Genomic DNA, 144179 nt, shown 5'->3' with positions numbered 1-144179 from the left:
AAAGATTTATAGAGAAGAAAGAGGAGGTGTTGAAAGTGGAAAATGTGAAGGCGGGGCTCGAACCAGGTTAGATGGAGATAAGGGATGAGTATATACAAGAAAGGAGGAGGAGATGGTAGGAGTGAGCAAAGCTTAAGATTGGGTTAGATAAAGAGGAGGGATAAGGACGGCAACAATGTTTAAAGAGGAGGAGGATGTGTTGGAAGAAGAGGAGATGGTAAGAGTGGATGGGGTTTGGGTAAGAATAAGTCTGATTGAGAGGAGGGATGATGATGGCGGCGGGGTTTAGAGAGGAGGAGGAAGTGTTGGAAAAGGAGGGATGAGAAGAAAAGAAGAGAGTATTTTTTTGATAAATAAGCTATTCTGTGAGGGATTTTTTTTTATATAATGATATTTTTGTAGAAACTTCGAGACAATATTGAACTACTTAACTCACTTTACAAACCACTTTAAAACTTTTTTGAACAGTACTAAATAAAACTGGCCTAAGTTGAGGAAGTATATAAGTAAGTTTTTCATTTAAATATGCTGGAGATTAGTTAATTACGTTGTGGAACTTGAAAGTTACGGAATAATGGAAACGAGCCTAATAACATAGCAATATGAAATAATATGTCCATATGATTTCTCTTACAAAAAAGATAATGGAGGGGGCTTTTTACCATGACATTGAGAAAAGTTTCATCCCGTGAAGATCTCTTAGTTATGGACTTCACCTAAACAATATAAACTTCTCTGCAACCAAATCTAATCCATAGAAAATAACATTAACGAAGGGTTATCTATAGTGGCCTAGTTGACCAAGCAACATGAGATGTTATTATCTAGCAGACAAGTAGTTGATCCATGTGATTCTGATACCAAGGAACTGTTGAATAGAAGGAAAAATCCGTAGAAAATATGAAGCTACCATCTATGCTCGCCAACCGTTCTATCTAACAAAACTTGTCACCAAACATAATATCGAGTAGATAACTGAATGACCTCATTTGCTCTCACCTAACACATTTTTTTTCAATGGATGTTATTCAGTTGTCGGGTTTAATTTGGTGCCATATAATTTTGGATACATACCACCCACTTTGCACAAGATTTACATAAGTGTAACGCATCATAACATATATTCATACAATAGAGAAAGCATTGTGCATACGTTGGGGTTGGGTGCATGAGAGAAAGTAAGACTGCTGACTGGGTTGTATCTTTTGCACAAAAGATGGATTAACCTTTCTAACTTTCTTCGCGCGAGTTCACCGTTGGATCATCTATGACACAGATTTTCAAGCACTCCGAACTCATCCTCCTAGAGAGATCTCGAAGCGACCAGAGGTTAATTCAGCAGTGGATTCACATAGAAGAAGGTGAATCCTTCTTTTGGCGAAAGATACAACTTGTTCGGTCAGGTCGATTTAAATTTATGTCTAAATAGCGGAACACTACTTTGTTACTATATTTTGTTAAACAAAATAAGAGAGACAAGATACCTAATCCAGAAAAAGATATAATAGAATGCCTTGGAAAAGGTGAAAAATGACCTACAGCTAATGTACTAGACAAGAGAAGTTGGAGCAAGAGACTTTGCTAATGTGCCACCTTTTGCTCCAAGATATCCGAACCATTGTTTGTGGCGATGGGCCTTCCAATAGGGCTGCAGACTGGGTGATCTCATATATGGCCAACCATTTTGAAAATACCTTCTGGGTTGGACAGAGGAAGCTGCCTAGTGTGCTTCGGAACTTATTGTCTTTTGATTTTTATTGGACGTATTTATACTAGAATTGTATGAATCATCTGTTTCAGCAAAAAAGGAAAAAAAAAAGCATGGTACATGTGGAATTTGAACCAAAATCTCGTTGCTATGACACAATTAGTCCATAGAACACCAATTCAACAAAGGGCTTGCTTTATAACACAATAGAGAATATCTAAGTACTCAATTAGATCTAGTGGCATCCACCGAGAGTCTACTCACCGAAGGGCTAGATTCATATCTGACATAGTATTGTGCTATGTCCGGGCAGAAGGTCAATCTACAAAAGTCCGCTATCCTTTTCAGTCCCCGTACTGAGGGGAGGATGCGACGGGAGATCAGGATGATGTTAGGGATGCAGGAGCAGTTGGGGACTCTGATTTATCTAGGGGTCCCCATCACTGGGAGGAGACTACGGGTGGCAGAGTGCACTCCCCTATTGGAGAGGGTGCGGAGCAGACTAGAGGGGTGGAGAGCATCGTCACTGTCTATGATGGGGAGATTGATATTGATCAGGTCAGTTCTGTGCTCCATGCCTATTTATCTGATGGCTCACACAGCGGTGCCGAAGTCCGTGTTGGAGAGGATTGAGCGGCTTATGCGGAGCTTTCTTTGGGGCTCCTATGGGGGGGGGCATGGGATACACCTGATAGCCTGGGAGAGAGTGTGCCAGCCATTGAGGGAGGGTGGGCTAGGGGTGCAGTCACTGTCAGTGCGGCGCGAGGCTCTTTTGGCACGGAGGGCGGTGCAGTTTATTTTAGAGCCGCATGGTCACTGGAGCCAGGTCATGACTGCCAGGTATGGCCGAGCGGGACCCGAGGGGCTGGTGATAGCTCCTCGGAGGAGATCTTTTATGTGGTGAGAGATCGGGAGGTATGTGCCTATGGCTCTAGCGCACTCGAGGTGGCTGATCGGTGACGGACGGAGCATCGATGTATTGGAGGACCCTTGGGTGGATGCACTTCCACTGAGACTATGGCCGACAGCGATCAGTGTGGAGGCAGGGGCAGGACTACGGGTCTCGGACTTGCTCAGGCCAGGGGAGGCAGAGTGAGATGGTGACAGGCTGGGACAGCTATTTGGGGAGCATCTTGCGGAGCGGGTACGGGCGATCCCCCTTCCGGGTTCTGCAGGTCCAGATGTCAGAGTTTGGAGCACTACTTGTCGAGCCAGTGCGAGGATCTGCGAGGTCTCCCGGGTTCTTCAGCTTGGGTTACAGTCGGGCCTAGACTGTGGTTGGGTGTGGAGGTTCGGACTACACCAGAGAGTGGCCCTCTTCCTCTGGAAGGTGGCTTGGGAACGGTTGCCGACATGCTCAGTTTTGAGTAGACGAGGTATGACCCTGTCCCCTTTATGTCCGGAGTGCGGGATGGCTGAGTCAGTGGATCACGTACTCTTCCACTGCGAGAGGGCGAGAGGTGTCTGGAGTTTGACTGAGATCCAGGGGGACGTCTGGAGTGGGAGGGTTACTTTCCTGGATGCAATTCGGCATTGGGCTGGTATTCCCCAGATGAGGAGATCAGCCATTAGGGCGTCTTGTACAGCATATCAGATATGGCTGGCCAGGAACGCCCGGGTGTTTGGGGAGCGGCGGCTCTCCCAGCATTTTGTGATGGAGCGGGCCTGTGCCCAAGCTGATGAGATGATCCATGTAGAGTCTGCTTACAGACCTTTGATAGCTCGGGACACCTGGGGCTCCCACTTTGCTTCGGCAGCTCCTCATAGGGTATTTTTTACCTGGGAGCCCCCACCCCCGAGTTTCCTCAAGGTCAATTTTGATGGCTCTGTTTTGGATGGCGGTAGGAAGGGAGGGGCCGGATTTACTGTCAGGGGGCCGGGCGCTGATGTGATGGCAGCAGGGGGCTGTCAGATTTTTGATACTTCAGTTCCAGGGGCAGAGCTGTGCGCGGCCTGGATGGGTCTATCCTACGCGCGGCGGGTGCTCCACGCGAGCTCGATCCTGCTCGAGGGTGACTCTGCTACGGTGGTCAGCTGGATCCGTAGGGGCCCGAGTAGTCATGGGGGTGACCATCCCTTACTTCGTGACATCTGGATGTTGGCGAGGGAGGGAGTGATATTACAGGCTAGGCATGTGTATCGGGAGGCTAATGGGGCGGCCGACTGGGTCGCATCGTATGTAGCATGCCACTCGGGTGGTACCCTATGGGTTGGGGAGAGAGATATGCCCAGAGCTTTTCGGGACATTTTGTATTCTGACTCTATAGGGTGTATTCGTACCCGCTATGTATGAATCGCCCGCTTTAGCAAAAAAAAAAAAAAAAAAAAAAGGGCTAGATTCATCATATTAAGATTGTTGGCAAGAGAATAATTGTTGCTACAATGAAAAAAGGGTGCAAATATGATTTGATTGAGAAGCAAAATATTCATTGAGGCACAAAGATGGAGTTAAATCTTGGAGCTAAACTGAATAGGTTTATATCTACAACCAGATTGAGACTCGTTGCACTAGTGTGCATGCCAAACTAAGATCAAAAATCCAATTAAATCACATATAGATCTCGCCAAATTGGACCATCTCTCGTTACAACTAATAAAGGTCAGCCTAATATTCCTCTTACAAAGTCATACTTGATCTAACATGGTAACCCAACTTAACCCATTAATTGAATAAATCAGCTATAGATCTATTCTTAACCTTTCAATTTATCAAGTCATTTCCTGATCTCACCTTTGACCAGAGACCAGCATGTATCAAATCCAAGTCAAGCCTAAAAGCACCCATTGGAGGCGGTTGTTCACTGGTTTCTTTGACATATATTTTTCAAGTGTTTAATGCAGTTTCTTATCTGATGATCCCATTCCAGTGCCAGAATGATTTTTCCTTAAAGCCTAAGTTGAAAGTCCTCAACACTCCTTGTGGACTTTCAAGGCCTACATAACGACTCCTATATGTCATTGTCCACCATAGAGAGGAAAGATCCAATAACTTTCTTATTTGTCAAGAAATGGTTGTTAATCTTGACCTTGCTAATATACCAGTGTTTTGGAATTCTATGACCTAGTATATACATCTAAAATGAAAGTTTAGCTTAAGCAGATTTTTTCGTTCATCATATAGGCACCAGTATTAATGATGGAAAATTATTAATTATTCTAATTGGCTAGTAAAACTGGAGCTTAACTTATTCAAAGTTCTTCATTTGACATGTGGGCGCGGAATTAATAAGGAAAAATTGTTAATTGTTCTTATTGTTCGACTTGAAATTTGAAATTATTAATTGTTTTGACTTGTTGTCTTGAAATTTGATATACATATACATACACCTACATATATACATATATGTATACATATATAATGGAAATTTCACTTATATAAAGTTCTTCATTCGCAATGTAAATATTGATGTTAACGATAGAAAATTATTGAATGTTTGGATTAGTTCATAAAATAGAAACTTATCTTATGCAGAATTCTTCATTGAGACATCAGTATTAATTATGGAAAGTTATTGATTGTTCCAATTGGTTGGCTTGAAATTTGAAATTATTGTTTGTTTTGATTGGTTGCCTTCGAATTTGAGGAGTTATATACCCTTTCAGCATCTAGCCTTGTTTCATTGCATCATTGTTTGGGAGTACATTTATGTTCCTATTTTTTGGTGTTGATTTGTTTTTGAAGGGATACTGTATTTAGTTCTGCTTCGAATTAATTTGTAAATTTTTATATTATTGATCTATTTCTTTGATTGTGCTAGATTTTGGCTTGAATTGATAATTTTATGGGTTTGGCTTATACTTCTATTTTTCTTCTCTTGATTGAGAGGTTTATTATGGCCCAGTTATCAATTCAGCCTTTCGATTTTTCTACGCTATACGTAATTTCTAAATTTGGAGATGAAAATCTACAATTTTTCTCCTTTTTGTTCCTATTCTTGGCAAGTATGTAATGCACAATAAAAATTTAACTATTGAAATCTTGTACTGGCTATAATTTGTAACACCGCTATATGAAATTTTAAAAAATAATTAAAAAAAAGAAAAAAATCATACCCTACATGTTGTCCGAGTTATATGTTAGCATATATCTAAATAGAGGCCCACCTTATGAAAATTTTTCATCTGGTATTAATAACATCAGTATTAATATATTTGACCATCATTAGAGCTTACTACTTAATATATACATAAAAAATTATAAAATTTTTTATTTATTATAATTTGTTATATTTCAAGAATAATTTAAAAAATGAAAAAAAATTGTGCCTTTCACATCTTGCAGTGCTGGTATTAATGACGAAAATCCCTATCTGAAGGCTGTTGTGCATTAGTTCTTCATTTGTCATCTAGATACTGGTGTTAAGGATAAAAGATTCTGCTCCGCCATAACTATAAATGCTATGCACAAAGACTCAACTTGTGCAAAAATTTTTATTCAGCATATGAATGCCAGTATTAATACTCGATCATCATTAAAGTTTGTTGCTTAATATTATCATAGATTTAGCTACCAAAATTTTCTATTTATTATAATTTGTTCTATAATTAGATTGCATTTAAAAAATATCTGAAGAAAAAAACTTCATTCATCAGACAGCCGGCACTAATAATATTTGCATTAATGATGAAAATTTTTGTATAAAAACTAAGCATGTGTAGAATTTTTCATGCATCAGTTGTAAGTATTAAAACATAATATTATGATAAAAATTACTACCAGACCATTCTTAAAGTTTATTACTTAATATGCAATAAAAATTTAGCTATAAAATATTATTTGTTCTGATTTATTATACTAATATGTTGCACTTCATGAGTAGCTATAACAAGAAAAACTATAGATACAAAGATCCGCTCGTTCAATTATAGGAATCCAAAAATAAAAAGCGTGCCAAATTAATTTTTCTTCAGTGTCAGGTACAATCGATACGTCAATCAAAAAACTATAACCACCATTACGCGGACTAAAAGTACACAAGCGATATTAAATGTCAAAATCATTGCTCCACCAGCGGGCTACATAAAATATATCCCATGACGCTCACACAGTTCAATCATGTCGTAGCTCTCTGCGTCACATCAAGAATTACTGCATCGAACACAGCCCTAGGCGTTACACCAAACACCAACTAACTTATTCCATTACGTGAGGGATGGTCCACTAAATGTTGTTACGGTTCTAGCCATTTCACCTAGAAATATACATGAGAATCACGAGGAATCAAACCATAGGTACATAGATAAAAAGAGAGCATGCATGACTAAAAGAATTTATATGTCTATGAGATATCTTGAAAAAAAAACATCATTTTATTATAAATATATCTACGAGAGATTTGAAAACAAAATATTCGAAAACTAAGATGATGGATGAAACGTAGAATTTCATAAGATAGATCCTGCATGATTTGCTGCATAAGATATTTTACTTTATTTTCCAAGTTCTCACGTAGCAAAAGCTGAAACAGTAACGTCATATAGAAATCATGTGCTTTCATAAATTTCCATGAAGCAATTACAGAAAGAAACTATAGTCCTGCAGTATGAAGTGGAAATAGGAATTGAATGAGCAAAAAACATCTAACAAGAAGCCTTTAATCACTTGCGAACACCGGGAAACATAATAATTAATATTTGTACTATAATTCTTGCAATGACATGCAAGAATTATATTACAAAATGATAATTATTTTGTTTCACATCTAACCATCAAAAGAAGTAAAACAAATGAGCAAAGTAATACACTGAAGCAGCGAGATGGCAAATTGGAGACTAACTATTGTGATTGCTTTTTCACAAGAAGCCCGCAACATAACATAATTAGTGAACATCAGGAAACTGCGTCAAGCTACTTCCTACATAAAATAGCATATAAATAGAGCCATAGATTATTACTGCACAGATTCTAGGAAAGAAGGAAAAGATCGCGAGCAGAAGACAACTAGTACAGACCTCAACTCTACAGATCAAGCAGTCTGCAAATGGTTCCATAGAAAGGAGCAAAGGAACCATCAAACGATATCGAAAGCCATATCACAGAGAACTGAGCCATGGTGCTAAACAATCTAGAAACCATTCATCTCTAACAGGTAAGTGCGCCGCTTCACCAATGCCTTTGCTGCTGCCTTGAAAGGTCCATCAAAGGCCCCAGAAACGAATGCCTCTGCCTCCTTCCTGCTGCTATTGCTGCCGCTAGTACCCTCTCCAGCAGGCTTGATTGCCACTAGCGTAGCACCCTGCATTCCCATTCCCTCGGGGAGCTCCAAGTATGGAGCATACCTCAGCTTCATGTTGGATGCCGGCACTTGAGTCCTGCTCGATGACGCAGATGCAGCCAATGGCTTTTCCCTGAACTCCTTCAGCTGCTCTACCCCCATGCTTAGTGTCCCTTGCCCATCAGCATCTGTCAAAACCAAGCTCCTCAGCGTCGGGTGATCCTTGATTATCTGACGAAGAAGGTAATGCCTTGTTGATGCAGCAATCAAAGAGCTGATGGTCCAAACAACACGCAATTTTAGCCCTCCATTTGTATAGAACGACTCAGGTATACTCCCGTTGTCTTCCACGGGCTGCTCCTGATTGGAGGAAGCTGGTTTCCCGTCCATCCGGGTGCCCCCCAATATGACACAGTTCTGGAGTGTGCTTCCAAACTCTGCCCTCCATTTCAGAAGGACCCCATCTTCAGTTCCAACATCACCAGCAGGGAGTTCGATCCTAAGATTGCGAATGTGGGTGAAGTTCTTCAGGACTTGAGCAGGTGAGTGGTGGGATAGTTGTGGGAGGAGGGGTTTGTTCCCACCGCTGGTGTTCTGAAGGTGGTGGAAGGGTTTGAGAACAGTCAAGAGCATGAGCTTAAGGAGGTGGGACAACAGGTTTCGAGGTTTCGGGGAAGATAGGTTTAAGGCCTCATCTGGATCACCATCAACAGTAACAACACGGTCGATCTTAACATAGATATCATGGACGAGGGGGACAAGGGAATTGAAGCGCTTCGAGACAGCAGAGCAGCGGCCAAGGGACTGGACATCGGCTAGGTTGTTAAAGATGAGGAGCACCAGAGAATCGGGTATCCGATCAAAATAGTCTTCATTGAGGGATGGGTCGGCATGAATTCGGGTTTTGGACTGCATTTTCTCTGGGCCAAGTTCGCAAGTAGTGATTTTGCTTTCTTTGATCAACTTCAATAAGATCGGATTATGGCTCCCTTCTTTCCACTTCAGATGTAAAAGCTTTGAACACCCATGGAAAAAAGACAGGATTTTTATCAGTAAATAGGAGAAAATCCTGCCATCGAGAAGCTGCAACGCCCAAAACCTATCGGATTCAAAGATCCGAAACAATGAAAGAGAAAGAAATGGGGATGATTAGAGAAAAACTACATGCTTATAAGCATGATATTTAGAAAACAAAAGAGCCATTTTCTTTTCAAAAATTTAAGATGTTAAACCTTTCTGAATTGGACCTACTAAATTTTCCACGAGAGAAACCAAAATCTAGCGGTCTGATACGAGGTTATCGATCCAAAAGTCTGAAAATTACTTCAAAAAACTTACAATCTTCAAAACCCTAGAGTTAGAGACCAATAGTGAACGTTTCAATCCAGCGTTTCGAATCAAAATCTTCAGAAATTACATTGAAAACAAAACTCTACAACCTTCGAAACACTAGATTTTAAAAACTCAAAGAACAAATTTTACCCCCAAAAATTAACAAAAATCATCGCCAACATCGGCACCACCTCGCAATATATAACCGAAAAAAACCAAATAGTCATCCACAAAGTGGAAGGAAATTACCTAAGAGGGCAGTGCATTTCTCCTCACAATACAATCTTTCGCCACGAATCCATTCCCATCCGACGAGAAAACCACTTCCTCGCCTTCATTTCTCTCTCGACTTCGATACATTCGAGTCGAAGAGGAGGGTTTTGCTTCTGATCCAAGGCGGCCTGTCGATCCCCAAGAATCTAAGCAGCGAATTGAGAAGGGAATTAGGGTTTTGGAGAGGAAAATGTGGAGAGAGATTAGGGTTCCATGGATCGATCTCGATCTCGGATTCTCCGAGAGATATTTGGAGAGGGCTCGATTGCTTATCCCGGGACGCGGATTTAGATATAAACCAGGCCAAGGCGGTGTTAGCGGCGCCGTTGGCTTCCGTTACAACATTTGGGGTGGTGGAAGGGATAGAGCCGCTGACGCCGTCTAGTCAGCAGCTTCAGAGTTGGGAGCAGCCATCAAGGGTGTGATCCGCAAAAGTGAACTCACCCAACAATGTGACCCAACTAAAACAAAAGATTTAGCTTACTAACTGAAACAAAATTCAGCTCTTTAAGCATGATGCCTAGAATTTTGGAAGTTGATTCTAGCACAGAAAATCTATTTTTTTTGGATGTTAACAAAACTATTTTTTTGATTTTTTTTTCTAAGGATGGTTTTATTGTCTCTTTTCATATATAAAACAAACTTATTAGATAACACATCAATTCTTTATTAGGGTTCAGCATAAAGCCTGCAAATTTTATGGATGATTGTGTACTTTTAACATTGCTTTGAATGAATATCATATTACATCATTCAAATATTTGATTGGATAGAACAATATAAATTATGATAATATTATTTTACTAATTTTTTTCTTGTTGTTATAATGCCCAGCATGTACAATATTTTTTGTTGATTTTGGAAAACTACTCCCACTTATATATTTTCAATTGATTATATGGAAAGAAAATGTAAAGTATTGTGGTTATGACATTCTTCTAAATATAACTTTAATAATGATGAGGCTGGCAAGGCTTGTGTAACTTACCAATAAATGTTGAATTTGTGAAAAACCAGCCAAGCCACTTCTTTTCTTTCTTTCTATTAGAGGCTAGCAAATAAATAATACTTTGTCAAATACATATCTTAACTGAGAAGAGATTAATAAGTTGGTATATTTTACTTTTTAACAAAGTACATAGTAGCCTAAGAATGAAAGATAATGCTATATTTTTATAACATTTACATCATAATATAGATTGTCAATTAAGGATCGTTTATGAAAGTAACAACTTAGTAACTTAATATCATTTATCAATGTGACTCATATAAACCTTCTTTCACTTGCTAGTTATATATTAGTTCCTGAAAATACAAAGGAAGATTATATTACTAATGTTAGAGTAGCAATTAATAGTAATCTGGCCTCCTGTAATGTTCAAGACTCTAGTCATTAGGATTTTGAATAATTTCTGTTGTTTCCATTTAGATCTTCCTTATTCTTAGATATTCATACTAACTATTTCCTGATTTGTAGCTGGGTTGAATTAGTCAACCAACTGTTAAGAATTTTTCTGTTTTGTTGGGAATTTCCATCGCATTATGGCCTATTTAAAAGGACAAGAGAATAATGACATGGTATGCTAAAACACCTTTCCTGGTGCGCACTAAGGTGCTCTTATTGGAGGTTTTGGTTCCCTTCAAATAACCAAGAGTATATTAAGTCATCTTGTCTTCACCTTACTATTCCTTGTTCCATTACAACTCTTGCAAGATAGGCAAAGGCAAGTATTCTTCCAACAGCCAGACTGTACCAAAGTGGTATCAGAACCTAACTATGGATCAAAGAGTGGAGCAGGTAGAAAAGTTCAAGGAGTCTCTTTCAACTGCATAGAAGGAGATCATCAACCAAATAATGGAGACGTTTGACAAACTTAGTGCTTGTATCAACCAACTGATGAGTCAGTCCACAAAAAAAAAAGCCGCTGAGAATTCCATGTGAATTCATGAGAAGTGTTAAAGTGCTGGTGGCAGTTTTTTTTTTTTTTTTAAGTACAACGGCTACTCGCACTGCTCTAGGATGAGTTTTACTGACAAAGTTGATGGAAAGGAGATGGCGTAAGGGTAAGGGGGTGGCTATAAAACACGTCCAAAAAACCTCTTTGGAGTGGTGAGTAGCAAAAAAAAGCGACCTAGTCTGCAGTCTTATTCACCTCCCAATACATATGATGAGTAGCTTGAAATAAGTCACAGTCTCTCACTGTTCTGTGAATATTCTTGAGCAGTGGGTGACAGCTTTCAATATAATGATTCTACTAGTTCATTCATGCCAAAAACAGTGAAGTTAGACTTTCTCTGCTTCAATGGAGGAGAACACTGAACTAGTTGGGTGTGTGAAGCTAAACAATTATTTCAAATTCATGAGAATTGTTTAACGATCGTGTCTCTCTAGTCCTTAATTTCTCCTTATGATTCAAGCATGCTTGGAAGATAGAAATGGAAATTGATGGTGTTTGTGAACGGCACCCAGATGAAACACCAGGAATATCTTTGCATGCCATTGCGGGAAGACGGACACCTGAGATAATGCATGCTAAAGGCAACCTAAGACACAGGGCAATCACTATGCTTGTGGAGTCTGGAAGCACTCATAATTCTGTAACTGAAAGAGTTGCAAAGGCAGTAGGTTTGCAGCCTAATTTCAGTGGCCAACTTGCAGTAATGGTAGCTTCTGGAAAAAGAGTAACCAGTCCAGGTAAACATGCACATCTCCAAATAAAATCATAAGGAGTTACAGTATTTACTGATTTTTATTTATTGCCACTTGAAGGCTATGATGCTGTTTTAGGGGCTCAATGGTTGAGCACACTGGGACCCATTGCAGGGGATTTTTATAAGCTGCAGATGAAATTTAATGTGGGAGGAAAAGAAGTAGCCCTACATGGCGAGTTGGCCCAGAAAATAAGGTGGTTAACAACTTCCAATTGGAACACGTAACCAGAAAAAGAAACGTTCTGTTACAACTACATGCCATGAGGGCCCCGCAAGCACAATCCATTCAGTCCCGACTTCCCACGAATGTGCAACAACTCTTGGATAAATATAAAGAAGTATTATGAGAACCAAATGGGCTTCCTAGTGGCAGAGCACAAGATCACAAGATCCCTCTACAAGTTGGCGAAGGGCCAGCTTCTATCAGGTCATATCGATATCCCCATTATCAGAAAGACGAAATGGAGAATTTGGTCGCTGACATGCTCCCCACTGGAATTATCCATCCAAGCAATAGTCCTTAATCTTCTCCGGTCATTCTAGTAAAAAGACAAAATGGTTCATGATGGATGTGTGTCCACTTTGTTGAGCCTTGAATTGAATAACAATCAAAGATGAAGTCTTGGAGCACATATATGAAAGGGGAGGTAGAGAGCGCTCTTTGAGCAGTTGAAGTGGAGCTGCTTTAATTTTCATGTGGTGGCTGTGAGATTTCGTCAAACAGAAGGTGGGAGTTGGACTATGGTAGATCTTAGTGCCAATCCGGTGAGGGGGTCCACCAGGAGTGAGGATTGTCCCCTTCCAGCGGCATATGCAAGCGTGGTGCAGAAATCTCCTCGGCAGCCGGTGTGGATAAGTCACAAAATTTTGAAGGAGGAGCTAGAGAACCTCCAGCATTACTTTACGATAGTGTTAGAGTTGTTGGAGAAGAGGGTGAAGGCATCAAGATAGACGTGGGAGACGTCGGCATTGATCGTCAGGAGCCTGAGTCGGAGGGTTTTGGCCGATTAGGTCACTCAGGACCTCAAAACCAAAGGGAATGAGGTGGAAGTTTTTCCGATGGTGAAGGACAACTGTGCTTTCCGACTTAGAAGTGAGAATGATCGGAATGTGGCGCTGGGTGACGGTCTCTGGCTGGTGGCTGGGCAGCTATTAGTGATGGAACCTTGGAAGCCATACTTCGTCTCCGAAGTGGATGTGATCAAGAAGGCAGTGGTGTGGCTCTGTTTATCCTGCCTTTTGCTAAAATATTGGGGAGAGAAATTCCATCCTCTACATCGCGACGGTGGTCAGGCGGCCGCTGGCCTTGGATGGCTTTCCAGACCAGCTGAAGAAGTTGGGCTATGTAGAGTCAAGGTAGAGATCGATGCATCGGAGCCACTAAAGCTGGGGATCCTCATTCAAGGATACTCTAGGGTTTTTTTGTAAGGTTTTGTTCATAAGAATATCCTGTGCTTTTGCTTCTAGTGTGGAAGGATTGGTCACGAGGAGTGCAAATCCCCCTTGTCTCGAGTGTTGACAGCGGCCGGCAACCTGTGGAAGGAATCTACGATACCCATAGCAGTGGAGATGAAACAGGAGACCTCTTCCCTATTGGATTCGAAAGAACCGACCAGGAGCGACATCCGGTGTTCAGCCCTTGGCTTGCCACAGCCGGGGGCAGCCCAATACATCTGGGGCCCAAGGCGAATTCAGTAAATGGGACCTCTTTTTTTTAAATAATAATTTTTTTAATAAATATAAAATACTTAAAAAAATGTTATGGAAATAGATTGCTGTCAAGTACACTATTTCAACAAAGATGCATGAATCTAATAAAGGTCGACAAAAAGCCTCTTCAGTTTAATATAATTCTTGAATGAAAATATTAAAAAAAAATACTTAAAAAAAAAGGGCCATGGAATTGTTCTTGGCAATACTGTTTACCATGTGAAGCGAGAGCAGAATAGGAAAAAAGGCCATCCCATGGCGCTTCACGGTCAAAAAATTTGTCCAAGAGAAAATAGGGTCATTATGGGAAATTCATTCCATCTAATTAATAAAAGTCCCATCCCACCATCTTCCCTTCAAGTGAGTACCCAAGCAGCCCCTGCAACATCACGGAACAGTAGCCATTCAACCCCACCTCCCTCCTTCTCTTTCTCTACCCTTCTTTTCTTTTGCTAAAGACCATCTCCCCCTTCAAGTGAGCACCGAAGCTGCAACTGCAACATCACGGCACAGCAGCCATTCAACCCCCTCCCTCCTTTTCTCTCTCTACCACCCAAGAGGGGAGAAGAAACCGAGAGGAGAAAATTAAAAGAATCTCCACCCTCCAAGAAGTCCATCTCCAATCCCCCTATCTTTCTTCCTGATGGCCCAGCTGGATCAGGAGTAATGTGAGGGAAGGAAAACCAAGACCAAAACCAAAAAAGAGAAGGGATGAAAGATAAGAGTGGCTTCAGGTGTGTATGAAGCCAACCAAATCCTTCCTCTCTCTCTCTCTCTCTCTCTCTCTCTCTCTCTCCACCCAAAACAAAACTACTGTCCCCAACTTCCCCGATTGCCCTCTGCAGGCCAGGAAACCCTCCACCTCCCTTCCATCAAGGGGGAAGACTCGTAGCTAGCTTCTGCTCCCGGAGGCCTTCCATTGGCCCGGGGCCTTAGGCGACCGCCTCAGTCGCCTAGGGCTCGGGCCGGCCCTGGCCACAGCGAGGATCCGGAAACCTAGGGCTACAAAGGGTGGTGTACAACTGAGGAAGATAACTAAGTTTACCCTGAGTTAGTATTGAGGCCGGGTTCCTCATACTTGCCAAATATGGATGCATTTCATAATTATTAGGGTGATTTCTGAATATAATGAGGATTTCTAGCTTATGTCGGTTGTCTATGCTAGCACTGGCTACAGGAAGTATCAAGTATTGTGAAGCGAGGTGACCAGCCTGATCTACGAGGGCATCCCCACCTTGGTGGCAGATGACTTTACTTGTGTCGATGGGGCCCGAGAGAAAAAGGGGACAAGGCATTCACAGCTAAGACCGAGGATAGGAGATTCAAACTTTAATGCCACCAACAATCTAATTGATTTGTGCTTCACTAGTCCAAGGTATACTTGGTACAACAACCGCCAAGGCCGGGCACGAGTTTAGGAGAGAATTGATCGGGTCTTCTCTGCAACCAGGTGGATTCAGTGGTTTCTGGGCTATCAATGTGCCATCTACTCCGCATTGCTTTAGATCACTGCCCAGTCTTGGTTAGCATTGAGTCCTCTTCTTACTACCTCCCTTTCCATTTTGAGAAGATATGGCTCTTTTACCCTCAATCTTGGGATATTGTGCAAGATATGTAGTGGATGACGGTGCAAGGTGATGCGATATACAACATTACCCAAAAATTGGAGTTAACTAAAACGTGGCCTGCGAAGGTGGAATAGGAAGAAGGAAGGAAATATATTTAGGAGATTAGAGGAGACAAAGGCCTCTATTGCACACCTCCAGTCTGTAGAGGAGCAGAATGGGGGCCTTTCTCAAGAGGAGTTGCATGAGCTCATATCTCTCCCATGCCAACAGTAGACCCTTTGTTGACAAAAGTGCAGAGTACAATGAATCATGGACGGCGACCAAACCACCAAGTTCTTTCACCAATCTTCTATCATTTGGAGATAAAGGAACAAAATTAGGATATTGAGGGATGGTAGTCCCTGGATGGTAGAGGATGATGATGCCTTCAGTCAGGAGACTAGTTCTTTAGGTTGAGGTGGACGACACAATATGGATCCGATTGGTAGTCATTTGGTCTGTCACTTGTAGTGAGAGTCTCAGGTTTAGAGAATACTGCCCTCACTAGTCTAGTTGAGGCCAGAGAGGTCCAACAGGACTTATCATTGTTGGTGAAGAATAACGTACCTAGTCCAGATGGTTTTCTCTCCTTCTTCAGGAGGTACTGGACTATTCTACGATATGAGGTTGTAGCAGGCATGCAACAGTTCTTCAACACCTATTTGATGCCCAAAGCTTGGAAGAGGACTTTTGTTTCTCTCATCTTGAAGAGACAGGATGCCTCGGAGCTAGGCTATTACATATCAATTAGCTTGTGCCCCATTTTATATAAGATCATTGCAAAGATTTTGGCGATCAGATTAAGGGATATTATATCTCGCCTTACCTATCTGGAATAGGAGGCCTTTGTGAGAGGCCGGAGTATCTAGGACAACGTCCTTATTGTCTAGGAGTTTATGCATTATTTTCAGAGAGCATCGTGTCAGTACAGCTTAATGGCAGTCAAGCTCATAATGGGCGAGCCTATGACCAGATGAGTTGGCAATTTCTTACTCATTCCCTTGAGAGTTTTGACTTTCACAGGACTTAGATTCGGTGAATCATGAGTTGTATATGGTGGGAATTGTATCCTAAATGTCAATCGTCAGCATATTGATGATTGAATTTTGTAAATAAATTGACAAATTAATAAAGTATTATTTGGCATTATTCATCATTTCGTCTTCAAATGAACTCTTATATGATGAAGTCCTTAGGACTTATGTTATGACAAAGGAGGATTTATCTTTGAGTCCTTAAACTTGTTCGCGACCAAATGATATGTTGTTACTAGGACGACAACATTATCGAGATTAGATCGTTGTGTGACATATACGTTGGTTGTCCTCTTAACCAAGGAGTGTGGAGACACTGGTATGCCATACAGGTGAAGTGTAGGAGTACATTTCACTGAACGTGACCAATTTCGGAACGCTCTACTGTCAAGAGATGTTCCGAGTGGATATGGGTATAAGTTTGGCCCTCTGACCTGAGATCGCAACCTGTGACTAGCAAGCAACTCACTGTACTTTGGTACCGGACTACCTGAATTTCTAATTCAGTGACGGAAGGTCACTGGGTGCAGTCAAGTACTTGCGTAGTCAGTTGTGAGTCGAGATGGAATTGACCCCTCCTGCAAACAGGAGATAATGTCTTGTGATTAATTTAACAAAATCTTGGCCAGGGTAATCCCAGTGAGGAGTCACGGAATATCTAAAGTTAATCACATAATGGATGTACTAATTATAGGATTGACAGTGAGCTCTAAGTCATCCTGGCATTAGGAGGCAAAGGGATTGAATTATACAGTAACCATAGTCCAGAATTCCAGAATATTTGCTTCGCATATATTCGACCTATCCGAACATCAGGTACCATTGCTAGATGGTCACATCGATTAGTATAGGAAGATGTTCCTATACTACCGGCTTAGGTTCGAACCTATGAGGTCACACGCATAGAAGTTTCTAGGTTGATCAAATGGCTGATTGATGATTAAGAATCATTCAGGGATAATTTGGTCAATTCGATTGACAAATTATCCAAAGCAAAAATTGTATTAAAATAATTATTGAATTATTGGAGGATTAATTAGCAATTATATTGCTAATGAACTCAATTTGATTGAGTAATTGGGCTTAGGTTGAGCCAAATTGAATAGGATTCAATTTGGGCTGCATCAGGGTTTGACCTAATTGGATTGGGTTCAACCCAAGTAGATTGAGCTTGACCCAATTGATGGGACTTGATCCAATTGGATTGGGCTTGATCCAAATCAATTAGAAAACCTTATTTGATGAGGATTATGAGTCCAAATAATTAGAATTGGATAAGGAGAAGAATCCCTAAATTTTAGGAACCCATCCTTATCTTCTTGGAGAAGAATGATACCTTAATTTATTCCCAATATTTTCTATGCCTATCCTCTTTATTTTTGGCCAAAAATTGGCGTGAGAAGAGAGGAGGCGTGGGGCTATAATTTCTATAAAAATGGCACCTTAAATCTTTCTAGAAAGATTTAGATGAATTTCCTAATTTGTAGAGATTGCATGGTGCATGAAATAGGGTGGTCTCCGGCTGAATTTTGGACGCATGAATTCCTAACTTTTAGGGATCCAAAATGCACGAAATTTGGATATGTTTATCTCCTCTTAGCTGCCAAACCACCAGAATTTTTTGGGAATTTTATCAGCCAAATTAGTTGGCTAAATTAGGTGTGATACGTGGGGGGATCTTTTGGCTATAAAAGACCCCCATGCCTTGGGTTCAAGATATACTATATTTAGAGGTTTCAAAAAATTCTGAAAAAATTCTCTGAGGGCCTCCATCCCTTCTTCTCCTTCTTCCTCACGTCCATCCTCCATCTCTTTGAATAACAATCAATGGTTGAGTGTTTAGAAGGAGAAAGCTTCAGCCATTGCAGCGTTCCTGCGCGAGCTTGCACTCCCGCGGAAGACGATCTACCTAGGGCTTCGCGTGTACTTCTCATAGAGGCCATTCGTGTGTGTGGCTGCAAAGTCAAGGATCAGATCCATAAGTTTCTTCCATCATAAAATGTATTAATCCCACATCAATATTTTATTTTGGAGTCAGGGTCTAGGTCTGATTCCCCGAGGTTTTACCCTCCTTTGGGGCTCCTCACGGAGTTATATCCAGAATCCATTCGATGGATATTCGGAGATTAATTAGAATATAGTTCTTAAGTTTCAGATCTGATAGTTAATCATGCATGAAAGTTTTAGCATAATTGTTTAAACGATTCCGGCATAATTCTATGTGTTCTTAAGGTGCTGATTTCTAGATTTGATCTTGTAAGCATGCATGAATTAAATTGTTTGATTCGATTTTTCCGCTACGTTTTAAAACTTAAAAAGAACTACGTATGGCTTGATACCCCTTATGAAGGGATACGTAGGCAACCCGATCAGGTTCAGTCATGATTTTAAAAAAAAAAATCAGCATGCTTAACACCGAAGAACCTAGGATTCACTTTTAGTGGTATCAAAGCCAGGTTCATGTTTAAACTTTTATGTTTTAATTCTTGTAATTAAATATGAAATTATTAACATATTTAGATTAGATCTAAAGTATTTTTTATGATTGATTTAATTGCTGATTATGCATGATTAAGTAGATCTGAAATTTTGGATGCATATGATGCATGTTTGTGTTAGGATTAGTAACATAAATAAATCTGAAATTATAATATTATTTAGATTAGATCTAAATAAAATTTATGATTTATATGATCTCTGATTTTAATGAACAAATCAGATCTGAAAATAAAAGTGAAAAATTAAATGCATAAGATGTATGTTGTTTGAATTAATTCATGTTGCTATGTATATGTGATGCATGAACATAAAACATAATGACTTAAACATGAATTAAATCTGATTACATGTGATTAATTACAAAAACTCAGATCTGAAAATATGTTTTAAGAACTGAAAGATTGTAATTAATATGTAATTAAAAAGAAATATGCAATGATCAAAACTTTCATAAGTCTAAACTTAATTGAGAATTAAGTATTATGAAATAGAATTGTAACTCAATTAATTGACATTGCATAATTCTTTGGGCATATGGGTTAGCTTGAATCAAGTTCCTAGGATTGGGTTAGACCTAAGGTTAGAATCATACATGGACAAATAGAATTAATTGATCAAATCTAATTAAGTAGTAACTAGATTAGGTCAAGAAAATTCTAGATCAATTTACAATAGTTGTAGATGGATCAAGTCCATGTCTTTGATTAGACCAAGATGGAACTTGATTTAGGCTCAGAGGTGTAGCCCGAGTCATTTGAGTAATCAAATCGAAATTGATTAACCAGTCGGTGTCCAAGGTAAGTTTGGCAGTTTTGACCGGTGGTTTTTAATTAGGAGCTACTCGCACTGATTCGTCTTTGTCGAGTTAATGGCATATCCCTTCCACCGATCTCACTTATCTGGCCGACATGGTCAATCACATTTTGATTGGATCACTTAATGATTCAAGTTAGCCCATGCCTATAAGAAAAATCAGTTTGACTGATTTAGGTGCCTCCTTAACCGGTTTGAGTCTAATCTGATTTGGTGAAGTCAGTGGGAGAAATTAGACTAACCGGATCTTCTCATCTATCCTAATTATGAAATCCTCTAAAATTATTAGGTCCTTAAAATGAAATGGTTATGGGGATAACTAGGTCATAGCCTCCCATTAAGTTGGGTGATAATGGGTCCAATGTTTTGATAATTATTGGAGGCGCGACAAGCCTGGTACTTATCAAGCATTGGAATTGTCATTCAATATATGATGAGTTAAGTGTACCTTCAATAGGCGGTCAGGTGAGCCGAGCCACACTCGGGCTTGGTCGTCTATTAGTTGATTAGACTTAACCCTATCATTTAATGGTTGGACCTGACTGGGGTATTCGGTGGAGGCGCCACACGCCTGCTGAAGAACCTAGGGCAAAATTATCACTAGAAGTTGCTTGGTGAAGCAACTGGTTTAGAACCTACCAATAGGTGCATATGGGTTAGCCGAGCCACACTCGGGCCTATATGCGATCTATTGGGTTCTAGTGCCCACTAAAGAATTAGGAGTAATTTTTCGAATTGGAGGTAGAGGCTACCAATTTGTATAAAATAGTGGGAGTACCTTTAGACTAAAGTCCAAGTCTAATGTGTTTAGTCAATTCATATACTAATAGCCAAATTTTCTTTTATACAGAAATGGCCACTAATTTGTCACTTTGCTCATTATTGGATAATGACAAGTTGACAGGTCCCAACTTCAATAATTGGTATAGAAAACTGAAAATTGTGCTAGAGCATGAATGGATCCTTTATGTGATAACAGATCCAGCACCTGAGCAGCCCGCTGCTAATGCACGGGGTACAGTCAGAGACACTTATCAGAAGTGGCTCAATGATCATATCACTGTCCGTTGCATTATGCTTGCTGCAATGAATGATGAGTTTAGTAGGCATTTTGAGAATGCGCAGCCGGAAGACATCATTCAAGTGTTGAATGAATCTTTCGGTATTCCTGATGATGTTGAAAGGCACAAGACTAGTTGTGCTATTTTCAGCGCACGTATGAAGGATGGGGCTTCGGTGACCGATCATGTATTGTACATGATTGAGTTAATCGAGCGCCTAGGCACTTTCGAATCTCCCCTATATGATCAATTGGAGAAGGATGCTATACTGAATTCTCTTCCTGGTTCGTACTGCCCATTTCTCACTAACTTTCGTATGACGGAACTTGTAGTAAATTATCACCAATTGTTGGGTTTACTACAAACTTTTGAGAAGGATCACCAACTCCTAAAAGGGTCGGTGAATTTAGTGGGAGGTTCGTCCAGAGGTCGTGGTACCTTTAAGAAAGGAAAGAAGAAAAATAAGAATCAAAAGAAAAAGTTGCAACGTGCTAAGCCAAGTCAGACAAAAAAAGATTAGGGCTGACCACAATTTGGCAGAATGCTTCTATTGTAAGAAGCAGGGGCATTGGAAGAGGAATTGTCCTCAGTACCTTACCTCGCTTGACCCGAACAGACTAAGCAAGAGAAAAGGGCAATCAGTTGCTGATCAAGGTATTTATATGACAACACCTTGTAATTTCTCTATATGTGATAATTCGACCTGGGTATTAGATACTGGAAGTTCGTTTAATATATGCAATTCGTTGCAAGGACTTCAGGTCAATGAGAGATTTGAAAACAGCGAGAGATTCCTGAATGTTGGAGATGGAAGATCTGTTCCAGTTCTAGCTTTAGGAAATCTCAAACTTGTTTTCAATTCTCATGTAGTTGTCTTGAGTGATTGTCACTATTGTCCTACATTCTTATTGAATGTAATTTCCGTAGGCCTTTTGGCCATGAATGGTTATGAAATTTCAATAAAGAAATATTTTTGTGATATCATTATGAATGGTGTTACTGTAATGAATGGACAATTGAGCAATGGCATCTACTTGTTATCACAACCTGTTAATGTAATGTACACGTCAAGTAAGCGTCCTAGAATAGATAATGTCACGGATGTCTACCTTTGGCATCATAGGCTAGGTCATATTAACAAGAACAGGATAAACAGGTTAAGTAAAGAGGGAATCCTCAATCTTAATGATTGTGAATCATTGACAACCTGTGAGTCATGTCTTCTTGGTAAGATGACCAAATCACCTTTTACCGAAAAAGGTGAACGAGCCAGTGATTTATTGATCCTTGTACATTCTGATGTATGAGGGCCAATGAGCACAAATGCTAGAGGTGGGTATTCATATTTCATTACGTTTACAGACGACCTTTCTAGGTATGGTTATGTCTATTTAATGAGACATAAATCTGAATCATTGAAAATGTTCAAATTATATCGTAATGAAGTAAAAAACAAACTGGAAAGAGTATTAAAACTCTTCGATCAGATCGAGGAGGCGAATACCTTTCCAATGAGTTTTTGACATATTTAGGAGAGAATGGGATTCTCTCCCAATGGACTCCTCCTGGTACACCACAATATAACAGTGTATCAGAAAGAAGAAATCGAACTCTGTTAGACATGGTTCGATCCATGATGGGGTTTGCGAGTCTGCTCATATCCTTTTGGGGATATGCACTTGAGTCAGCCTGCTACATTCTAAATAAAGTTCCAAGTAAGTCTGTAAATAAAACACCACATGAGATGTGGGCTGGACGTAAGCCGATGCTCTCTCACCTTAGGGTTTGGGGGTGTCCAGCGTACGTCAAACATTTGACAACAGACAAACTTGAACCCAATTCTGACAAATATTTCTTTGTTGGTTATCCTAAAGAAACTAAAGGATATTAGTTCTACTTTGCTGAAGAACAAAAGTTGTTCGTAAGCAATAGAGCTGTTTTCTTAGAGAAAGAATTCCTTAGTGAAGGAACTAAAAGCTCTAATGTTGAGCTTAAGGAAGTTCAATATGTAGAAGATCCGACACCATCTACTGAACCAGTTGAGTCGGATTTGATTAGATCAGATGCATAACCCATATTAGATGCACCATTAAGGCGATCGGGTAGAGTACCACGTCAGCCGGACAGATACTACGGTTTCTTGGTCCGGGATGGGGATCCTATCGAACTTGATGAAAACGATGAGGATCCGATCACATATATGGATGCAATGCAGAGGTATGACTCTGATAAATGGCTTGGAGCCATGCAATCCGAAATGGAATCTATGAAGGTCAATGATGTATGGACATTAGTTGACCCACCCGAAGGGATTAAATCCATAGGATGTAAGTGGATATTCAAAAGAAAATTGGGTACAGACGGAAAGGTAGAGACCTATAAAGCCCGTCTGGTTGCCAAGGGATATCGTCAACGTTATGGTATTGACTATGACGAGATATTTTCTCCTATGGCAATGCTCAAGTCCATTCGGATTGTGCTTGCGATAGCAGCACATTTAGACTATGAAATCTGGCAAATGGATGTAAAGACCGCATTTCTAAATGGAGATTTAGAAGAGAAGGTATATATGATACAACCTGAAGGTTTTACATCTACAGATGAGTCTAAGGTGTGCAAGCTACAAAGGTCCATTTATGGATTAAAGCAAGCTTCACGGAGTTGGAACATACGATTTGATAAGGTGATCAAATCATATGGCTTCATTAAGAATGAAGAGAAACCTTGCATTTATAAATGGGCAAATGGTTCAGTTATCATATTTCTTGTTTTGTATGTGGATGATATTCTTTTAATCAGAAATGACATTTCTGCATTACAAGGAATAAAGGTTTGGCTATCATCTCAATTTGCCATGAAGGATTTGGGAGAAGCACCTTACATCCTAGGGATGAAGATCTATAGAGATAGATTTAAAAGATTGCTTGGATTATCCCAATCCACATACATTGATACTATACTGAAGAGGTTCAGTATGATTAATTCCAAGAAAGGCTATCTTCCGATGGGCCATGGAATTAATCTCTCTAAAAGGAATTGTCCGACAACCCCTCAAGAAAGAGAGAGTATGGATAGAATTCCATATGCTTCGACAGTGGGATCTATAATGTATGCCATGATATGTACTACACCAGACGTGGCATACTCACTAAGAGTAAGTCTGATCCAGATAGCAACCACTGGAAGGTTGTAAAAACCATCCTTAAGTATTTGAGAAATACTAAAAATCAGTGGCTTGTCTACGGTGATTCTGACTTAAAATTTGAGGGATATACCGATTCAAGTTTTCAGTCAGATCAAGATGATAGCAAGAGCGTGTCGGGATATATCTTCACTCTTAAGGGTGGTGCTATCTGCTGGAAGAGTTCCAAGCAGCATACAGTGGCGGATTCTACAGAAAATTAAAACAAAAGAAAATATGGCTGACCCATTTACCAAAGTCCTCGGTATCAAAGAGTTCAACGTATACAAGTCGAAGATGGGTATTAGATACTGTGCCGATTGGCTTTAGGCTAAGTGGGAGTTGTTGGGAATTGTATCCTAAATGTCAATTGTCAGCATATTGATGATTGAATTTTGTAAATAAATTGACAAATTAATAAAGTATTATTTGGCATTATTCATCATTTCATCTTCAAATGAACTCTTATATGATGAAGTGCTTAGGACTTATGTTATGATAAAGGAGGATTTATCTTTGAGTCCTTAAACTTGTTCGTGACCAAATAATATGTTGTTACTAGGACGACAACATTATCGAGATTAAGTCATTGTGTGACATATACGTTGGTTGTCCTCTTAACCAAGGAGTGTGGAGACACTGGTATGCCATACAGGTGAAGTGTAGGAGTCCATTTCACTGAACGTGACCAATTCCGAAACGCTCTACTGTCAAAAGATGTTCCGAGTGGATATGGGTATATGTTTGGCCCTCTGACCTGAGATCGCAACCTGTGACTAGCAAGCAACTCACTGTACTTTGGTACCGGACTACCTGAATTTCTAATTCAGTGACGGTAGGTCACTGGGTGCAGTCAAGTACTTGCGTAGTCAGTTGTGAGTCGAGATAGAATTGACCCCTCCTGCAAACAGGAGATAATGTCTTGTGATTAATTTAGCAAAACCTTGGCCAGGGTAATCCCAGTGAGGAGTCACGGGATATCTAAAGTTAATCACATAATGGATGTACTAATTATAGGGTTGACAGTGAGCTCTAAGTCATCCTGGCATTAGGAGTCAAAGGGATTGAATTATACAGTAACCATAGTCCAGGATTCCAGAATATTTGCTTCGCATATATTCGGCCTATCCAAACGTCGGGTACCATTGCTAGATGGTCACATCGATTAGTATAGGAAGATGTTCCTATACTACCGGCTTAGGTTCGAACCTATGAGGTCACACGCATAGAAGTTTCTAGGTTGATCAAATGGCTGATTGATGATTAAGAATCATTCAGGGGTAATTTGGTCAATTCGATTGACATATTATCCAAAGCAAAAATTGTATTAAAATAATTATTGAATTATTGGAGGATTAATTAGCAATTAGATTGCTAATGAACTCAATTTGATTGAGTAATTGGGCTTAGGTTGAGCCAAATTGAATAGGATTCAATTTGGGCTGCATCAGGGTTTGACCTAATTGGATTGGGTTCAACCCAAGTAGATTGGCTTGACCCAATTGATGGGACTTGATCCAATTGGATTGGGCTTGATCCAAATCAATTAGAAGACCTTATTCGATGAGGATTATGAGTCCAAATAATCAGAATTGGATAAGGAGAAGAATCCCTAAATTTTAGAAACCCATCTTTATCTTCTTGGAGAAGAATGATACCTTAATTTATTCCCAATATTTTCTACGCCTATCCTCTTTATTTTTGGCCAAAAAATTGGCGTGAGAAGAGAGGAGGCGTGGGGCTATAATTTCTATAAAAATGGCACCTTAAATCTTTCTAGAAAGATTTAGATGAATTTCCTAATTTGTAGGGATTGCATGGTGCATGAAATAGGGTGGTCTGCGGCTGAATTTTGGACGCATGAATTCCTATCTTTTAGGGATCCAAAATGCACGAAATTTGGATATGTTTATCTTCTCTTAGCTGCCAAACACCAAAATTTTTTGTAAATTTTATCAGCCAAATTAGTTGGCTAAATTAGGTGTGATACGTGGGGGGATCTTTTGGCTATAAAAGACCCCCATGCCTTGGGTTCAAGATATACCATATTTAGAGGTTTCAAAAAATTCTGAAAAAATTTCCTGAGGGCCTCCATCCCTTCTTCTCCTTCTTCCTCATGTCCATCCTCCATCTCCTTGAAGAACAATCAATGGTTGAGTGTTTAGAAGGAGAAAGCTTCAGCCATTGCTGCGTTCCTGCGCGAGCTAGCACTCCCGCGGAAGACGATCTACCTAGGGCTTCGCGTGTACTTCTCATAGAGGCCATTCGTGTGTGTGGCTGCGAAGTCAAGGATCAGATCCATAAGTTTCTTCCATCATAAAAGGTATTAATCCCACATCAATATTTTATTTTGGAGTCAGGGTCTAGGTCTGATTCCCCGAGGTTTTACCCTCCTTTGGGGCTCCTCACGGAGTTATATCCAGAATCCATTCGATGGATATTCGGAGATTAATCAGAATAGAGTTCTTAAGTTTCAGATCTGATAGTTAATCATGCATGAAAGTTTTAGCATAATTGTTTAAACGATTCCGGCATAATCCTATGTGTTCTTAAGGTGTTGATTTCTAGATTTGATCTTGTAAGCATGCATGAATTAAATTGTTTGATTCGATTTTTCCGCTGCGTTTTAAAACTTAAAAGGAACTACGTATGGCTTGATCCCCCTTATGAAGGGGTACGTAGGCAACCCGATCAGGTTCAGCCATGGTTTTAAAAAAAAAAATCAGCATGCTTAACACCGAAGAACCTAGGATTCACTTTCAGTATACGAGCGCAATCCTTTGCTATTCTAGTGAATGGTACGTCGCCGCCTTTCTTTGAGTTGACTGTGGGCCTACAACAAGGTTGTCCTCTCTCACCCTACATGTTCATTATTTGTGCTGACACTATGTCCAAGGCCCTATGGGCCGTTTCTTTAATGCAGGTTCTTGGGGCCTATAGGCTTGCTCCCAGCGTAGAGCCAATATCACATCTCCTCTTTGTAAGGTGCAGGGCGTGACTTGTGTGCTTCCGTTGCAAGGTTCTCCTTCCTTGTCCCCGACCAAAATCTCATCTTTGCCTCTTGATGGGCTATTCTGCTTTTTCTCTCCTTTTTATCTTCTTCTCTTCGTCTTCTTCTCTTTTCTTTGGGAACCATCCATGGACCCATCTACTGGAGGTCAGTCTTCGATGATAAGGTAGTGGGTTAGGATTCTCCTGACCAGGTCTCTGTGACCTCAGGGAGAATTTTTTCCAAAGTGTCTTTCAGTCTGGATACTAAGATGAGCTTCTTGGGAAAGTTCAACCTCGATGGGATTCAAATGGCATCTTTCATTTTGAGGACTTTGTCCTTTAGTGCCTTGGTCCTTCAAATCGTGTGACTTCGCATGAGGGTACTATTTTAGATCAAAGTGTGGTCACCCAACAAGCAACCCGATAACGACCGCATGCTACTCGCCCTCTCCGATCCTGACCAGAGCAGCCGACAGTCGGCTCTCCAACATCCTCGTGCTTCTCATCGCGGTGCCTAGAATGGGCTGGTTCTCAACAGCAATAGGTACATTAATTTTTAAAATTGTTGACTTCTTTTACTAGTTTCATGATGTATATAGTCCAACTTGGTGTCATATGATTGCCTATGCTAAGTTTATTGTGAAAAAACCAAGACCGGCATAGTGGCTATTATCTATTTTTATAACCGTCAATAATCTAAAAAAAGAAGAAAAAAAATACAATGTTGTTTGCCCAAATCACTATTTAGCAAGTATTTGTTTTCCAGCGCATACGAAAATTTGAATTTGAAAAATTCTTACTTTAAGTTAACTGTAAAATTGTCAAAGGGCCTGTTCGGGTGCCCAGACAAGCTATCTGGTGAATAATCCTGAGTGGAAGTTGAGAGAAGATGCGGCGATTGAAAGAGACGAATTTTAATGTACATGTTCTTCCGGAAACGTAACGCCGTTGCCCATATCCATATGGTTTAACGTTTTCTATTGCATTAAAATTCTCCCCCCTGAATGCATATTGTTGCTGGAATTTGGACCCGGGGGCGACCGCTGGGCCGGGAAGGAGGAGCTCCGGTGGGAATCGGCGGTGATGGGTGACGGTCCGTCGGGGTGTGGCGTCCTCCGGAAGACCTGCAAGCCGGTGGCCGGGGTCTCCGGCGCCGGCCCTCCGATGCTTAAGTCAGAGGGGGCCAGTATAAGAGTGGAGATAGCAGTAAGAAGTTGGAGTTCTCATTGTTCAGCCCCCCCCCCCCCCCAAATGGAGGAATTCCCCTTTTATAGAGGGAGCTGGGTTACCTGTGATGTGACGGGGCAATCGGCCTGTCGTACAGTCTGGCATGCAGTAGAATTAATGTTCGATCGTGTGAGTCAACACCGTTACTGTTGGAGATCAGGCCGGAGCCCTTAAGTCGTCGTCGAGTCATGCCATCATCAGCGATTAAGTGGGTTTGCCGTAAGAGGCTCGACGTCCGTAGACGACAGAAGCCATACGCTTTAATCGTTGAGTGAACCGGAGATCGGGAGAAGTCATACATTTTGATGGCTGAATGAACCGGAGATCATCATGAACCATACTCATTTAATGGTTGAGTGCGCTGAAGGCCTGCAGAGGCCACGCGCATTAATGATCGGGTGTGCCGGAGGCCTGCGAAGGCCATGTGCATTAATGGCTTGACGACGGTAGCAGGATATGGTGAGATTGAGTATCTGGAGTAAGGCTCCTTTAAGGACTTAAGCTGGGGTCGAATACTTAGGCAAGGCATTTCGGAATTCAACGCCTGGTCGGGTGCCGAGCCGAGGCAGTTGCCGAGTCGGGCGTCCTTAGTTTGAGCGTAGTCAGGTCGGTGCCTTCTGGTCGGCGCCTTCCGTTCGGGTGCTTCCTGGCCGGGCGCCTTCTGGTCGGCGCCTTTGTTCCGGGACGACTTGAGTTTTCCCCCAACACATACCTTCTTTAAAAGCTCTCAAATTAACAAGTTGAGCCGTCATCTTAAACCACTGGAAAGGAGTAGAAAACTCTTATGGGCACATTAATGGCGGACATTGCTTTCGTACGGTGAAATATCAACAGTAGAAGGCTACACAATCCTGTACATGGTACACGAATCATCCATGGCCCAGACGAATGCCAAGCTCCCATTCTATCCACGTGAGAAACTATTAGATGGATTAGATCTATGACGGATCTAAAATAAAATAAATCAATCCAATAATTTAAACCTAGAATGAGATGAATCTTTTAAAAATAATTTCATCATAGATCTGCGATGAAAATATTCCACTTACTAATTTCTCCTAGGCACATGATACAATCCATGATCTATACCATACCAGGCTTGAACCACACCAACCCGTCCTGAGAACTAAAACCCAAAACTTCCCACAAATTGAAGAATAAGAGCACGGTCCATCCGTTCATCCATTTTGTTTTTATGTCAGAGAGTAAACAAAGGGAAACAGATAAGGCAAATACTAAGGCTCCTTTTGGGCACTCATCAAACTTCCAGAATCCTCAAATCTTTGACATTCTTTTATCATCCTTATCAATGGGGACAGACCAAGGATGCCAAACACATCAAGACTGTGTATGAAAATGAGGGAAGTGAGCCAAAGTAGATTTCATCAATCGGGACTTGCTTTCAGTTCTTGGAAATGTTTGCACAGCCCAATCTCAAAACATTCTGAAGAAATTAAGCCAGCGTAAGATTAAAACAGAACATACAACTCCCTCACTATTACAACAAGCACCAAGTACAACCTGGATATAGTCCAGGAATTGAAGATTAAAGAGAAATCATCATGTGGACAAAAGACGCAAAAAGCCATTCGGAATTCCAATGGATAGAAAAGATGCACATATATACATAGGCACTCTGGTTAATAGGGATGTGATGACCATCATTCGCTCGTATAATTGGTTCCAAGAATCAAACTGGAGCAGACATTTTACAGATCACTCTGTAGTGGAATTACTTTCTGCTAACTAGACAGAATGATGGAATTCTTGCAGTGCTTCATGCCTTCAGTTTCTCCTCACATTGGATTCGATACCATTAGCTTCTACTTCAGCATTTGCATCCACTGTATCTCTATGCAATTCTTGATTCAATTCTGTTTTCTCAACACTTCGGTCACCATCCCCATCTCTGGTTTTCTCAGAAACAAGTCTCCCAACGTTCACATACTTCTCCTTGAATTTCTCTTCCCAATCTTGTAGGACTTCCAGTTCTGATGTGCCTAGTCCTTCCAAATTACCTGTAAGGTCATTGGAATCAAAGGACATCAGGGCCAGCGCCCGGCTAGCATCCCTCCCAGCAAATAAGGCATATGGACCACCAGGTCCATAAAACATCCTGCAGGAAAATGAGAGAATAAAGTGAGTCAATCAAGAGTAAGCATTTTACCCAGTGGAGATGTTGTGAGATCAAGAAAAAATAAAACTTGTTTATAATTTTTGGATGTGGATAAACAAAACAAGGTATAGCCATATCAACTTGTTCAACAGCAGATCACAGAAGAATACATCTCATTTTTCTTGAAGAATATCTAAGAGTCTAAAATCTAAATAGAATAGCAGTTAAACACTAAAACAAAGCACATAAGAACTGCAAGGGATAAAATCAATAGTAAAAAAATCATAAACAATCCAATATAGAGGACAATTTATATGGTTGCCCCATTTCCTAGTTCCATACACATTTCAAAAGCCGGTTCCCAAAAACTACTAATGAAAGAAAAACGCCAAACAATCTTGGTCAGCAAGCAAAATTCATCTTCACATCACATGGACAAGTATCCTAAAACAACATCCCCTAATCTAAACATTCTAAAAGCAAAAGTAATCAGAGCACCTCCTCATGTGATCTACATCTATGGGCAGTTTTCGAAAAAATCATAAAGTTTAAACTGGCAAGTCTGCTACTAAATAATAAGCCAATAAATATGATAGTTGACAAATTAGTTACAAGTAGTTAACTCATTAGTCCAAGTTGCCATTGAGTTCACGGGCAGAGCCACATTGTAGTGACAGGGAGCCACAGTCTCCCCAGACTGCCAAACTCCAGAAAGCTCTTTAGGTACTAAGTTGCAGGCCTTGTGGCCCCACCAGGCCCCTGATTTACATGTCCAATATTGCTGAAAAAGAAGTTCATGTGCTCATTGACATATTAAAACAAAAAGGAGAGAGAGGAGGGGGAAGATACCGTCAAACACTGAGATGGTAAAGACAACATGTTTTCCGCATAAGGTTGTTAAAGGGTGAAAGGAAATCTCAATACAAAATATTCAATGTTCATATCTACAGATCTTATGCACATCAGAGATAACTCATAGCAAGACTACATGACTCAAAATGTCCTTTGTATAGGACTTGGATATATTGCCTTATACTTCACCTGTTCTCTTGTTGTAACAGATTACAGCAGGGCAATATAGTATATTTATATACCCGCAGGCTTCGGCAAGATGTAGCTTGAAATCCAAATTGGATTTTAATGACACTTATATATATCTAAAGTAATAATGAATAGACTCCATAAGGAAATGTATCAAAATTCCATGTCATAACTATTTGCCAGTTATCACTAGGCATGATTAGGCATGTCTGTATGCACGTCTAATTGTATGATAGTATGTATGTGTCTGTATTTACGCGTACGTGTATCTACATGCATATGCACTATGTATACATGTGTGGACAGTTAAAACACATGGAGGTTATAAAGATAAGATTTACACCATTGTTAAGACAGAACATGTATGTACACTAGCCGTCTATTTGCACATAGGGACTGTTTGTTTGCATGCAGTTGATCAGATTGCAATTGCAAATGCTGTAATTAAATTACAGGCATCTGAAACAGCTGTTTGGATGCTTGCAATCTCAATTGCAGGCTGCATTTTAATTGGAAAAAAAGGTCCAAATTTACAATTAGAGCTGCTTCCAAAACTGGATGTAATTCTAATTACAACTCAAGTTGCAATTTGAAGTAGCCCTTTTGAGAATCCCTCCTACTCTCTAATCATTGAAATTTAATATTATATAATTTTAACACATTAAATATATATTACTCATTATAACAAATCCATTATAAAATATATATTTATTAATATAATAATATGTAACTATGCAATATCAAGTAATTTTTATAATATTATATTATTATAATAATTATTATTAAAATGTTATAATCACTTAATAATATAACTATTATTATGATCATAATATACTTATTGATTTATTATTTATTGTAACATAATGATTCATATTATAATCTAGACACAATATTATAATAATAATCATGATCATATAATAATTACAAGTAGATACTAATTTCGAATTATTATATTAATATATATTATAAATATATATTGATAATTATAAGTTCATCTACTCTCCTTCCGTAAAGATGGAGGTCTCAATCCTACCAACTCAAAATCGATAACAGGCATTCTAAATTGATGATGATCTAAATCAAAAAAGAAAAAGAAATCAAAATCATGTCTTTTGGAAGCCTCCTACTCATACATCAAATGCACCCAATCATCGTGCTTGAGTGTGGCAAACTATATCATAGGGCATGCGAATTAAAAATCAATATAGCTGATTATTATCTACATATTATAAAGCATGCATGTTCTAAAATTTAATAGATTTGGATGCTTCGAAACTATAAATCATGCAAAACATTATATCGAGCCATTTGGATCACTTGATGCATAGGCAAAATGACCATCAAAAGATATAATTTTTGGCTTCAAAATAATTTTTTGATGAACAACATAATCAACAGTGTGGATCCTGCATTTGAAGTCTCCATCATTGATTTTGGATTGGTAGGATTAAATCAATCCTTCCCAAAGGCGAGTAGACAAACTATAATTAAAATAATATCTAGTTTGGTAGAGCTAATGTGTAGGCACCTGCACAACAACCAAAATAAGGTTAGTCCTGAATGGATGATCAAGGCTCGGCACTGATGATCTGATCCATGGGAAGTGATGTACTATCTCCAAACTGCTTGCTATTAAAAATCATGTGATATGGAGATCTCCTGCCTATGCATCCAGTGGTCAAAAATATACATCATTTGTTTTATTTGAAAAGTCTATTTTTGACACTAGATGTATGACCTATGCAAAGGCTAGGAATTTTCAGAGCATATGATTTTTCAACAATAAGCAATTTGGAGATGGTAGACAACATCCAATGGTTTAGGTTATTAGTGTCAAGCCTCGCTCCCATATTAGTGGTACTCTATCTAGCCAATATAATATCAAATTATTTTATAGTGATATAATTACTACAGTAATTACTGTTATAATAATCATATGATAATTTAAGATAATTTAATAGTAATATTAATTTTCTATTACAATTATAAAAAATATAATAGTTATTGTACCATAACCAAAAAAAAAGGCAAACACTCACTATTTCCAAGGGGGTAACCTTACTAGATTATTTGCAGCATTACCATATCTCTATTAGCGCCAAACAACCAAATAACTATAACTGCATTTGCAGTTTTCTTTTATAGACAACTAAATAGAAACAGTTTTTGCAACTATAGCTCCAATTACAGCATTTCCAATTGCGGCTTGTATTTAAATTGCAGGCAAAGAAATGACCCCATAATGGTAATTTTTTGAAATTCTAGAATAAATGAAATAGTATCACTGTCTAAAGAAAAAACCAAATGAAACTATCACATCTATATTAGGTAAAAGAGCTAGCCTGAAACGCGAGAACATCACAGTAAAGTTAAAATTCTTTTTCCATGAATAATATTTGAGAAAAATAATACAATACAAAACATACATATCCATGAGATCATTCAGTCATGGCACTGTCAAGTACAATAAAAACCAAGAATGATGGCTCGATATGCCAATAGTTATCCTAATCAGAAATATATGAAAGAAGCAGTCCTTAGATTGGACATGGGGACAAGTCATGAAAAGCCAATAGTGGGAAATGAAAAATGGTTATATCAAAACAAGCAACAGTCATTAAAGAAAAAAGATGGGAAACCATAGAATATCCACCAGGAAACAATTAACAAGTTGGTACGTGGTGTTTTCCCATTAGTTTCTCCTTAATTCTCTTGTAATTTTTGAAAGATATTGACGAATGATAAATCTTTACAAGCTGGTTCTTTGGGCATCTACTAAGTTTTGTACTCTCATTCCCCCTCCCAAGGGAACAGCTTCAAATCCATTTCCAAAGTCCAAACAAATTTCCAAGGAATTTTAAATAGAATAGCAACCATATTCCCAATAGCAATAAAACAATAACTAGACAAAGCAACATAAGTTACCCAAAAACCATTGAAATTAATCTTCAAAAGATTATAGCATTGGTTTCAAAACCATGAACCATCAATCAAAGAGAACTCTAGTAATTCAAGAATACCACAATTATCTTGGTGACAAGAATCAAATAGTGTGATAAAAAATTATCGATCAATTGAAGCCGAAAGTAAGCTTACAATTTGACAGGAAGCTTGTACTGATAAATCATATAGTTACGGTCTAGGACTAAAAAACTAGTGGTCAGTTACGCATATGCTGATAAATCAGTGTGTTGCTATCCTAAAATCAGAAAGTGAAAAGCATGTCTTCTTCATCTTTATGTTAAATTTCAATGAATATCCAACCCTTTTGGATGACATGGATGTACACTTTTCTAATTCAGATGAAAAATGAAGAATCTGACATACTTTTATCTAAAACACAGGCTAGGCAAGAATGATCTATCCACCTCAAATATGGTCATCATATGACCAACGAATACTGTCAGATGATTCACCCTTGTCAATGCTTTTAAACTGCTACTAATGTCCTCGGTCACTACCTCATAGGTCACGTTCTGAATTCATAACTATGTTATTACAGAACTTGGCCACTACCACATAGTGTCAGATCCTGTCAAAGTCATTTTGACACCACCATCTCACATTTTGGTTAGCATTATTAATCTGAATTGCAATAAGATTTAATATAACATCTGCTTCAAATCTCAAATCATATTTAAAATATAAAACAGCTGAAATGTAGTTGAGTCAATGACCTGATACGGCTAAGTGCTACTTCCTGAGCTTACCAGAAAGAAATTGGTGTAGAGAGGAAGGAATGCATTTAGTTCTTCATTAAACCTTATGTTCCGGAATTGTAGTCCACTCTTTTTTTCAATAACTAAAAACTAACCAACAGAAGGTTTTTCCTTTCCCACCTAAACGAAATCTCTTCATCTTCATCTCTTTAAAGATATGGTTACAGGATTGAGAAGGACTTCTAGGGTGTTAGGCCACTTGTTTTCAACTCCACAATAATCAGCCAAAGCAACCACTCTTATTATGTTGCAATCTACTATCTTTAGCCTCCCTCTCAATCAAGTTAGGACCCAAATTTCAAGCTGGTACCAATTTGATCTTTTGGTCCATTATAACTTAAGTCAGAGGCCAAAATAACTCGCATCCATTTCTTAACAAGAAATCATCAAATCTTATCAACAATAATCACATAAAATTATCAAGATAATCTACAGAATTCCTAAATAACTTATTGCAACTTTTATCAGTGTTTTTTTTTTTTTTTTCGGGGGGGGGGGGGGGGGGGGGGGGGGGGGGAGTTTGCACCTTAACTTTTGTCTTCATCATGGGATCTCTTCAAATTGGTACATATCAGCTTCATGGTCTAGACTTCCATCACAACTCTGATTTGATGCACCAACTAAACTAAAACACTATATTATTCAAAATTTGATCAGGAAGGGATCTGAAACGTTCCAAATGATATAAATAACAAACTGTTGAATTTCAAGAAGGTTGCCTGAGAAAGAGAATAATGGCATGAGAGTTAGTGACATTGCCTATAAAGAGTTATTGTCACCTTCATCTTAAACAGCCAATGGAACATTGCAAAACAAGAAGATCATAAATAGCAAGGTCCACATTTCCTTGCAACTCAAATGGCATAGTCTCAATCATTTGATTCCTCCCCATATACCATGGTGCCCGCAAATGCCAATTACATATCAGTTGTATAGACAAGTAACAACTGAAAATATTAGTTGACACTCATATACAGAGGTAATTAAATAGAAGAAAAATAACTTAAAGCGTTTCAAGTCTGATGACTTTCAAGCTCAGAATTAAGATTCCCAATAATCCAAGTGGATGAGCAATCTATGACTTCATCTCATAGTGCTATTAATCACAAGGCCTGTCTGACAAATTCAACATAATATGTCCCAGAACTTCTGTGAGTTTATGAGTATTGAGAAAGCCAACTATCTCAGAACTCCCTACCAAACTTTATTTGGATAGGTTGTTTCTAGTAAGCAAAAACCTCAGGAATGTGGGAAATCACAGTTTACTCCTGATCCTCCCTCTCCTTCCCTCCCACCTCTTCTCTTCTATCCACACGTCCATGTGGAGACATAACACCAGTAGCTGCTCGAGCATCCAAAACAAGCCTCCAAACATTTTTTTTGATAATCCATGAATCTTCATCTCATTTGAGGATATGATTTTCTTTATGTCCCATTAATTCATTAAACAATCTTAAAAGTTTAACAAACAGTAATTCCGTATATATACCAAACCATCTGAAGCAAACATCTTGATCTACTAGGAGAAAACTGCAAAAGTCAATCTAACTGAAATAATGAATAAAAGGAATAAGCTTGACTCTAGGAATTTAACACGAAGGATAAATCTACCGTGATGAACAAATTATAACAAAAACTAAAGTTAGAAGAAATTAGCATCTCAAAGGCATCAAAAAGAAGGCCCTTTTTCAAAAGACGGCACAAATTCCATTATAGAAACGCGCTTCTACCTTCCGTTGGAAACGTCGTAGATCTGGCCCTTGATCGCCATAAAGAGGGGCTTCCTAGGGTCGGTTCCGTCGTAAGCCCGCAGCTCCTCCAGCGTCATCTCACCCATCTGGACGGGCTCCGGCGGGATCACCGGCTCCTGCGGAAGCGACCTCTTCTCCGGCGCGGCGTCGGGGGCGACGAACATCCCACAGACGAGGCGGTAGACACCGACCATGAGGGCGAGGATGGTGAAGAAGGCGGCCGGGGAGAGGCCGGTGTAGGAGTGGATCGCCGCCGCGAACGACTCGTAGAGCGCCATCGCCGGAAGGAGATGGATGTATTAGTGTGAAAAGGCTTCGACGAACAGGGAGGTTAGGATTTCCGATGGAAGGAAGTAAAGGGGGGGTCAATACGGGCGGTTTTGGTGGGGTGAGGGTTGGTGGGAGGTTTTCTTTTCAACCTTCCTCTTCGTGGGTGAAGTCTTGAAGAAGAAGCCTTTTTTGATAGACGTGAAGCGGAAGCTTTTTTTTTTTTTTTTGGCAGGAGGCAGATAGACTGTGGACCGTGGGACGGGGAGGTGGGAAAGGAGAAATTATTACGTAGACATAGTCTACCACGCCAGCCAGCCGAATAAAAATTAGCCACATCAGCTAATATAAACTCCTACGGCTTTAAAGTTTAGCCATGGTTAGAAGAGTTCCCAAAAACAAAAATGGAGAAATATATCGAGGACGAAGAAGAAAGATTATGAGGAACGGGATCTAGTTAACTAATGCTCTTGATGTTTAAATAATAAAAAGTTAATTTATACTTTTACTGTAGTTATCACCAGAGAAGCAATACCATGTAAGAAATTATGTCTGATCAATCCACTTGAGATTAACAGACATCTCATATAAGTAATATAAGGTACCGAAAACATCTCCTTTTATTTAAGTATTATTTGGTCAATCCTTATTATGAGCATGCAGTCACTTTTGGAATAGGAAGAGAACTGCTAATGTTATGTTAATAGATTAGCAAAACTGGTAAGGGGAAAAAAAGGTTGAGAAGGCCATCGCAAATGCTCTTTGTGATATCTCACCCTTTTTCTCTATTTCAATGGAAGTTGTTGTAAACAAGATTCGTCGTCTCAGCACCGGACTCCGTACCGATGCCACACTAACACAGTATTGGTATGGTATGGTACCGAATTTTTTTAGTATATCGAATATCGATACGTCATCCATACCGAATACCGGTACCGAACTGATACGGTACGATATGCTCTATATCGTCTGGTTTAAGCTGGTATGATATACCTTAGCTGTAAGCCATAGGGGTTCTCGTAGGATAGTTTTGGAATCTGTGGATGGTGCTTGCCCTTAATCCAAGGAGCTAATCTTTCCATGCTAGTCTAAGCAAAATGGACATACACCCAAACTATGTATTTTAAAATTTCTCATGTATAAAAACATACTTTATTGGGTGTCAATAGATTTAGTTGGTAAAATTGCCAAGAAATGTTACACATTTGTTTCAGTTATCACCCATAATTTACACATGCTAGTTATTTTTCTTCAATTATGAGGCTATCATAGCTTTCTACTGGATACAGATTGTTAATTGTCTCATGAGATTAATTACTACTAAAATCAGAAAAAATATATTTGCTCTTCTTAATGCATGATCAGATTGTCGAGGATACATATGGCTTTTTTTAATGCAGATGCTATATGATATCGGCTGTGTCTCATCTCCAAGTCCATACTGATGTAAACTAAAATGCATAATGACAGCAGTCAACTCTAAAAGAACCGGAGAATAAGAGCACTCACATGAGCAAGGAGTCTCACCGAGTAATATAAAAGCTCTTGCTATTATATTCACTAGTTATAAGCCCTTGGGAAACAATAAAAAAATATTATGCTTATGGAACAGGATATAAGTCATCAGTTATCGTTAACCACCATTACACTTGCACAGGAATTCGAGTAAATTCCTATTATTCATAATATCCTTATATACCAAAGTTAGGGCCTTTGAATTTGTTTTGAATGCCGTTAGAATGTCATAACCGTTATCGTACCTAGAAGACGCTACTCTGCATCAACATACAGTAGTTAGTGTAACATATACAGTGAAAGAGCTGCAGAGGAAATCTTCCCAAATATTTCATTTGCAAAGTTGAAGAAGAAAGCATCTTCTTTTCTGATAGAATTTATAAGTCACATGAAGAAAAATAAATAATATACATGTTGATGGAAGTCAAAAAAAACAAGTATAGCTTAAAAAAAAAGATACGAAAATGACACTGATTTTGAGAAAAGCAATGACCATGCACAGCTTCTAAAAGCATTGTTGCTAATATAGATGATGCCAAAGATAATCCTTCCCGATTAGCAGATGGGCCTTCAGTTGTAGTGTCAAACTAATTGGGTGATAAAAAATGATTCACTACAGGAATTCATCACTTTGCATTATCATATCAGTGAACTTGAACTTTGCCACCTTAATGTCCAAAGCATTGAGAAATAGGAAAGCAGTCCCCAACCATGGGGTTCCATTACTAGGCGATAAACATCCTACAAGAGCTGAGAAAATTGACAAGGGAGTGCTAACTTGTATAATGGAGCAATATGGTACCTCTGATGGACGATGGAGATTATTTGATATGTCCACTCAACAATAATCACAGAATTCCTATAATACGTTCCCTCAGTAGCATGCGTGTGTGTACACATGATAGACGTATAGAAAGGTAATTTAGTCACTATTACATATGAAATTGTACACAATCAATCAGCGCTAACAGATTGTTCGCCAGAAAATGCACTTCCACCAGACACAACAGATCCTGTCTGTGAAGAGCTGACACCTCGCGACCTCTGCAGTTGCCGGAGTCTAAAAACATCTCGTGGGAGTGGCCGACTTTGTACACTTATGCTCTCATCATCTTCTTTCCCTGAGATAAATCAGGGAATTCAACTTCTCATGGGAGTTCAGTAATTTAATAAACAACATGGAGTTGAGCATATGACGAAAATTCAACTGAAGAAGCCAATGTGGCCATGTAGGTAAAAGATTCTGGCTATTACGAGCTGGAACTAGCAGGTCAAATTCAATATGATTCAAAACACGTTTGCTAGTTCACTTTCACAGACTGGATGTGCAAGAAGTAATTAAAAGATTATTTCTTTTTTTTAATTGTTTTGACGTTTTTGTTTTTCCAAGAATCTTTCCTTTTTTCATTCTTCACAATGTTTGGTTCACAAGTTGCTAACGTCCCTTCTTTAAACCTGTTATCTAGTTAGACAAATTGAATCAATGGTTTGATTTGAATAATCAAGCATGCCAAGCTCCAGTTAATTGACTGAGTTTTTCTTCTTCAAACTAATCCAGATTGGAAATATCTTTAGAGTATGAAAGAAAGCTTAGCACATAAAGCACAAAGATGCACCAATTTCTATTAGAGTTTTTATCTTCTTTTTTATTTTTTTTGTGGAGGGAGTGGGTGAGAGAGGGGCAGGTTCTAGAGGAACATACTGTCAAGATCTTTTCTTTTCCAAGAGTGTCCTTCTCTAGGAAGTCTAGATGATCCATTTGGATTGAAACGTGTCTTGCTAGAGCCTGAAAGATCACTTGTGCTGGGAGCTGGACCTGCTGGGATTTGCTGAGTAGTTGGTTTACCAAGCTGTCCAATTGGTGTGGTGCTTTGAAGCAAAATAGATAATACCATGTCGACATCTGGTGAAGGACCTGTCAATTTATCAAAAAAAATTAGAGATGAATGAGGATGAAGGACAAAAAGGTAATGGGTTTTGGCTGATTGATGCTCCATTAAATTTCAAGTAAAAAAGGCGCATGCTGAAGATACTGCAACTACAATTAAAAAATATATATAGATAGTACAAATACAAGTAACACTATAATAGGATCGTGATAAGGAAAATATCCACACACATGCATCAGAACAAATGCATGCATAAACATGTCATGCACTTGCATGCACATACACAACATTCACACAACAAGGATATACACGCATAACCACAAACTTACCTAGACACTTGGCATGGGTGCCAAGTGAATATCCAAGTGTTCTCAAGTGTCAGGCACATTTTAGTGTTTGATGCTGAGAAACTTGAAATGGGATAGAGTTATAGATGACCTCCAACAAACAAATTAATGGATTAGCCATGATTTTGCAAGTATTCTAATTTATTCACTAGGTTCAATTAAAGTTACTTAAGATGTGTTGAGATACTAAAATTGATAATTAATCGTGATACATTTTTACTCTAAATGTAATGATATTTAGCTTATTGTGCATATAATTGTCAGAACTTCATACTAGAAACATACAATTACTTCTCTTGAAGTGTCCATAAAATCTTGAAAACTTTATAATTAAAACCTAAGGATACTTCACTTACAGAATCTAGCACTTAAAACTAAGAGTTCCCTGCGTCACACTCCAAAAAAAAGTATCAAATGTCAAACATTCTTTGTCGATATCAGCAGGACACTTTAAATGCCAAACCACATTAAGTCCTACCATGCCACGTCCAAGCGTCCAAAAGTATCGACACTCCTAGAGATTTTCCAAAAGGAGTGCCCACGTAACATAGTTACCAAATCCAAAGCTCCATCATTCCACCTATATAATAATAAGATTCAAAAACTCCCCAATGTGGTACATAAGTAGCTTTGTAAAACTAATCCTTCTCAAAGCTAGACTCGTGACCCAAAAATCTATTTTTTTTAAAAAAAATCTAACTAAAAATTTGGCATTATATAAGAAGTTCCAAATCAATAATAACTCTTGGTAGAATTTTAAGCCCATTAATGAATCCAAGAATAAATATTAAAAAACAAGGTTCTAAACTTCTTTTCTAAATTGCATTGAGCACCAGACCTAGTATGTAATTCATCAAGTAATGTGTATGTAATTCATCAAGTAATGTAGTACTAAAAAAATGACAAATACCTAGAACCTAAAATGTTGAATTTTGAATGCAAGCAATCATACATAATAATGTTTCAAGCAAGGATGGTCGAACCAGCCCGAACCACTCGGTTCGGCCCGAACCGAGCCAATCCGGTGGGAAATCGGGTTGGTTCGACCATTGGAGTCGGTTCCGGCCCCAAACCAGCCGAAACCGGCCAGAAAAGTCCAAACCGGACTGTACCGACTGAAACCGGCCTAGAAGCGGCTTCATTCGAACTTAGTGCGAACCAGATGGTTCGCACCGTGTTCGAACCAGATGGTTCGCACCGTGTTCGAACTGAATGGTTTGCACTGTGTTCGAACCGGTTCTGAACTGGGCCTTCTCCTCTCTCCTTTATACTGGTGATAAAATGATGCATTCCCAACATCATTTCTAAGGGGCAAAGAGCTTTTCACCTTCTCCCCTTCCCCTCACGGCGAAAATTACACCGATTCAGCAATTCAGAAGAAAGATCCAAGCCTAAATAAGGGATGCTTCGTCTCCCCTATCTCCTTCCATCATTTTTTGGGGAGGGCTTGAAAAAATAGTTCAAAAATTGCAAAATAAGAGGAGACATACAAAAAATTTTATTTAGGCTTGATTTTATTATATGTTGTAGATTTATGGATGATCTACACGAAGACATAAATTTTTTAATTTTTAAATTATATATAATTTTAAAAAATTAAAAATATATTTTTGAATTAAAAAATAAAAAAATTTAAAATTTAAAATTTAAAAAATTGTAAAATTAGAAGCATATTTAAGAGCGTGCAAGCTACTCTCCAGCAAAATTTAGTGCCCATTTATTCAAGTTTTGATGCGATCATGCGCACAGTGGCCTAGGCTTAAATTTAAAAAAAATGAAAAAATAAATAGCCTTTAATGCATGTCTATAGGCCTAAAAAAATATATGTAGCATCCATTATTGGATTCTATATAAATCTGAGCTAAAATTAATTTTTTAAAATATTAATATTGAAAAATTATTTTTAAATTTTAAAAATAATTAAACATATATAAATTATACCAAAAATTTTAAAAAATTAGTAGTACGTACTACATAATTTAGAAGTAATTTCTGAAGTAGAAAATATTTTTTTTAAAATTTATGATATTTAAACATATTTTTAAATTTAAAAATTATTAGAAATATATAAATAAATTTAAAAAAATAAAAAAATAGTATAGGTATTAGATAAATCAGATGTATTTTCTAACGAAAAAAAATTATCATAATAAAATTTTGCTATTTTTAAATAATTGATAAACTGACGTAGTTGATAAACCTGCAAGAATAGAGCCCTCAAGAAAAAAGGAGCTAGAGCGTGAGATCACGAGCAAATGCTCTGCGGTCGGCACCTTTGGAAGTGCAACTGGTGCTACACAAAGTTTAACAGAGGAGGAATAACCAGGTTGAAGCAACACTTAGCTGGTACTTACCCCGACACATATATGTTCCGAAAATGCCCACACGAGATTCGGCAACTGATAAAGAAACACTTCGCTAATTTCAAAGCAGCGAAGGAGAGGATTTTCAAGAAAACGGAGGTGGACCACCGAGCGGCAGAGCCACCTTTCTATCACTCTTGGATTATCAGTAGTAACAGGATGAGGTGGCCAGGCATAGAACTCGATTTGGGCCCCAATACTGAGTCGGGCTCCGATTCTGGAAGAAGCAGAGCAAATTCAGAGTTCAGGAAGACCTCAATCAGGGAGGCCATCAGCAGAGATGGTATCCGTATTACATCTACACTAGGAGCTTTTGATAGAAAGAGAAGTCATTCAAATAGATTTCACTAGGAGCAGCAATCCTTGATTTAGATCCATATGCCTTTCCTAGAAGAGATTCGAAGCAGCATATGGTTGACACATTGCTAAAGAAGGATAAAGACATATGGCGAGCTATTAGATCATGGTTCCACTTGAGCCATATCCTAGCGAATGTGGCAGACAATGCGTACTATAGGTCTGCCATTTCTGCCATACAAACCGTCAGCCTCGGTGTAGATCCTCCATGCCTGAAGAACATTTACAGTGAACTTTTTAACAGTAATAAGGAGCTAGAGAAATAGATTACCTCATAAAAGAGCAAGCGGCCCATATATGGACTGACAGTGATATGTGATAGACCAATCCAACCAAGCAGAGCATTATCAACTTTCTAACATACTATGATACAAAAATGTTTTTCCACAAGTCGGTTGATGCTTCTGATCATGTGCAGGATAGAGGAGGTGATTGATCAAGTAGAAAAGGAGAATATCGTGCAAATCATCATTGATAATGGGCTACAATATATAAGGCCGCTAAGAAGATCTTGATTAAGCGGCGACCACATATTTTCTGAATTCCATGTGCTACACATTGTATCAACCTCATGTTGATGGATATTGCGAAGATTCGTAGGCTACAGCAAATAGTGGAGACAACCCAAACTATCACCAGATATATTTATAACCATACATAGGTCCTTTCACTGATGAGATATGCAGGGGAAGAAATCTTGAGACCATGAGTCATATGATTTGCTACGAACTACGTTGCACTTGATAGCCTTCTTAAGAAAAAAGCAACCCTACATCAGATGTTTGTCAGTTCCAAGTGACAAGAAAATAGATATGTGAGGGCCGGCACTAAACGGAGCATTATCGAGGATATTTTGGCAGCGGGCCACTATGATAGTGAAGGCTATCAGACCATTGTATGAAATGTTTGGAGCCGTGGACAGCGAGAGCTATCCCTAGATGGGTTTCTTGTATCACATAATGGAGGGCAAAAATTCAGATCATGGAGGTAGATCTGACATATGCCCATGATAGGGACTTGCATCTAGCAATTAAACAAGAACATTAAAAATTAGCATGCTCCTATACTTGTACAATTTTTCTAAGACAATAACGAACTATCTGTAGCATACTACCTGAACCCTCGGTTTAGTACACCATAGTTAGAATCGATATTGATGACGAACTTCTGGCCGCTCTGCATAATATGATTTCCAAGATAGAGCCTGATCCAAAAGTTGCCGCCCTATATCTAGAAGAAGTAAGTTAACTTAAATGACATGTGTAAGTTAATTGATATGTTCAATTATTAACATATTACAATATGGTTATTTTTCACAAACCAAAATATTTAGACAAGGCACCGACATCTTTGAAGTCTCAGCAGCTATTGTAAGTAAGAAAAGTATGAAGCCAGATATGTTACACATCAGGAGGATATTTACCTAGTGTTAGATGGTCACTAATATGGTACTATCTTATATGTAATATTCTTCAATATTTTTGTAGCTAATTAGTGGATTCATTTTCGTTTGTGCACGAAAAATCTTAAGGAGCTAGCTATCCGGATCCTCTTCAGACGATCTCCTTGAGTGGTTGTGAGCACAACTGGTCCACCTTTACCCTCATCCATGGCAAGCAGTGAAACCATTTAACACAGAAGCACCTCAACAATCTTGTATATGTTCACTACAATCTAAAGTTGAGGCTAAAGTGCATTCAAGAAGAAGTGAAGCTAAATGATACAAATCCGATTCATAGTGTTTTCGTTGATGATGAGGATGATCTTATGATCAGATAGCTTGTGGGCCAGCAACTGAAGTCGGAGCTTGATGAGCAAGGATCGCCTCTACGACCGACCAGTTTCGTAGCCAATAAGGCTAAGGTCGATGCAGGACAATGGGCAGAGAGCAATATTTCACGTATCCTTTTAACTGATCAGCTACAGCCACAGAGAAGCCGATCACCACACGACACTTTGTCCGAGACATCCTCTCAGCCGCAGGGTGGTTTTAGATTCACCTGTGAATCCTAGTTTACGCATTATACACAGGATAGGGACCATAGTGCACAATCTGATGGAGCCTGCCAGGATTGCATATAGGATACAGGCTCTTCAAGGTCATTCAAGAGAATACGATGCAGCTGCAGATGACCTCGTATGTGGAGTAGGATCCAGACGTATCAAATTTTGAGTCGTATACTAGATCCTATTGCCGGCAACCATAGAAAGCCTATGACCTATATAGAGATTAATATGGATATGGTGCATCTGAGGCATTTTCCAATTGCTACTATCTTACACAGCTTGGAGCATTTTATGGGTCGGATTTTACTGTCGACTTATTCAGATGGACCCCTTCACAGCCATTTTACCAGCTAGTTTATCAACCAGAGGACACTTCTCAGAGCCAGAGCTTCAGTGAGAGATCCGAGAGTACTTATAACCCAGAGTGCGTTCTTTATGAGATGAACATATAAGACTACGCCGCTTGGTTAGAGGGGTAGGCTGATGTGCCTCCTAACTATGCTGATGATCCGAATATCTACGAGAGACATCGCCACTTGATATTTTAGATATCGGTATGCATGTTGTACTTTAAATATATAATTAATTTTTTTTTATATTTTTTCTCACTACTTGATTTGAGAATATTTCATGTTGCTTTTTATAGCATGCAATATCTTACTAATCATTTTATAATTTGTATCATTTTAAAATAATAAGATGCATCATTTAGGTTAAACTAGGATCATAGAAACATAAAAAAATCAAAAAATATTAGAAAAATATCAAATTAGACTTAAAATCATTAAAAAAGTTCAAAAAGATTGATTACCAATTAAATCAACTAGAAAAAGTCCACTAAAAAAAGAGCGTGCTGGTTCATAGAAACATCAAAAAAAGAAAAAAAAACATCAAATTAGACTTAAAATCATTGAAAAAAATTCAAAAAAAATAATTTTCAATTAAATCAACTTGAAAAACTCCAAAAAAAATGGGTGTGCCGGTTCTGTACCCGCATGCCCTACCATACAGTGTCGGTACAGTACCGAACCGGTATCTTATCGACCCATCCGCCGACTGGCATGGGTCCCGGTACCAGTTTGGCGGACCTTACTTTGAAGGTTATGGCAGAGGACTAAGCATGTAACATGTTTTCAGAATTCTTTTACTGTATACTTCTTACAGATGGTGCTAGAGAGTTTGTGCATTTTAACTACTAGGGAAACAGCTTATCTACATTAATAAAAAGTTCGTTGATAAACAAAAGATGTGCTATAGAGAATAAGGGCCTTGAGAAAGAAAAATTATCGGACAACATAATCAATACAAAGATATGCTTCAAAGTCGACACCTCTCTATTCTTGCTGATATCCACTCTATATAAAATCTATGGATACAAATATATTCAAGAGCATCTTTATGAAAGGGTTTGTACATCAATGGATTTGGGTTTCCAACTAAGTTTAATTGGATCAAATGAAGATGGTCCAATATTTCTATAAAATCAATTAGTGGTGTATGGGATTTTAAAAAGCACAGCAACAAATCTGGAGTTAAGAACTGTTTCACCAAAGGAAAATATTAATTTTCCAGTAAGAATTTAATATGAATTCCAGAATGCATCACAGATTAAAATTTGAAGGAGCAGAGAAACAGATTAAGAGATTATAGAAGACAAACCAATGAATATAAGAAATTAGAAAGGTTTCATAATTATTTGGCGTATTCTTTTAAAAATAAGTTACTTCTAGAATTTGCAGCTTAATTCAAGCAATATAAACCCAGCCGAAAAATAGAAAAATAATATCACAAAGCTTTTGGTGGAATTTTAAATATAATTGGAGAATTTCTAAGAAGTGTAGAACATCATTACAAGGATCAAAAGCCATATTAGAATGAACAATTAGGCCAAGGCAGAACAATTCCTTATTGTACACATGCTTAATAGTAGAGATCAAAAGCAATATGGAAAGTTATAGAACAAGGTTGGTGGTACTGGTATCGGGATTTGTACCGATACTAGAACCCATATTGGTTGCTCGGCGGTATGGTATAGTACCAACCCATTCCGAGCTGTACTGAAAAAGGAAGAACCACAAACGAGGGGGAGAGGGAGAAGGGGAGAGAGGAAAAAAGAGAGGGGGAGAGAGGGAGAGAGGGAGAGGGAGAGGAAGGGGGAGAGCGAGAGGCTGAGAGAGCAAAAGAGAGAGATTGAAAGTCCTAATCTCCTCTGCAGGCCGCAAGGGGAGGCGCCAATTTTGAAAATTCTTAAGTCTACAAACCGAGAGATGACCCCCTACCCTTGTTTGCCGACTTCACTTAATAATGTTCACACAAAAAAAAAAATTAGGGCTCCACCTTTGTTTCGTTTCAAAATAGGGGCAACCCCCTGCAGCCTACGGAGGAGATGGGGGCTTTCAAGCCCTCTCTCTCCCTCCCTCTGTTGACCTCTCTCTACCTACCTCACTCTTCCTCTCGCTATCTCTTTTCCTCTCTCTCCTTCTCCCTCTCCTCCAACCTCACCAGATTTTTCGAACTGAGGGGCGGAACTGTGCCAGTTCGCCCTCGGTATAGTTCGATACAGCCTGAACCGAGCGGTTTTAAGTGGTATGGTGAAACTTGTTATGGAAGTTAAAAATCTAATCTAAAGATATGTATCCAATTTTGGAAAAGTCAACTTATTTAATGAGGAAGCCTATAATAGATGAATGTGAATGGATCTTTATCTTAACAATGCAAGTACTTCCTCATCTTTCTCAACCTTAAAGAACAAAAGAAAATGTCATTATTGTATAAGCAGCCAACAACAGCTCAGTAGACAAATTAGAAGATTGCAACTGGTGATACCTTCAACAGCGGGCAAGTGTGTAATGAAAGCCATCAATGCAGGTGAGACCACTTTCAAAATCTCATCAACTGCCTTTGTATTCCCACTGCCAACCAGAGCTACACTGGATGTAGAAGTAGCTGAGCTCAAAACAACTGGGATCTCCAGGCCTGTGACATTCAAAAGTACAGTAGAATGTGACACACCATTTTCGAGAAACCAAACACATATATCAAATAAATCAGGTGAGCTTGGGAATTTGACAGTGATTTCAAGCATCCACAGAACTCTGGAGGCCGATTAAAATAATAACAAATAGCACAAACAAAAATGCTGGAACCATGCATCTGTCAAGAATTTTTGTATGTAAAATATCATCCAAAAGATACACAGTCATTCTTCTCTTTTCTAGCAACAATTACCAATTTCCACTAGATTAAGCATGGGGTTTAACAACTCTGAAACCAAAAAATGAATGATTAAAACAGGTAAACAGAAATGGAGTAATGCTTAAAAATGAACGAAGAAGAGAAGCTTGTATAAAAAGGTCTTCATACCCTAATATGGCTTACTAAGTTCTACTTAAAATAGTAAATACGAGTAAGTTTAAGTGTTAATCTATACAAACCTAAGTGTTCCATTTGAATCTCAAAATTCAATAACCTAATGGGGGAAGAAAAGATTTTGCAGCTTTCATTAAAAAGTGATAGCCTATTCTTTTAGCAAACAAAACAATAGAGAACAGTTGGTTTTGTCAGGAAACAGATACATTTTTCAAAAAAGAAAAATTAAATTTCATGGCTCATTGTGTTCAAGACTGATGATTCCAGAGTTGCAAGTCCCAATGTTTCCTCAATGATTTATTGGACAGGCATCACTCAATAAAATACTTAGGTTGATCCAGGTAGGCAGCCACATCTCACAGAATGTGCATTTTTAGATCGATTTGCATGTGCACCCATGAACATAGTAGGTGGGCTTGCAAATAGATAGAATTTCATAGAGAAAATTAAGTAAAGGTTAAAGGAGTGAAAAGAGGGAAGAAAGTGAGCAAATTCTTATCAAAAAGGTCACTTATTTTGAGAGGTCACATAACTGGGTGTAACAGGCTGGTTTCAGCACATTACACATTTAAGAACTCTTTAGTCAGAATAAGCCTGTTGTTATAAGTCTTAATAAAATAAGAAGTCAATCTTGTGGAAACTTTCTTGGTCTGTAGTAGCATTGTAAATGAACCATGCGAAGCTTTGGGTTGTTTAGGCATGGCTTGAGGTTTAACATTTATAAGCCAGGCCTTAACATGAGGCTTTCTCAGAGTTCAGCTTACCTCATTTATAAGCCAAGCCTTAACATGAGGTTTGAGGTTGGTCCTTTACCAAGAAGAATGAGCTCGAATGAAACTGCTAGCATGCCCAACTTGAGCCGAATACGAACAGTTTAGTTCATTTGCAGTAATAACCTACTGCCACTACATAGTCCCAGTAGGAGGCCACGCTAGCAGAGGAGGCTCATAGATAATGATCGCTAAAACATCAAGGTGAATCTAGCTCTAAACCACCAAATATGAGAATTTTACTAGAAAGTATATAGCTAGCTTAGTTCTCTTACTTATCTCAAAAGAAAAATAGTTTCTATGTTTACCTGACACTTAGAACAATAAGTTTTTAAATTGGAAAACACTTAGAACACACTATACAAAAGCAGGAAACGATAAAACTAGCCTATAATTTGCTAAAAAAAAATACTTTTGGAATTACGTGAAATATACAAGGGAAGCACATGAGAGACAGATGAGAATGTCTCCAGGGCATGACCCAGGTTTTCATTTAAATACATTTAAAAGCATTTTCTACTCATGTCCCATGCTTTTTCATATGTTACGAAGAAATTCACATTGCCCATAAAGGTAAACCCAAATTGAATCATTTTTCTCAGGTGCATATCCCAGGAAACATTAGGCATACGGTAGACATATTAGCCAAATCTGGTGCTTCAAATTTTAAGTCTCCATCCAAGTAGCTTTAAGATGCCATTTTGTCATTGTATATCTAAAATAATGACCATGGTAAGAGATTTTAAAAACAAAATGCACACAAGGGTACCTGTTTGAGTATTATTTACAACATCTCCTTGATTAAAACACTTTCACGTTAAGTGTTTTTAGACTTGCATGGCCTAAAGAACACAAAACCTTAGAATAAGGTTTACCGTCTCGGTACCGGACCCCATACTGGTACCATCCTATTACAGTGTCGGTATGCGGTACAGTATAAGACGGCGAAGTGTATCAAGTGTTGGTAGTACGGTACAAGACTACATACCGGTTCGGAGCTACTACAGTACAACATGCCCAATACAGTACAGTATCTTGACCAGTACACCAAACCTTGCCCTAGACCATCTTTACATTATAGTGATGTTTTTAACACATTAATCATTGAACAGTAAAAAAGATGCATACACATACACATCAGACATGTATATAATATGCCTGCAAACATGCACATGCAAGTACATATACAAAAGCATGCTCATAAACATAGGTTTTAGCACTTCTAAAAAAGTAAAAACATCTAAAATGTTGCCAAAAAATGCAATTATCACATTTCAGTTTTCAGATTGGATACATCTACATTCCACACTAATCAATAAGCACATGCTGCAAGGAATTTATTTTGATTATATACATATAATTGAAAGATTTTTACCTTGTGCCTGCCGAGGATCATATACAACCATCTGAGATATATCTGGATAAACAAGTTTTGTAGATGGTGGACCCACCTTTGAGGTGGTTATCAGTCCAAAAGAACCCTTCTCTGAAACTAAAACAGTCATTAATTATATTATATCCAAAGACTACATTACTGCAACTTTACAACAGATAAAGGGAGGTAAGCATACCTACAATATTAGCACCATTTGGCAGACTTGACTTGTCAACTTTCTTATTAATGTTTTTGGCAAGACACTGTAAATATACCAACATGCAGCAGTTAGACTAAAACTCAGCTGCACAATGCACAGCCACACAAGCAGAAAACAAGCAATAGATATATAACATTATATATGACAGGAGGATAATACAACGATAAGCTGTCATATAAAGTGTGGAATAAATATTGTACCCATTTTGGAATACCAAAAAACATAAAAAAGAAACTGGACCAAGCGTACCTCTTGTCGTGCTAAATGATCCAGATCTTTAGATGAGCATGGCCAAAGATCCATGAAACTGTAACGTGAAACAACATCATACAAAGTACTCTCTAACTCTGACGAACCATCTTCAGCTGTTCTTGATAGAGCTTCCTTTTTCCTTTGTTCAACCTATAGTCAAAAAAGTATATGAGAAACTCGGCAGGTTCCCTTGATGGAGAAGATAAGTCTAAACATGCTAGAGGGAGAAAAGAAGAATCTTAAATGGGATAATAATTCAGTAAAATTGTCTCTCTATTTATACATAGCTGCAGATGCAATAAAGTAAGATATAAATAGAAAAGGTTTTTAATGGAGTTATTATAGAACAAGATTAAAAAAAAAACAAAGAACAAGCTGAGATGACCGTCAGAAACAATAAGAAAAGGATGATAAGTCAAAGTAAGGGAACATAATTTTCATGCCAAAATTTAAAAATTGAATTTAGTTATTTGGCTAATACTTAATGCCTTCAAGGTAGATGCAGTTCTCTATATCAAAATCATCTTTGTCAACATGCTTTTCCACTGGAGGGAGATCTAAAAAGGTTACACGAGCAAGCTTTGAGGCATTGGCAGAACAGGAACATGATAACTAAAATTGACCAGTTTCATTCAACCAGAACCAATATATACAAGGCTACAGGTCTCATTTTGAGGTTACTTTTGAATTTTTTTTTTTCAAATCGTGCTGTGCTTACAGGTGCTAAATCACATGCCTAAAAGGCCTTTTTGCAAGATTAGTCTCAAATTTAGTTAGATTTAAGATATACAGTTTTTTCAAAAAAGTTTTAAATTTGTAAATGCTAATACAATAATGTAAACTTGCTTATTTATCAAATGTTCACATAAGAACACAACCAAGGTCTAAATCAAATAAAACTGAGTTCTTCCAGCAAAAATTATTGGTTCCGGCTATATCCAAGATGAAATTAACCATAGAACTAAATTTCAGCCCACTTTGACCAAAAGTAATGAAATTCTGCATAATACTAATTGGGAAAAAATGAGATCCCCATGATGGATCAACTGTTATTTTATGTTTAATCTCTTTTGTTTTCTTCTGCCAGGGTTCTCTCATGAGAAAGAAAAGGGGGGGAGGGAGAGAGAGAGGACAGGAAGGAAAAGAGGAGAAAAAGGAGAGGAAGAAAGGAGAGGAGATGCTTGGATATAGCTTCCTCTCCATCGCAATCATAACGCACATTACGTAAGCTTTTTTCTGTCATTTTTGCTATTTATTTGGCCAAAAATCAAGAAAATAAGGGAAAGTAATGCCAAAATAATTTCGTTTGGCATGAAATTCAGTTATGCTGTAAGTTGGTCATCAACCTACGACACCATACTTTTTGTTTTATATGTAATTTAATTTTTACAAAATCATATTATTTTTGGATCAAATTAATTATTGAAAGTAATATAGAAATGATTTCCAAAAATTGTAGCATTTTTTAATATAAATGCACAAATGTTTTAAACTGTTCCTACATGTGGATCAATGTTGGGCTCATTCAAAAGCACCTGGACCTATACTCAAATATTGGCATGAGTTTAAAATTTATCTAATCAAAAGACTTTTATTTGGATGAGATAAAATAATTAGTACCCCATTGGGCTGTCTACGAAAACCCCCAAATTGTTTTAATTTTAAAATTCTCATTACATGAAATTAACTTTAATAAAAATATGTAAAGAATATAAAATAAAGAGGTAATCTTAGAGGTACTTAGGATGCAGTTTGGCAATTATCTGAATTAATAATATTAATCATGGTAATTACTTCAATAATTAATTAAAAATGACTATTTTTTAGATAAGTTTAAAATTTATGAAAGTAACACACCTCACTATGCAATTTGAAGGCACGAATTAAGTACATGTAATAGACATGTGCCTCATTCACACCTATCTAGAGTAAGGTCGATCGAACTTGTTCTGAACCAGGCAATTCAACCCAAACAATACCATACCGAAAGGAAACTAGGACAGTTCCCCACTTCGGCTCAAATATAGACCCAAACCACTCTGAATCGGGCGGTTTGATGTCATATCAGTGTGAACCATACGATTCGCATCGATTCGGGCATGTGTACCGCCTGCTTCTATGAGTCCAATAACTGGGGGTGGTGAGAGCCCTCCTGTAAGCTCTCCACGCCTCCAACCCCCTCAAAAGTCCTTCTTAAAAAGAAATATGAAAATGGTGGTGAGAGCCCTCCTGTAAGCTCTCCACGCCTCCAACCCCCTCAAAACCCCTTCTTAAAAAGAATATGAAAATCGGCCACATCTGGCCATTTTCTCATATTTCAGCCCGAATTTTTGAAATCAGGTATTGCCACTCTCCTCTCTTCATTTCTGTAAAAAAAAAAAATTTTTGAGGGAAAAATTAGCTGTAAATTGGAACAATAGGGGAGGTCATGTTAAATTTTCATATTTTGGTGTCATTTTATGATATGTTGTAAATCTACAAAAGATCTATCCGATAAAAACAAGATCTTAGATTTTCATTCAATATATAATTTTTGAAATAAAAAAATATTTTCAGAATAAAAATTAAAAAAATAAAATTCAAAAATCACTGTAAAATCAAAAGTATGCTTAAGGATATGAATGCCATTCTTCATGAAAGTTTCGTGCCATTTTATTTAAGCTTGGGCATGATCATATCAATAGTGACATAGACCCAAGTTTGAATTAAAATTGAAGTATAATGATCCGATCCATAACGACTTTGTCTAGGATGAAGAGGATCCAGTGATTGGTTGGCTTGCGGACCAGCAGCAATAGCCAAAGCTTGACGAGTTAGGAACACCTCAACAACCAATTAACATTATAACTGGCGAGGCTAGGTAGATGTAGTGCAATGACCACAATGTAACATCCCACACTCACATCCAGCAAAGCAGCCACAAAGGTCAATTGGGGGCCAATCTTCACATGGTTGCAAGTCCAAGACATCCTCCCAGTACTTTGAGAGATGCTTAAATGAGGCCACCACGCTACTCAGTCCAGTCAACTAGGAGGGCATAGGCGATCCTTATAGCAGAGCAGGGCAAGGCAAAAAAAAAAGCAGCTAGGCAGAAAGACAGGCAAGGCCCAGTTGGAGAGGTGGAGTCAGATTCGAACACTAGGAAGCCCTCATATGGGAGTAGTAGCGATGATGGATCTGGTGGTCGAGGAGGATATCTGACCCTCATATATGACTCGCAGCCCAAGGATTGTCTTCGATTCACCGAAGTCCCAATTCACTCACACCATGCAGTATAAGTACCATGGTGCATGATCAAGAAACTGCGAGGATACAATTGCATATAGGAGATGGAATCCTCGAGGTCATGGTGGATATAAGGCTGCTGCAGATAACATAGCACATAGGGTAGGAACCCTCAACGTATCAGGTTCAAAATTCTATATAGGATCCAATTACCCACAGACCGGCTACTTCCCTTATGGATATGGTGCTTCAGACACATCATGCTCCAATGGCTACTTTCCTACGAAGCCTAGAGCACCTTAGAGGTTGAAATTTGCAGCCAGCATATTTAGGGTCGCTCCATAGCCACAGTATTGGGGAGATGACTCCTCCCAGAGTGCACTATCACCCACAACACGTATATGAACTATCTCAGCAACGTTCCTTATGGCGGCCCAACAAGCTTACAAAAGTGAGGGGCCATGTGGATAGAGAATTGGGTTGAGCCCACTACATACAAAGACCCCAATATTTACAAGAGATATCACCACTCCACGAGATTTAAAATATCGATATGTATTTAAATTGAGTTTATATTCTATATTTTATTATTTTTTATGAATATAATGATTTATGTACTTTAATTGCATTTACCACTGAAATTATAGACATTTTATAAACAAGAAGCATGAAAAAAAGAAATAGCACATTAAAGACATCAAAACACCTAAACAAACATCAAATTAATGTTCAAATCACTCAAAAACTTCATAAAACATCATCAAAAAAATGAAAAAAACAAAAAAAGTTGTTTTCCAATTTGGAACCGGCACACCTAGCTTGGCCAATAGCTGATTGGTATGAGTCTCGGTGCCGATTCAACCCATCTTTTAAACTTATAAAAAATCTTAAAAATTTTAAAAATCTAACATTAAATTGATTTAGACATCTTATCGTGGATTACATGCATTGCCCCCCCCCCCCCCGCATGAAGTGGGCTAAGGAGCCCAACATCAAATGGCACCATGGAAAGATGGAGGTGGACCGCCACTAGTGGTTATGTAACTATTACAGGATGGAATGAAGATGGGGTCACCTGACTGAAAAAATAGGACACGGTGGGTGGCATGATGTCACCGAATGCAAAAGGGTGTCTAATATATTGATACATAAGGGAGCATTCATAGAGTTTGATGGAGATGAAAGTAAAAGTTGAAATCCTAGAGAGATGAGATAGATCAATATATGTATTCATAAGGATGCCAAATTTGATGAGGATGAGGGGTCTAATCTAAATAATATCTAAGTAGTCGAGCAATCTACAAGAGCAATGACAACATAAGGAGGTTATAAAGCACCAATAATAGTTTGGGCCCTAAAAATCTCGAGGGCATATCAAATCCATGCAGATGCCTTCGAGAACACAACCAAGAAAAACTAGGGAGGTCCTAGCAGCTGGCTTGGCCCCTAGTGCATATCCAGATCCAAAAGCCAAGCAACCTTGAATAGATTTTACATGAAGGACAAGAAGAAAAACATGAGCACCGCACTCAGCTAGTGGTTCTACTTCAATCACATCCTAGCACTCGCATTGGTGAACACTTATTTTTGATAGAAGGCTAGTTTAAGTGTTGATCTTCCTACACTATGAAAGATACCATATTTGGATGTAGAGATAAGGATATCAAGAACTAGATCGACTAATTTAGTAGCCAGTGGGATGTATATAAGTTGACATTTGATGTGTGATGGTATGCATCGACCAAGAGGGGCATCATCAACTTCTTGTGCAATGTGACAGATATACGTATTCCACAATTCAGTGGAAGCCTCTAGACAGATTAACAATGTTGAGTATATTGCAAGTCTAATGAGGGACTCTGCTAAGAAGATCAACACGAAGTACACCGTTTAGGCGGTTACAAACACACCAACAGTATAAGAGAATAGGAAAGGACTTGATGTTAAAGAAGCCACATCTATTCAGGATGCCTTGTTGAACTTGCATAGACCTCATGCTGAAGGATATTGGCGAAAGGGGTGGCAATTTACTCCACTGCTTGGGGTACTTGACCCGGCCTGACCCTAATGGCGCAAGTTTTACCCGACCCAGTTAGAGTTGGCAGGGGGGATGGATCTTCATTCTAAAACTCAAGCAGATCCGGGTGGGTGCAGATAATGACAATGCCTGCTCTGACCTGACCCCATAATATACAAGCCTTGACAATTATGATTTTAAGGGAGAAGAATGTATTATGATCGTTCATGAGAAAGATTAATCATGTACAAAACTACAATATGTGCTTAGGTGTTCTTTTTTTTAGTTGATTTTTTTTTTTTTAGTTTAAGGGACATGTTCACTTCCTAAAGAACAATATTTTTGCTTGTCTCTATTATTGTTCAAAATTTGATTTGTTATGTTCTATGTCTTGGACTCTTATTTTATTGAATGTTATGTGAAGTATTGAGATATACTTTTATATTCTTTTTTTTATTTATTTGATTTATATAAAAAAATATTTTTTACAATTTTACTCATCCAACCCCGTCCCAACCTGCCCCATCTAACTCTACCCAATCCATACCTCTCCGATTGCTATGGCAACTTGCAAAAATTGAAGTCAATCATGGAGAGTGGCTAGAAGCATCCATGATCATACTTGTATGCTAGCATTAGTGAGATCAAACATACAAAGAAAGTTGCTGAGGCCTCATATGACCCAATATGCCACTAATTATGTAGCATTGATGATCAAACATATAGAGGGAGTTGTTGAGGCCTGGCACGACCAGATATGCCACTAATTATATAAGCTTGAAGAGCCTCATTGATAAGAAGATCAGTCTCAGGGAGATGTTCGCTAAGATGGATTAGACATGCCCAAAAACACGAGGTAGAAGAGTATGCCAAGATGTCTCTAGCTAAGCAACAGATTTTTGATGCAATGTTCACAAAAAAGTTATGTCATTCTTGACCATTAGTGGGACAGCCAGAAGGGGTAAGGACTTGCATCTGGTAGGTAAAATTTGTGTGAACTCAAACCCTCAATTAGTATTTTGTTGAATAATGGTATTCAACATTTATACAATTATCATCTTATATTAATGACTTTTGGTGCCAAAATGAGTTTTATTAACAAAAACGTTTCTTAGGATTTCTGAAAACATGACATGTTATGGTTTATGACACACCTGTTCAATGCTAAACAATTTAAAACATGCTTCCTATTAAAATGGTAAGATCACGTCTTAATTTGTTTATCACTTAAGGTTGTGTTTGGTTGCAGGCTAAAAGAGGGTTAATTGGAATAAAGACCCTTTTGTTCCACTTAATCCCCTTAAATTCACCAAACGAGAAAATTCATAGTCCATTTATTCCAAGGATAAAATAGATATTTTGAAAAGTAGATAAAGCTACTTTTTCCACTGTAACTTGGAACAAATTAGTCCACCTTACATGGAGTAATTTATTTTGAAGTTAAGGGGGTTAGGAGTAACTTAACCTATTTTACTATGGTTAAGTTATTCTGCAACCAAACTTAGTTTAAAAGAATGGAAATGAATAAAAGGAAAAGAAAATAATGAATTTGCCCTATGCCCAACCTGTTATTATATAAAAAATTTACTATCAAGGTATAATAATGCAAACTTTGTATATTTTTAAATGAAAATATTTTAAGAGAAATAGAATAAGCAATATGATTTCAAAAAAAAAAAAAAATCAATGACCATTTTCTTGAGATTAATGAATATATAAAGTAATTAGAATTTTACATAAAGAGAAAACCATAAAGGATAAAGAGACTCATACCTTTAACATGCTTGCCAAATCTCCATATGTCTGCTCAAATTGAGAGAATCGTTTCCAAATCTGGATGTAAAGACTCAACATGAGAACAATTAAGACAAAATAAAGGAATCCCAACCATAAGTTCTCACATAGTACTAGGAAGTTATGCAATGAGGCAAATATATGATCGATATATTAGATCGAAGAAAAGAAAAATAGGATACAGATCTAGCAAATCATATAAAACAAGTATTGGATCAGATCAACTGAAAAATAAAACAGCTTGGTGAGTTGACGGCCACTATATGGAGAACATACATTATTTAGTTTAGGATGATCTTAAACTGATGGATATAACTTTTGATTACACTAATACAGTTTCTTCATTTTTCAATCAAGCAAAAGGTTTCCTTTCCACTAACTTAAGCATACCGTTTTTTGCAAAATGGTTAAGTTCCTTAAGGATACTTTAAGGAATGCTAATTTAATTCAGATTTGTAATAGTACTTCAAAGATATTTTTCCCTTTTGTCCAAAATGTGACTTCAGATGAAGGTCATTGTTCCTTGTCGATTCCTAAACATAAAAGTGCATGTGTGTATACAGGAATGCTCGCACCGACCTACCATGCCCACACAAGCATACATGTACACAGATGCACTAGCACAGACATGACATGCAAGAATATACACACTCCATAACTATGCAAGACCATCCCCTAAAAGGATAGCCAGAAGGTATTATTTGGATTTCTTGATCCTATATAAATATCCGAGATTTACCCAGCACCAAATAGATGTGGGGCTAAATGCAAGCCTGCATGCGTCCTCACACAATTCCTCCATTTAAAGCCCAATGTCCTCAACAAGCTATGGGTATAAACTCACACAATGATTAACACCACGATCGGCTCGTGGTCGGCCCTAGAAAGGCTCATGCTATAGTATCCCCTAGTCACACAAAGGCCATGGGTTGGAGCTGCTCCAATATCATTTTGTAATGACCTAGGGCTCACCTAAAAAAGCTATCAAAAAGCTATCCAGAAGTAGCTTTTTGGGTTCCTTGGCCCTGTCTAAGTTTTGAAAATCTCCCCAACGCATAACTGATGTGGAATTAAACAAACATCCACACGGGTGGTCGCATATTCCCCCCATTTAAACCTAGTATCCTTGCCAAGAAAAAGGTCCAACATCATCCAACACAAGACCAAGACGTCATCCAAAAGGGCTATCTAAAAAGGCATATTTTGGGTTTTGCCTTGTATAAATGCCCAATATCTACTCAGCACACGCACGTGCACATGCAGGTGTGCAGAAGCAAGCACCCAACAAATGTGCTGGCTTGCGCATGCAAGCACATGTACACTCGCACATGCAAATGCATGTACCCATGCAAGAACATTTGCACCTGTACGTGCACATGCATGTCGTGCATGCACAAGCTGCGTGTGCATGCATGCAAAAACATGCACATGCATGCACTTGGAAACAGGGCAAGCAAATATATTTCATTAACTAAATATGAATCCTCGGCTGCTGATCTACTAATAGAATGTCAAATGGAATGTGGCTTATACAACCATTATTTGGTGCATTGTCAAATGCTGGTGTATTTACTTTCCAAAAGGAATAATAAGGAACAAAACTAACTCAGATATCGGATCCTTAGTGGGCAGCTTTCATTGTCCTTACAAGTGAATAAGGGTCGATACTCGGCCTTAACAAAAATTGTATTTAAAGGTATATAAATTTTGTATCCACTCCATACGACAGAAAAAGGGAACTAAATACATACATATGTAGATGTATCATCTGGTCCTGTATGCATGCATGCAACGCTATCAAGATTGTGATTGTATCATAAATCATAGATGGGGTCAAATCGGATCATATCCTAGACTCTTTGCAAAGTGCAAACTATTCCTTTCAAACACTAGAAAAGGTTAAACTAGTTTGAAAAGTAAGAAGCATGATCAAACTGTTATTTATGTGAATAATGAATGGGAAATTGTTATGTAAGGACATATGTTCACTTTCTACAAATCATAATCTTGCATTTGTCGCGATTTAAGAAAGAAGTTTCATGTTTAATTCTCCAATTCAATTAAATGAAACCAACTAAGTCCGTAGGAAAAATTAGTTTGAACCAAAAAAGTTAACATAGACATAGGCCAACAGAACAAAGAAAATGATAAAGAATATTCGTTATCATCATTACCATCATTCCAATCAAGTTCCACACGCAGAATCACCTCCTTACCTTTTGCCTCGTGATGAACAAACAAAATTTTATTCCCCATACATTTTTTAAGGCTTATTCAACATCTCAATATAAGTTTTCTAGCCTCTGCAAACAAATTAATCTCGTCTTCAGTAGAACTAACAAGGCATGTTTTGCAACTCCAAATGCATCAAGATTCTGTTTAGTCACCTCGCATTCCATTTGTATGCAAAAGGATTTGCAGTAGCAAATAGTACATCTACAATTCTATTCTGTAGTTCCAAAAATTGTTCATGTTTGGTTGCCTGTAACTGACAACTGCAAATGCATATGAAAGAATTCTGTTGAAAATGATGCTAAGATAGGGTCCTAATCCTGCAACCATGTTTGGTTGCATAAATCTATTATATAATTGTTACAGTAATATGATATAACTATTAACATTAATAACTTAATAATTACAATACATTTTATGTTATTAAAATCCAATAGCATATCAAAATTAATATATACTATTAATGTATGATTATGTTATAACATCTAATCTGAAATATAAAAGTATATAATTCATATATTATGTTTTTAACTATAAATTATAATTAGTACATAACTACTACGCTAATAAGTACTCTTAGAATGATTATTACTATTTAAAACAAGGTTTGCAATACTTGTACATACAGGCATACCATATTATACTAAACCAAGCCGATATACGGTATGAGGGTGTATTGAGTGTTAGTACACCCAACCGACCCCTATAATAGGTGTACCAACAATACACCAACATAATAGAGTATGGGGTCTAGAACGAGATTGGAACCCTGATTTAATGTTTTATATTTACATAATAATATATAGTATAAGTTCTATTCATATATGATAAATAATACAATATATAAAAAATATTATATATTTTTGTTGAAAATGATTATATTATATAACTTTCTTTTGTATATAACAAAACTGATGTATGATTATATTATCACATATATAATCTATAACATATAATATTTACCAATATTTTTTGTAACATAATATAATTTCTTATTATATTTCATGATATATTTTTATAATACTGATAATATACAATATTCACATTTATATAATAATATAAAAACATAATATGGAAATAATTCTACAATATATTTATATTTTACATAAACAAAAAGTAATGATAATAATAGTACTGCATCTTATAATGTTAGGAGTATTAAAAAATAAACCATCATAATATTTTAATAATTTATCATGATATTAACATATGATATTGTAATGTATGAGATATCTATTATAATATTTAAACATACCACAATATATATAATATATTATGTTATGTTTAAATATTATAATATAATACAATGAAAACAACTAAACATTGTATAATATAGTACAATATATTTTTAATTTTTTTATACTATGTTTTAAGTTTTATAGTTCAAAGAATTATTTATTATACAACATAATATTTAACTATTTTATATGACCATATATGCTATTTAATAATCATTAATATATTATTAGATCTACGTATATATATTATAATATATTATTACAGTAGATAATTGTAATAGTATAATAATTATAATAACTAATCATAAAAAAATTATAATAAAGTTTATTAATATTTAATTTTGTTAATACAACATAACATTGAGTTGCAACTTGAGTAGGTGAGAGAGTGAGAGGATATGAAATGGTTAGGATAGTATTTACAACTCAAAGTTGCAACAAGAATTGCAAATATTATTTTAACTGCAACACCAAATGCAATTAATGGCATTTTCTTTTGCAATTTCAACTTGCAGATGAGTTGCAACTGAAGAAACAGCTCAAAAGGCCTCCAACCACTCCAATTGCTGCAATTGGATTTGCAACCTGCCCAGCTGTAGGCAACAAACAGCTCCTTACTGCAAGACCAGATGCAAGTTATGGAGTTGTTTTATTTTGCAAACCTAATTACAATGTGAAGAAAGTTATAGGCAACTAAACAGCTGCAAAGGCTGCTTGCCACTCCAATTCTTGCAGTTGGATTAGCAACCAGATGAACTGCAAGCAACCAAACAACCCCCAAATCAATTCTCCTTTGTTGTAGATTGATAAAAATCTAACTCAGTGTTTTATCTCCTAAATAACTAAATATCCTTTTCCTTTACTCTTGAATTGAAAACCCTATGGAAATTGCAAATTTTATATTCTAAAAACTCATTAAGCAATGAATTAGTCAATGTAAAAATCAAGGAAATCGACGAATCTTAAAGATGGGCGAAATCAATGAATTTTAAAGATGGGTGTTTTAATTATTTTAATATGTTCTAAGTGCTAAAATGATCTGTATCTGCATCTTACCAATCAAAGGATCCCAATATCCCCGATATGCGCCGATCTTATAGCCCAAACTGATTCCAATTAAGGGAACCAATCCAGATTTGATTGTGCATCACATACTTACCTGCATGCACTCTAACATGTTATTTTTTAGATCAGGTTGGACTTGTTAAGATCCAAATATTTGATGTCAAAAAAGTTCCAGGTTGAATTAGACACAGATTCAACAGAACTTAATCAATATAGAAGAATGGCATCATATTGAATACTCTAGGGATAACCTCATTAGATTATTTGGTAGGGTATAATCTACAGCTCAACCTGGTCATATAAGTGGAGAATGTGGCCAACACCCAGCAGATAGAACCTCACAGATGATACAAACAAGCCTTTAACACATGGTAAATTGCCAAATTCTAAGGATATGGCTTTAGCATGTCTTGAAGAGAACAATTTTCTAAATAACATAATTAAACAAACCTTACGATACCTCTACAGAATTCTCCGGGGGAAGTGAGCTTAGAGCTCGCTCAAACAAAGCACGGACATTTCTATCATCATTCAAACGACATAAGAAATCTGCATATCTGTAATGGAACATCAGGACCTCAGAATATGTAATTTTATAAATTACCTATTACTGGATGGCTCTCAACTTACTGGGTGCTGTTAAGACATCCCATAAGGTCAAATTTTTACAATCCAGAGAAGACCATTTAAAAGAGAAACATAAAACACCAACAATATATCAACTGTAGAAAAAAGGGGCGAGAACTTACTCAAGGATGTATCTAGGTTCATGCATGAATCTCTTTAATCCAGCTTCAAAAACACTATGTGCAACCTACAAAAAGCATAGAGTTATCTCGTAAAGATAAATAAGTGACCCAGATGAGTTCACAGCAGCCAAATTCATTTTAATTGTTGCTCATTAGCTTAATCCAGCATAGAAATCCGCTCAGTTTGTATTTGCTATCAAAGCCTATATATGTTGATAGGTATCAAAACTACCAAAATATAAATAAAGGGCATTAAGAAAGTTTTACAAAGAAATGTGCATTGGATTTTCGGACAAGGCAAGAATAGCCAACAACCCAGATATGCTATTCTGGAGTTGTAGATGCTAATGGAACAAACATCAAAATCAAGAATCAATGTGCTTGTACCCAAAAAAAGAGAAAAAAGAATCAATGTGCAGCAGAACCCTAAATTCCTAAATGTGTCTTACAGTTACGACATCAGACAAGTCACAGAGGACAGAACATACTGTTTAATCACAAGTGACTAAATTAATGTAGTGGCTAGCAAGCCAGTGATGGATGATGTACGATTATGTACTGGTAGCAACCTGTATATGCAGTATGTGATGAACTTGTTATAAGTGAACCAGCATATAAGATAGTTATCCAACTGTAATTAAAAACAGAAAAACTGAAAAAAGAACAAAGGGAACGAACAAAAAGGAAATATAACTGTATGAAAGATATAAGCTTTTATCTGAAACTTTTCTTACTATAATTAGCAACTTTAATTTTAGCATCACGACATGTTATAAATTTCTAAAGTCAAGCACATGCATGATATCTATTTTTTACATGTTAGCATTCTACTTTCAAACTCATCAAATAGATTGACGACTTAACTTACGAATTTGCAAATTTTTTAAGTGGTCGAACCCTGTTTCGAACAAAACAGGGAGTCGGCCGCTTAAGCGGCCTTCTTTCCCAGCGTCAGCCCCCTCTTAGCCTCCGCCAAGCTCCATCGGCCCTCCTCTGGCATCCCCTCCCTCCCCCGCTCTCTTTCTTTTTCTCTCTCATTTGGCCTCTCCCGTCTGTTCGTTGTGTCGGTACAGGCCCGGCACGGCGCAGCGCAGGCTCGTACTGAGCCATCCCCTTGAAGAACCGGTACGAAATCTAGTACCAGTTCCTCTGACCTTGGCTGTGGCAGCCAATTGTGGCATGGTGTCCACTTTAAAATCCGAACTCCCTTAAAGGAGAAGGCCGAAGAAGGCCTTCTCAACGCCACGCAAGTGGATTCAGGACCTTTTTTCTTACAAAAAATCTACAATATTGATTCAGGCTATCAGAAGAAAGAGCCAAGGGTAAATAAGGTGTGCTTTCTTTTTTTTATCTTCTTTTTTCTTTTTTTTTTGTAGGACCGTGAAAAATTAGCTCAAAAATTGCAAAACTAAGAGGAGATTATGCCAAAATTTTTGATTTGGGCTTGAGTTTTTTATATGTTGTAGATCTATGGATTAAGTATATGCTAACATAAAAAGTTTTAATTTTTGGATTATATATAATATTTAAAAATTATAAACATAGTTTTGAATTAAAAATAATTTTTTAAAAAAATAAAATTAAAAAAATGTAAAATCAGAAATGTATTTAGGGCCATGCAAGCTACTCTGTATAAAAATATGGTGTCCATTCATTCAAATTTTGATACGATCATACTTATAGTAGTCTAGGCATAAATTTGAAAAAAAATGAGAAATAAGTAATCTTTTATGCATGCTCGAGAGCCTAAAAAAATATATGTAGCATCCATTATTGAGTTCTACATGAATCTAAGACTTTGAGCTGAAATTAATTTTTTGAATTATTAATATTTAAAAATTAATTTTAAATATAAAAAATAATTTAAAATATATAATTAACATCAAAAATTATAAAAAACTTAGTAATACATATTACGTAATTCAGAAGTAATTTCTGAGATAGAAATCATATTTTTCTGAATTTATGATATATAAATATTTTTTAAAATAGAAATTATAGAAAATATAAAAAATAAATAAAAAATAAAAAAAAAGGGTTATGTATTAGATAAGTCAGATATATTTTTTAAGATAAAAAATTATCATCAGAATATTAATATTTTGCTAATTTTAAATAATTGATAAACTGGCGTACTTGATCGATCCGAGCCGAGCTGAGCCGCAGGAAAGCCAGTCACCACATAATTTCTTGTCTGAGACATCTTTTTAAAGACATGATTGAGAGATGCTTGGACGAGGCCACTACACTACTCAGTCAACTCAATCAGGAGGGCAGCATAGCTAGGCAGAGGAGCACGAAGAGTAAGAAGGCAGCTGCCCCGCAAAACAAAAAAGAAAAATAAAAGGCCCAATGAGGAGTGTCGAGAAGTACTGAAGCAGCAGCAATAACAGCTCTGATAGTCATGGATCTGCTGGCCATAGAGAGAGTGGAGTCCCATTTTATGAGACACAGCTAGAGGGTGATCTTCGATACACGGGTGAGTTCCAGTTTATGCATGTTGCACAGGACAGGAACCGCGGTGTACGATTTGGTAGAGCCCGCAAGGTACAATTGCATATAGGAGACGGGCTCCTCGAGCTCATTCAGAAGGACACAATGCAGTTGCCGATAACCTCGTACGTGGAGTAGGATCCATAGACAAATCAGGTTCCGAGTCTTATACTGGATCCTATTATCCACAGCCACAGGCAACCTATGACCCATACGGATACGGTGCATCTGAGGCATCTTCCGATAGCTACTATCTTATGCAGTCCAGAGCATCTCACGGGTTGAATTTTATTGCCGGCATATTCGTATGAGCCCCTCAACAGCCGCATTATCAACCAAAAGACATCTCTCAAAACTATAGCTTCAACGAGAAATCCGAGAGTGCTTACAACCCGGTGTGCAATTCTTATGAGATGAGCATACAAGACTACAACGCCGCTTGGTTAGAGGAATGGGTTGATGTGCCTTCTGATTATGCTAATGATCCAGAAATCTATGAGAGACATTGCCACTCGACCTAATTTTAGATATCATTATGTAAGGTTGTTGGACTTTAAAAATATGTAATTGATTGTATCTAGATTTGAGAATATTTTGTGTTGTTCATTGTATGATTTGTATCATTTTGAAGCAATAAGATGCATCATCTAGCTTATACCGGGATCATAGAAACATCAAAAAATATCAGAAAGACATCAAGAAAATAACAAAAAAACATCAAATTAGGCTTAAATTTATAGAAAAAGTTCGAAAGGACAGAGAACTAAAAAAAAATATAAATTAGGATGTGTCGGTCCGTAAACCAGCACTACCAGTTCGGTTTGGTCCGAACTGTACCGAGGGCCGACCGGTACGGGTCTCAGTACCGGTTCGGCAAACCTTGCTTAAATGTATCTTACTATGTACATTGTAATTATATAATAACCAATATTTAAAATAATCAAAAAGTTTGCCCTTGTAAGTGATAACTATGCATGATTTCAGGCTTGGGATCTTCTTATATTTGTACAACACATAAAACTCCTTTCATATTGGAACTGAAATAGTTGATGAAAAGGCATAATTAAATCATCCACAACCAACTCGTCATTTATACTCGATTCATATTTTGAGGACCAAGCACCAAACAATTGCGAGTGAAACTACCAAAAGATAATTTAGCAACCAATTTTAGACACTATTAATTCATGGATTATCTATAGAATTCACAATTACAACAGCAGGTTATATGTGCTCTATAAACATATCCATCCAGGAGATAGAAGAATCATAGATCCATTTTCTTTCAGGTATAGTTTGAAAACATGCTCGTTCAGTACAAAGCAAAAACAAATAACCAGAGTGCAGATGTTTCAAAACCTTGGAATCCTTGTCGAGACAAAATGCCATCATAGCATATGCAACAAATACATGATAAGTGCAGGTCGGTGATTTTTGAGCATCTAAGAAATACTTCCGAGCTGCTTCGATGCCTTCAGTTCTCCTTAAAAACCGAATAAACTGCAATAAAAAGTTAAAACTCCAATCATGAGGGCAACCAATAAGAAAAAATAGATAAATGAGAAAATTATGACTTAAATAAACTTAAAGAAAGTGAAGGAAAAAAAGGAAGTGCCCACCTGAATGTGTGCAAGTGACATTGTACTTGCATCGTTAGCTAGAAGACTCTCATATATTTTCTTCGCAGGCTGCATAAAAGCCAACCATCAGTCAACTTTACCAAGGTTACATGAGTCATGAATAGGATCGTTACCATTACTTAACCTGAATTGCACCTCGAGACTCTTCCAGCTCCGCATAAGCATACTTTAATAACTCAGAATCTAGCAAAAGTCATTGCAAATTGTGATTTCTTTTATAACCTCACATTAAGATAATGCAAAATCATCAATGTCATGAACAGATTCAACCAGTTATTAGTTGAACTTCAAAAGTACAACCTAAGAATTAAAAAAATTGATCTAAACTTTAGTCGTCCTCTTTCTGTTTAAAAGAAAAGCCACATTTGTTGGTTGGCAAGGAAATTCTTGAGTAGTGTTAAAACTGATATAACGAGAAAAGGGCAGCAATACCGGTACCATATCCCATGCCAGCCAGGTACCAAGTCAGTATGGTATGGTACCATGTTGATTAGGTGTTGTTACCCTCAAATCTAGAGAGAGGGCAAGAGAGGGAGGCAGGCAAGAGGGTACTCCTAGGCAGTAACCTAGAAGTGGATGCTGGGGAGGCAAAGCCGAAGCAGCAAAGGTGAAGGTGTCAAGGTTGTGGAGGGTAACAAGCAATGCCAACATATGGTTCGAGGATCTCAAAGGGATTTGGAACAGAAGAAGTTGCGGGTGAGGGGGTTAAGAGAGTGGGAGGGGAGGAGAGGCACTCAATAGTGGTGGTTGGTGACAGCAATCATGGGAGATTGAAGAGAGAAAGAGAGACAAGGAGAGAAAATAGAGATCAGGATCGAGGGATGGGGAGTTTTTTATGTAAGTGTGGCCAATTCGGCCTGGGTGAATCAAGTTGGTACCATCCGAAACCAAGCAAAACTAGTCATTTCAGCCTAGTTTGGAGCAATATAGCCCAGTTTGCCTCTTGCCTCATTTCAGAAGACTCAACCATCTTGGACGATGCTGGTTCAATTTAGTACGCCCAAAGCTGCCTAATTCGGATGGTCTAGCAACCCTTGAAAAAAACTAATATCATAAAACTAATAATGCATGAAAAGGCTAGGTTCTCGGACCAAGTTCATTTTCACTTAATTAAATTAAACTAGCCAACATTAGTTTAAAAAGGAATTATAAAACAATTATATTATAAGACAATGTCTAGTTCATAAACGACTCGTAATAGGCTATCACTTTGAACCCAATTAGGCCCTTGTGCAATTGTTCTAGTTTCATAATTGTTGAAACCCAAATAGGTGAGCAATGATACTAATTTAAGAAAAAATTTGAACTTGTCAGTAAATATAATTTGATATAAGCACTACTAATTGGTAACAATTATCTAGAAAGCATGGATACTTCAAACCCTAGGTCACATCCATGTCAGATATGGATCGAATCCCTCATGGACGTGTCCAATATTTGTATAAAGTATGCTATTTTTCAACATAAAAAAATATTCTAGATACTTTCTGATAAGGTTCAAGATACTTCCTCAATTCTTACAAATATGAAGGGGAGAGCATTTGCGCTCTTTTCTTAATGCTAATCTTTTAATAATGAATGGTTAAGTTTTAGTCTACAACATTAATATCAAAATATGAAGTATGGATTTTGGTTTATGATTTGATATTTTGATTGATGATTACATGATGAGCTTGTGATAGTTGATACTACCATCTAAAGTACAAACTATGCCATTTTAAAAACCTACCATGCTTTATAATTTTTTTTACATATATATATATGTGTGCGTGTGTGTATATTTATAGGTATATTTATTAGCACTTTAGCAGTATCCTATTTTTTAAAGGTTTGTTGTATTGGCCTATCCATACTACGCCATATCCGTATCCGTATCCCATATCCATGTCCATGGTTCATAGTTACTAGCAAGTAGCAACATGCAATGCATGCTTCAGAGAAATAATTAACAAAAAAAAGAATAAGAAACAACTAATATTCATTATACCATGCAAACAAGACAACGAAAAGAAAAGAAACTGAAAAATAAATATTGAATATGAAATATAAAATCTAAAAACAAAGGATAAATAACATACAATTGAAAGATCCTAACTCACTAAAAACAACACCTTTTGTTGGTATCATTCAAATTTGACTTGCAGCATTCTTTTAAATATGGTAGTCAACCTTCAGGTACATATGAAAGATAATAAATTTAGGTGAAAATGGAAGCAGAGAGAGGGAAAGAGCACTGCATTTTTCCAGATGTGGTATCTGAGAGAATCAGGGGAAGGTTTAGTACATCATGGCCCAATGCAATTTTTCCTTTTTCATGTGAGAGAAACATAAGTTTAAGGTTCATTAAATTGGTTCATTGCATATTTCATTTCCGGCACATGAGAAACAAAGTATAAAAAGTTTAACAACTCCCATGAGAGGGCAGAGCGAAACACAAAAACTTATTTTGCTTTTATAAATATAAAAATTAGAATTTTTCGCTTATACGCTTACAGCCAGGATATTTTACTTTTTCCTTTTATTTTGGTGTTATTTTCCTCATTTTTTTACTGCTGCAATTGCACAGGCATTCTTTAAAAATTGAAAGAATATTTCAGTATAAGAAAATGACAGAATCTAGAGAGAATAATCCTAGATTTCAAGTACAATTATCAAGTTTCTGGACTAGCATTCCCTCTTTCTACTTCCAAGAATAAGTAATTGCTGCATAAAGTTCTTGACATCTTAAGCAGAAACAGAAATTAATAGAACTTCCAATTACCAGGAAGCGCCTTTAAAGCCCGCTGAAATACTTTAACCGATGAATCCACGGAACCACTCTTTGCATGCCATGTTGCATAGTCATACCATACATCAGGATAATGATACAGATACATCAGACTCTGGAGATCAACAGGGGAAGATCCATCATTGAAATTCAAATGGGAAAAAACATAGAAAATAACAAGGGTGCCCCTGGGATAAAATTATTCTTATAAGTCTTAAAGCTGAGAATGGGTTGCTTAAGATGGTTTTTTAAGCACTGTCACAGCACTATTCAGATCTTAAAATATCACATGGCTAACTGATTTCATTTATACAAACACAAGAAAGGAAGCATTGAATAGAAGAAGTTGCTAAGCCAAGAGCGCCATTTTTATCAGGAAAATATGAAATTATAACAAAAAAAACTTTCATTTGTAACTTAAGCTTTGTGCCCCTGGGATAAAATTATTCTTAAAAGTCTTAAAGCTGAGAATGAGTTGCTTAAGATGGTTTTTTAAGCACAGTCACAGCACTATTCAGATCTTAAAATATCACATGGCTAACTGATTTCATTTATACAAACACAAGAAAAGAAGCATTGAATAGGAGAAGTTGCTAAGCCAAGAGCGCCATTTTTATCAGGAAAATATGAAATTATAACAAAAAAACTTTCATTTGTAACTTAAGCTTTGAGAAATTATACAAAAAATAGAAATTAAGAAGAAAAAGGTGAGTGGCATTTCTGTGAAATTATGAATTATGATATAACATCATATTTCTAAAATTCTTGCTCCACCTAAGAGCAGTACTGCCAAATTAGTATGTTTTGCTGCAATTAATGCAAATATTGAATACATGAATCAAGGAAAAGGCAAACAAGACAAACACAAAAACCACTATCTGCATACCTGCTCAAAAGTGAAAGTAACACGTTTGTTGGCAGATGCAGCATCAATCCTTTGAGGGTTCCCTCTGGACAGGAATTAGCAAAGATAGAGTTCAAACTTCAAAGGGTACAAGATTCTCAAGCAAAATCTATGGTCATAAATACAACAAGCAGAATGCTCTATATTCTTGAAAGAATAAAATTAGTATAAATAAATTTATCATGTTAGCTTTCCATTTAAAATTACACACTATCTTTCATACAGTCCATGAGAAAGAAATCATATCAGAGACAACGCATCAGCACACTTATCAATAATGGAAAAAAGAACCGAAGTGCTATATATTACAAGGATGGTGGGCCCAGGCAGCTGGCTGACCTTTTGTTAGTTAGCAATCTGAAGTTATACCACTGATTTTTCCTAAGTGGCTGGGAAGAGGATATCTGTTATTCTCTTGTTAAACACAGTGATCTTGGTTTGACAATATATTGTAATTTTAATACTAAAAAAATCATTTTGTTTTCTGCTATGATGTTAATTTTTAATATGTTCAACCATGGCCATGCTATATTGCTATGTAAGATAAAATGCTATCATCCCTACAGCAAGAGGTTAAGCATGCAGAATTAAAAGGCTGATTTCTACAAAAATTAGCTTGCTAATTTCATATTAAACCTTCTTCATACACAAATGAGAATCTTCTCATGAAACAAGCCTTTTAAGTGTTTCCTGGTTTCATATCAACATCTCATAATGCTTTTATTTTCATTTGTAATAGTTCTCTCACCCCACAGACCAGAAATTAAAAATATTTCCTTCTATTGATTTCTCTTTTTTTTTTCAATCAACTATTAAACCTTTACTTTGAGATCTCCCTTTATTAACACACTGCGTGGAAGAAGTATGGTCATACCTCTGCTTCTATACTTACTCTTTTTTCATCAAGTTTAATTTCCTTCCAAAAACTTATTTCATTATCACTGAGTCAACATCACAAGGGCTCTTATCTATTGCACTCGCTCTCAAATATTAAGAGGGTGCTGACTTTCGATATACCCATGTGCCCAGCATTCCAGCTGCTCAGCCTCCTTTTGTAAAGATAGTTTAATTCGCGAGCTGCATTTTTTGTATCATCTACATGTCTTAAAATATGACTGGTAATGTAGACAGCCCAAGGCATCTCCTTTGACATGCTCTCTTCAACAAAAGATCTCATAGCTAAGATCTGAGACTACTCCACTAGATCAAACCTCAGTTCTCCTCTAACTCCACCTTATATTCCCTAATTCGGTCTAGCAAGCTTATCTACACTCAAATGCATGATTCCATCATCTCCCTCCGTTAATTTGCCAACTTTGACCAAATTCAGCCTCTAAAAACCTTATCCTCGACCCTATATGACCAGCTTTGGCCGCTGGTCAGATAAAGTCAAACCAGGTCCATATTTGGTCAATCCGCACTCTTTACACACTAATCCCATCCTCCTAAAATTTTGCCTCAATTGGACTTGTTTAGCACCTTCAAATTGCACCCCAAATTTAATTTGACACTTAGTTTCCTATACTTGACCCTTAACTGCACTCATAAAAGTAACCACACTTCTGAACTCACTAAAATCTCGATAGATTCCCCTTTTAAGTTCTCGAGAGCCTCCATCACTAACCCTCCATTTGAATTCCTACACTTACAAATACCTCCCCGAGAGAATTGAGAATTTTTTCTTCCATCCCTTGACCATTTTCTCCCCCTCCCCCTCCACCGCCCCACTCTTCAAATCTAGGTTAGAAAGTTTGGAGAAAATGGTGAGAAGAGGGAAAACTCTGCCAAAATGGAGCCCTTCTGCTCTTCTTTCACCTCTCTTACACCAAGGTTTCTCCTAGATCGAACAAAAAATTCCATGGATTTAGCTTGAATTTTCTTAGATCTACCATTCTGGAAGCTTAGCAAGAAGTTTTCCCAAGAAGATCTTGAAGCAAGAGAAGACACCAAGTGGCTAAGAACAAGAGGGGCAGCCCCTTAGAGGCTCCTCCGTATGAAAGGCATCTACAAGTAAATCCACTTTGAATTCAATAAGCTTTCCTTTTCTTTTGGCTGATTCCTTGTTGGTATAATGTAATATATTTGTTCTCAAGGTTTTAAATACTGGTAGGACAACGGGGCATCCTGCAGCCTCGAGTGCCGGGACAGGCCATTGTCCCAAGTGCCAGGATGGGATGAATCGGAAATGGACCTAGATAGGATGGACATCCATCGTCCCAAGTATCAATATGCAGGGTATCCCATTCCACAGAAAAACTAGGACAGCCCCATCCCATGATATTTAAAATCTTATTCGTTCTTGATGTAAATCTCTTGCTTTGAACAAATTTTATTTAGATTGTTTTTCTTCTTTCTTTTAGTGTAGACTTAAATTGGCTACTACTTTTCTTTAATGAGGGGCGAAGCTAGGGATTAAAACAGGGTATTCTACAACACTAGGTCTCTAGCACTTTCTTTTTTCTTTTTGATCCAATTTGATCACAAGATGGAAGGATAATGTTCACAACCCCTTGGGTATTGGATACAACAAATCAAGGCCCTAGTGAGAAGCCACCAAAGCAAGGTACAGGTTGGAAGCCATGCTTGCAGTTTTCTAGAAACCTTCAATGAACGACACTTCAAGTGACAATTGCTAGTAGATCCCAACCCCCTCCCCTTCAAGATGGTTAGTACAAGCTCAAATCCTTTTTCGAGACACCAAGGGGGTCCTAAGCCTTCCCCTCCTGTACCACCAGCCCTTACCTAGCCTCTAATGCTAGTTCATGCCTCATCCCAACCATTTAGATCAAGTAACATTTTCAAATTTTTAGCCTTTAAAAAGGTCGATAGTGACATTGAATCATAACTGACTACATATTCCCTCCCTCCAGAGTGTCCACAAGTAAGGTTTACCATATCGGTCGGTACCGAAGCATACCAACCATACCTACCACCGGTACTAAACCAGTGCGTAGCACAGCGGGCATACCGATATTCGGTATGATGAATCGGGTACCGTACTGGACGTATCGACACTGTATTAACATGGTACCAGTAATAGGGTCTGGTACCAAGACGGCGAACCTTATGTAGAACCATGTTGAAAGCCTGAAAATCATCACCTTTTTTTACTTTTGCATAAGCAACTTCAATGATTGAGTCAAATATCCTAATTTCAGTGAATTTAGAGGTATTCAAGTTGTTTGGCCTGAATGGTGTCAGTGTACAGTTCTTTCAAGGACTATAGGAGTTAGTAAGGATCAAATATTAGCTCAAAGAGAAAGGATTGTTTCAGCAAATAGACTTGTTACAGAATTCTAATAAAATTATGCAGTTTGATGCTTATAGGAAAGTGCCATGATATTACGGTTAGTTATACTTATGTCAATTAATCTTCAAAGAGACTGCTAATGATGATCATCTCACAATTGGAAAGGTATGGCAGGGAAGTCAAGCAAATGCCTGCCCAAAAGTAGAGAATGTGAGGATGGTATTGCGTTGGAGGGTCAAATATGAAAGATATGTATGACCAAAACAGAATTGAATACAATAAACATGATAGAGGATTTTATACCAATATATAGCAGATACTTCTCGTTCTTTCTAAAAGCACAGGGAAATTGGATAGTTTCCCATGTGAAGTAATGAATACACCAATAATGCAAATGATGGGAAGGGATTTAAAGAAGCTAGATCTGACAGGAATTTGGATTTTTGGCATTGATAAAGATATGGATTATCCAAGGTACTCTTAGTGAATATTTTTCTCACTCTCTTAAAGAATCTAACAAAGGTCAAAAGCCTAGAGAAGGCTCTTAAAGAAGCTCATTTTGACATAGGATATACATTCTTCTATTTTCAGAAAAACAGGCAAAGCATGATGTTCATCCTCAATTCGTCTATGATGCTTTCATGCCACTGAATATTCTCACCATTTAATGACAAGTAAAACCTGATGAAGGCAAATTCATCGTTATACATCTCATAGGTTCGATTTCAAGTTACAATAATGCAGGTCAAGATTTCAGTGGCTACAGATCCTTTAGGAAATCTTTGAATTCTTTAGTTACAACCATCAAGGTCTGCAACACATACTTTTCAACTCTTCTAGGTCTAAAGATAATCTAGGAACATTGGCCCAAAATCTCAAGATGCCATTCTGTTAGCCTACTAAAATAGCAGGTACCATGATTAGCAAGGAAACAATCCTTCAAGAACAAAAGGCATAAAATGCTTCCACATAAATCAATCAGGCCATAAACTTTGATTCCATAAGCCAGTTTCAAGAAGACTAGTGAATAAAGGTCATGATCTTACAAAACAAGGAGGTTGCTTTTCAGCCATTATGGTCTCTCTGTATCAGATTATGAATAGATAAAATAGAGGATTCAAGAAACAACCTTTTATCAAGAAATAGCCAAAACCAAGATCGTACTTTATCTACAATTTATAGCACTTCACAAAAAAAAAAAAAAAAAACGTGACCTTGAGTCATTGATGTATTTACATGTATCAAAAAGCACAGATTTTTAAAGTTACGTATGACAGTATCCAATGACAAATATCTCAAAAGCAAACATCCGAAGACAGATTTTGCATAACCTGTTTTTGTTGAAAAAATATCTCCTAGTTTATGATGCATTTTAAGGGAGCAAAGTAGGAAATCAAGAAAAAAGAGTAGCAAGTAAGGCCTAGAGGCCAGCCTCAGCATGCTGGACTGTAAGCCTTTGCATTGTATTTAGTAGAAGACAAATATACATGCAATCTGCCTCTGATTTGCTTGTTGATCAAAAAAGAACCTCTGTGCATTCATCCTCACTTTTTTATTAGCATCCCATACACATATGTATACATGCATGCATCCATGAATTCTGGGTGTGTGCATGTATACTCAAGGAAGACAAGAACATGAAATCACTTACTTCTCGAATGCCAAGAGCCTTTTCCACGCCATACATTGCTGCTCTTCCTGCAGGTATACAATTAGCAGATGCATGAATTTTACCTAGAATTAAAATTGTTTACATGTTTCATATGTTGCTTAAGAGTAGCATTTTAGGAGGAACCAACAACAGCACATAAGAAAAATTCATCTTGAGAAGTCCAAATAAGAAAAATTGGATGCTTAGATTTTAAAAAAAAAAATCTGAAAAGAATTATCTTGGTATGAGTAAATATCTGATGTCGACAATTCCATGCAGCTGAATGGAACTTCCTCTCTGGAAAAGCACTCAGGCCTCAGGAATAACGATGGAATAATGCAACAGATAGGCCTTATTCCGGCCAAACTGATCTTTAAAGAATGGGAAATCCATATAAACTTGTTTAGCCCGAGAATAACAATTCCAAAGGTGGTTTGCAATAGCATACTTCCTTGAATAAGGGCCTTTTCATTCCTACTTTTTTATTGGACAAAAATAACCTTAGCCCTAGAGTTATTCCAGTAATGATTAGAAATTTTGGCCACAGAAAAAGGTGGACTAACCATTCCAGAAGGAAAAGCTGTTTGTTTTCCACTTCTTATTTCTGAACCAAACATGCCCCACTGCATATTTATATTTGATAGAAGGATTAGATGGAAAGAGGCAAGGGAGTCATAACTATTGCAATGAATGGCAAAGCACCAACCAGACAAGGCACTATGGCCAGTCCTTACTAGTCAAAGTAGGGTGAACTGGGCCGAACTGCCTAGTTCAGGTCGTATTGCCTGATTCGGACAGTACCAAACCGAACCAGCACAGGACTGGGTCGTTCGGCTATGGAATTCGGAACTCGCCCTAAACCGCTCGAAACCAATCACAACATTTCACGCATCCTTCCAACTGATCAGCCACATCCATAGAGGTCACTAGGGAGCCGATTATCACATGACTCCTTGTCTAAGACATCCTCTCAGATATATGATCGAGAGTTGCTTAGACAAGGCCACCACGCTATCAGATCGACTCAGTCAGGAAGGCAACATCCATCCTCCTAGTGTAGCTAGGCAAAGAGGGGCATGACAGAAAAGCAGACAGTTACTCAGTGCAACAGAAAAGAAAAAGAAAAGACAGTTGCAACCCTGATGGAGAGCGTGAAAGAGTCGGTTCACTCAGATTCAAAGACTAGCAAGAGCAGCGATGACAGTTCTGATGGTCATGGATCTGATGACTAAAAAGGGAGTGAAGGACATGAGACCACCATTTAAAAGAGAGTCGCAAGATGGTCTTCGATTCATCAATAAGTTCCAGTTTACGCATGCTACATAGGATAGGAACCACGGTGCACAATCTGGTAAAGCCTATAAGAATACAATTATATATAGAAGATGTGCTCCTCGAGGTCGTTCAGGAGGACACGATGCAACTGCCTATGACCCCGCACGTGGAGTAGAAACCATAGACATATCAGGTTCCGAGTCGTATATTGGATCCTATTACCAACAACCACAGACAGCCTATGACCCATACGGATACGGATATGGATATGGTATGTCAGAGGCATCGTCTTTTGATTGCTACTACCCTATGCAGCCATGAGCATCTTACGAGTCAGATTTTGCTACCGGCATATTCGAATAGGCTCCGCCACAGTCATATTATCAGGCAGAGAACATCTCTCAGAGCCAAAGCTTCAGTGAGAGATCTGAGGTTGGTTATAACCTAGTGCATTCCTTATGGGATAAGCGTACAGGACTACAACGCGGCTTGGTTAGAGAGGGTGGGCTGATGTGCTTCCTGATTATGTTAATGATCCAAATATCTACAAGAGGCATCGCCACTCGACGAGATTTTCGATATCGATATGTATGTTGATATCAGTATATATGTTCTACTTTAAATATATGAAAATTGATTGTAACATTTTATATTTTGTATCTCACTAATTGATTTTAGAATATTTCATGTTGCTTCTTCTAACATGTAACATCTCACTAATCAGTTTATATTTTACATCACTCTAGAATATCAAGAGGCATCATTTAGGATGTATCGAGATCATAAAAATATCAAAAAAAAATCAAAAATATCAAATTACACTTAAAATAATTAAAAAAATAAAAAAATAATTACTATTAATTCAAACTTAAAAAATATTTTAAAAAAATTAGGATACCGGTTTCGACCACCAACCGGGACGGGTCCCGGTACCGGTTCGGTATACCTTGGGTCAAAGAAAACTAGCCAAGAAAGATTCTGACCAGGCCTTCCCTTGGGTATTGAAGTCATCCGAATGAGTCTCTTTTAGATAGGATATTTGCAAATTGAAATGTGATTTATTTTGATTAATTTTTGACGAATTGTTGTAAGGATCTTTGGATGCCCAAATTTTAAGAAATAATCACCTGTTTTGCAGAGTCCTAAAAGAACATTAAGTAGGCTGAAAATAGGGACAGTGAATCGAAGTTTAGTAAGCAATGTTTGGCTAAATAGCTACAGGTTTGTCTTCTGTTTAGAGTCCTAACTGAAGTCAATTGCTTGGCCAACCAAGCTAATGACATAGGGGAGAGACCAGCTGTTTTATTTACATGCAGCAATTGAAAACTTTGGTCATATCAGGTCAGTTAATGATGCTTGGCACCAATGTCATGACTCATGAGTCTAATTCATGGGTTGGGTGCAGTTGTGGTCTCACATGACCTGAACCTAAACCAAACTGCTCTTATGTCTAGGATGTTGGATCAATGCTTGACCCAATTACACAACTCACATATCAACTTTTCTAGGACAGAAATTAATAACATGAACCAACCTTGTGCGACCTGTACATAATCTGGACAATGCCCGGTCTTGTGCAACCTGTACTTAATCCGATTAAGAAATGAGGTCTAAGACTTTTGGGTTGAAAGAAGAAACACCAAATTACAAATTTCAGCTGGAAGAAGTTAGATTCTAACCTACTGGAGTTGCAATGGGATGCGAAGCAATAGGCGGGAGGCATCCAAAATATCTAGTCTCTCCATCAATGTCTACCGAACCAACACCGATATGTATACCGGTGGCCTACCGGACTGGTTCCGGCCGTACCGAACCGGTATCACTGATTTGGCCAGGTTTCGGCTACCGCGCAGTTTTTTTTGGGAGGAAATTCTCTCTCTTTTGGATCTTTTTCTATGAATTTAAATTTAATTTGATTTTTTTGTTGTTGTTTTCTTAATGTTTTTTTCATGTTTTTTTTTATGTTTCTATGTTTAGAGTTTAAGCTAGATGATGTATCTTATTACTTTCAATTCCAAATGATACAAATCATAAAATGAACAACATAAAATATCTTCAAATAAATATACATTCAATTACATACTTTTAAAACACTCTCGGATATCTAAAATCAGAATGAGTGGCGATGGCTTTTGTAGATTTTCGGATCATAAGTATAGTCAACAGGAGACATATCAACCCACCCCTTTACCCAAGTGGCGTTGTAGTCTTGTTTACTCATCCTAGAAGGAACGCGTGCCAGGTTATAAGAACTCTCGGATCTCTCACTCAAGCTCTGGCTCTAAGAGGTCTTTTCTGACTGTGGAGTGGCCCATCTGAATATAGCGGCAGCAAAATCCGACTCGTAAGATGCTCCAGGTTGCATAGGGTAGTAGCTACCGGAAGATGCCTCCGACGCACCATGTTCATATCCGTATCCATATCCGTATGGGTCCTGAGCTGCCTAAGGCTGCGGATAATAGGATCCAGTATATGACTCGAAATCTGATACGTCTATGGATTCTACTCCACATGCGAGGTCATCTGCAGCTGCATCCTGTCCTCCTAAATGAGTGAGGCATCGAGAGAGACTGGCCAAAATGGCCACCGCTTTTTGACCACAGCACGCGGCGCTGTAGCAAATTGAAGGTGTACCGGTGCGAACCGGACGCGCTGTGGCAAACTGAAGGGGTACCGGTGCGAAGCGGTCCGGTTCGCACCGGTACAAGGCGATACCGGGCTTGTACCGGTCTGAACCGATCTATTTCACACTGGTACAAGGTGGTACCGGGCTTGTACCGGTGCGAACCGCATTCCCACCGGTACGCCCTTTGTATCGCTCGGTTCCGGCCCACCGCGGTTCCGATACAAGACGGAACCGTTTTCTACTGCAAGACCGGACCGGTCCGGTATATGCTGAACAAGCCGGTATGGATCAGTTCAGCATACCATGGTCTCCATATATCAGATTGTTTCCCAAGTACCGGTTTATCATGTTGTTTCCCACCTGCCCATGCGCACCACTCCTATGAATCGCACTTGTGAAATGATGCAATACCTAAGAGGCATCAGATCTTATCTGACACCTCCCATCCACCATTTTGCTTTTTATTGCAATAATGGGTTGTGATCTGAACCGATTACCAACTGATAGATAAGCAAAGTAATGATCTAATGCTTTTGTAATGTAAGGGAACAAGCGAGAAAAGAAAACAGTAGAGACAAACATCAACTGCAACCATGAGAAGAGGACGATCAAAAAAGCGTCTCGGATTTGTATTCTCATACCAAGCTAGAATGGTAGTTGATTCGCTATCTTACTGCATCATGAATAGAGTGTTTAAACATAACTACCTGGTAGATCAGAATGACTAGGTATACGTACAAAGAGAATGATATATGCCTGTTTTGTTTTCTCATTCCAAGCTAGAATGGTAGTTGATTTGCTATCTTAATTCATCATGAATAGGGTGTTTAAGCCTGACTACCTGGTAGATCAGAATGACTAGGTATAGGTACAAAAAGCATGCTATATGCGAAAGCTCACATGTGACAAACAACATACAAGACTGTCATTCACAGTAGCATAAAGCCAGTTCTTTTTTCATTTAGGTGTTGCACTGATTAGGAAACAATTCTAAATTTATAGAAGGAAACATACCTTGCAGGTACCAGTTGGTGGAACAGCAAGCATATTCCAATCAATTTCATCAATGTACTTCTTCCGCTCTTTGTAGACGGCCTTGGCGCTGTTAAACTTTGGATGATATTCAGATAATAGCCCTTTTGCCTAAAGAATGGATTATAATGAATTTCCATAGAGATTCAGATGCTTAAATTAATAAATTAGTAGTGAAGAATTGCAAGGCTGACTGCATGCTTTAATTATCCAAGTGACTACAAGTAATGCTGAAAGGGAAAAGCAAGGTAGCAAAACTAATTATAATATTATGAAACAATAGACGTATAGCATTTCAAAAGAAAAGTGGTTTTGCTACCTTTAGTTGACCAAAAAATAACAAAAGGTTCTGGAGCATTTCTAAAAATTAAGTTTCTATATGGTAGTAAGGGACATAAGAGAAATCTTACAGCTTAAAAAAGAACCACAGGAAATACAACCCTCAACTTTAGTAAAACAACCAGTGCCTATGAAAAGTTCCTGTACATAAGGCTTCTTACCAGTGCACGGCTAACAGAGTTTTCAAAATTTTCATAGTCTTTCCAAAGCTGTTCCACATGATGGGTTGGAGTAATAATTGCTTTTTGGTATACTTTCCGCACAGAAGTCATGCGGTGCGACTCTTCCTGAGCTGTTGTAACCTGAAAGAGGATTTTAGAAAAGCATATAATGTGTGCATATCTGAAATTCCCTTAAACAGCTCATTATGCAATTTATTTCAAACTGCATAAACAAGACAGAAGAACAGAGACTGGAAAGACACTGGACATACCGGCATTGACTTCAAGAAAGTAATGTACTCCATCCACACAGGTCCAGATGCGATGTCAGATCCTAATGAATCGATTAGTATCAAAGAACTAAAATTCATCAATATAAATCCACCTAAAATTTATTAAATATAAATCTAAGAATTCATCCTAATTTACCAAAAAAAAAGAATAATTAGAACACTTAAAAGGAACTTTAATCATTACAAAAGCCTGCAAATCAAAACAAAAAATAATGCCAGAATTCTATTTGCTTTTGTTTTGCGTTACAAGTTTTGAAGCATTTTTACCGTAGTTTTAGACCAAATCTGAACTGGTTAAAAACAAAGATACAACCCTAAAGCAAGGCTGGCGGAAACACCCCGAACCACTCGGTTCAGAGCGTCCTGAGCCATACCGGCGGCTTACCAAGACAGTTCCGGCAAAGAATCCGTAACGCCACCCCGGAGAAGAAGGAGAAGGAAAGAGAACAAAACAGAGAGTGAATAGGGGAGGGAGGGAGAGGGAGAGGGAGGAAGGCTAGTGGAGGGCCGGCGCTGGCCGTCAGCACTGGTTTGAAACAGAGGTTCGATCGCAGCCTGCACCACCCGCATCAGCGCCGGCCTCCGCCGTCCTCCCTTCCTCTCTCCGCCTTCTCTCTCTTTTTCTCTCTCGTTCTCCCTCTCCCTCGTCTCTTTTACTGTGTCAGTACAGACCCAGCACGGTCCGGTGCGAACCCACACCAACTCGTCCCATCGGGCAACCGGTACCGGTTCCGCCGATGCTGCTCTGAAGGAAACTAATTATCCAAGCTATCTCAAGCTAGTTCTTGAAATAGCAAGAGGAAACCAAATAAAATTATGACCACAGTGTTCACGCACTGCAGGAACCATAAAGGACAAGCAAAATTCCTTTTTTGTCATAATGTCCATTAGCATCTTGTAATAAGCCAATAACTACTGCAATTGCTGACATCCACCGGATAGAAATTGTTGCTCTTTATTCTAGCCTTATCATTAGTGCCGATGATGCAAGGAACAAATCTAGATGGACATGCCAGAAAAAATGTTTAATGGTTGTATCTCTCCATCCACGAAAATCAAGATCAACAATCAATCACTGAACACCAAATAAACAATTTTTGGAACAAAAGAGAAATGCATGCCATGTGAAAATTCAGAAGGTTCGACATTCCAAAAGTAAAAAAGAAATTCCAACATTGCAAGTGATTGTGCCTACCAACATAGCTCAGCATAAAATCAAAAGCTTTCTTGGTTTCTTCTAGACCCTCAGCTCCTTTCTTTTCATTTACTTTCTTGATGAAACGGATGTAACAAAGCCTACAAGTCAAATTTAAGCAACAATAAAAAGATTAGGTTATGATATTAACAACCAAATTAAAAACAAAAATAGCTTGACAGACAGCAAACAAGTATGTTTACTATTGAAAGAACTTTCTAAATCCCTTAGATGGAAATGATGTGGCAAAAAAAAAATTTAACGATAAGGCATTTGAATGGTTAAGATAAAATTGAACAAGCTAGAATCACTAAACAACTTCATGTCAAAACCACATGGTGCATGAAAGTTCACCTAAAACCCTGACATTCGAAGTCAATCTTCTGAATCAGAGTGCTTTTGCATTTGTCAACTTAAACCCACTAATTTGTTACTTCTGTCCCATTCGAGCATGTCTCATTTTTTTCCCTTTTTCTGAGATAATCAGCTGACATTCTTCAACAGGCCAAACAGCTCAACTAAGGATGTGATTACAGGTTTTGTCAAGGTTTCCTCCAGCCCCATTCTTTGGCTAAGCAGATCAACATATCCTCGCCTACTCTAGAAATCAAGACCTGAACCTACCAATTATGATACCCTCTCGGAGCGGTCTCTTATAAGCCTAGGGATACAAATGTCAACTAGATACTCAGATAACAATCCGCAGTGAGACAAATTTTACATGATACACCATACAATCTACAGTGAATTTCCTTCAATATAACAAACCAGAGGACAATATCATTCAAAATCAAACCATGACCCAACCCCTAACAGAAAAGAAATGTTGCCAGGATAGGGACTGAGTTGTAAAATCATAGAGAAGTTTAGATCATATCTAAACTTGGATAAAATCAAAGCTAGCAAGAGTTTTTGAGATTTCTTTCAGAAAATTAAAAAAAAAATTGTGCACATTGAACAAATAGTTAATTTTAAAGTTAATGAATGATGAATAAAAGCAATCATTGACCAAAAATTTTGGGACATCATCAAACCAGATATCATGTAACTCTACAGCTTCCATCACTCGGAGGTGGATTTGAGTCGACTCAACTACTCCTTCGTCTGCCTAATGCCAAGGAAAGAAGATGCCTCACATGTCAAAAGACTTCTGCCCCACCATCATGGTCAATGGCTTAAAATCATCCACAAAGTCCTAGTCAATCAACTGAAGTCAGTCATGCCCAGCCTTATCAGCACTTTAAAATCCACCTTCCTCCACGAGCGCTTCATTCTCGACAGCTATATATGCACCCACGAGACAATATCATATTCCATTAAAAAAATGGCACAAAGGGTTCCGCCAAAAGCTAGACTTCAGAAAGGCCTTCAACAATGTATGTTGAGACTTTCTATCCACTCAGATGCACCAACAGGGATTCACTGATAAATGGTGCTCATTCATCCAAGCCCTCCTGCATGACAGCAAATCTGCAATCATCCTAAATGGCCAGCCTGGGAACCAGTTCATCACCCACAACGGACTTAGATAGGGCAACACACTATCACCCGACGTCTTCTTCCTTGTGGCTCACGTCATCGGCAAAATAATTACATGAGTTAAAATAGGTGATCTGAAGGCACTAGCATATCGAAATTTGCTGATGATACCCTGCTATTTGTCGAAGCCACCCAGCAAATGATCTCAGCAATTAAATTCTAGTTGTATGATTATGAACTGGCATACAGGCTGCACATTAGTTTCTCCAAAAACCCACTTTCCTATTTGGGCAGGCAGCCAAACAAGGGACCTCAACTTGCCTCCATGCTAAATTATAAAAATAGCTCCATGCCTAACACCTATCTAGGAATCCCATTGCACCGCACTTCCCCTAGACAACATGACTGGCAACATTGATTAATAAGGTTGATAAAGAACTAGCTAATTGGAAGCAATAGTGTGGATCTTTAATTTAAGTGGCCAATCATTGTCCTTGGAATCATTAAATCTTTTGTCAAAGATATAGTATTTAATGCATTTTCTCTCTCTATACATGTATAGATTTACATATATGTGTGTATATATTATGAGATGGACTATGACCTCTGAAAGAAGAAGATAATCATTCCACTTGCTTTTTCTAGTTATCAGTTTTAGAATTAAAAATTCTATATTGATACATATTTTTTAAATCAAATTGGGAAAAAAGAACGAAAGAGTCAAAGAGTCCCAAATTCCTAATCATGCCTTCTTCAAATAACAACTTATTTTCCTTCTTTGTCTCCCTCATCCTTTCCCTCCATCCCACATGGCAACCCATCCCAACACCCCCCCTCCTGCCCATGGTCTGTTGAACCGGCCGGTTCAGCACGTACCGTACCAGTACCGGTGCCAACCGGTATGGTTCGGCCGTGAAAAACGGTTACGGCCTCTGAGAGGTGGAACCGACCAATTTTCGCTATGTATCGGCCTACGCGCGGGAAAGAACGCCCACACGAGCGCAGGGCCGCACGCAGCTTCCCACGCAGGAAACTGCCCCCACCAACTGGGAACTGCGCAGGGCAGCTCGCCCGCGCAGGGCAGCGCGCCCGCGTGCTTCCCCGCACGGGATATTTAATTAATGCCACTCTGTGGCATTTAACGTGGGGTGTGTGCAGACGCGTGCACCCCTGCGCGTCCCTGCACGCGCGTGGAAATGGCATCTGTTCGGTACCGATTTAAACCGATACGAACTGGAACCATACCGGTCCGGTAGGCGACCAATACGCCTACCGGTCCGGTAGGCGACCAATACGCCTACCGGTCCGGTAGGCGACCAATACGCCTACCGGTCCGGTAGGCGACCAATACGCCTACCGGTATCGATACGGCGTACCTTGCTCCTGCCCACTTCCTTCAGCAGTCTCATCCTACACCTCTCAGCCTAATGCTTTTGACCTACTAGGTGGCAAGAGAAGAGGGTGAACCAAAGAAGGTAGGCTAGAGGTCGTGGGATTGTGGCTATCGCCATCAAGCGTGAGCTTTAGCTTCCTAGCTATAGTCCCATGGTTGTGGCAATCAATCCAACCCACGTAAAACTCGATTGCCAGATGGGTGGAGAGAGTTGATGAAGGGGGAATTTTATCAACAACAAGGTCGGTTAAGAGTTGGTGGTTGGTGGAGAAGTGAGATTTACTAGTGGTGGTGGAGAAATGGAGGAAAGGAAGGTGGTGCTAGGACTGCCAACAGACAAGGGATGAGGCCAATTGTGGTGGTGAAGTAATGACAGAGGATTGGGACTTGTTGTGGTGAACGATTGATGGAGGGCTAGTGAATGATTGACGAAGGAGGGCTCCTTGTGGTGTGACTACCGAGGTCTGTGCTAAAGGAGAAGAAAAGCATTACAGGTTGGCATAGGACAAAATAAGTTAGACGACCAAGGAGGGGATCTGGACAATTTGGATCCATGATCAAGAGCAAGTAGCAGAAGACTAGTGCTTGGTCGGCCAAGAGATGAGGGAATGGAAAGCGAAAGCTTTTTTAATAGCCCTTTCTATTTCCTTTAATATGGACAAATTAAACCTCAATCCGATGGCTAAAAGGATCAGACTGAATACCCTCTTCTCTAGATAGGAGCATAGTCCATTCTCTCTCAACATGTACAGCATCATCAAATACCCATGCAAAGTATATTTCTTCTTCCCAGTTATTCAAACACATTAGAATAAATAAATTAGGATTTCTTTTAATATAATTATAACATTTCCAAGGTATATTTTTAATGCAAAAAGTAATACAAATGTGCATTTCAAAGGATTGCCAATAAAAAATAGATTTAGTCGGACACACACTAGCAAAGCAAGCTGCAATGCTTGATTATAAAATGCTGTAAAGCTTGGTTTAAGTGAAGGTAAATCCTAATGACATTATTTTAAGTAGCCAAGTGGTATAAAAGAGAAAATGGGATGCTAAAGTGAAGCTATGTATGGGAGATAAAGTTTCCCATATTGTTATTTGACTCTGTAAAGCAAGCATGACTGTTCAACATAACACAACTATGAAGAAACTGATTGCCTTGCGAGCCCAATATAAACTCACAACCAAAGTTTGCAATCTCAGTACTGGATCCTGTATTGATACCATGCTGATACAGTGTCAGTATGCACGGTGCAGGGGTTAGTTCGGCATATTGAAACTCGGTATGCCCCTTGTGCTGAGTCTTGATTCAACACCGGTACAGTACAGTATAGCTAGTACGGAGCGGTGCGCATTGGTACGGCGAATCTGTCCATAACTACCAGCATCAAATGCATGGTACAACTAAAAATTTTAAAAATTGAGTAGATGGATGTGTATGTCATGCTAAGCAGTTATATCTGAACTATCAATACACTGATTGTCGTGCAAGCGCGAACACATAACTACCCATGTCAGGTGCATGTCTCCACTGAAAATTTTGAAATTGAGTAAATGGGCATGTAATGCATGCTAAGAAATAATATTTACTATACAGCACTAGCAGAAAGAAAGGCTTACCAGAGAAAAATATGAAGACAATTTAGTAAGCACCGGCTGAATATTTGTTTTGTAGTCTCATCATTGTTTACATTCATGTATGCCTCCACATACTGCTTCCAGTATTTTGCCTACAAGATTAAAAGGGGAATAGCAGGAATGAAGAAGGGGGCCCAGTCAGACTTTCGTCTCAGACTGCCTTAGACAAGGTTATGCCCAATGGGGGAAGAAGAAGAGCATTTTTTCTGGTATAGGCCAGCAATTAAACAACAATAAGATTTCCAAATCGGAAAAACAAGGCTGTGTAGCTTAGGCAACGATTTAAAGCATTTTGGCAAAGGGAATAGTAATTTAATGTTGCTAACATTTTAAGGTGGCATAGGGGATATGAAGCAACCATAATGCAGAGCCTATGACATAGACTTCCTTTATGTTACAGGTTGTGTAGTCTTCTTCTTTTTTTCAATCTATGCAATTGTAGTTTTTTATTAGCAAGATAATAATTTCCAAGATATGGGGGAAATTTATATCTGCAATTAAGCCAATACATGACCAGCACTTGCATGGGTCAATCTATGGAGTATTCCAATTAAGTCCATTGGACACCCACCTATGAAAATCCAACTGAACTTTTAAAAAATGTGTAAAGATAGGAAAAGGCAAATAAAGGTCACGATGTGTCTATCCAAGCTTTAACATGCTCCCTCAATTTTCTAGTGGCCCTGCAACTCCCCCCTCAGGTGGCTAACCACCCATCTTTCCTCACCTATTCTTCACTCCATTTATTCTACTCCCCTATTCTTCATTCCATCCATTCTAGTCCCCTATTCTTCATTCTATCCATTCTATTCCTTTATTTTCTCCTTAGTAGCTAAAAACTTCTACCTAGTGTCATCTACATGATTTGAAAACTACCTAAAAAAATCTCTTTGCACCTGCTTCCAGAGTGTTCCCTTACTAATTAGAGGTTTGTTTACTATCTTTTAATGTGCCTTTATGGTTTAAACTTGTCAAAAGTTAAAACTTGGTGATCTTTGTGCTATCTAAATCTCGGACCTGATCTTGGTTTTATGTTATTAATATCAAAGTTCTTCTTGATATTTAACCAATGCTTGTACAAAATTAACAATTACAATTATCATGGCAATGGGCTGGACCAGCCAGACTGTCTCAAAGTTTTGGCCCAAAAAACTGGCCTCCAACTCCACAGAAAAGTTGTCAGTTGGAGACATACAAAGTAGAAGCTCACATAAATACAGCCAGCCCAGGCCAAATTATACCCATCAAGCCTTTTCCTGAAAATTTTGGTTTAGTTTTATAAATCCCCATTCATCGGTCACTCAAATTTTGGTACAGGTTTTTAATAATTTCTTTACTAGGCCTGTTCAATGATTTTTTATTTACTACATATTTGGCTTTACATTGTAAAATCTAGCATACAATTGAATAATTGGATTGATGCAAAATCAACAAGACCAGATCAAGTTCCCGTATGAGCAAATCCTTAAATCACCCACTTCTATCAACACCCAAAATCACTTCTCTCTAACATCTAGAGCGCACATTGGGTGGGGCCAACAAATCAGTTAAATGAGAATATTAAATATTTTCCTTTCTGCACTAATCCACCCATGTAATGGTCCTTCTTTTGTCCAAATCAAGTGCAAATTTCAAAATTCCAATCGACAGTTTGCAAGCATATCAATGCAGTTAAATAAGAAAATACAAATCATAAATCGCAATGTCGTTGCTAAACATTTACAGCAGTAGGAAAAGTCGAAAGTAGCTTCTCGTAAATTGGTGCCGCCTCCAAGATAGGTAGATGCTGCAGAATCCATCAGAACCGATCAGACAACTCAAAATCCCGAGATAGAATTATATCACTATACATCACCATCTCACCTGGGCCTCATTGGCAAGAATTTCAGCAGCTTCAACATTGTATATGTCAGTAATGGCAACGTCCGCACCTTTCTGCTCCAATAAAACGAATCGAAATATAAAATTATAATCGCGTGGAGAACAATACATCAGAAAACCCAAAAAAGATTAAGTAAACGACGGGAAACGGTAACCCTAGAAATCCAAGGGCCGAGCAACAGAGGGGGCAAGTTTTACCTTTGATTCCTCGGCCATTGCTGTCGCCCTCGATTCGAGATTTTACAGCTCAAAAACCTTCAATTCGATACCACTATCATAAGGGAGGGATTAGAGCTTCTGGGATCGCATGAAGATCGAAAGGTTGAAAAATTAGCGATTCGACAGCACAAGGCGAAAGATTGAAAAGATTCCGGAGGGATCCGACGGGCTCTTCTCTCCCATGCAGGATGGGGTGGGGCGAGAGAGAGAGAGAGCCGGCATATAGGGTTGGGTCCAGCCCTCGCACACGACCCGGTATGAAAGACCATTAAACCCTACCGATCTTTACATGCTTTGGGTATGGAATTTGGATTAGATGAGCAAGTCAAATTGATCAATGTAACAAAGATTAATGAAAATTTTAAAAAAAATATTAAACAAATATATACATTAACATATAAGCTGTTAAATTCAAAAACAAAGATTTCTTTCTTTACAACATGCATAAAAATTAATATTAATAAGATAGATTCTATTATCAAAGTTTTGAGCTTTTTGGCTTCCATGCAATAAAAGAAATGCAAAATTAATAGAGATGAGGGAAAAGGTATAATTTTAGAGGCTTTTTATATTTTGTATTCTAATACTTTAAATAACCCCAATATGGACAACTAACTAGCAATATCACAAATGTGGGCACCTCCGAGCACCTCCTATTAACCTTTGATCAGCTTTAGCTCTAATCTATCATACAATAATTGCTTGCTACTTTGGCACCCTCTCTTTCTCCCTTCTCCTCCTTTTCTATTGGAATTTACTTTATCCTAAAATTTACAAAAAAACATCCTTAGTTAATGTTAGATAGTATGGTAAGTGAAGCTTATAAGAAGCTTTGTAAAATTAAAAAAAAAAGAGTATCGTAAATAAGTTTTGAAGCATTACAATAAAATATTGTTATATCTAATTAAACAATAAAAGATTCAAGGAAACTGATGTTTATAATTTTTAAAACACTATATTAATATATGTACTAAGATGAAGCAGTTAATTATATAAAATACTTTGAAAACATTTGTTGCATTTCTAGTGACATCAATTAGTCTGATGAAGAGTTATAAAATAACAAAATTTTATTTAAAGTGGAAATTACAAAAATAACATCACCTTTGTGAATTAAAAAGTGAAAAATGTTAGCAATCTTAATAGAAGTGTGGAAGATGTTATAGTTATCAATAATCAAATAAACATATGCAGTGATTAGTGAAGAACTAAAAGTTCAAAGAAAAAAAGATTGGAAAAGATGTTCTACAATGTATTGAAGCAAAACTCCATTAACAAATTAAAGTAACTAAAACTTTGTTATAAGAAAATAATAATTATAAAAGACCTTACGCATGCTATTAAAAATAAAAATAAAGGCACATCCATATATATCCCACTTTTATAGATACTAATATTTTTCTACCATCATTTGTTAAACCTAAAATATATTTCCTTTTTCTTATATCCTGCATCTAAACATGAAATCATTTCTAACAAGAAAAGATGAATAAAAGTATAATAGCAACTTCATCTATAATTCATATGAATATTATTTCTCCTTATGCCTTAAAGAGTATAATCTATATTTCTATATACAATATGGAAGTCCTTAAGTCCCATGTACTGCTAGGTTATGAAGCCTATAATTTTTTCTTTCTTGACTTCCTATTTTGCATCAATAAAAATAGGCCCACGAGGTTTATTAAGCAATGAGAGGTTAGAAAAAGCCATTATACTGCCTCCTCAAAATCCCTACCCCCAGCCCTTAAAAACAAAAAGAAGAAAAAGAAAAAGATTTAATGATTCTTTATATACTAGTCTCTTAAAAACTTAAAATTTCCACCCACACCCTCCCCCCCCCCAACTGTTAGGTTATGAAGCCTCTAAATTTTTCTTTCTTAACTTCCCATTTTGCATCAATAAAAATAGGCCCACGCGTTTTATTAAGCAGTGAGAGGTTGGAAAGTACTATTCATGATTCTCTATATGCTAGTATACTAGTATCTTAAAACTTTAGAATTGCCAACACCACCCCCCCTCTAAAAGAATAGGGGTGGCAATTTACTCCATCCCATTGTGTATCTAACCTAACCCAACCCTAAGAATGGGGTATATCTAATACCCAACAGATCTGGGAGGGTACAGGTACTGGTAGATCTCATCTTAAATCAGACCCAAATATATATCTCTTCACAAATCCTCTTCCTATTCTTTGCTCTAGTTGCTCCACTCATGAGAAACATTCAACATATAAAAGGTTACTGTTACGGGGGGTTCCCCGAATTTAGTCCCACATCGACCGTGTAGTGGGAAGGTCTGTGCCATATAATGGGGGGCTCAATAACCCTTCCCTTAGGAGGCGCCTTTTGTGGGGCAAAACCGTGAGGCGCCGTGAGGAGGGCTCCGGGTACGCTCGACCCCCGAATCGGACCCAAAGCGGACAATACCTTCTGGGGGACACTTTCTCTTCCGCTGCTCGGATCGGTGGGGACTCTGCTGGTGACGGGGTGCAAATCCCGCATCAGATGGCGCTAGAGGAAGGGCCTCGGCCCTCCGCCTATCCAGTAAGGAGCCGACCCGGGCACAGGACCTCCCCACTGGGGGGGCTGTGTTACGGGGGGTTCCCCGAATTTAGTCCCACATCGATCGTGTAGCGGAAAGGTCTGTGCCATATAATGGGGGCTCAATAACCCTTCCCTTAGGAGGCACCTTTTGTGGGGCAAAACCGTGAGGCGCCGTGAGGAGGGCTCCGGGTACGCTCGACCTCCGAATCGGACCCAAAGCGGACAATACCTTCTGGGGGACACTTTCTCTTCCGCTGCTCGGATTGGTGGGGACTCTGCTGGTGACAGGGTGCAAATCCCGCATCAGTTACTATTAGATGTATGCCCTAGAAGCCAATCTGGCTGATACATTATTAATTCTGGGACATAATTTTGTACTTGACTTTATTATTATTGAATAATAAATGGGCATCTTTTTCATTCATATTGATTATGTGTTATGAATCGTCTAAGGAATTAATAAGATGATGATACATATTCTCAAGAGTTGAGAATTTGAGCCATGTATCATTAGTGATTAATTTCTAAATGCTCCTGATCAATGGATCATCATGAGGACGGTGATCAATCCGATGAGATCAGTGCACAGATCGCTTTCCTTATGGATGGACGAGACTCGAGTCTACAGTGTAGAGACACTAAAGTGATAGTGCAGGTGCTTGTTAGAGAACAAGGGTACTGAGCGTGACCAAGACAAGAAGTCACTTGGATGTCTATCCACTCGTCAGTGATTTGCTTGATGTTGCAGTAGTGTGACTAGTCCTTTGACCTGCGATGCTTCGGCTACTCATAGTGAGGTTATTGTAGTTTGACTATACGTATACATGGTCTCTAGTCATATGGGTCCTTGTAGTGTAGATTGGCTGCAATAGGTTCACTGTAGGAGTAGGGTATGCACTTACATAGAATCTATCAACCTTAATAGATGAGGAGTGATCCTATGTGATTTATAAGACTGAGTTCTAAGACCTTGGCCAGGGCAATATATATAGTGGAGAAAGAGTTTTCCACTCTCGAACTCAAGTCGAATAAATCTAGACATATGACAGACGATGGGGTTTGACGAGTTATCCATGACCTCTGTTCTGTAGGGATTCATGATAGAAGAGCTGTATCATACGATAACTGTACCTAGAGGTTCATCATTCTATTCTGCTGGGTAGCCACTACATACTGTTAGGTGTCACTAGTGGATGGTGAGACTCACATGAACCATCTTGATGGTTGATGATCCCTGGTGAGTTGAGTTGGAATTGTTTCAACCTATTGAAAAAAGTTTTTAATGATATTGTGATAGAGATCGCAATATATCTCACTACCAGTCAGAATAGAACCTATGGGATCACACACATTAGAGGTATTGACCGATCCGATGGTTGAATTGTGATTAGGAATCACAAATAATCAATTTGATTGATAATTGGTTAACACGCTAAGAGTTAGTGAGTTGAAGAAGGAATAATTACAATCGGATTGCAATTTAATTTAATTAATTGGATTTAATTAATTAGACTTGATCATGAGTTCTACTTGGAGTAGGATTCTTGGAGTCCTAATTAGATTAGAATTTCAAATTAAATTAGAGTCCTACTTGGAGTAGGATTTCTAAAGTCCTAATTGCCTTAGGGCTGAAATTTAATAAGTCCTAATTAGATTAGAATTTTCTTAAGTCCTAATTAATTTTAATCTAATTAATTAAATGACTCCTAATTGGATTAGGATTGAAGAGTTCAATTGAGTTATTGTTCAATTAAATCCTAATTAGATTAGGATTTGGAGGAAATTGAAATGGGTGCAAATCCTATTTTGAATAGGATTGAATCCTAGCACTTGGACCCAACCCTCCCCACTTAATTAGATTAAGTAGGGGCTAACCAAATAGGAGAAGAGGGAGGGGCCTACACCCCTTCCTTGGCTGGTGGCGTGAAGGAAAAAGGAGGGGCCACGCCCCTCCTATTTTGAATTCACAAAGGGATAGAGATGAGCTCCTAAATTCTCTATCCACATACCATAAAAGAGGGGTTCAAAGGGGCTACGAATTTTTGATGGTTTTTCCTTAGGATTTTTGGCAGCAAGGAACCTCCTTCCATCCCTCCTTTCAGCCGCAAGAAAGCAAGAAAAAAAAAGGCTTGTGGCGTGGCCCTTCTTCCTTCCATTCTTTGGTTCCAACGCGAAAGGAAAAAGAAAAGGCTGCAGGCTTTACATTCTTCTTCCTACATCCCTCCTTCTTCCTCCTCTCAAGGCAATCAAGAGTGATTCAAAGGAGAGGATCTTAGCCATCAAAAGGCATTTCTGCAAGGAAGCTAGCATCCCGGGGAGATCCAAAAGCTTCGATCGGTGCTTTACCTCGTGTGGATACCCGTAGAGGCCAGATGCGTGTGCGGCTTCCATCAAACCTTCAACAAATCCATGTAAATCAGATTTGCGGAAACCATCTACCCGCACAAGGTGAAGATCTGATCTTCTTAATGACTTAAAAATGGTTCACAAGAATTTAATCCTAATCTATCTACAAACGATGTTTTAAAAATACGTTCATGCGATAAATGGGATCCGCGCATGCCCTTCCGCTGCAGATATGAAAATTTTTGAAATTTTTCTGCGACATGTATGAGATCCTAACAGTTACATGCCATGAATAATACTTAGTTGTTCATTTTTTTAGTTGATTGCTTTTTTTAGTTCAAGAAACATTTGATTTTTTAAAATATTTTTTTTTATTTTTTGTATTTCTGAAAATTTGATTTATTATATTCTATATATTCGACTCTTATTTGGTTTAATATTATATGAAATACTAAAGTTTATTTTTATATTTTTTTATTTGTTTGATTTGTATTTCAAAAAAATATTTTTGTAACTTTATCCGACCCAATCCGTCCAACCCGCTCCATCTAACTCAATCGCCCCACTCTGCCCCAAGACAAGGAGGGACATATATAGGTAATAACCTACCCAATCAATTGCCATCCCTATCTAGAAAAAAGAAATTGCTACGTCTTCAATCCTCCTAAAATTTTTATATTGAAATTTGGTCCCTTAAAATCTTCAGATATTTCAATTTTCTCCTATGTAACAAATCAAGAATTTTTTTTTTTTTTTTTCATTTCCATCTCTCTCCCCCCCCCCCCTCCCTCCCCCACCATCCTCTTTCGTGTTATTGATCAATAATTTCATCCCTTAAAATAGTTGACCATTTGTCAACTATTTTTCTTTCTCTTTTCTATATTATGATTTATCGTTACTTGCCTTTAGTACTAAGATCAAGTTTTTCAAATCCTTACATCAAAAGAACATTAACCCATGTATTGAGGGATAATCTATTTGTTACTCATCATTGATACTAGCTTAATAATGAATACAATGGTTCTTTCCTCAAATTTTTATTTTATTTATTAATATACTTATTAAATAGAAACGAAATTATATGGAGGTGTAAATGTTAGGTTTGATCGAGAGCTATTGGTTGCAAGGTGTGAAATGCCCAACACATGAAATGCATTGTCGAGCAAAGAATACATGGTTAGTGGCGGTAGGAAGCTTTGAATTATAGAATGAATATGACACAAATAGATAACCTGAACTTATAATCAGGACATACTTGAAATTAAATCCCTCGTGAAACAAGAACATAAATCCTATTCATGACTACAACACTAACCTGTCCAAGAAAAAAAACCTAGTAAAAGAAATATCTTATATAAATATCAAAAGAAACTATAAATATCAACCACTGAGTAATTAATAACTAACAACCATAGTCAAACCAAAACAAAAGAGTCCCAAATAAAATGCAACATAGCATATTTCAATCCAACAAAAATACATGAGCAACATAAGTCCATAAAAAGTATCCATGACCATGATCAACTTTCCCTTTGCATTATTTCCTACTTCAACTTCCCAAATTTAGGAGAACCTATAAGCCAAAATAACAAAATTCAACCGTTAGTAAAGACAAATAATTGAAAAACATGAAACTAGAAAATATGAGCAAGTATTAATTGGTAAACCATGATTCATCTCCCTAAGGTCTCTGCATTGGCATCAATAGTGGTCGAGCTTTGAGTTGATTTTGCTTCATTGTAGAAACTTGAGTTCATAACATCTTCTACAATCTCATCTAACTTAGATTCTAAAACATTTATATTAAAATATTGTAATAAATAAGAATAAATTCTTTCAAAAAATTATAGCAATGTAATTAATAGACATATACCTTTCTCTCCAAGTATCCAATCTCGAGTGCAGATCGAGGCCTCGATAATATTTGCTTTAAATGCACTACGATGCTTAACAAGTACTTACCCAGCAACACTAAAAGTAGATTCAGAAACGACTATAGATATTGGAATAGTTAAATATCACATCCCATAAGAGAAAGTTCATGATATCGAAACTGATTTGCTTTCCAAAATTCAAGAATATCCAAATTGGACTTTTTATCTAAATATAATTCCAATTGAGACTTTTGTGCAACATTCACAAAATCAAAGCTTCCAAATGAATTAAAATCCTACATTATTGGAAACATAAAATGAGTTATTGATAAAAAACAATATCATATAACTTAAAAATATTCGCTGTTCTAAATGGTTCGGGATCCTCATAAGATGTAACACACTCTCTATGTCTCCATGAGTTGGTATGCTAGTAATAGGGGTTTTAGAAGAAGCAAGTATAATGATTAAATAGAGAAAACATAAAATCGAGGATGCACATGTTCTCTATACAACTATATCCATGCAACTTCTTATAACAATACTCCACAAACTAAAATTTGTTTGAGGATCCAAAATGACTGCCATGGCCAAGATTAAGTTATGATCTAACTAATATTTTTCAAATTTTTCATATATCTGTTGTACCATTCTTTGCATGAAAGCATCTATACTTTGTATGTCTTGCCTCAAAGTAAACTTAATCAAAAAAAATAAGAAAAATGCAAGTTTGATGTAGGATATTTAACACCTAAAAATACCAAACTAGCATCATAGAATATACTCAATAACTTTCTAATCTTCTCAACTTTGCCGCAATTTTCTTTGGATGGACAATGCTTGTAATTAGAGTTACTTAATTTCTAATGAAGAAAGATATGGTGGTAAAAAAGAGCACTCTCTAACATCAAAAAAGTTGAATTCCATCTTGTAGGAACATCTTGCCTTAAGCCTTTTCTACTTTCCAAAGAAACTTATCTAACACTATCGCACCTCTGACCTGAGTTTATGAACCGAGGGTCGTGTCAACTATCTCATACTTATAGAAAACTCTTCCTACAAGCATGCAAGGCATTTCAATATGATATCATAAATATGCAGCGGAATAATTTAAATAATAATGCAAACTTTATTTCAATAACTAGCTCAATATTTAATTGTCTCATGATTCTAACAATATTTTAAGGTAGTACATCAATTTAAATAAAACAAATCTAAGATAATCTATGCCAAAGTTCTGCTAGTCGCTCTTCCATATTAAAACTCCGATCAGGCTAGTTCTCTGAATCTATAAAAAAAAAAATCATATAATGAGCTAGACAACCTAATAAGTAGTGATCACTTAGCTAAACAATTTAAGCAATCAAATAGATAATAATTTATAGAAAATAAATATATATGCAGTACTAATATACGAATCAAATCTTTCTTAGAATATTAAATTGTTGTTTATAGATTCAAATTCTTTCAAATATTCAATTCATCTTACCAATCTTGAGCTATGATCAAATCTTTTCTATAGTAGGGTCATAACAACAGCTAATCGTCTTGTGGTTCGTGCATTATCTTGCAGTAAAGTCCTTCAAGACCATGTATTTGCTTACAGTATATCGCTCATCATCTTGGACACAACCTTCAGGACAAATTATGTCCCAGCGTATTAGCCTCCATTGGTAGAGTCCTCAACATAGCCAGATTGAAATTCAAATAGTTTTAGATTTCATATTTCAGTTCTAAAATTATGCGGTGTCAAAATCAATAAATTATATTAATAATAAGATCATATATTGACATAATATTCCAAAATAACATATTTTATAACAATATACTGTCCATCAAATTCGTGCATTATAAATAATACCACTCATAAGTCATGAATATAATAATTTAATGATTACTAGTAAATTTAGAAAAAGTGAAGCATTACTTACCTTGCGAATTCAATCCATCTAACAGATCTAATTAATCCCAAAAATCTTTCTTAGAGCTTAATATCCAAAAAATATTTTTTCATTAAATTTTCATCATAATTATTTTAAAAAATAGAAAACTTAAATTACAATACCCTCACAGGGCTTACTAAGCAGGAGTGCCCAATACCCCCGGCCAGTCTGATCAAAGTGAAATTTATCAAATCATACTCGAACTAGGATACAGATGGTTCAATATAGATCTGAGTAATCAAATCTAATAGTATTTAGCAGGAGCTAGGATGGGGGCTGAGTCAAGCTATCATAGCCTCCTTGGTGCCAATGTACTTGTCTGCTCTAGTCAAGAGCTTGGCATAGTTGCTCGAGTACCTCTTCTCTAGGAAGAAAAGGAACCGAGGTGTCTTCAATCCACTCCTCATGGTGGATATAGCGACCAAGTGATTCAGATTGCAGACTTCAAATGTGGCCTCCTTTAAGTGGCAAACGTAGTCCCATATTGACTCCCTCTCCCTCTACTTGATGGCAAAGAGGTGTCATAACCCTTTCTTTGCCTCCTGTTGCTCATGAAGTGGGCAGCAAACATCCTACCAAACTGTTTGAACAAATGAACAAAGCTCCATTGTAGCTCGATGTACCACAACCATGTTGCCTTTCAAAGCATGACAGGGAAGGCTCTACATAGTACAATGTCAATGTCTTCTTGGTGCATCATGTGACCTTTGAAGCTCTCCAAGTGGTTTAGTGGATATGTAGTACCATCATAAGTCTTCAACTGCGGCATCTTAAAATAAGGATAAGTTTATCTCTTATTCTTGCCGAGAATGGATATTCGGTGGTGAACTCCACATCCCTTCCTTGCTTGGCCTGGCACTACCTTAGGGCCTCAAGGTGATGATCCATCATGCGATCAAGGTATGCCTCCCTCTTGGAGGCTCTCTCAGACCGGTGGGGAGAAGAGTGACTAGACGTTGATTTTTCCTAGGATAGGGAATCGAAGGATTGATATGGAGGATATTGTGCAATACTCTGCGGTCGAGAGTGACGACTATGCGGGACCTTGCTAGGGCTTCGAGGATGGGTATGACGACTCTACTGAGCCCATCCCAAGCTCTGAGGAGGGGAGTGATGACCCAGCTACACCAAGACTTCTAAATGGCTCAGCTTCCGAGCCTGTTACTGCTTCTGATCAGCAGCTGACTCCTACAGATTCTTGATGGTTGTGGTCAGTTTCCGAACTTGCTACATAAGTAGTTGAAATTGCTTAGATATTACCGCTGATACTACTTATGGTTCTGGTGGGGATAGATCTTTTTGAGAGCTTTGCAAAGAGTCGTCAGACTACTTCGGCATGCTTGGTTGAGCATTAGAAGGTGCAGGTTGTGTCCTTCGAGACTTCATAGTGACGAGTTGTCTGCTTCTTTGAGAAGAAACCTCTTATAATGAGATCACGACCCTTTCTATAGTGTCAATCTATTACCGCTGAGGATCGGTCTGATCAAAGAACTAAGTGGAAGAGGATGCTGGAGGGCTCGACGGCGAGCTTCTCAAGTCATGCGATGTTGTAGTTCTTTTGGAGCAGCCCAGGTTGCATCCAAGAGTCCGTAGTTGAGCTCCGATCTAAAATAGCAAAGATAAAGAAGTTCTCTTGTCGGAGAGTGTCTGTCGGGGGATCCTCCAATACCTTAGCTAGATTGATGCTCAGGAAATAGGAGAAATTTTTAGATGTAACAGTGCAATGGTTCGCTAGAGCACAAGAGCACTTACTTGAAAGACCCCCTTGAGAATGGGTTGTATAGGCAACAGCCAACCCCCCTCGTAGAAAGACTCGAGCATGTGGGTCGGCTATGATTGACGGGCCACCACATGTTCCAAGAATTATGCATGAACGTTTCCCACACGCATCACAACCTGTATGTTTCGTAGGTGTGGTTTTGGAAACCATCTAGGATCATGGCCAAGATGTTGCCAATAGCAAGGAGATTTTGAAATTCGAAACATCATTTGCGTGCTTCTTAGGCTTACCACGTAGCTGATCTAGTCCAGAGGCTTTGGAGAGAGTTTTGGTTGGCCAACCATTTGTATGAGCTGTAGTCGGCTCTAAGGCACATCAGTAGTGAAATTAAAATATGGTGCTTGGTCACTCAACTCCCCACGATTGTGCTTATAAGGTGCTCTATAGTGTGGATGGAACTCTATAAGCATGGTCCCATTATTATGTCGAACTTCCGGTGGATAATTGGTGATGGCTTCAAGATTAGCATCATGAACGATCGATGAATAAGCCCTTTGCCAATCAATAGATGGATTTGCCTCTGCGACGTTAATCAATTGGATAACTTGTCAATAGTTAATTTGATTGATGAACAAAAGCTGTGGAAAGCCAACTTCATTTGCCAATTGTTCCACAAGGAATGTCTATTTGATTATAGCCAAGCTAATTCCAAGAGAGATCTCTGATGATAAGTTGGGTTGGAGCTATGCTAGCAATCTTAAAGTCAAAACTGCCAATCTATATGGATTCGGAAATTAAAGGTACACCCCAAAGTCTCACTCTCTTTATGAAGATTGCATGGGATATAATTCTTTGTTGTGCTATTTTAGCTAGAAGGGCAGTTCCAGTTATATTCCATTGTAATCTTTGATAGGGTGTGGTAGAGGATATCAACATGTTTTATTCCATTGCCTGATTGCCTTGGAGTTTTGGAATCTTGCCTTATCTACTCTCCTGATCCTAGTTTAGGTCACCTCTACTCAAAAATTTGTGGAAGGTATTCGAGCTCTTTATTCTCATCCCAATTTTATAGATCTTATTAGGCTATGATGTTCTATAGCATACCAAATCTGGTGGGCTAGGAATGAGAGAGAATCTTCAACGACCTTCTCTCTCGCCCATCTTCAAGGACTATGAAAATCTAGGGTTCTCTTTCTTGCATCCCATCGGTCGTGATTAACATCACCTAGGGACCCCCAATCCAAGGCACTTTGAAAATTTTTGATAGCAGTGTGTTAGGGAATGGCATTGATGCAGAAGTAGTTTTTGTTGTTAGAGATTGTGCTTGTAAAGTTTTGATTATAAGAGATAAGAGGCTGATGAATGTCAATGGCCCTATGGTTAAGGCCGCAAATGGGTTAGGTTGACCTATGATCCGACCCAACAGAACTCACTTAAACCTGATCTAGATCCGATTTAAGGACCCATGAGGCATGAGGCTAGGCCAGGTTCCAAATATGGACCTACTCCACATTTTGGGTTGGGTCTAGGTTTATTGAGTTTTGGCCCAACCCAACCCGATTGTTATATGGGTCTAATTTGGGTCTTCTAACCTATTACCCGACCAATCCGAACTTGATATACCCGTCAACCCAAGGTGAGGGAGGTGTTAAGCCGGTCTATCGCCTATAGTCTACTTTCTTGAAGTCCCGATTAAAGATTAGCCCCATATAATGGTAGCATCCATCAAAAAGTTATTGGTTTGAAATATATGGTATCATCATCCCACCAATCCAAGCTTCTTAATTTGATTTTATTCGCATGATATAGGGGATGTTGCAGCAAACTAGATAGCTGAGTTATATCATCAAATGAGAAGCTTAACTTTTAAATTGTAGATTGATATTGTGACTCATTTGATATTCTATTAAATATCTTTAAACATAATAATTCATATAATCTATAGGGGATATTCATACTAAATATGTCATAATATGCTTCCAAAAGATATTCATATCTCATGATAAAGCTAGGATTTTCTTGTATCCAAATTTAAACTTTCACTTTAGAACTATACATATGTGTCCTGGATCGGACTCAAACCTAACCCGGACCCGAACTTTTTGGGTTGGAACTAGATTATACATGGACCGGACCCGATCCAAATGATCCGTTGGATCAAAATTTTAGCCGTAGACTTGACCTGTCCCAATCTGATCTTTTATTAGGTTGGATATGGGTCCAACATTAGGATGCGAACAATAAACCAGATCGAGGCGAATCGGGTCACTCATGACCCAGTCTAACCCAACACATTTGCACCCCTCCCTATGGCCGAACTTATTACAGTTTTGGAGAGGTTAGTGTATGCTACATTGCAGTTACATACGGCCTTGATATGGATTGAGGATGATTCTCGAACAGTGATCAACTAGATCAACAAACTGCCCCAACCATACTAAGATGTTCGCCCACAGCTCTTTTGATGTTTGGCATATCTCCCAGAGAACGACCTGTATTAAAGCATCTCAAATATTCAAAGAGGGCAGACTAGGTGGCTTGGCACATGGCGTATCACTCCTCTAGCAACTGCCCACAGGATGTTAGGGATAAAGCGTACCTCATGTTTCTAGATGCGTCCACACTCATTATACCATAGGCAAATCCTGCTTTACTAAGAAAAGAGATAACTGATGTTCGATTGTGACGCTTGTCCACTGTACGTCTTTTTAAACTTCTGACATAGCAGAATGTTATTTGCCGTTAATAATATGTTATACGCTTACGATGCAAATTCTTTGAACATAAGAGAAATCATTCGCCTGGTTTTTAAATATGTTGCTTTGCAAGACCACCGGCACGAAAATGCACGGTATTCCAACAACGTCCCATTTGGAATTAGGTAAGCCGTGGTGCCAGCTTGGAGCCCCCGCAAATTCCTGCTCGAGAATGTTAATAAAGACACCCCCACTCCTCTCAGTTCCCATACTCTCAACGGCTAATTTATCACATTCTTTAAAGGTCCAGAAATACCTGGACTCAGGGATCAAATGATTGCAAAAGGTATCAAGGAACTGAAGATTGTTTAGGTGTTGGTGCTGGGCATAAATGGCACCATTCAATACCTTCCTATTAAGTGTAATAGAAATGATTGGAGCAACAAATAATTAAAAGATTTACAGTCCCCATTGAAGAAGCAGGAGAGGAAGGGGATGTTAGGATGAGCAATACAGCCAGGAACTGATGAGGGTATAGAAGCTGAGGTTCAGTGCACAACATATAAGAACACTGCAACTCTCTATCAGGCCTGCAAAGCCATAGCTGCTGAGGAGTTCGGCTCGTAGCCATGCATCCTGAAGCGATAAATGCACGTTAAAGCTGAATTCCCATGGTTGGAGGTGAAGTCCAGCCGCACCATGTTGACCACACCCAAGTCGGCTGCCTCTACATTAAAGGTCTGTGCATTGCTCTTGTCAAGGTCATAAGAGAACTCACTCAAGAGATACATCTTGGCATGGCTGGATGGGTCACCATCAGGTGATTCAAACCATGCAGAGACCCGACAATCCTTGGGGGCACTGGACCTGTCATAAGCCACGCTCTGCACATATACCAAGATAGAGGCATCAGTGATGGTTTGAAGAATGATGATGTGGTTAACATCTGCACTTTGATAGAACTGAGATGGAAAAAACTGACAATAAATAATTGATATAACTAAAGAAAGAGTTTGAGTAATACTAATTACTACACCTACTGCCAAATGTCAAGCCAAAGGTTAACTGCAGTAATTGACATATTCCATTTCGTGGAAACATGATTTTGAAAATAAAATGTTCAATTCCATCCTTTAGCTCAAACTTAAAAGAGAAGTATTTTGCTCAAATAGTATTACATTTGGATTAGACTGTAACACAGTTATTCTATTTAAGATAATAATTTGTAGAGTAGTTCTATGCTTGTTTTATATTTGACTGTTATTAGTATGTTTGCTCTGTTTGCCTGTAATTAATACATTTGCTTAAGTTTGTAGTTAGTAGCTAGTTTCCTGGGTTTGAGCGAATTGGTATATCTTAGTTGCAGGCATAGTATATACCTCATCGCTTGTCTATCAGGAAACTAGTTACTAACTACAAACTTAAGCAAATGTATTAATTACAGACAAACAGAGAAAACATATTAATAACGGTCAAAACAAAAAAAAACATAAAACTAGTCTACAAATAATTATCTTAGATAGATTAACTGTGTGTTACAATCCAATCTGATAGATGAATTAACTGAGAGTTACAGTTCAATCCAAACGTAATACTATTAGAGGCAATTTGCCGTGTTACAGCACTACTATGCTTGCTAAGTGCTGCTACAATTCCATTGCTACAGTATTGTTACAATGTTTTGCTACAGTACCTTGCTCTAGCTCCGTATTCCGGCTTAATAGAAGAGGAAAATAGTAAATATGGAGATAAGCATAAAATAGAAACTGCAAATACTTAATATTAAAGTAGAAACGATGGCTACAAAGTTTTTGCAGATCTTCCTTACGCTTGAATGTACACTAATAGAGGAGAAGAACACTCTAATAATAGATGACGGTTCAGAAAAGTAGAGGTGGGAGAGTATGGAGGGAGAGAGAGTAGTAGGTTGTGGAGTGGAGAGATGAAAGGTTGAGTGGAGAGATGGAGTGTGGATGAGAATGGACAGTGGAAGAGATTGGGAGAGAGAACACTGGAGAGTAGGAGAGATTGGGTGGAGTGCTGATGAGGGGATGAGAGAGAGTTGGCAAGGAGTTGTGGAAAGGATAGTGTATGAGTAGAAGGATGAGTGGATGAAGGAGAGAGAGATTCTGGAGTCAAGGTGAAAGCAGCGGATGCCTAGGCCGGTTACCTTCTTCGCCTTTTATAGACGAGGAGCTCCTGTGGACTTAAGCTTCGTTGAAGTTCGGGACTTGAACCATTTTGAAGTCTAGAGGGATCTCACTGTGGACGTCACTTCAATCTTTTACAATGGACATCATGATCTGGAGGGAATCTCACTGTAGATGTCACTTCCGTTTTTTTATCATGGGCATCATGGTTTGGAGGAAATCTCTGTAAATGTCACTTCAGTTTTTTACTATAGACATTTCAAAAAAATCTTGCTGTCGTCACATCTGATCTTCAGTGTTACTTCGGGTGGCTTCATCTTGCCTTTACTGAAGTCATTTTCTGTTTTGGTCTTGCAGTGCTGATATTCTTTGTTGGAATTTGCAGAGTTGTCTCTTCCTGTTGGTAGCTTTCTTTCCTCAAGTTGTCTAGCTTCGAAGGTTGTCTAACATATTGCTAATAGTTAATACAGTCAAGATGGTTCTGGGCATAGAGGCGATCTTCGAGGTAATTGTCTGCTTGGGCAAGGCATTCCTTGATGCTCTCTTGGACAAGTAGCTCATATTGAACTTCTTCTAGGGAATTATTGATGTTCAGCAAAGGCTCCCCTGAGCTTTCTTCAACCTGCATGTTTGCTGCTAGTTCAGTGGTTGCCCAAATCCTTCTGTCTGACCAACACCTCTAATGCTCAAATTCTTTTGCTTTGTTGTATACTTCTATATATCAGGAGATCTTGTATTTTCTAAGATCAAATCCTTCTAGAAGGCCTTCTTCCTCCCTTATTACCATTTGGCATGTCTTCATCATGGCCGAAGAGTCCAATATGTCCAATATGGTAAATTTGAAATGGGTGAATAACTTCTGCTATTTCTCTTTCTTCCATCCTGCTATAAATTTCTACCTTTTAAAAGTCTTCTCTCTTGACTTCATATAATAGAGCAGATACTACAGCAGGGAACATTTTAAGAGTGGCGAAGCAATCCACCGAAATCAGCCTGACAAGCTCCTTATTCATTGCTCTGATTTCATTATCATTGGTGAAGGTGTTTAGGGAGTGAAAGGCCAATTTGGAGAAGCTTAGGTCATTCATTAGGAATATTTTTAGTTCCCTGAACAGTTTTTTTGATTTCATGAGGCTGTGTTGCCAGGTCATGAATAATATCCTGAAGTTCTTTGTTTAGAACTTCTTGGGCCTTTTCCCAAGAGTCCAGCCTTTTGAACTTGACCGTTGAGGGCATCTCTGTTAGGTTACATAGACCATAGAGATTGATTTGCCTCAATGATTGTTCGCCAAACCATTTAATTTGCTCTTTGATGGTTCTTAGTGTTTCTTCCTTTTCTGCTAAATGATGGACAAAGGCTATCATAGCCCTTCTAAAATCTTTCTTCTTATTTAGGATATGAGTTTCCCATATTCCACTTATGATGGAATAGGTTTCCAAAGAGACTCCTAGGTTAAATAATAGAGATATTTGCCGAGTTTCAGCCAAGAAGGTTTTCTTCTTAGTTTCTTCTCGGGATAGTTTTCCCTATGGTTGATGGTTTGGTTTTTGAAATGATGGATTGATGAGCACCTTCTTGTTTTCCATTTCCCAGTAAAAATTCATGAGAAAGAAAATCAGGAAGACAATTTGTTTCCCCTTTTATATATTCAATGGTAAAATCAAAATTTGAAAGTGTTGCTTGCCATCTAGCAAAGATTTATTTAGAAACTAAATTTTCAACATCTTTTGCTGCTTTACAGTCAATGAGCAGGAAAAATTATTGGTTTAATAGATCTCCCTGAAATTTAGAAATAATTTTGACAATGGCAAGTATTTCCTTTTTAATAGTCGAATAATTCTTTTGAGTATTATTCCAAGTGCCAGAAGTAAACCTTACCAAGTATTCCTTTTCATTTATTTTCTGTTTCAATATACCTCCATATCTATGGTCAGATGCACTTGTTTCAACAATTTTGAATACATCTTGGGGAACTATGTTCAGGTAGGGAAGGCATTTTACCTTCTTTATTTGTCTTACTACTTTTGTGTGATGCTCAGTCCATGCTGGAGGATTCTTCTTCAATTCGTCATTTAAGATTTTTTTATCCTTTGCATGAGATTCACAGAAGTCTGATACATTATTAAGGCATCCTAAAAATCTCTGTAATTGTTTTTTATCTTTAATTTAATCAGGAAATTTGTCCGCAAATTTTATAACTCTATTCATCAGAGCAATTTGGTCATACCTAATTTTGAACCCTAAAAATTGTATTTCTATTTGAAATAGCTTTATTTTTCTTGCACAAACAGCTAATCCAATTCTTATTATTATTTTATGGAAAATGTTAAGGTGTTTCCAATGTTGGTTTATATTTCTTGAAAAGATTAGTACGTCATCGATATATACTATGACAAAATCAGTATAGGGAAGGAAAATTTCATTCATGATCTTTTGAAACTTAGAGGGTGCAATTTTTAGTCTAAAGAGCATTACATTCCATTCGTTATATCCAAAAGGGATGGTGAAGGCCGTTTTGTCTTGGTCTTCTTCCTTTATCTGAATTTGCCAGAATTCAGATTTTATATCAAACTTAGCGTATATTCGAGATCCTCGGATCCTCCTTGTTAGATCTTGTTTATTAGGAATCGGATATCTTCTCCATTATAATACTTTGTTTAGAGACTTATAGTTAATTACTAGCCTAGGGGCTCTTCTTTTCTTTTCAGTCGCATTTTCAACATAAAGTGAAGCACAACTCTAGAAAGAGGAGCATTTCCTGGTCAATTTTTTCTCAAGCAAAGATTGGATTTCTTCTTTGCATATTTCCAAAAGCCTTTTGTTCATTTGTATAGACCTAGCCTTAGTGGAAATTTTTTGTTCATTGAACTCAATGATATAAGGTAGAGTTGGTGCTTTTTCCAATACCAAAAGGCTGAGGTTAGCTCAGCACAGATATTTTCTTTAAACTAATTTTCTAAAGATTTCACCTTTCTTTGGAACGTAGGATTAGGCAGAATTTTATCCATCCTAGCATTCAATATATCATATGATAGTTTTATTAAAGAACCTTTCTTTATACTCAATCACCTCTTTTAGCTGATTGAGAAAGGCTTCCTTGGGTTTAGTACAAAATTCGAACGTTATCTATTTACCTTCAATTTGGGTTGTGATGCCCTTTTCTGTGACAGTAAAAGGTCTAATTAGATAAGATAACTCCTTATCTTAGGTTTTTAACTAGTAAGCATGAAGTCCTAATACAGGCGTTTCCAATATAGACAAGAATGTCTAAGGAAAGACCTTCATTCTTAATAATAGTTAAATAATTTATAGCTAGTAAAGACTTCAGTCTTAATAGTTAAAAACCTAAGACAACAAGTTATATTAAGAATCCTCTTTTTATCCCTAACCAAATCATTTACCATCATAGAAACGGTTATCACAACTCAAATTGAAGATAAATGGGTACTATTCGAATTTTGTACAAAACTTGAAGAATCTTTCCTCAATTAGCTAAAAGAAGCGATTGAGTATAAAAAAAGGTTTGTTAATGAAGTACCATACAAGATATAGATTGCTAGGTTGGCTAAAGGCCTATCTAATCTTAAGTTTCAAGAAAAGGTAAAAGCTTCGGAAAATCAGTTTAAAGAAAGCATTTGTGCTGAGCTACCCTTAACCTTTTCGTATTGGAAAAAGCATCAAGCCTACCTTATGTCCCCGAGTTTAATGAACGAAAGGGTTCCGCCAAGGCCAGGCCTATGTAAATGAACAAAAGACTTTTGGAAATATGCAAAGAAGAAATCCAAACTTTACTCAAGAAGAAACAAATTAGGCAAAGCTCCTCCCTATGGAGCTGTGCTGAATTCTATGTTGAAAATGCGGCTGACAAGAAAAGAGGAGTCCCTAAGCTAGTAATCAACTATAAGCCTCTAAACAAATTATTGCAATGGATAAGATATTTGATTCCTAACAAACAAGACCCAAAAAGAAGGATCAAAGGTTCTCAAATATACTCTAAGTTTGATATAAAATTGGGATTTTGGCGGATCCAGATAAAAGAGGAAGACCGTTACAAAATGGCATTGACCACTCCTTTTGGACATTATGAATGGACGTAATACCCTTTAGATTAAAAAAAATGCACCCTCTAAATTTCAAAAGATTATGAATAAAATATTCATCATGACATAAATGGATGACCAGCATTGGAATCATCTCAATCTCTCATAAAGTGATACGATTTAACTGTGATCAAATTGTTACTCAATTTTCTGATTAGTTTCTTGACGAAACTAAAGATAGGAAAATCTTAACAGATGGCTCGGGGAAGAATTCTTCAGCATGGACAGATCAGTGTTGTGAAATGGTAAGAAAATCCCAAAGGTCCTCAATAACCAAGATAGGTTATTGGATAAAGTCTCGAAGAATTCTAAACAAGAAAACTAAAGATACTATTCACAAGGCAACACAACCATGTGAGGTTTTAAGGTTATCTATGAAAAGGGAGGTTAGTAAACCTATTTTAGCCTCCAAGCAAAATTTTAAAATTACTCCTTTAAATTTACTCACACAGAAACTAACTACTATTTCTTGACAGAGAAATGTCAAAAAGTTAGCCTCCAAGCAAAATTTTAAAATTACTCCTTTAAATTTACTCACATGAAAACTAACTCTACTATTTCTTGATTGAGAGAAGTCAAAAAGAGAGAAGCTCTCCAAAGAAATCACCACCCAAGCAAACCTCTCGCCTGAGCCATCTCAATCTCAAAGCCCAAAAACCCCTTCATCACCATCTACACCACTTATCAAGGACTCCCCCTGTCCATACATTTCCAAAGCCGAAGAAAAACTCCTCCCTTTGGAATTACATGACTTAAACTCTACTATTAAAGATCTCTTAAAATATTTGCCAGAAGGAAAGCTCTACATCCCTAAAGCAGGGAACAAGAGTCAAGCTTATTATGAAGCTCTTCTCTCTCAAACCAAAAGTGCTTACATTCATGATACCTATAAAGGTCATGGTGAATATGCCTTTTCTAAACTTTCTATAATGAAGATCTATTCTTTAAAAGGCTAGGATCCTTTCCTTAACCCAAACTCCACCAAAACAATGGTAAAAAACAATCATGGGACCGAACCCTTCAATTACAGGGATTATCAGGATGCATGGATAAATGTCTTCTACGTTCAAAATTTTGAATTCAAACACTCGTGGTTCATGAAATTCTAGATCCATATCAATCTCCTACCCATTTGGTTCTACAAAACTAATGGTTAAAGTTCAGAGCTACTCCAGATATGCTTTCAGACAAAATAAAGGAAGCAGTAGCCAAAATGTATTCTACTGTTAATGAATTCAACCTCATGAGATTTTGTGCTAAGACTGGATTACCATGGATACTCAGATGGGAATTCAACATAAAAAATGATTAATTTCCACCATTCTTCACCCGAAAGACTTATGTTAAAAGATGGAAACAGTTCAACGAGCAACTGATTATTCAGGGGTACAAGCTGGAGAAAAACCCATCAGAATCCACAATCTATATCAAATAGAATTGCGAGTAAGTCAGGATCTAAAGACTCATAATCCTTATCTATCTAAGAAAGATCATCAAATTGAGATATACAAGACTATGCTCAAGATGATTAAGGAATCCCCTCAACCTTTTTATGCAATATATGGAGACATGTACTACCAGAGCCCTGCAACAGCCATAGCACCAAATGAAGAACACAGCCTATCAGGATAATCTTCTTCACTACTGAGGGTGACATACTATTCACCCTTTCAAGCAAGAAGACGAAGAATTGTCGATTTATCCGACAAGAAATTTTTTTCTAAATATAAGCTAAGGCTAAGAGATTAAAAGAATTAGCTAAAAAAATAGTAGATTGCATGATGAAATCGACACAACTATCCAAGAATAGAAGACGACTTCAGTAAAAAACTGTAGTGATGCCTACAGTAAAAATTCCCTCCAAATCATGATGTCCATAGTAAAAAAAACTAAAGTGACGCCTACAGTGAGATTCCATCAAGGTCAGAATATGTATAGAAAAAATTCTCCAAATCACGATGTCTGCAGTAAAAAACTGAAGTACCCTCTGAACTTTAGAATGAATTAAGTCCCAAACTCCAACAAAGCTTAAGTCTGCAAGAGCTCCTCATTTATAAAAGTCGATATGGGCAACTAGCCAGGGCATCAGCAGCTTCCACCCTCACTCCTCGATCCCTCTCTCCTACTCAACCACTCTCTCTTCCTCTTCCACTTCCACTCACCCTTCCACTCATATTCTCCCCTAATATCTTCCACTCTCTCCCACTCACATCCACTCTCCACCTATCCACTCAATCTCTCCGATCTCCACTTCACTCCACAATCCGCCACTCTCCCTCCCTTTCCATACTCTCACCTCTACTCTCCTGGACGAGAAGTATATTTCTACGTCACTGTCTGGCATTTTAATTATTTTTTTGGCCTCAGTTTTCTAAGCCTTCTTTGGGTCTACCGCTTGGGTTAACGTCCATTTCTCAAAAAGAGTGATTTTTTCCCACTTAAGCCACTTTGGCATGATGTAATTATTTTTAGGATTAGCCATGAATAGTGTTGTTAGCCCCTTAGGAGTGGCTCTCCTAGAACCAGGGCTAATAGTCATCATGGTTGTGACCTACAGATAATGAGAAGTCAGGGAAGGTATTAAAGAAGACCGGTCCTTCGATTAGGTTGGCTTCTATAAGACCTAGGAGAGAGTCAGAAAACTTTAGATTTTTACAATCTCTTAGGCATCGAAGGATGGCTGTATTAAGACCTTTTCTGGTTAGAGGTGTCTTACTGCTACCTGCACCAATCCTATGTGAAGGTAGTTGTATTTTGACTGAGATCGGACCTCGTTTAGATCTTTTGATCTCAGAAGTTGGATTGTCTTTTGAGTTGCGTCTATAGATAGGGTTCTCTCTATAGTCTTAATATAATAGCTAGCTTTAGACAGGAAGCTACCCTGATAATATATTTCTTTTACAGGTATTTTTGGTATTTTGCAGTTTTCTATACACTTTTTTAATGCTTCAAAACATATAGACTGGAAGTTTTTTACAGGCATGGTCCTAATAATACGGGTTTCTTATAGTTGTCAGTCCTAACATGCCTCTTTGTGAGGGACTTCATGAATGTAGACATGGTTCCGATTCTTTCTTGATACTCTGGACAATGCTCAGTCACAATCTCTAAAAGCCCTTAACACACCCTCTCAACTTAAACGGGCACAACACGAGACTCACTACTGCTCCACATGCCTTAGAGCACCTAGCCTTCCTCTTCGCCACAGAACTAGATACCACTACTTACCTCCGTAAAAAGCACCACGTGGCTTTGATACCACTTTATATGTATGTTTACATATATAGATATACATACACACACGCATATATATGTGTATGTATATCTATATATGTATATATGTGTATACATATATATATAGATATGTATATATACACGTATATATACGCATATATATACATACACACACACACATATATTCCATGATATAACTCTGATAGTAATATAATAAGCTAAATATATATTTATATATACATGTATATATACGCATATATATATACACACACACATATATACATACATATACATACATTTTTATACATATATATGTGTGTGTGTATATATATATACACATATATTTCAGGATATAACTCTGATAATGATATAATAAGCTAAATCAGAGAAGCCTCTTACTATCCTTGGACTAGTTGTCAAATAAAAGGTAATGTTCAGAAATATAATTAGAACATAAATGAATAATAATGTGAATTTGACAATTATAGCATGATGTACAGGTTAACTGAATCAACCAAAAAGATCTACTGTTTAATTCTATGGTTGAATACTGCAATTCATGCTCATCAACATATGAGAGCGCATACAAATTACAAAATCATCATGATCAATGGTGAGATGTGAACTTTGAGGTTGCCCTACCATTTTCGTTGTAAGAAATAAAGGGCAATAGATCAGATGCGACATAACTGAAGAAACTGAAGGGAACAATAGTGTGTCTTAAGACTCCATCTGAGGGGGATGAATAAAAAAAAGAGAGGATGGGAGGGGGCAGTTGAAGATGTTCCACTAAAAAATAAGAACTGATACAGGAACTAAAAAGTAAACTTCCTATGAGACTAAAATTAGTCAACCTATTCTGAAATATATCTTTTATAAGTATGACAAGTTAAAAGCACCAAAAGAGCGCACAGGGTGATTAAATTTATTAAGATTTGGTTTTTGTACAGCAAGATTCCATCAGATGCCATTAAAAGAATCCCACAGATATCAATACCATTTAAATCTGGAACCTCTCTCAAGCCAATACCTCCTTAAAAAGATGTTTTCTAATAAAGAATATTTTATTTACCTAGAAAATGAAGAATGTTGTAAGATCAAGTGCTATAATTACAATCTATGTCCATTTCATGATCATGGATGCACATCTAACCTATACACATTACCATATGCAGTACAAAGCAGTATACATAAAATGTGAGTAGGCCTGCAAACTGTCAGGTAGACCAGCAAGCAAAATATGCCTAACCCAATCAGGCCCGGTCCAACCCAGCAATCTTTTAAATCCATGTGTTGGATCAGGGTCCAATATTACTTTGACGCGTGATAGGAGTCAAATGTCCAAGTGTCCCACGAAAAAAAAAAATCCAACATGCAAATCTTCTAAACTTTAGTCACACAGACGCATCTACATCTTATATTTATAAAATATGTATTGATGTGCTTATATGATGAACAATGAGCTAGGCTCATGCTCCTTAAGTTCATAAAATTTAATAAACTGATGGCTGATTGTGATGTTAGACAAGTTAACTTTCATAGAGAAATGTAGAAGTACAGATGTAATGATAATGCCATCATGATTTGATTGTATCTGGTGTCAAGGAGAGTGTCAAGGAGTGCCCCAAGTATCCAAGCAGACAACATGTCAAAAACTGAATATTTGGAGTGAACAGGTAACACTATTGACATAAAATAAAACCTGTTTGAAAAACCAGACAGGGTCCAAGTTATTTTTCCTACCCAAACCCTGTACTAGTCAGATCTAACATAGCAACAAAGTTCGAACACAATCATTTTCAACAACAAGGATGCACCTCAGGAACTTAAACTGATTAAACAAATAACACCAATTAGTTGATTTCCGTACACTCAAACACTCAAAATAAACCACTTACATGACTTAAATAACTACCAAGTCCACTTCTATGAAACCAAGCAATAAGAGTAATAGTTAGAATCCTTTACTTCAAGTACCTGTTCCACAATCTTAATCCTACACCTTTAGTTTAATAACAAAACAAAAATGTTAATTTTTTCTGTCATTTTCTTTAAGTGGTATATCACATGATCTTCAAAAAGTGAAAATCAAGGTCGGAATATGTTTTTCTATAATATTGGTATTACCTACATAGAGCTTCCTACATGATCAAATTTTTTTGCATCTGCTCTTGACTCAGGCCCAGGAAGTGAATATCACCATTCTATTCACATATAAGAAAGACGATCGAATCTGACAATCAGCACACACAAATGCAAGCATGATTAAGGAAATGATCAAGGCAACAAGCACAAACATGGAGAACATCAATAAGTGGGAAATATCAATCTGAACATGGTTAATCCATTGATATGATGAATTTACCAAAAAAAAATTGAAGACAACGTGGGAACAACATGAATGACACCCATTCAAACATGCATTACACGTATATAAAAGAGCCCTAAAGCTAAACTGCAAGGACTTGCAAATTCAGATTTCAAATTGAGTATGGGCTTGGCTAAAGAGGCAGCTGAAGGTGGGAGAACCCTATTACATTGCATAAGAAAATTGAGAATGTTTTAAATTTACTCTCGAATTTCTATAATGTCATTTAATTCCAGCTTAATGGGAACTAATATTCACCATTTCGAACCAGTCAAAGACATAGTAGCCTCTAGTCCATGGAAGGGAGGTCCCTATAAAGAATACTATGTTTAATTAACTGAAATTGAAGACCAAATATGAGCATCAAAGCTGCTCTCTACAAAAGCATTCAAGGAAAACTGTGCATCTGATGCACATATGCTGTAATGATAATTAACCACATAAGCTGATCATTAACTCATCCTCCAAACTTTTTCCTATCTGGGGATGAGGGAAAACATCAAGAGACCAAATGGAAGGAGTGAGCAGATTTTTATGACCAACAAACATGAAGTGACTAAGAATTAATGCTGAATTCCTATCCAAAACAGCAAAAGACAACAGAGGGGCCTCCCATGAAATCTAAAAGGTCAATCGGCAATTAGCAACCAACCTAACAGGTCATCATTTTAGCTCATGGACTCAAGGGGCAATTTAGAATCTTCTAGACTTAGAAAGTACTACAGTTCACATTAAGCAAGTAAAGACAGGGCCCAAAGGAAAATATAGCTTAACAGACAAGGAGGTTAAGCAACACAATTTACAACTAGGAAAAGGCAAAAAAGATGTGCAAAAAGCATGTAGTTATCCATACTATCTAAAAAAGAGATGGTCTTGAACATTAGAAATGTTCTAGGAATATTTCATACATCAATATTTTTTTTTATACAATACCCAAGACTCCACATGCAAGACTGTGAAACTCAAAGTTAGGTTCCCCTCTTAGTATAGGAAAACAGCATGAATCAACGAATAATTAATTTAATTAAGGAATTTGATATTGACTCCATATTCTTATAATACTAATTAATTATAGCTTTCTGGGCCAAAACATATCCCTTTTTATTTTAGTCCTTTTCTGCATATCCTATTCTAGCAATTATTTTTAACAGAAACTTTACATATTTTAGAACATATTTTGCAAACACTAGTATTATTTCTTTTTATTTTTTTGTTGAATTTTTAGTATTTTAAATTAATAAACTCTTTTTCAACTTACTAAAAATTCAATAAAATTGTTCTCCCCATAATTTAAGAATCTAAATTTCAACTATTGGCCATTGGAGACTCCAATCTGCCCACTTCAGGCGGATTCCCCCATCTCTCTCTCTCTCATGCATGAGCGTGCACGAGAGCGCCCGCTAATGCAACCCTTTTTCCCCTTCTTCCCACTCTAACTAAAAAGATTACCAGTTCAATCCAAATCCCCACCAAGAGTTCGTTATCTCTTTATTTGTTGTTTGTTCTTTTCTTTAGTTTTCTACTTGGAATTTTTGGTTTTATTTTTTTATTTCATTTTTTATAATATATTTTTATATTTTTCAATTTCTTTCACTTTTTGGTTTCATGTTTTAATGTTTTTATATATATATTTTTAAAATATGTCCTACTTAAAACATTTTTATTTTTAGTTGATTTACTACAATATTATATGTCTTGTGTTTCTTCCTTATAGTTCACTTAACAATATCTATTCATTATTTTTTATATTGATTCTATTTAACAATATTCAATTATTTGTATTCATATTTTGTTTGTCATGTTTTCTCAAACTTACATTCCACAAGCTGCATTGCTAGAGAAAGAGGGAAAAGAACCTAACTGCTACAATACCACTTAAGGATGGGCACCCATAGAAAAGCAATTCAATGCAATAAAAGCAAGTGTTGTATGGTATAAAATACAGGGTGCAGAACATGAACACAAAGCATGCATATATGAGATCGACCGGCGATGGCGCATGTGAACAACAAAAACAATCCTTATTGGAGAAAGCTGCTTTTAATTCCACCACTACAATCTATTATATGAGCATATTTTCTCCATGTCAAACTAAAATTTGATTACTAAATCTTTTACCTTAAGATTTTCGAAAGAACAATTTCAAACTTCCAATAATACATATATTCTACAAACATGTTTAGCATTGCATTAAAAAATCCCTTTCTAAAAAAGCACAAAATACAAAGTGGCTTTTAGGAGAAGCTAGGGAAACCAAGTTCAAGCATATGCTTATGATAATATGTTTCATGTTTGTTTGGTGATGATTCCACCCAATGAAAGGTTAAATACTCATTCTTTCTTCATTTCAATCAAAGGCATTTTTGTTGGGTAGACCTAAATTCAATAATGTCAACCAAATTAAAGGCAATTAACCCAATATCTAGATCCCTGGGTTGGATGAAAGGCCTGAACCTTAATCTTTAGTCAACTTGCAGTTAAGCCTAGTAAAATGGATTGGAAGCTCTCCAAAAACTAGATTTGACTCAATATTACCCGAAAACATTGGTCAAAATAAGTAAATAACTTGGTTTTGAGCCCAAATATTGAACCCAAATCCAACATAGGTTGTTCAAGGTTAGGTAGCTGCAGATTTGATCAAAGCCATTTGTGATTACACTTACACGTGACTGCAAAAATACAATGCTGCTGCATTATGTGGTCACCAAATGCCAAATATATGAAAAGGTGCAACTCAATAAAAAAAAAATTAAGGAAGTGCTTCCAGAAGCAACGCCAAACACAGCCATATCACTCATGTATAAGATGCTTTCAACCTGATTCATTACCAAATTTAAGAAACCTTTAATTCAATTAAAAGAGAGTTCTTCAGGACCCACTTACTGGATCGTACTGCAAAACTAATTAATTTGAGTTGTGATGTTTTGGATCATAAAAAGTCCAATTCCTTCAAGGGGTATTACATTCTTCTACCTCAAAATTTGGCTGTCTGAGAAGAAACTTCAAATATTTTCTCTTTCATTTATTAGTAAAATAGCTTCTGGGGCAACGGATCTGCCCAGAGTCGTGGATTCAATTATTTCTCATCATTTTGCCCAATTCTACATCAACCTTTCCACCAATGATGTTCTTTCCTTGAACAACATAACAAGCTCCACTCTTTCCAGTCCTCCTTCTGACTGCCCAGGCCAAAGAAGAAAAAAGACCCACCATATATTTTCCCTGCCAACTCAGTTCCTCAAAAAGATGGCTCCATAACTCACCCTCCCTAACAACCTATGTAGTTCTCGAGCTAGCAATAACAATGGAGAACCATACTAAATTAAGAAATGCATGTAGAAAATACTCATCACGGCACTTTTCTCTAAAAAACCTGTTTGTGTTCCTCACATCCATACTCATGACAAGCCTGACAGATCCATCTACTCTAGTAACATATCTCCAAACCTCTATTCCATTATAAAACTTTACAGTTGACAAGATCATGGCTTGCAAATTTTAATGCTTAATAGCCATGTCTCGAAGGACACATGGATAGACATGCATATGGTACCCTTTTTTTTTCCTTTTTTTTTTGTTGTTTGGGGGGGGGGGGGGGGGGGGGGGGAGAGGTCTTGGAGGAGAATTTATGCCACCAGTACTTGACCCAACAATTATGATACCCAAAAAAAATGCAGTTACAATACCGAAAGCAATTTAAATTTAGAGAAAATAATAGAACAATAACTAAAAAGCTCATAAAAACATAAATCTTAACCAACACAAGTTCTAAACTAATACTAACCAATTAAGATTTTTACTCACATAAGTCCCTTAAGATTGAGCAAGAACATCTCCATATTGAGAACGCAATTTATTATGGAACAAAAAGACACCAAAAAAAAAAAAAGGGCTGTAGCTGGTTCTTAAACATTGAAGATAAAAAGTATGTTACACATTGGGGTTCTGCTATATCATTGAGTACTGGATGACCATCTACCATTTGACAATCTAAATTCCAAGATTTAAGATCAAGAAAAACAAACTTTATCGATAAATTTGTACCTTTCCAACATACGCCTTCCAATTATTTTAAAAACTGGCAGAGTTCATTTACTTTTGGAAAATAATACCCTCCCAAATTTGAAGAAATGGCAAAACTTCCCTACAAATCTCCCATCAACAACAGATTTGCACCCCACTCTTAGGGGAAAAAAAAGAGTTAGTTTCAACTGGAACTCTAAAACCAACAATAGTGTTGCACATCCAAAACCAATATTTTTTATAGCAATTTAGAAGCTTTGACCAAAACTTCAAACCATGACCAAAACACAAGTGACCATTTGATACAATATTTCCAACTTTACCCATGCCATAATATTATTGTTTTCAAATTCCAAATTTCCTACCTCAAAAATTCACCTCTTTACATCTCCTAATATCTCCTAATAAAGTCACATTATTGTTTTCAAATTCCAAATTTCCTACCTCAAAAATTCACCTCTTTACATCAATAAAGTCACATGCAAGACATGCTTAGAAAAGAAATAGTTATATGACTAACATACAAGAAATAGTTAAAATGGAAACTGTATACAAGATATAGTTAAAAGAAAGCAACTAAAAATGCAAGTCCCAAATACTTCAAGAAACAGACCATATGAATAGTTATATGATTAACATATAAGAAAGAGTTAAAATGGGTGTTATATGAACTAACATGAAAGAAACCAGTAATGCTTAAGTACCAAAATACCTCAAAATAACTACACAGCTGTAAAGGAAAAGCAGAAAAACAACTGGAGCAAAAACTTGCCTTAGAGACATGCTCCAGCGTGACAGCCTCAGGTATGATCCCTGTTCTAAGCCTAATCTCAACAAACCCACTGCTTCCTTGCAAGGGAAAACATTGGCCAGGCTCCCCAAAACTCGGCTCCAACATTTTATGAGCATTAGCAGGGACTCCATTTCGAACAGAAAACCAACTGTTCACTTTCCTAAAACCATAAGGCTCTGAATGCTTGACCACCCTGGCCCCACCAGAAGCTAAAGCATAATCAACTCTTCCAAGACCATCAGCTGCATGCTTTTCAATCTCTTTCTTAACAAGATCTCTAGCAAAAGCCCTAACTTGGTCCAAATTAACATCATGATCACTACCATCTAGCCTTTTAGTGCTCTTCAGCTCATTCCAAAATCTTCTAAATTCTTCCTTTGAAAGGAGACCCGTGTCCTTAAATTCAGTCAGAGACTTGTCTAAACTATCACTCCTAACTTCCAACTTCTTCAATTCCTCCTCCAACAGTGCCCCTTGTTCTTCAATTTGCTTTCTAAGTTCACTAGTCACAATCCCAATCTCATTTCTGATTTTTTGATCTACAGCTTCTACCTGAACCTGCAACATCTTTGCTGTTTTCTTTAAAGATGCCTGAACTTCAGAGATCCGACCATCATAATCCAAAGCAGAAAATGGTGAGTTAGTATTGTCTCGAATACTATCAGTCCATCTCCAAACTGTCTGCCCCAGCCATAAAAGAACTGCTAGAAGCATGAAATTCTTGGTGAGAATGCTAAGAACAGTTTGCCACTTCAGCTTCTGTGGCTTCAGAATAGCTTTCTTACGCCGTGGTGAAATGGTGGAGGAAGCAATCAATTCTTTCTTCAACTGCGACAAGTCTTTTGATCTGTCAAGCAGAGATTCTCCCCTGATTGTATGGCTTAGATCCTTCCCATTAACAATCATCTTATCCTTGCTAACCCCATTAACTCCTCCTTCAGTAAGCATATCAGCACTTGATTTCTTCTCCACAACTACCACTGTTCTTCTCCTGGCATTTGGCCTTGAGTTGGAGTCCACAGTCAAAGATGCATTATTATTGGCAGCAGTATTTGCTGCCATAGCTGCAATGATGGAAACAGACATTGTTATGCTCTTTAAGTTGCTCGAATTCTCCAAGAAGTAATCTAAAAAAGATGACAAAAAGATGAAAATAACAACTAAAAATTTCGAGCAATAAAAAAAAAGAGACGATATTTTTCATAGTTAAAGAAGCCAATCAATTAAATTGAGAAAAGAAAAGGAGAAACAACTAATAAATGATTCAGCCATAAAGCTAAAATTCATTCGTTTCCTAAGAAAACTAAATCCACAATAAAATAAGCCCTTCGGAAAAGCATCAATCAACCAACAAAGAAACTGTTAAGCTATAAAATCAGCAAATAAAACCAGAAAAACTAAGACCTACAAACTGGGTCCAGAAATCACCGAATCCATGGGTAAAAAAGGGTCGACCAAAAGCTATAAATGGACTACAGGTTACAGCATACAAACTCCCGTAGAACCAAAAACAATACCATAAAGCACTAAAATCCAAACCCTAATCTTCCAAAGACCCCAGGAACATCAAGAAACCGACCAAGAACACATGAACCAACGCGAAAACCCAAATGAAAAAGAAAACAACCGCCGACATCCAAAGATCACCTTCAAGATCACTCCACCAAAGACAGAAGCAATCAAAAACAACGCAATAGAAAGGATTTCGATGCCTAGACTTCGAAAAAAGAGCAGAAAAGAGCCAAGAATCGGATCCAGCAAGAGTTCTAAACAAATCGAAGAATGGATCGAGCGAGAAGTGGGGAAGAAATACCGTAGGCGTGCGGGCCGAACGCGTCGTCCTGCGCTCCACGCTGTCGCCGAGGAGCTCGAGCGCCAGAGCGAGAGGGGCTCGGGTTGCTTTTGCGAGGGGAATGGGAGGTGAAATGGAGAGAGAGAACAGTGGAAGCCCTCTTTGGATTTTGAAGTCGGTTTATAATTATATACGGTTGGACGAGGGTATTTTTAGCATGCATTTGAGCGTGAGGGATGTAAGATCAATATGTTTAGTAGGCCATGATTCAGTGATTAAAAATCTTCAAATATTTATGAGTAAATTGTTTGGTATGGTATAGGGATCTAAAATTACTGACCACATAATACCATAAATATTCTTGATATATCTTTGATAGATTTTTTTATGTATTTTTAATTTTTATGAATTAAAAATGTAAGTCAATATACTAATTTCTATAATAACTCCTTAGTAGCCCTTATCATATATTTATTAATCATATAAAATATATTATAATAAAATATTAATATATTTATCAATATATTAATTATTAATATATCCTATAAAATATATTTATTACTCCTATAAATTATTAATCTTATAAAAATATGTTATTTTTTATAGAATTAATATTTTTATTTATACTTGTTGCTGGTGGTCCAAACCGAGAACGATTGACACGACGGTGTGAACGGGGTTCCGCCTGAGTTGTCTTGATTGGTGCTGGTTGCGCTCCACCTTCCGCCAAGGAACCTGCAAACAAGCCTTGCACCACCACCAGGGTGGTGATGGCCCTCCGACGGTCAAGTCAGAGGAGATTGGAGGAGGAGAGATGATAATCACAAGTGGGAGAAAGTGCTCTGGGAGGTATTGCTTACCCCCCCTTCTCCCCCCAGCCGCATATATACCTGGCTGGGAGGTCTCTCAGGGGGGTTTGTCGTCGTGGGGCACGATAGAATGGCCACTGACATGGCCGTTACGGGGCGTCGTGGAGCAGCGCTGGGTACGGTCATGGCAGGGCGTAGTGGAGCTCCGCTTTGTACGGTTGATACAGGAGATCGTGGGCAGCATCGGGTACAGCCGTTGCAGGGAGTAGTGGAGCAGGAGGCCGCGGCGTGCCTCTGGAGAATAGCCTGTCGTTATCAAAAGATCTCCGACTCGGGGTCGGAATGCTGGATCATAGGGCAGCCGACCCGGGGTCGGGCTGCGAAGCCGAGGAGGTCCGACTCGGGGTCGGAGTGCTGGATCATAGGGCAGCCGACCCGGGGTCGGGCTGCGGAGCCGAGGAGGTCCGACTCGGAGTCGGAGTGCTGGATCATAGGGCAGCCGACCCGGGGTCGGGCTGCGGAGCCGAGGAGGTCCGACTCGGGGTCGGAGTGCTGGATCATAGGGCAGCTGTAGCTTTCCTGGATACGCGTGCCGATCACGTGGGGCATGGCGGCTCAATTCCCCCATAACAGTAGCCCCCCACTTCCGAGCCTGGAACCAGAAGGGGAACAGGTGAAGGGAGTGATGTTTCGAGATTGCCGCCATCCTTCGGAGAGGCGCGCGCGCTTCAAGCTTCCCGCCTTCTTTATGGCGTATGGCGGTTGCTGCTGACCTGGCAACCTGAGGATTTCGGCGGACATCCTTCCTTAATGGTGTCGATTCGCCTTTGGGGTGCGAGCGACCCTTCGGCGGCCAGGCGTCTTCTGGCGTCATCGAGGTGTCACTTGCCCTTTCGCCTATTTAATCGGGGGCCCTCCCCCGTCCGTCTTCTTCTTTACGGACATTTTCGAGTTTCTCCTTTGCGCTACCATTGTTGCCGCCGAAACGTTCGCTTGCTTTTCCTTTGACGCTCTCGGAGCCGTTCTTCCTCCTCTTCAAGTGAGTTTCCCACTCTTCTACTTTGAGCTCTTCATACTTTTTCTTTTTGTACTAGTGCACCCCAGTCGTTCCGGCCTTTCCCTCCTTCTTGACCCCGTCCTGACCGTAGATTGGCCATTAGGGATGGGCGAAGTGGGAGCAGATAGCATCAAGTCAAAACTGGTCGCCGAGGACTTAGACGGATTTGTGGCTCGGTACCACCTTCCCGAGGCCTGCAATGTCACGCTCCCAGGGCCTGAGGAGAGGATGTCTCATCCTCCTCGAGGGAAGATCGCCATCAATGAGGGCATCCTCCAGGCCGGGTTCCGCTTTCCCCCTTCAGACCTAGTCTTACAGGTGCTCCGGGGTTTAGGAATGGCACCGACGCAACTGGTGCCGAACTCGTGGCGTGCTCTGACGGTCTTCCAGGTTCTCTGTCGCTTGCATGCGATTCCCGCCACCTTGAACGTTTTCTGGGAGCTCTACGGCCTGAGCGGCCACCCCCAGGACAAAGGGTGGTGGTGCTTCGCAGCGCGGCGAGGGTGCGGCCTTGTCAAGGAGGGTCCTACCTCCATTCACCACTGGAAGGAGCGCTTCTTTTTCGTTGATGCAGACCCCTCCTGGGAAATCAGGGCAATCTGGGGGACGCCGGTGAAGTCCCCAATTGGCCTGTCGAAGTTGTCGAGGGAGGAATCCGAGGGCGTCGCCGCCTTGAAGGGGTTGGTCGCCGAGGGCCAGCTTCCCCCGGTGGGCCGCCTTATTTCTGAGGATACCTTGGTGAACGTCGGTTTGAGCTCGGTCCCCACCGACCGTGAGTCCGCCATCGTTTCTTTAGCTCTTTTCTTCTCTTTCGTTCCTTCTTCCTTTCGGTTTCTCAGTCCCTGACCATCCCGTCTTTCTTGCAGAGGTCGACGACGTCATGCGGTCGGTGAAGTCGAAGGCTGTTGGTAGGGCGTCCCTGCTGGAAGCAGTCCGGAGGAGGAAACGAGCTCTTCCGAGCGGGGCCCCACCGGCGAAGAAGTCCCGTAAGGAGATACCTCCGATGCCGACCGACGAGTCCGGGCCCACCGGTCAGGGAGATGTCGTGGGCACCGACCGGCAGCTGACGCTGTATCAGCCCTCCGGTGGTAAGGTTGCCGCTACTCCGGAGGTGCCACCTGAGCCTGCTCAAGACGGACGGGTCGGACGTGATCGGTCCCCGACCCGGCCTTCGACTCGGTCGGCTCCTGATGACTCGAGGAGGGACGCGCCGAGGCCCCGGCCGAGCGGGACCCTATCAATTCCTGGGGCGACCCCCGCCCCGAGCGCGATCAGCCGGACTCTTCCCCAGGCGATGGATAAGGGTAAGGCTGCAGAACCACCATCCGGCTCCGGGGAGAAATCGGGGTCTGCCTTCACTACCGATGGCGCCCGAAATCTCATCGAAACAGTGTTGCTGGAGAAGGACCGTCGGCGGGTCCGGGAGTTGGATGTCTCTGACGTTGGGGCCGCCAGCTGCGTCTGTCTCATGTCGGTGAGTGTTCTTCTGGCCGTCTTTCACCATTTATTGGCTCTGTTGTTCTCCGCCTGACTCCCTTATTTTTCCTATTTCTTAGCTCGCCCAGTACATGATCCGTCTGGAGGAGTGCTACAAGGAACAGGCGGGGCTTTTGGCGAAGGCCGAGGACCGGCTGAAAGCAATGGAAGAGGGAGGCCGGGCTGCGGCAGGCAGGACGACCGGGGACCTCGAGGCGAGGCTCCGGGAGGCCGAAGAGCGGGCACTCGGCTTCGCCGCCCTGGAGGAGCAACTGTCAGAGGCTCGGGAGCAACTCAAAGCCGCCTCGGGCCTCGAAAGCAGGGTCAAGAAGGCGGAGGAACGGGCTGAAAAGCAGTCCCGGAAGATCGCGGACTATCGAGAGCGGTGGGAGAAGGCCCAGCGGTCTGCCGACAACGCCTGCGACCGAATCCGCTCTTTTGAAGCCAAACTAGGCGAACTGGAGTCGGCCCTGGAGAAGTCATGCACGGACGTCCAAGAGCTCCGTTCGCGCCTGAAGGAAGCCGAGGCCGCTCGGGTTGCTACCGAGGCGAAGCATAAAGAGGCTCAGGCTGATCTGCTGAGGGTCTCCTCTGAGGCCGAAGGCCGGATTGTGGCGAAGGTCTTGGAGGCCAAGGCTCAGATTATGGAGCGAGCTGAGGCGGAGCTGGCCGAGAAGAGGGCGGAAATCGGGCGTCAGGCGGTAGAGGCTTATCGCCAGTCCGCCGAGTTCGCCCATGATATGTCGGAGGCAGTGCGGACCTATCGCCAGTCTGACGAGTTTGTCCATGACGCGTCGGACGCGGGGGCCGAAGCCTTCACCTTGGGCTTCGAGGAGGGCCTGGCAAGGGTGTCGGCTAAGTATCCCGAAGTTGACCTGAGCGAGATCTCCCTCCTGGACTCCTCTCCGGCGCCATCGCCTGCTGGTTCTCCTGCTGCTTCCCTACCTCCCGCGGACGAGCCCGGCGTTCCCGACCCGGGAGTTCCTCCAAGCTGACCTCTTGTACCTTTCATTGTCTTTTTTATTTTTGTATGTCGGCGTTTTGCCCAATTGTATGGGCCTCGGCCCTGAAAATTAATGCACGTTGAATATTTCTTCATCTCGCCCTCGTCCTCTTTTTTTTTTTTTTTTTTAGCTCTTGGTTGCTTCTTGCTGACTTTTGATTCCCGAAGTTCTTCCGGCGCTAGGCCAGGCATCCGAGGGTTAAACCTCAGGAAACTCTTCCGGCGCTAAGCCAGGCATCCGAGGGTTAGGCCTCAGGAAATTCTTCCGGCGCTAAGCCAGGCATCCGAGGGTTAGGCCTCAGGAAATTCTTCCGGCGCTAAGCCAGGCATCCGAGGGTTAGGCCTCAGGAAACTCTTCCGGCGCTGAGCCAGGCATCCGAGGGTTAGGCCTCAGGAAACTCTTCCGGCGCTAGGCCAGGCATCCGAGGGTTAGGCCTCAGGGAACTCTTCCGGCGCTAAGCCAGGCATCCGAGGGTTAGGCCTCAGGAAATTCTTCCGGCGCTAAGCCAGGCATCCGAGGGTTAGGCCTCAGGAAATTCTTCCGGCGCTAAGCCAGGCATCCGAGGGTTAGGCCTCAGGAAACTCTTCCGGCGCTGAGCCAGGCATCCGAGGGTTAGGCCTCAGGAAACTCTTCCGGCGCTAGGCCAGGCATCCGAGGGTTAGGCCTCAGGAAACTCTTCCGGCGCTACGCCAGGCATCCGAGGGTTAGGCCTCAGGAAATTCTTCCGGCGCTAAGCCAGGCATCCGAGGGTTAGGCCTCAGGAAACTCTTCCGGCGCTAGGCCAGGCATCCGAGGGTTAGGCCTCAGGAAACTCTTCCGGCGCTAAGCCAGGCATCCGAGGGTTAGGCCTCAGGAAATTCTTCCGGCGCTAAGCCAGGCATCCGAGGGTTAGGCCTCAGGAAACTCTTCCGGCGCTGAGCCAGGCATCCGAGGGTTAGGCCTCAGGAAACTCTTCCGGCGCTAGGCCAGGCATCCGAGGGTTAGGCCTCAGGAAATTCTTCCGGCGCTAAGCCAGGCATCCGAGGGTTAGGCCTCAGGAAACTCTTCCGGCGCTGAGCCAGGCATCCGAGGGTTAGGCCTCAGGCAACTCTTCCGGCGCTAGGCCAGGCATCCGAGGGTTAGTCCTCAGGAAATTCTTCCGGCGCTAAGCCAGGCATCCGAGGGTTAGTCCTCAGGAAATTCTTCCGGCGCTAAGCCAGGCATCCGAGGGTTAGGCCTCAGGAAATTCTTCCGCTCGCTGGTCGGCCAAGGCTGGCGCAAGCCGAAGCGACCGGTCGGGGCTTCCGGCTAGTCTGCTCCCGGGATGATCATCGGGTTAGCCAGGCATCTGAGGGTTGTCAAGCCTCAGGGAAATTCCGCTCGTTGGTCGGCCAAGGCTGGCGCAAGCCGAGGCGACCGGTCGGGGCTTCCGGCTAGTCTGCTCCCGGGATGATCATCGGGTTAGCCAGGCATCCGAGGGCCGAGCCTCGGGAGATTCCACTCGTTGGTCGGCCTAGGCTGGCGCAAGCCGAGGCGACCGGTCGGGGCTTCCGGCTAGTCTGCTCCCGGGATGATCATCGGGTTAGCCAGGCATCTGAGGGTTGTCAAGCCTCAGGGAAATTCCGCTCGTTGGTCGGCCAAGGCTGGCGCAAGCCGAGGCGACCGGTCGGGGCTTCCGGCTAGTCTGCTCCCGGGATGATCATCGGGTTAGCCAGGCATCTGAGGGTTGTCAAGCCTCAGGAAAATTCCGCTCGTTGGTCGGCCAAGGCTGGCGCAAGCCGAGGCGACCGGTCGGGGCTTCCGGCTAGTCTGCTCCCGGGATGATCATCGGGTTAGCCAGGCATCCGAGGGCCGAGCCTCGGGAGATTCCACTCGTTGGTCGGCCTAGGCTGGCGCAAGCCGAGGCGACCGGTCGGGGCTTCCGGCTAGTCTGCTCCCGGGATGATCATCGGGTTAGCCAGGCATCCGAGGGCCGAGCCTCGGGACATTCCACTAGTTGGTCGGCCACTTGTCGCTCGCCGCCCATCGGGGTTTCTCTGTGCCCAGCCGCGACCGTGTTTCTCCTCTCCTCCAAGCGTTGCCTGGGGGGAACACGAGAAGGGTATTAAACGCTAATTAATGCGTTACCTGGGAAATCGGATCGCCAGTTGCTGCTGGTGAGGAGTGTTAGTTGAGCGGCCGCGATACGCGGGTTCTTCGAGGAGGATGCGGCCTGGGCGCGAGCGGTGACACGTGGACCTAGGGGTATACGTCACCCGGATCGTCCTGCACAAAGAATGCGATTTAAGGAGAATGACGCTTAGGAAATCGCGGGGAGATACGCCTCGGGAGCCGGAACGGCTCCGGATTCAGTGCGCCTGCATTTATTGGAGCCACCCGTATCGGAACTACCAGGGGGCCGCAGCTTGGCTATAAATACAGGTGCAGGTACGATGGAATTTGCCAAGCCGGAGCTGCAGGTTGCCATGGATCGCGGACCTCCTCCTTGGCATATGACTGAGAGACTCCTGTCGAAGGAAAGGGGAGGCGCTCCCCTTACAACTTCAGCCAACTAGCCGTTTCATCTGGGATCAACAAGGAGGGTCTCCCCGGCGGAACTCCGCTCTAGGCGTTTCATCCGGGATCACATCTCCCCTCCTTGAAGTTCAGCCTCCCGGTTGAGCTCTGCGCCGGACGCTCAATCCGGGACCGCGCCTCCATATACTCTTCCCCCTCGAATCCCTTCTCTTCCCTACCACTGGGGAAGATGGGAATATCCTTTGGAGGCGGCGTTCCCCTGGGGGCAGCGGGAGCTTCTTCTGCGGCGGCTCCTCCTCTTTTTGGTGAGGTGCTGGATGGCGCCTCCGGTTAGAAGCACCCACTTCTGGTGGGACTGCAGCCGCCCTGGGTTGAGGGTTTGGGTCCCCACCTCTTCTTTACTTTCTTTACTCCCTAATTCCCCTCTGGGAATTCCTTGTAATCACACGAGCACGCCACTGTAACCAGAAATTATTGAAATGAAAAGTATTGCACCTTTTTAAATTGTCTTTCTGGCCTTGTTGTTCTACTGGTAATACATCCGCAGGTTAGCGGAATTCCAGCCCCTTGGAATTTCTCGGCCATCTAGGGCTTCCAACTGGTAGGAGCCAGGTCGGTTTACCCAACGAACTTTATACGGGCCTTCCCAATTTGGCGCTAGCTTCCCACCTTCCGTAGGTTGAGATGCCTTAGCTCGCCTCAGCACCAGATCTCCAATTCTGAAAAGCTTCGGTCGGACTTTGGAGTTGTAATATCGGGCCACCCTCTGCTGATACATTGCCATCCGTACCTGAGCCATTTCCCTTGCCTCTTCCAAGAGATCCAAGTTCCCTCGGAGTTGCTCTGAATTGGCCTCGGGTCGGTGCGCGGCCACCCGAGGCGAGGGGAGTCCGAGCTCCACGGGGGCAACGGCTTCCGTGCCATAGGTTAGGCTGAAAGGCGTCTCTCCAGTAGGAGTCCGTTGTGTGGTCCGATACGCCCAAAGGACATTCTCGAGTTCCTCGACCCAAGCTTGCCCCGTCCGGCCGATCCGCTCTTTGATACCTTGGAGGATTGTCCGATTTGTGACCTCGGCCTCGCCGTTGGTTTGGGGATGCGACACGGATGTGAACCGATGCTCGATCCCGAATTCCTCGCAGAAGTCCCGGAAGTGCTTGTTATCAAACTGTCGACCGTTATCCGAGATGAGGACCCGAGGTACTCCAAATCGGACAATGATGTTCTTCTTCACGAACTTCCGGACTTGTGCCTCCGTGATGGTGGCCAGTGGCTCTGCCTCCACCCACTTGGTGAAGTAGTCGATGGCGACAATCAAAAATTTCCGCTGGGCCGAAGCGACGGGGAATGGTCCGAGGATATCCATTCCCCACTGTGCGAAGGGCCAGGGCGCGGTGATTGGCGCCAAGGGGACAGAGGGGACTCTCTGGACGTTGGCGTGGCGCTGGCAGGCGTCGCATTTCCGCACGTGGTCCTTCGAGTCCTCCAACAAGGTCGGCCAATAGTAGCCTTGCCTCATGATCTTATGCGCCAAGGACCTAGCCCCCAAGTGCGATCCGCAGATGCCTTCGTGGACTTCGCCGAGGGCGTAGGCCGCTTCCGCGGGACGGAGGCACCTTAAGAGGGGGGCGGTAAACGAGGTCCGATACAGCCTCCCTTCATAAAGTACGTAGTGGGCGGACTTCTTTACAAGCCGCCGGGCCTGATCTTCGTCTTCAGGGAGGATTCCTTCGGCGAGGTAGGCGACGAGCGGGTCCATCCAAGACGGCTCCGGATCAATTGCCATCACCGCTCCAGCCCCGTCAATGCTCGGGGCATCCAGGGTCTCCAGGTAGATTGCCCTCGACAAGTTGTGCGCGTCTGCGTCCACTAGGCGGGACAACCTGTCGGCCCTGGCATTTTCGCTCCTCGGGACCTGCTGAATGTCAACACTGCCGAGGTCGGGAATGAGTGTTTGCACCTTCCGGACGTAGCTCTGCATGGTCGGGCTCTGCGCCTCGAACTCCCCTCGAACCTGCCCGACCACCAGCTGGGAGTCGGTGAAGACTTTCAGACGCCGGATGCCGAGCTCCTTGGCGAGTTTGAGTCCCGCGACTAGGGCCTCGTACTCCGCCTCATTGTTGGTCACTGGAAATCCGAACCTCAAGGCATACTCGGCTATCACTCCATCGGGATTGGTGAGGACCAGCCCAGCCCCTCCACCTTCAGGGTTCGACGACCCGTCAATGTGGAGCGTCCAGATCGGGAGATCGAGGCTGGGTGTCTCCGGCGGCTTAGGTTCCGCCTCCTGCACAGTGCACTCAGCGAGAAAGTCCGCGAGCACCTGGGCCTTGATGGCTGGTCGGGGCTGGTAGCGGATGTCGAACTCACCAAGTTCTACTGCCCACTTCACCAGCCGTCCCGCATTCTCTGGATTGCTGAGAATCTGCCGCAGTGGTTGATCGGTCAAAAGGGTGACAGAATGAGCCTGGAAATAGGGGCGAAGCCTCCTGGTCGCAGTCAGCAGCGCGAAGGCGATCTTCTCAGCCTTCGTGTACCGCGTCTCGGCATCCCGGAGGACTCGGCTGATGTAGTATACAGGCTTCTGAAGTCTTGCCTCTTCCCGAACCAGTACTGCGCTGACTGCGGTTGGGGAGACCGCCAGGTAAAGGTAGAGCATCTCCCCCTCTTGCGGCTTGGACAGCAGGGGAGGAGACGCCATGTACTCCTTGAGCTGGTCGAACGCCGCATGACATTCGGCCGTCCAGAGGAAGTCTTTTGGGCGCTTCAACACCTTGAAGAATGGTTGGCAGCGTTCGGCCGACTTTGCCACAAATCGTCCGAGCGCGGCGACCCTTCCAGCGAGCTCCTGAACCTCCTTCACTTTGGTCGGAGGGGACATATCTTGGATGGCTTTGATCTTGTCCGGGTTGGCCTCGATCCCGCGCTGGTTGACAATGAAACCGAGGAACCTCCCGGCCGAAGCACCAAAAGCGCACTTCGCTGGGTTTAGCTTCATGCGAAACTTTCGCAAGGTGGTGAAAGTCTCCTCCAGATCTGCAATGTGCTGGTCTGCATGGCGGCTTTTTACCAGCATATCGTCCACGTACACCTCCATATTCCGGCCGATCTGCTCCTTGAAGATTTTATTGACGAGGCGCTGGTAAGTGGCGCCAGCGTTCTTCAGACCGAAGGGCATTACCTTGTAACAGTACAGCCCCCGGTCTGTTATGAAGGCAGTTTTCTCCTCGTCCTGTGGAGCCATCATTATTTGGTTGTAGCCGGAGAAGGCGTCCATAAAAGACAGTAGCTGATATCCGGAAGTCGCGTCGACCAGTTGGTCTATCCGTGGAAGCGGAAAGCTATCCTTGGGGCACGCCTTGTTCAGGTCGGTGTAGTCGACGCACATCCTCCACTTCCCGCTCGCCTTCCGGACAAGTACGACGTTTGCCAGCCACTCGGGGTAGCTCACCTCTCTTATGAAACCTGCCTCCAAGAGTTTGTCTACCTCCTGGTCGACCACCCGGATCCGATCCGGGGCACAGTGTCTCTTCTTTTGCTTTACTGGTCGGTGGGTCGGGTCGACGTTGAGGGCGTGAGAAACGACCTCCGGGTCGATCCCAGGTACATCGGCCGCCGACCAGGCAAACACATCTGCATTGGCTCGGAGGAATTTCACTAACCGGAGCCGAGCTTCCAAGTCGAGGTTGGCACCGACCCGGACCGTGCGGTCCGGGCGGCCTTCTTCGAGGGGAACTTCGATTACGCCCTCGGCCGGCTCCCCGTGCCGCAAGGCCACTTCGTCTCTGGCGTCAAGTGACTCGACGCTTAGGGCCTCCATGGGCTTCTTCCCTTTGAGAGTTGCTAGGAAACACTGCCGTGCGGTCGGCTGGTCACCTCGGACCTCTCCAATCCCGGCCGCTGTGGGGAACCGCATGAGCAAATGGTAGGTAGAAACCACCGCGCGAAGGGCGTTCAGTCCGGGTCGTCCGAGGATAGCGTTGTAGGCCGAGGGGACACGGACGACCAAGAACCCGAGCCGCACCGTGGCTTCTGCGGGTGCAATGCCCGCAGTCACAGGCAGCTCGATGACACCTTCGGCCGAGATAGCGTCTCCAGTGAATCCTATGAGGGGGGTGGATGTTTTGTGCAACAATTGTCGGGAAAAGCCCATCTTTTGGAAGGCCTCGTAATACAAAATATCAGCTGAGCTTCCACTATCCACAAGAACACGCCTTACATCGTAGTCCGCCATAGTGAGAGAGATCACCATGGCGTCATCGTGGGGAGTCTGAACCCCCTTTACATCTTCATCACAAAAAGTGATTACATTTCCGACCCGCTGCCTCTTCGCGACGGCCACTCCTGATACTTCCGCCGAGCCCCCTGCGTTCCTCACGGGCCGAGAGCAGCCCCCAGTGATGGTGTGGATCACTCCCGCAACGGGTCGATTCTGCTCCCGAGGCTCCTGAGGGGCCGGGTCGGCTGGACGCGGGTCTGCGGGGGGACGTCGGTCGTTTACATATCGACCGAGACGCCCTCGGCGAATGAGAGCCTCGATCTCGTCCCGAAGCTGGAAGCAGTCTTCGGTATCGTGGCCGTGGTCTCGGTGGTACTCACAGTACGCCCGAGAAGGCTTCCTCCCAGGGATCTTCTTCATCTGCCTCGGGACCGGGAGGTCCTCCCGCCCCTTGACCTCCATGAGGATCTGGGCCCGGGGGGCCAGGAGTGGGGTGTACCGGTTGAAGCGTCGGTGCGGAGAACGAGGGCGTGTGGCGCCGTGGTTCCTTGCTGGTGACGGGCTTCTGCGCCGGCGTTGAGGCGTCGGGCTCCTCCTCTGGGGTGCCTCTTTTCGCCTTTTCTTCCCGGGCTTTAGAGGAGTCTCGGCGGCCTCCTTGTTCCGGTGGGAGGCTGCCTCCTCGGCGTCTGCATACTGGTTTGCCCGAGACAACAGCTCCGGGAAGCTCCGCGGCAGGCGTTTGTCCAGGGAGAAGGTGAGTCTGCCCTTCCGGAAGCCTCGCTTCAGGGCTGAGAGAGCCACCTCCTGGCTCAAATTCCGGACCTCCAGTGTTGCCTTGTTGAAGCGGGTGAGATAATCCCGCAGGCTCTCTCCCTCGTTCTGCCGGACATCGAAGAGGGAGTCGGAGACCAGTCTTCGCCGGCTACTGACGGCGAAATGGCTGATGAAGAGACGGGTGAACTGGTGGAAGGACTGGATGGAATTAGCCTCCAGGCCGGCGAACCACGCCCTTGCCGGGCCGCGGAGGGTCGCCGGGAAGGCCTTGCAGAGGAGAGGATCCGATGCTCCATGGAGGAGCATAAGAGTCCTGAAACTCTCCACGTGGTCCCGTGGGTCCGCCGCCCCGTCGTAGGGTTCGATCGCCGGCATTTTGAACCCCGGCGGGTTTAGGGTTCGCAGGATCCTTGAGGCAAGCGCCGGCTGGGAGGAGATTTCCAAGTCGGCGAAGGGATCTTTGGAGTGGCCCTTCAGGACCTGGAGCTGTCTGTGGAGATCGTCCACCCGCCGGTCCAGGGAGCGCGACCGGTGGGTGGGAGACAAGGAGCGGCGCGAGGGGGACCGACTGGAGTGCGGGCCCCTCGAGGACTGGGGTGTCTGAGAACGCGCCCGGGTCCGCCTCTCGTACCCCGCGCAGCTCCGATGAGAAGGTCCTGGCAGAATGGACCGCACTCGAGAATCCTCCCCGCGCCGGCGCTCCTCTCCATGGGAGAGGAAGGAGCGCGGGTTGTGAGGAAGAGGCGAGTGCTCGGGGAGCAGCGGCTCCTGAGCCCGCTGCGGCACCCGAGAGATCACACCCTGCAGATTCTGCACTGCCTCCGCGAGGGTGCGAACCTGCTGGGCTAGCTGGTCGAACTGAGCAGGTTCGACCGTCTGAATGGGAGGAGAAGCGGTGGAATGCTGCTGAGAGTGTGTTGGGGACGCAGCAGCCTCCCGGCCAGAGGCGCGAGAGGCTCCGCGACCGGAAGCATTGGAAGCTCCGCGACCACCTCGCCGTGCCATTACGATCGTTCTGAGATTCGGGCCCTCCTTCTAGCGCCAACTGTTGCTGGTGGTCCAAACCGAGAACGATTGACACGACGGTGTGAACGGGGTTCCGCCTGAGTTGTCTTGATTGGTGCTGGTTGCGCTCCACCTTCCGCCAAGGAACCTGCAAACAAGCCTTGCACCACCACCAGGGTGGTGATGGCCCTCCGACGGTCAAGTCAGAGGAGATTGGAGGAGGAGAGATGATAATCACAAGTGGGAGAAAGTGCTCTGGGAGGTATTGCTTACCCCCCCCCTTCTCCCCCCAGCCGCATATATACCTGGCTGGGAGGTCTCTCAGGGGGGTTTGTCGTCGTGGGGCACGATAGAATGGCCACTGACATGGCCGTTACGGGGCGTCGTGGAGCAGCGCTGGGTACGGTCATGGCAGGGCGTAGTGGAGCTCCGCTTTGTACGGTTGATACAGGAGATCGTGGGCAGCATCGGGTACAGCCGTTGCAGGGAGTAGTGGAGCAGGAGGCCGCGGCGTGCCTCTGGAGAATAGCCTGTCGTTATCAAAAGATCTCCGACTCGGGGTCGGAATGCTGGATCATAGGGCAGCCGACCCGGGGTCGGGCTGCGAAGCCGAGGAGGTCCGACTCGGGGTCGGAGTGCTGGATCATAGGGCAGCCGACCCGGGGTCGGGCTGCGGAGCCGAGGAGTCCGACTCGGAGTCGGAGTGCTGGATCATAGGGCAGCCGACCCGGGGTCGGGCTGCGGAGCCGAGGAGGTCCGACTCGGGGTCGGAGTGCTGGATCATAGGGCAGCTGTAGCTTTCCTGGATACGCGTGCCGATCACGTGGGGCATGGCGGCTCAATTCCCCCATAACAATACTTATAATAGATTTTTTTAATACTAATAATTATTTTGATTAGAAAAGTAATGTAAATAGAAGTAATATATTAATATATTAAATATTTTCATTACATAAATATAAAAAATAATAATATATTTCTACTAGAATTTTAAAATTAACCTTCAATAATAATGGGATAATAATATGATTCGTAATATATTACTGTTATGGGGGAATTGAGCCGCCATGCCCCACGTGATCGGCACGCGTATCCAGGAAAGCTACAGCTGCCCTATGATCCAGCACTCCGACCCCGAGTCGGACCTCCTCGGCTCCGCAGCCCGACCCCGGGTCGGCTGCCCTATGATCCAGCACTCCGACTCCGAGTCGGACCTCCTCGGCTCCGCAGCCCGACCCCGGGTCGGCTGCCCTATGATCCAGCACTCCGACCCCGAGTCGGACCTCCTCGGCTTCGCAGCCCGACCCCGGGTCGGCTGCCCTATGATCCAGCATTCCGACCCCGAGTCGGAGATCTTTTGATAACGACAGGCTATTCTCCAGAGGCACGCCGCGGCCTCCTGCTCCACTACTCCCTGCAACGGCTGTACCCGATGCTGCCCACGATCTCCTGTATCAACCGTACAAAGCGGAGCTCCACTACGCCCTGCCATGACCGTACCCAGCGCTGCTCCACGACGCCCCGTAACGGCCATGTCAGTGGCCATTCTATCGTGCCCCACGACGACAAACCCCCCTGAGAGACCTCCCAGCCAGGTATATATGCGGCTGGGGGGAGAAGGGGGGGGGGGGTAAGCAATACCTCCCAGAGCACTTTCTCCCACTTGTGATTATCATCTCTCCTCCTCCAATCTCCTCTGACTTGACCGTCGGAGGGCCATCACCACCCTGGTGGTGGTGCAAGGCTTGTTTGCAGGTTCCTTGGCGGAAGGTGGAGCGCAACCAGCACCAATCAAGACAACTCAGGCGGAACCCCGTTCACACCGTCGTGTCAATCGTTCTCGGTTTGGACCACCAGCAACAGTTGGCGCTAGAGGAAGGGCACGAATCTCAGAACGATCGTAATGGCACGGCGAGGTGGTCGCGGAGCTTCCAATGCTTCCGGTCGCGGAGCCTCTCGCGCCTCTGGCCGGGAGGCTGCTGCGTCCCCAACACACTCTCAGCAGCATTCCACCGCTTCTCCTCCCATTCAGACGGTCGAACCTGCTCAGTTCGACCAGCTAGCCCAGCAGGTTCGCACCCTCGCGGAGGCAGTGCAGAATCTGCAGGGTGTGATCTCTCGGGTGCCGCAGCGGGCTCAGGAGCCGCTGCTCCCCGAGCACTCGCCTCTTCCTCACAACCCGCGCTCCTTCCTCTCCCATGGAGAGGAGCGCCGGCGCGGGGAGGATTCTCGAGTGCGGTCCATTCTGCCAGGACCTTCTCATCGGAGCTGCGCGGGGTACGAGAGGCGGACCCGGGCGCGTTCTCAGACACCCCAGTCCTCGAGGGGCCCGCACTCCAGTCGGTCCCCCTCGCGCCGCTCCTTGTCTCCCACCCACCGGTCGCGCTCCCTGGACCGGCGGGTGGACGATCTCCACAGACAGCTCCAGGTCCTGAAGGGCCACTCCAAAGATCCCTTCGCCGACTTGGAAATCTCCTCCCAGCCGGCGCTTGCCTCAAGGATCCTGCGAACCCTAAACCCGCCGGGATTCAAAATGCCGGCGATCGAACCCTACGACGGGGCGGCGGACCCACGGGACCACGTGGAGAGTTTCAGGACTCTTATGCTCCTCCATGGAGCATCGGATCCTCTCCTCTGCAAGGCCTTCCCGGCGACCCTCCGCGGCCCGGCAAGGGCGTGGTTCGCCGGCCTGGAGGCTAATTCCATCCAGTCCTTCCACCAGTTCACCCGTCTCTTCATCAGCCATTTCGCCGTCAGTAGCCGGCGAAGACTGGTCTCCGACTCCCTCTTCGATGTCCGGCAGAACGAGGGAGAGAGCCTGCGGGATTATCTCACCCGCTTCAACAAGGCAACACTGGAGGTCCGGAATTTGAGCCAGGAGGTGGCTCTCTCAGCCCTGAAGCGAGGCTTCCGGAAGGGCAGACTCACCTTCTCCCTGGACAAACGCCTGCCGCGGAGCTTCCCGGAGCTGTTGTCTCGGGCAAACCAGTATGCAGACGCCGAGGAGGCAGCCTCCCACCGGAACAAGGAGGCCGCCGAGGCCCCTCTAAAGCCCGGGAAGAAAAGGCGAAAAGAGGCACCCCAGAGGAGGAGCCCGACGCCTCAACGCCGGCGCAGAAGCCCGTCACCAGCAAGGAACCACGGCGCCACACGCCCTCGTTCTCCGCACCGACGCTTCAACCGGTACACCCCACTCCTGGCCCCCCGGGCCCAGATCCTCATGGAGGTCAAGGGGCGGGAGGACCTCCCGGTCCCGAGGCAGATGAAGAAGATCCCTGGGAGGAAGCCTTCTCGGGCGTACTGTGAGTACCACCGAGACCACGGCCACGATACCGAAGACTGTTTCCAGCTTCGGGACGAGATCGAGGCTCTCATTCGCCGAGGGCGTCTCGGTCGATATGTAAACGACCGACGTCCCCCCGCAGACCCGCGTCCAGCCGACCCGGCCCCTCAGGAGCCTCGGGAGCAGAATCGACCCGTTGCGGGAGTGATCCACACCATCACTGGGGGCTGCTCTCGGCCCGTGAGGAACGCAGGGGGCTCGGCGGAAGTATCAGGAGTGGCCGTCGCGAAGAGGCAGCGGGTCGGAAATGTAATCACTTTTTGTGATGAAGATGTAAAGGGGGTTCAGACTCCCCACGATGACGCCATGGTGATCTCTCTCACTATGGCGGACTATGATGTAAGGCGTGTTCTTGTGGATAGTGGAAGCTCAGCTGATATTTTGTATTACGAGGCCTTCCAAAAGATGGGCTTTTCCCGACAATTGTTGCACAAAACATCCACCCCCCTCATAGGATTCACTGGAGACGCTATCTCGGCCGAAGGTGTCATCGAGCTGCCTGTGACTGCGGGCATTGCACCCGCAGAAGCCACGGTGCGGCTCGGGTTCTTGGTCGTCCGTGTCCCCTCGGCCTACAACGCTATCCTCGGACGACCCGGACTGAACGCCCTTCGCGCGGTGGTTTCTACCTACCATTTGCTCATGCGGTTCCCCACAGCGGCCGGGATTGGAGAGGTCCGAGGTGACCAGCCGACCGCACGGCAGTGTTTCCTAGCAACTCTCAAAGGGAAGAAGCCCATGGAGGCCCTAAGCGTCGAGTCACTTGACGCCAGAGACGAAGTGGCCTTGCGGCACGGGGAGCCGGCCGAGGGCGTAATCGAAGTTCCCCTCGAAGAAGGCCGCCCGGACCGCACGGTCCGGGTCGGTGCCAACCTCGACTTGGAAGCTCGGCTCCGGTTAGTGGAATTCCTTCGAGCCAATGCAGATGTGTTTGCCTGGTCGGCGGCCGATGTACCTGGGATCGACCCGGAGGTCGTTTCTCACGCCCTCAACGTCGACCCGACCCACCGACCAGTAAAGCAAAAGAAGAGACACTGTGCCCCGGATCGGATCCGGGTGGTCGACCAGGAGGTAGACAAACTCTTGGAGGCAGGTTTCATAAGAGAGGTGAGCTACCCCGAGTGGCTGGCAAACGTCGTACTTGTCCGGAAGGCGAGCGGGAAGTGGAGGATGTGCGTCGACTACACCGACCTGAACAAGGCGTGCCCCAAGGATAGCTTTCCGCTTCCACGGATAGACCAACTGGTCGACGCGACTTCCGGATATCAGCTACTGTCTTTTATGGACGCCTTCTCCGGCTACAACCAAATAATGATGGCTCCACAGGATGAGGAGAAAACTGCCTTCATAACAGACCGGGGGCTGTACTGTTACAAGGTAATGCCCTTCGGTCTGAAGAACGCTGGCGCCACTTACCAGCGCCTCGTCAATAAAATCTTCAAGGAGCAGATCGGCCGGAATATGGAGGTGTACGTGGACGATATGCTGGTAAAAAGCCGCCATGCAGACCAGCACGTTGCAGATCTGGAGGAGACTTTCACCACCTTGCGAAAGTTTCGCATGAAGCTAAACCCAGCGAAGTGCGCTTTTGGTGCTTCGACCGGGAGGTTCCTCGGTTTCATTGTCAACCAGCGCGGGATCGAGGCCAACCCGGACAAGATCAAAGCCATCCAAGATATGTCCCCTCCGACCAAAGTGAAGGAGGTTCAGGAGCTCGCTGGAAGGGTCGCCGCGCTCGGACGATTTGTGGCAAAGTCGGCCGAACGCTGCCAACCATTCTTCAAGGTGTTGAAGCGCCCAAAAGACTTCCTCTGGACGGCCGAATGTCATGCGGCGTTCGACCAGCTCAAGGAGTACATGGCGTCTCCTCCCCTGCTGTCCAAGCTGCAAGAGGGGGAGATGCTCTACCTTTACCTGGCGGTCTCCCCAACCGCAGTCAGCGCAGTACTGGTTCGGGAAGAGGCAAGACTTCAGAAGCCTGTATACTACATCAGCCGAGTCCTCCGGGATGCCGAGACGCGGTACACGAAGGCTGAGAAGATCGCCTTCGCGCTGCTGACTGCGACCAGGAGGCTTCGCCCCTATTTCCAGGCTCATTCTGTCACCCTTTTGACCGATCAACCACTGCGGCAGATTCTCAGCAATCCAGAGAATGCGGGACGGCTGGTGAAGTGGGCAGTAGAACTTGGTGAGTTCGACATCCGCTACCAGCCCCGACCAGCCATCAAGGCCCAGGTGCTCGCGGACTTTCTCGCTGAGTGCACTGTGCAGGAGGCGGAACCTAAGCCGCCGGAGACACCCAGCCTCGATCTCCTGATCTGGACGCTCCACATTGACGGGTCGTCGAACCCTGAAGGTGGAGGGGCTGGGCTGGTCCTCACCAATCCCGATGGAGTGATAGCCGAGTATGCCTTGAGGTTCGGATTTCCAGTGACCAACAATGAGGCGGAGTACGAGGCCCTAGTCGCGGGACTCAAACTCGCCAAGGAGCTCGGCATCCGGCGTCTGAAAGTCTTCACCGACTCCCAGCTGGTGGTCGGGCAGGTTCGAGGGGAGTTCGAGGCGCGGAGCCCGACCATGCAGAGCTACGTCCGGAAGGTGCAAACACTCATTCCCGACCTCGGCAGTGTTGACATTCAGCAGGTCCCGAGGAGCGAAAATGCCAGGGCCGACAGGTTGTCCCGCCTAGTGGACGCAGACGCGCACAACTTGTCGAGGGCAATCTACCTGGAGACCCTGGATGCCCCGAGCATTGACGGGGCTGGAGCGGTGATGGCAATTGATCCGGAGCCGTCTTGGATGGACCCGCTCGTCGCCTACCTCGCCGAAGGAATCCTCCCTGAAGACGAAGATCAGGCCCGGCGGCTTGTAAAGAAGTCCGCCCACTACGTACTTTATGAAGGGAGGCTGTATCGGACCTCGTTTACCGCCCCCCTCTTAAGGTGCCTCCGCCCCGCGGAAGCGGCCTACGCCCTCGGCGAAGTCCACGAAGGCATCTGCGGATCGCACTTGGGGGCTAGGTCCTTGGCGCATAAGATCATGAGGCAAGGCTACTATTGGCCGACCTTGTTGGAGGACTCGAAGGACCACGTGCGGAAATGCGACGCCTGCCAGCGCCACGCCAACGTCCAGAGAGTCCCCTCTGTCCCCTTGGCGCCAATCACCGCGCCCTGGCCCTTCGCACAGTGGGGAATGGATATCCTCGGACCATTCCCCGTCGCTTCGGCCCAGCGGAAATTTTTGATTGTCGCCATCGACTACTTCACCAAGTGGGTGGAGGCAGAGCCACTGGCCACCATCACGGAGGCACAAGTCCGGAAGTTCGTGAAGAAGAACATCATTGTCCGATTTGGAGTACCTCGGGTCCTCATCTCGGATAACGGTCGACAGTTTGATAACAAGCACTTCCGGGACTTCTGCGAGGAATTCGGGATCGAGCATCGGTTCACATCCGTGTCGCATCCCCAAACCAACGGCGAGGCCGAGGTCACAAATCGGACAATCCTCCAAGGTATCAAAGCGCGGATCGGCCGGACGGGGCAAGCTTGGGTCGAGGAACTCGAGAATGTCCTTTGGGCGTATCGGACCACACAACGGACTCCTACTGGAGAGACGCCTTTCAGCCTAACCTATGGCACGGAAGCCGTTGCCCCCGTGGAGCTCGGACTCCCCTCGCCTCGGGTGGCCGCGCACCGACCCGAGGCCAATTCAGAGCAACTCCGAGGGAACTTGGATCTCTTGGAAGAGGCAAGGGAAATGGCTCAGGTACGGATGGCAATGTATCAGCAGAGGGTGGCCCGATATTACAACTCCAAAGTCCGACCGAAGCTTTTCAGAATTGGAGATCTGGTGCTGAGGCGAGCTAAGGCATCTCAACCTACGGAAGGTGGGAAGCTAGCGCCAAATTGGGAAGGCCCGTATAAAGTTCGTTGGGTAAACCGACCTGGCTCCTACCAGTTGGAAGCCCTAGATGGCCGAGAAATTCCAAGGGGCTGGAATTCCGCTAACCTGCGGATGTATTACCAGTAGAACAACAAGGCCAGAAAGACAATTTAAAAAGGTGCAATACTTTTCATTTCAATAATTTCTGGTTACAGTGGCGTGCTCGTGTGATTACAAGGAATTCCCAGAGGGGAATTAGGGAGTAAAGAAAGTAAAGAAGAGGTGGGGACCCAAACCCTCAACCCAGGGCGGCTGCAGTCCCACCAGAAGTGGGTGCTTCTAACCGGAGGCGCCATCCAGCACCTCACCAAAAAGAGGAGGAGCCGCCGCAGAAGAAGCTCCCGCTGCCCCCAGGGGAACGCCGCCTCCAAAGGATATTCCCATCTTCCCCAGTGGTAGGGAAGAGAAGGGATTCGAGGGGGAAGAGTATATGGAGGCGCGGTCCCGGATTGAGCGTCCGGCGCAGAGCTCAACCGGGAGGCTGAACTTCAAGGAGGGGAGATGTGATCCCGGATGAAACGCCTAGAGCGGAGTTCCGCCGGGGAGACCCTCCTTGTTGATCCCAGATGAAACGGCTAGTTGGCTGAAGTTGTAAGGGGAGCGCCTCCCCTTTCCTTCGACAGGAGTCTCTCAGTCATATGCCAAGGAGGAGGTCCGCGATCCATGGCAACCTGCAGCTCCGGCTTGGCAAATTCCATCGTACCTGCACCTGTATTTATAGCCAAGCTGCGGCCCCCTGGTAGTTCCGATACGGGTGGCTCCAATAAATGCAGGCGCACTGAATCCGGAGCCGTTCCGGCTCCCGAGGCGTATCTCCCCGCGATTTTCTAAGCGTCATTCTCCTTAAATCGCATTCTTTGTGCAGGACGATCCGGGTGACGTATACCCCTAGGTCCACGTGTCACCGCTCGCGCCCAGGCCGCATCCTCCTCGAAGAACCCGCGTATTGCGGCCGCTCAACTAACACTCCTCACCAGCAGCAACTGGCGATCCGATTTCCCAGGTAACGCATTAATTAGCGTTTAATACCCTTCTCGTGTTCCCCCCTGGCAACGCTTGGAGGAGAGGAGAAACACGGTCGCGGCTGGGCACAGAGAAACCCCGATGGGCGGCGAGCGACAAGTGGCCGACCAACTAGTGGAATGTCCCGAGGCTCGGCCCTCGGATGCCTGGCTAACCCGATGATCATCCCGGGAGCAGACTAGCCGGAAGCCCCGACCGGTCGCCTCGGCTTGCGCCAGCCTAGGCCGACCAACGAGTGGAATCTCCCGAGGCTCGGCCCTCGGATGCCTGGCTAACCCGATGATCATCCCGGGAGCAGACTAGCCGGAAGCCCCGACCGGTCGCCTCGGCTTGCGCCAGCCTTGGCCGACCAACGAGCGGAATTTCCCTGAGGCTTGACAACCCTCAGATGCCTGGCTAACCCGATGATCATCCCGGGAGCAGACTAGCCGGAAGCCCCGACCGGTCGCCTCGGCTTGCGCCAGCCTTGGCCGACCAACGAGCGGAATTTCCCTGAGGCTTGACAACCCTCAGATGCCTGGCTAACCCGATGATCATCCCGGGAGCAGACTAGCCGGAAGCCCCGACCGGTCGCCTCGGCTTGCGCCAGCCTAGGCCGACCAACGAGTGGAATCTTCCGAGGCTCGGCCCTCGGATGCCTGGCTAACCCGATGATCATCCCGGGAGCAGACTAGCCGGAAGCCCCGACCGGTCGCCTCGGCTTGCGCCAGCCTTGGCCGACCAACGAGCGGAATTTCCCTGAGGCTTGACAACCCTCAGATGCCTGGCTAACCCGATGATCATCCCGGGAGCAGACTAGCCGGAAGCCCCGACCGGTCGCTTCGGCTTGCGCCAGCCTTGGCCGACCAGCGAGCGGAAGAATTTCCTGAGGCCTAACCCTCGGATGCCTGGCTTAGCGCCGGAAGAATTTCCTGAGGACTAACCCTCGGATGCCTGGCTTAGCGCCGGAAGAATTTCCTGAGGACTAACCCTCGGATGCCTGGCCTAGCGCCGGAAGAGTTGCCTGAGGCCTAACCCTCGGATGCCTGGCTCAGCGCCGGAAGAGTTTCCTGAGGCCTAACCCTCGGATGCCTGGCTTAGCGCCGGAAGAATTTCCTGAGGCCTAACCCTCGGATGCCTGGCTTAGCGCCGGAAGAGTTTCCTGAGGCCTAACCCTCGGATGCCTGGC

General features: G+C 41.0%; 4 protein-coding genes across 9 annotated transcripts; all 4 read right to left on the bottom strand.

Annotated features, from left to right (window-relative positions):
- Positions 1-6584: 6584 nt before the first annotated feature.
- LOC103718102 (F-box protein At4g18380-like) lies at positions 6585-9809 on the bottom strand. 3 transcript variants are annotated; one of them, XR_015974378.2, is made up of 3 exons: positions 9505-9809; positions 7661-9022; positions 6585-6900 (listed from the first exon to the last, which is right to left on the bottom strand). XR_015974378.2 is itself a non-coding variant. In XM_008806767.6 (2 exons), the coding sequence occupies exons 1-2, from the start codon at positions 9519-9521 to the stop codon at positions 7774-7776; spliced, it is 1266 nt and encodes a 421-aa protein (XP_008804989.2). In that variant the 5' UTR covers positions 9522-9809; the 3' UTR covers positions 7474-7773. The 3 variants fall into 3 exon arrangements, 2 of the variants coding, with proteins under 2 accessions (XP_008804989.2, XP_008804990.1); XM_008806767.6 differs by lacking the exon at positions 6585-6900 and having other exon boundaries at positions 7474-9022; XM_008806768.6 differs by lacking the exon at positions 6585-6900 and having other exon boundaries at positions 7474-8937.
- A 20023-nt stretch (positions 9810-29832) lies between these two features.
- LOC103718101 (membrane steroid-binding protein 2-like) lies at positions 29833-37497 on the bottom strand. Its single transcript, XM_008806766.6, has 2 exons — positions 36970-37497; positions 29833-30479 (listed from the first exon to the last, which is right to left on the bottom strand). Exons 1-2 carry the CDS (start codon positions 37266-37268, stop codon positions 30149-30151), a joined length of 630 nt encoding a protein of 209 aa, XP_008804988.1. The 5' UTR covers positions 37269-37497; the 3' UTR covers positions 29833-30148.
- Positions 37498-39463: 1966 nt separating this feature from the next.
- Positions 39464-90567, bottom strand: CSTF77 (Tetratricopeptide repeat (TPR)-like superfamily protein). Of its 4 annotated transcripts, none has more exons than XM_008806764.5 (23): positions 90260-90567; positions 90044-90115; positions 89904-89966; positions 88163-88272; positions 83668-83768; positions 82452-82513; positions 82180-82320; positions 81662-81790; positions 76747-76793; positions 71828-71891; positions 70936-71056; positions 68299-68357; positions 68154-68222; positions 67894-68034; positions 64042-64106; positions 63753-63849; positions 58737-58796; positions 51719-51871; positions 51446-51512; positions 51250-51366; positions 48562-48711; positions 40475-40687; positions 39464-39893 (listed from the first exon to the last, which is right to left on the bottom strand). In XM_008806764.5, exons 1-23 carry the CDS (start codon positions 90275-90277, stop codon positions 39727-39729), a joined length of 2286 nt encoding a protein of 761 aa, XP_008804986.4. In that variant the 5' UTR covers positions 90278-90567; the 3' UTR covers positions 39464-39726. The 4 variants fall into 4 exon arrangements, with proteins under 4 accessions (XP_008804986.4, XP_008804987.4, XP_088569499.2 ...); XM_008806765.5 differs by having other exon boundaries at positions 51250-51360; positions 90260-90539; XM_088713373.2 differs by lacking the exon at positions 88163-88272 and having other exon boundaries at positions 90260-90539.
- A 13202-nt stretch (positions 90568-103769) lies between these two features.
- Positions 103770-121175, bottom strand: LOC103718099 (SUN domain-containing protein 2-like). The gene is made up of 2 exons (XM_089928041.1): positions 120054-121175; positions 103770-104289 (listed from the first exon to the last, which is right to left on the bottom strand). The coding sequence occupies exons 1-2, from the start codon at positions 121158-121160 to the stop codon at positions 103990-103992; spliced, it is 1407 nt and encodes a 468-aa protein (XP_089784167.1). The 5' UTR covers positions 121161-121175; the 3' UTR covers positions 103770-103989.
- Between the last annotated feature and the right edge of the window lie 23004 nt (positions 121176-144179).

The sequence above is a fragment of the Phoenix dactylifera genome, chromosome 17 (assembly GCF_051530095.1).
Source record: "Phoenix dactylifera cultivar Ajwa chromosome 17, Ajwa_hap1_PhDact_Kaust_v1.1, whole genome shotgun sequence".
NCBI classification, from domain to species: Eukaryota; Viridiplantae; Streptophyta; class Magnoliopsida; order Arecales; family Arecaceae; genus Phoenix; species Phoenix dactylifera.
The sequence above is the reverse complement of the archived record's forward strand: the minus strand, read 5'-3'. Positions and strand labels throughout refer to the sequence as shown.

Excerpts from the sequence above, each read along its gene's own strand:
- LOC103718101 (XM_008806766.6), bottom strand. The coding sequence starts at position 37,268 with ATGGCGCTCTACGAGTCGTTCGCGGCGGCGATCCACTCCTACACCGGC. Across the intron at positions 30,480-36,969 it reads TACGACGTTTCCAACGGAAG|GATGTTTTATGGACCTGGTG; the intron begins GTAGAAGCGCGT and ends ATTTTCCTGCAG.
- CSTF77 (XM_008806764.5), bottom strand. Across the intron at positions 81,791-82,179 it reads ACTCTGTTAGCCGTGCACTG|GCAAAAGGGCTATTATCTGA; the intron begins GTAAGAAGCCTT and ends TCCATTCTTTAG. Across the intron at positions 51,513-51,718 it reads ATCATTTAGCACGACAAGAG|TGTCTTGCCAAAAACATTAA; the intron begins GTACGCTTGGTC and ends GTATATTTACAG.
- LOC103718099 (XM_089928041.1), bottom strand. The coding sequence starts at position 121,160 with ATGTCTGTTTCCATCATTGCAGCTATGGCAGCAAATACTGCTGCCAAT. Across the intron at positions 104,290-120,053 it reads CGCTGGAGCATGTCTCTAAG|AGCGTGGCTTATGACAGGTC; the intron begins GCAAGTTTTTGC and ends GTATATGTGCAG.